The 142477-nt window shown below is 48.2% G+C and overlaps 3 protein-coding genes across 4 annotated transcripts; 2 read left to right on the top strand and 1 right to left on the bottom strand.

Moving 5' to 3' along the window:
- Positions 1-35556: 35556 nt before the first annotated feature.
- Positions 35557-98495, top strand: RRBP1 (ribosome binding protein 1). Of its 2 annotated transcripts, XM_032419435.1 has the most exons (24): positions 35557-35757; positions 58368-60240; positions 72310-72458; positions 73704-73826; positions 77331-77483; positions 77898-78016; positions 80452-80605; positions 82387-82525; positions 84394-84572; positions 84717-84742; positions 87391-87481; positions 88306-88398; positions 90641-90733; positions 90815-90898; positions 91057-91146; positions 91824-91916; positions 92330-92401; positions 92985-93080; positions 93627-93710; positions 95610-95705; positions 96450-96533; positions 96743-96841; positions 97259-97402; positions 97914-98495. In XM_032419435.1, the coding sequence occupies exons 2-24, from the start codon at positions 58389-58391 to the stop codon at positions 97950-97952; spliced, it is 4152 nt and encodes a 1383-aa protein (XP_032275326.1). In that variant the 5' UTR covers positions 35557-35757; positions 58368-58388; the 3' UTR covers positions 97953-98495. The 2 variants fall into 2 exon arrangements, with proteins under 2 accessions (XP_032275326.1, XP_032275327.1); XM_032419436.1 differs by lacking the exon at positions 95610-95705.
- Positions 98496-102657: 4162 nt separating this feature from the next.
- DSTN (destrin, actin depolymerizing factor) lies at positions 102658-140004 on the bottom strand. The gene is made up of 4 exons (XM_032419449.1): positions 139828-140004; positions 109238-109545; positions 106106-106182; positions 102658-103903 (listed from the first exon to the last, which is right to left on the bottom strand). The coding sequence occupies exons 1-4, from the start codon at positions 139828-139830 to the stop codon at positions 103794-103796; spliced, it is 498 nt and encodes a 165-aa protein (XP_032275340.1). The 5' UTR covers positions 139831-140004; the 3' UTR covers positions 102658-103793.
- On the top strand, positions 126041-128865 carry LOC116641643 (putative 60S ribosomal protein L39-like 5). The gene has a single exon (XM_032419450.1). The coding sequence runs from the start codon at positions 127627-127629 to the stop codon at positions 127759-127761; it is 135 nt and encodes a 44-aa protein (XP_032275341.1). The 5' UTR covers positions 126041-127626; the 3' UTR covers positions 127762-128865.
- Positions 140005-142477: the final 2473 nt, after the last annotated feature.

The following is a 142477-nucleotide window of genomic DNA, read 5'->3' as shown; positions in this document are numbered from 1 at the left end:
ATCAAAGACAGGTAATGATTAGCAACACCTTGTGTGTATTTGCTTTTCTCACACACCTGATCTCACTTTGATCCTTGGAACACTCCGGAGCATAGGCAGCAGGAATTTTTATCCTTCTGAGGATCCACTGAATAGAAGCCTTCACATTCATTAGGATGCCTTTGTCTGAGGCAGTGGTTCTCAACTGGGGGCAAATTGTACCCCCCGTTCCACCGAACCCCAAATTGGCAAACTGTCTGGAGACACTTTGGGTTGTCAAAACTGAGGGAGGAGAGCTATTGGCATCTAAGGGTAGAGGTCAGGGTTGCTGCCTAATGTCCTGTAATGCACACAACAGCCCTCTCACAACAAAGAATTACCCGGCCCCACATGTTGATAGGTTCAAGGCTGAGAAACCCTTGGCTAAAAGTAACAGAAAACCTGACTCAAATGGTCTTAAAAAATACTTTTCTAATCTCACATAATCAGAAATCCATCGGTGAGGTGGACCCCAGGATCTTGTCAGTCAGCGTCTGTGTGTGGGTGTGTGTGTGTGCGCGTATGTCCATCCATGTGTGTCAAGAACCAGGCCAGCTGCGTCCAAGGTCCCAAGATGCATACAAAATTTGCTTGGGTCCCGTCCAGACATGAAAACTTCCAAAGGAAGGACAGGCCATTTCTTCTCGGGTGTTCCCAGAACCTCTTCAGTAGAACTTGCCTTGGTTGCATTGGCCGGAACCAGGCAGCATGCCCACCCGGAAACCAGTCACTGGCCAGGGGAGTGGTCTGCATGGGGATGCGGATGAGGTCAGCCCGCTGGACATATGGCCTCTCAGAGAATGCCAGGTTCTGGAGGAAGTAGGGAAAGGAGGTGGATGCTGGGTAGTGAATGACTGAGTCCACCATGTCTTCCAACCTGGTCAAATGTTCAGTCCATCACAACTAGCACTTCTCAAAGTTTAATGTGCACATGGACCACCTGAGGGGGGGGTCTTGTTTAAAAATGTGGGTTCTGATGCAGGAAGGTGCTGCATTCCTAACCAGCTCCTAAGAAGATGCCCATGCTGGGAGCTCACAGATCACACTTGGAGTAGCAAGGCATTACATAATGCCACCTTTTCTTTTTATATTTAATGGTGGCAAAATTTACATAGCATAAAATTTACCATCTTAACCATTCTTAAGTGTCCAATTAGGTAGTGTTAAGTATATTCACATTGTTGTGCAACCAACCTCCAGAACTCTTTTCATCTCACAAAACTGAAACTCCAAACTCATTAAATAGCAACTCTCCACCGTCACCTCCCCCCAGCCCCTGCCAACCACCACTCTGTTTTCTGTCTCTATGAATTTGACTACTCCAGATTCCTCATTTAAGGAGAATCGTAAGTATTTGTCTTTTTTGGGACTGGCTTATTTCACTCAGCCTAATGTCTTCAAGGTTCAACCATGTTGTATCATGGGTCAGAATCTCCTTCCTTTTTAAGAATGAATAATATTCCACTGTATGTATATATCATATCTTCTTTATTCACTCACCAACAGTGGACACTTGGCTTGCTTCTACCTTTTGGCTATTGTGAGTAATGTTGCTATAAACACGGGTGTGCAAATATCTCTTCAAGATTCTGCTTTTAATTCTTTTGGATTGAGTGGAATCACTGGACTATATGGTAATCCCATGTTTAATTTTTGGAGGAACCACCATACAGTTTTCCATAGTGACTGTACCAATGCTGTATATTCTTAAACTTTACCACACATTAGACTCACGCTGGGAGACACAAATAACCAAAGCTTGGGTCCCTCCTCTAGCATTTGACTTAATTAGCATGGGGTGTGGCACAGACATCGGAATTTTCAAAAACTCCCAGGTGATTCCAATATGCTGCCAAGTTTGAGAACCACTGTTTCCTTGTCATTTGCTTCTCATAAAATTATGAGCAGGTTTTCTAGGTCCCAGCTAAGTGGGATGTTATAGTGGGTTGTCTATGTCTGTGTATCCAGACGGCTTATGCTCACCAACTAGCAGGCAGTGTCTGTCCCCCCTTCCCCAGGCACATCATATCCTCATTAGCCATCAGCAGGAAGATTTAACTATGACCCCTGATGGCTTTGAAGTCAGAGAATTCAGAGCAGACAGGCCTCTATAATGGCCTACTCCTTTTTTTTTTTAATTAAAAAAAGGGATCTTTACTTCAAAGGAAATTTTACCTGGAATCCCTTTATATAAAATAGATCAAAGCAGAATAACTCTGTTGACTTGCCAATGAGGGGAGGGCACCAGAGCCACCCTGGGATATATATGGAGCTGTCCCTATGGTTCCCTTTATGACCCCCTCAAACCCCTGTCTGATCCAGCCTACACCCCTCATTTCACCTGTAAGAAAACCAAGGCCTCAGAATTTAAGTGACCTGCTCAAGATCCTATGCTTAGCAAAACAGGGTTGACTCTGTTTCCCAGGGGAGCACTCTTTCTAAGTGATGGGGGCATTTCCAGGGTGGGTTTCAGGGTGGGCTATGTTACGGTCAGATCAAGCACTCAGCCATCACATGACAAAACTACCACAAATGCCTTGACATACTCCTGTCCCATAAAAGAGTCTTGGGTTACAGGGCGTTCTATTAATTACATCGTTTCGAACCACAAAGTACTGTTTGGGGAGGATACATTGGCAGGAAAGGACTTCAACCAAGTCTGGTTTTAGAGGCTAAGAGAAGTCACTCACCTGTTTAAATAAGGAGTAAAGGGTCAATGGAATTTAATCACGACTCCCAAAGGAATGACCTTCTAGTTGCAAATGTTTGACATCCTTTAAAGATCATTTAAAAATCTATACAATAAGTCTTTGTGAAGACGCAATCCCAAACGCGCCCCATCAAATAAATGGAGTGGGGTGGGGACGCTGCTCTAATGCCATACAAATGGGTATTTGGGGCTTGGGATAAGATTTCCAGTGGGGACATTGTACACAAGTTTAAAAAGTAACATCTCTCAACAACCATTAGCTGAAAGTGAAGTCATTAGTCTCTGGAGCCCAAGTAAGATGACTCTAGAGCTGACCCAATGATGGCCCAATGATGAGACACTGGTATGGACCATACAAGAACATAGCTAGAATACTATAGTTTCCCTGAAATCTAAATGGAAAAGTGTAATATTTCTAAATGTATTACTTTGCCTAATACATGATTTTAAATGTGTATAATTAAATTATGAAATGAAAAGGTACAAGCAAACTATTTTATCTATATCCCTAAGAGTTTATACATTCAAATGGCCCAAAAAAGCATTTTCGGAGGGGTCTTCTAATTGAGCAAATGAGAGGTTCTTTTATTTTCCTGTTTGCTTTATATTTGGGCATATGTAGTACTGCCTACTCCAGGAACTGTGATGTTGATATTACTTAAGCTTCATGTTTTGCTCTCCCCTTTTATTGAAGGGGTACAGGACAGAAATCTGCATAGGTGGTCACATTGTTGAGGGGGCTGCTGCCCACATTTTGTTCTAGAAAATGCCCCCCATGGTGAATCTTTTTTATGTGAAGAAAAAAGTATACCTTTCAAAATTGGTGTATTTCTGTGTTTATGAGGAAAGGAATTTGTAAACATATTTCTCTTTTTACTCAGCCTACTGGGAAGCTTTGAACTAAACCTACTGGCCACATTTAGAAATTAGCATGGATAAAATCTCTCTCCCTTCCTAGTTATCATATTTACTTCTTCCGCTCAATGCCCTCATTTTCTTTCTACTTTTACTTTAAAACTTAAATTTATGTGCTCAGAGTACTCACACACTTTTTAAATTATGCTGCTTTATTATGTGCTCAAAGCCTCAAAGATATGGAGAATAAAAATAGTTCCTAAACTAAGCAGATTTATGGAAAAATTCAGGGTCCCTCCCTATGGTCTCAAAAACTCTGCAGCCTTGTAGCACCAAGGGAAAGCAAGAGAATGAGGATGAGAATAATCTCAGGATTGTCCCTACAGAGGCCCTTGCCTCCAGTGTGCGGATGGCGGGACAATGGAGTTGGACCAGGAGGGAATGAGGACAGTACGCATTTCTCACCCCTTAGGATCCAAAGGAATGCTGTCTGTCAGATACCATTCCTGGCCCTATACACCTCTGCCCCGCTCCTCAAAACTATCTCTTCTCCCTTCAAATGACCCGGTCTGCCTCTCCCTCCCAGTCATTCCTAGATAAAGAATAAAAAGAAAGGTGGTAATGTTCCTATGACACTGAGGTCTGACTCTGAGGAGCTCTCTCCCCCTTAAGCTGTTAAAGGTCTGAGGAGACACTGTAAGGTTGCCTCCCTTTTTGGATGGAAGCTCATGGCCCCAAGGCATAGGGCTCCACTTTGTACAGTCAACTCAGGAATTACTTTCCAGGGCCTACCATGCTCACCACAGTGTCCCGTGGCCACATTTCACCTTCTCAGGCCACATCCTGGCGCACCTGTGAATGGCTTTCTCTGTGAGGATTGCTCAGCTGGTGGGCTCTATGCCTGCTGGCGGCCATCTTTGCCAGGATGTATGGAGAGCCTGCCTGAGAAGGAAGCAACATGGAGAGAAGCAGATCTGAGGGCAGTGCAGATGGGCAGAAGAAATGCCCAAGCTAGGGAGTCAGAGATAAATGGATGCAAATATCTGTCCTTCACTTACTAGCTGGGAGACCTTGAGAGGATTTCTGAACCAAAGACTCCGTTTCCTCATCTGTACAGTGGGCGTAATGAATGTCACCCACCCACAGGGTGGTTGTGCAGATCAGATGAGTTAACTGAATGTCAAACGTGCAGTACACTGTCTGGAAGAGAGTAAGCATCACTGCAGGTGAGCCAATTCATTGGGATTGTATCGCACCATGATTTCGCAAATCTCTATGGTTATACTGTCAAGTTGATTTCTGTTGCTTCTAAGCACTATCTTCTTCTTCTTCTTCTTCTTCTTTTTTTTTTTTTTTTTTGGTTTCAAGTTTTTATTTAAATTCCAGTTAGTTAATATACAGTGTAATATTAGTTTCAGGTGTAGTACTTAGTGATTTATCATTTACATACAACACCCAGTGCTCATCACAACAAATGCCCTCCTTAATGCCAATCACCTTTCTAGCCTATCCCCTGCCCACCTCCCCTCCAGCAATCTTCAAGTCTATTTTACAGTTTGCCTCTCTCTTTCTCCCCTTTTTTCATCTGTTTTGTTTCTTAAATTCCACATATGAGTGAAACCATATGGTGTTTGTCTTTCTCTGACCAATTTATTTCACTTAGCATTATACTCTCTAGATCTATGTTGTTGCAAATGGCAGGATTTCATTCTTTTTTATGACTGAGTAATATTCCATTACATATGTATATATACACACACACACACCACCACCACCACCACCACCACCACCACCACCACCACACTTTCTTTATCCATTCATCAGTCAATGGACATTTGGGCTCTTTCCATAGTTTGGCCTCCAGTGTGTGGAGGCCAGTAAGACATAGGGGTGCGTGTATCCCAATGAATCTCTATTTTTGTATCCTTTGGGTAAATACCTAGTAGTGAAATTGCTGGGTCGTAGGATAATTCTATTTTTAACTTTTTGAGGAACCTCCAAACTGTTCTCCAGAGTGGTTGCACCAGTTTGCATTCCCACCAACAGCATAAGAGGATTCCCCTTTCTCTGCATCCTCGCCAATATCTGTTGTTTTCTGTCTTATTAATTTTAGCCATTCTGACAGGTGTGAGGTGGTACCTCATGTAGTTTTGATTTGTATTTCCCTGATGATGAGTGAGTACTGTCTTCTAAAACATGAGCCTGTCTGTCCTTTGCATACCATGGAAAGACCCTTTGGCATCCATCCCTGTGAGGGTTGCCTGTTGTCTACCAGTGCTCAGCACTGGCTCTCTCTACTTCTGGGGCCAGCACCTCTACTTCCCTTTGGGGACTCACTCTTCCCCAAACTTCAATCTCTATCTTCCCAACCCCCTGGCTCCAGGGGGCAACCATGTTAAGGCCTGGCCAATGGAACTAGTATATCATTTTGGCCACAGCAATGGTTCAGAAATGGGTTGTGGTGTGTTCCCTAGCCCAGGCCAAGCTCAGCTGGCAGGATGTGAGTGCAGAACTACTGGTGACCATCTCTGTCATCACCTGTCCCTGAGAACATACCTGAGAAGGAAGCAACATGTAGGAAAGCAGATCTGTGAGAAGGAAAGAGACATTCCCAGGACTCACTTGCAGTCCTGGATCTAGCCATGCCTGAAGGCACCTACCCTTGAATTTTTCAATTGTATCAGGCAATATTTCCCACTTTTGTTTAATTCAGTTTAAATTGGGATTGTACAATCTGTAACAAAGAGCCCTAACTAATCCACCACCCCATATTCATTCACTCATTCACTCATTCATTCATCAAGTGTTTGTCGTATGCCTTCTATGCACCAAGCACAATGCAAGGCACAAAAGCATCTTCATTCCACCTAGAGGCCTGTGGCAGGATTAGTCCCATGGGCAGGCAACAGGGATGGAAAAAATCATTTTTCAATGACCATTAATGCTCATCATTCACAAATAAAAGGAATATTTCCCTTCCTTGCCCTGAATTCCAATTCTACAATGGCAAACAAGATTCCTCTATTCCTTGGTGGCTGTCTTACACATGAACTTTTAATTGTAAAGCTTTCTCCTGATGCCTGTGATGAGTAGCCAAATAAATACAACGATTTCTCAGAACTTTACTGAGCATTGTCTCTTACAAGACCTTGAGTGAAGTCTATGAACCTATAGGACAAAGGCTTCTGCAGGTTCCCGTCAGAGAAAACCTCAGTGATGACCAGGATGTTCCCACAGGCAGCAAGTCACATCTTTAGGGAACCATAAAGGAGAGGGAGGAATGTCTTCATGAATTCCAGACTCCAAAGGTCAGTGTGGGTCTACTAGAGCACTCTGGGGTGTGCCGGATTGGGGGTAGGAGACCTGAGTCTGCTCTGCCTATGACCAGCAGTATGACGTTGGGCAAATCACTTCCATTTCGTGTGTATAAAATCAGAATGTTGAATTAGCTGGACCTCATTGTTTTGGTCCCTCCCAACATTGTGTGTCTTTGTTAACTTACAGTCTTTAGATGATACAAAATTCACACAGGGTCATAGTCCCTATTCTACCATTGTCAGGTCCAAAAAGCTCTGAAAACCAAAAGATTTTTTAAAAACTTATTTGGCAGCAAAACCTGGCCTAGACCAACACAAAACTATTTATAGTCTTCATTATCCCACTTAGTGTGAATATTTATACATTTCACCACAGGAATATTAATGGGCTTTTTTACAGTGTACTGAGCCAGACTCCACCAGGAATGTTCTATAAGACACAGAATAGGCACCATATTGCCTTTCTAAAATTCAAAAAAAATCTGAGTTTTCCAAAACTTCTAGCTCCAGCACTTTTGAATCAGGTTTTATAGACTGACATTAAGATCACTGTGCCTGCAACAGTCTCCTGTAGAAGATGCTTGTCTCCCCAGCTTACCCACACTCTACCTTTCTTGTCCATGTCACTAAGGCTCCATCCCTGTCACTAATCCTCTCTCCCCAAATAAAATTGTCCCCTTTCTCCTATCTGTGCTGGATATCCTCTGTCTGCATAGTGGTTCTAACTGGGACTATTGGGGCTTGCATCTTTTCTTCATGAAAACATTTCCTCTCCTCTGGGGCTCCATTCTCTGTAAAAGACCAGGCGCTGAGCTAATGAAATAAGTCATCTAAGGAATGTATGAGGGTTTTAGTTCCCCTCCCTGGACAAGGCATCTGCATTTCTAACAAAATTTTTTTTCACTTATTTTTATTTTTCAGTGTGGTAAAATACCCATCACACAAAGTTTACCTTCTCACTAATTTTTAAGTGTATATTTCATAGCATTAAGTATACTCATATAGTTGTGCCAGCAATATTCAGAACTTTTTCATACCCATTAAACACTAACCTCCCATTCCTCACTCCCCCAGCCCCTGGCAACCATCATTCTACTTTCTGTCTCTATGAATTTGACTACTCTAGGTACCTCATATAAGTGGAATCAGACAGCATTTGTCTATTTGTGACTGGCTTATCTCACTTAGCATAATGTCCTCAAGGTTCATCCACTTTGTATCATGTGTCAGAATTTTCCTTTTAAGGCTGAAAAATATTCCATTGTGGGTATATACCAAATTTTATCATCATTCATTCATTGATGGACAATTGGGTTGCTTCTGCCTCTTGGCTGTTGTGGGTAATTCTGCTATGAATATGGGTGTTCTATATTGTATATTTTTAAACCCCTTGATTTACATTCCCTCACGGGTAGAGCTGTTTGATTCTGCCTCTCTCTGCTGTTATAGCCCTAGCGAGAGCAAGAAAGCAATATCGTCTTGGGAAAGAGGAGGATTTCCCCCAGAGAAATGAAAAACAAAGGGAGAGTCTATCTCATCTGTCCCACGGATAATGGAAAAAGCTTGCTTCATTATCCAGAGAAGACAATGTCTGTGAAGTGGGTCATAGGGGCAGGGGACTTGACCTTCCCTCTCTGGGACAAAAATCCCCAAATGAGCAGACTTGCTAGATTCCAGAGGGCAATGTCCGGAATGCCGGCTAGACTGGGAGAATGGTGCGTGAGACGCAGTGGCCTGCTTCCTTGGGCTTACCACGAGATTACAGGAAGAGGCACTTCCTAAACCTTTGTGGCAGTGCTGCGGCACTGTGAACAGTGGCTAGATAGAGGAGTCTGAGCACGGGCCAGAAGATGGGCTGATGGGTGAGCTGAAGCCACGAGTCAGAACGAAGAGGCCCCGTGAGTGGGAATCTTCCAACCAAGGCAAAGGCCCAAGCCACAGACTCCTGAAGAGGCTGCCAAGATAGCCCTAAAAGTCCAGATGGGGCTAATCATCTGTGTGGACCAGAGCAGCCTCATGCCACAGGATCCGGCTATTGTCCTGCAGATTCCGTGAGTATTCAAAGTCCTGTGCACTCACTGCCATCAGGACCCACCTGCACCTCTCCCCTCCCCACCTCCACAGCCACAAAGCTCCTTAGGGAAGTCAGGAAGGGGCAGAGTGGTCCCTAAGGAGACACACTTTGCAACAGAGACTCTTTAAAATTTACAACTGAGGGACACCTGGGTGGCTCATTCGGTTAAGCATCTGCCTTTGGCTCGGGTCATGATCTCAGGGTCCTGGGATTGAGCCCCGCATCGGGCTCCTTGCAGGGAGCCTGACTCTCCCTCTGCCTGCCACTCCCCCTGCTTGTGCTCTCTCTCTCTCTTTCTGACAAATAAATAAATAAAATCTTAAAAAAAGGAATAAAAAAATAAACTAAAATTAAAAAAAATTTGCAACTGAAAAAACAGATGAGGAGGTCCCGACCAGCTGATGCACCCATCCCCCAACGGCTTGTGCAGCTGCTAAATGCTCCTGGGGATGGCTCCCCCCCAGAGCAGTATCTCAGCAATGGAAGCTACCACACGGGGAGACACCTGGGAGGTTAGAAGGCCCAGGCCTTGCCTGAGGGAGGCCAGAGACCTCTAACCACAGTGTTGAAACCCTCTGCTCCATCCTTTTGTCTCAAGGTAGGACCAACTCTCTGGCACCAATCCTGTTCCAGAATGCTCATGGGGTCAGGCAGAAGCTGGTTCCAGCCGGCACCGCAGCCTTACTCAGCCCCTGCTCTCCTGTTTCCCTGCTCCCCCAGACTCGGGTGGCCAGATTTAGAGATAAAAATACAAACTACAAAATGCCCAGTTACGTTTGAATTTCAGATAAACAATCAATAAATTTTAGCATGAGTATGATCGAAATATTTCATAAGACAGACATCCCAAAAAAGTTATTTGCTGATTATCTGAAATTCAAATTTAACTGGGCATCCTGCATTTTTTCCAGCAGCTATCTCCTCCACCCCTGACTCCGCAGAAGCCCCTAAATTTCAGCCCACACTCCCAACCCTGGGCTCCCAGGTGAGCCATGCGAGTCAGAAATTAATCCTGTTGGGATTTCCCTCCCTCTCTGGATCTGATGAAAGCCGCAAACTCACCAAGCTCGTAGCTGAAGGGGACACAGCACAATAATGCCTGGCTAGGGAGAGAATTGCTGTAGGACCACATGTCACTCAGAAGTCGCCTCTGAGGCAAACACTAGTTCGGATGTCAGGGTGCCGCTGCTCATCTGGAAAGAACATCTGGTACCAGCAGGGTTCACGCCTGGGTTGCGGGCAAGTGGGAGAAATGGAACCAAAGGGGGCTCATGTTTGTTGAGCACCTATGATGTTGCCGGCCTCTGTCTGGTCATGGTCCCACATAGTCCTCAAAATTCATGTGGCAGCACTATTTTGAGAGATGGAGAAACTGAGGCCCAGAGGGGCAACAAGGATCACATATCTAGTAAAAGGCAATGTTGGGGTGTAAGCTTAGGTCCGGGTGGCTCCAAAGCCCATGCTCTTCCCTCTCCAGGATGGAAATCAGAAGAGCAACCACAGCAAGGTTAGCAGGTGCTGTCCCCGCCTGCCCACATCCTCGAGGGGCTCACGGTTCCCTCAGCCAGCACCCATGGCTCTCCCGGCAGCTGATGGGTTACAGTAGGTGGATAAATGCCCAGTGCTGGTGTGGCTCAGGTGGGACAGTTCCCAGATATCCCCAGAGGGATCGAATCCCAAAGGCCCTTGGTGGCAACCTGCATGTGAACGGTTAGTGGCCACCCTCCCTTCCTGTTTTGCCTCCTCGCCCTCCTACTTGTATGATCTGGATCCCTCACAAATTAACCTGCTTGCACGGAAATTCAATTCTCAGGGTTGGTGACTGCGAAAGCCAGCCTAAGAGAGCAATCACTGCCTCCTCAGGCTCCCCAAGGCACCGTGTGAAGCTCTTTCCCAAGTATGACTTCATTTAACCTGCCCCGAATGCGAGGAGGTGGGTTCTGTGATGATCCCCATTTTACAGATAAGATATGTTAACTGACTCAAGGCATTGCCGGACCTCAAGCCCAAGTGAGCCTCAGAGTGATATCTGCGTTCCCAAGCACTGAGTCATCAGGAGAGGCTTCTGCTGCATTTCTGGGCAATCATTTTCTCTCCTTCCAGCTCTGGACTGAATTCCTTTACTTGGGTGCAAATGCAAACTGGGGCAGCTGGCCATCGGCCAGCAAGGGGACATCTCATGGTCTAGGTGGAATTGTGCAAATGTGCAGTGTTGTAAGCACTGTGTTGATTCCATCCTAAGATAAGTCAGGTCACCACGCTATGTGTCTTCTGCTTGTTCTTTGGCAGATGGAGTGCTGAGTCCCAGATTCAACTTTCCCTTATTCCTTTTGCTACATTTTATGTACCTGCCCTTGCCTGCTGGTCCTTGGCAGAGCAGTTCCAGTACCTTCTAAGGACCCCTCCCATTCTGCCTATCTCTGCTTGTGAGGGTATGTGTCTATGCTGTGTGTGTTTTAGTTCTGAAATTGGTCCTCATGACTTACCCAATTTTCCCAAGTGCAAAGACCTACTTAAGACTCCTTCCAAAAAAAATCACTAGGGCCTTCTTGGCTCTGGCTTCAGAGAGGGCGCCTCAGCCAGAGTTGTGTTCTTCTCTTTCTGATTTGTTTCCACTCAAAGCCAGGTTCTCAAGGCCATAAAGAAAGTATTTCCCAAAGATTGCCATTGATTTCATTTATTGCATTATTTATGTGAGCAGATAATGAACTATTTGTATTGCAAACAGGACTTTTGCAGAGATTACACAAAGGAGTTTCAGTCATTTCTAGAGAGCTTTTGGTGTTTTGTAGCCATCAAAAGATAAGCCTGCCCGTTTGTAAACACACTCATGGACATGGAGCATAACCACATTCCTTAGGGGGAAGAGACTGAGTTCCCTGGTCTGGGCAGGGCAATTCTTCTCTCTACTAAGGATCAGTCTCAACCCTGGATCGTCAGGGAAGAGTTTAGGCTGCAGTGGACCTTAGTTTCAATGACCCTTTTGAAATCAGACACCCTTTTGAGCATTTATTAGAAGTTCAGACAAGGGGTAGCAAACATAAATCCAAAGGGTCCAGGCAAGTGAAAAAAATAAATTAGTGAGGAAAAACAGTGCGAGGGCAAAGATAAACAAGGCCTCACATTTGGCATTCATCAGGGAGGTCACAAAAGGTGTGGGCTGTGGCTGAGTGCTGTACCACACCCCACGAAAGGAGGTAGTCCCCTCATAGGAATGTGGGTCCCAGGTGACCAGATATGGTGAGTTATTTCAAAAGAATCTAGATTTTTATGTGCAAGCTCCCATTTTTAAAATGTTAGACAATAATTCAAATATCTGTAACACGATGTGGACCCAACCAAACAAAGCCATTCCACCAGTTTGCCTCTCCTGCTATAGACTTTCCTTCCAGAAAAATGTCCAGCTCACACACATAAATGTAATTTGACATCAAATTTCAGAAGTCTGTGGACCAGGGACCCCAGGTTAGGAAACTTTGTCTTCAAGTTTCAACTCATATAAAACCTTCATCTTGGGTGAGTGTTTCTCATCTTTAAACTTGGACGTGGTTTCCTGGGGACATGTTCTAATTTTCCCCATGAAGGTCATCTACAAACAGACAACCAGCATTCCTGTCTCCGCTTCCCATCTTCCCACTTGGTGGCCAGACACTGACTACTCCCAGCATCTTCCCAAAGGTCCCCACTGGGATTTTCATCTCAAAGGCATCTGCTGATGTTCAGTCATCAGGAAAATGCAAATCAAAACCACAATAAGATATCACCTCACACCTGTTAGAATGGCCAGTATCAAAAAGACTGGAAATAACAGGTATTGACAAGGATGTGGAAAAAAGGGAACCCTTGTGCACTGTTGATAGGAATGCAAACTGATGCAGCCACTGTGGAAAACAGTATGGAGGTTCCTCAAAAAATTAAAAATAGATCTACCACATGACCTAGCAATTTCACTTCTGGCTGTTTATCTAAAGAAAACGAAAACACTAATTCGAAAAGATATCTGTACCTCCATTATTTACAAGAGCCAAAACATAGAAACAACCTAAGTGTCTACTGATGGAAGAATGGATAGGGAAAATGTGGTATATACATAAAATGGAGTATTATTCAGCCATAAGAAAGAAGGAGATCTTGCCATTTGCAATAACACAAATGAAACGAGGGCATTATGCTAAGTTAAATAAGTCAGAGAAAGACAAATACCATATGATTTCACTTATATGTGGAATCTAAAACACAAAAAAACAAATAAAAACAAACTGAACTCATAGATACAGAGAACAGATTGGTCGTTGCCAGAGGTGGGGGGTGGGGGTGGGTAAAATGGGAGAAGAGAGTCAAAAGGCACAAACTTACCATTATAAAATAAATAAGTCACAGGGATATAACGTATAGCATAGCGACCATAGTCAATAAAAGTGTATATTTGAAAGTTGCTTAGAGTAGATCTTAGAAGTTCTTAAAAATTTGTAACTATATATGGTATTGGTTGGTAACTAGACTATATATTTTGCAATATATACAAATATTAAGTCATTATGTTATATACCTGAAACTAATATAATAGTATGTGTCAATTATATCTCAATTAATGGGGAAGAAAAGCATCCACTGGTGGAGACATGGTTTCCAGTCTCCTGGCTGAAAATACTAGGGTGTGGTCCCCAATCTCTTCCCTTCTGGGCCTTGACGGCTGATGGCAGGTGCCTACCCAAGTCATGCTTGGTGCTGGCTCTGTTCTTGACATCGACTTCTCCACCTGGTCTTTGGATAGAGTCACCTGGAAGTGACCAAAGAGACACAGATGCCATCTCCCTCTCATACAGAGGAAGACCTGAAAAAGCCCTTTGCACTCCCTGGGCTCTGAGCTATTGCTGTCTGCTCAGTGCTGCTTCTCTGAGTTGCAGGGGCAGAAAAGAGCCAAGCCAGGGCATTGGCTGGACCTGTGTTTGATCTTGGCTTTGCCCCTGACTAGCCGGGAACCTGGACCTGAGCCCACCTCTCCATTACCACCATCACTTAAGAAGTCCTTACTATGGAAGCACATTGAAGCCTCGAAACATACAAATATACATATATATATATATATATATATATATATATGTAAAATCCTCATAACAAAGCTGTGAGGCAGGAGCTCATTTTAGCCCCATTTAACAGGTAAGAAAACTGAAGCTTAACAAGGTTAATAACACATCCACAACTGTGTCCTTGGCAAGGAGAGGAGTTGAGTCCTTCATGTCGAGCTAATACTTGTGAGTTATGCCAACTGACCAATGGCCACTTTCTATTGTTTGTAAATGTGGGCCATTGAGTGGCTTAGAAGCACCACATATGAAGTGCTCGCACCAGAGAAGTCCTCAAAGAGGCTGTTGTGATAACCACCACCTCACGCCGCGGCCCTGACGCACAATCTCTGTCTGGATTTAAGGTGCATGCCTGGCCCCAGGAACCTGATCTCCCCCAGGCCCCTCCTGTCTGGCACTCCCAGTGCCCTGGCTGTTGCTACTCTTCCACGTCTGGCCAACCTTGGAACCTCTTCAACCTCAGAATGCTGCCATCTTGCTGGGCGGGTGGCTCTGTTTTTCTAAGTCCAGACCCACAGGGCTTCCTGCCTGGTCAGTGGTTCCCGTTAGGCTGGCAGTGGCGAGGGGCAGGTCCCAGGCAGGGGTCAACACTCGGGGAGCCTGGAGCCCCTCACAGGGGCCATGCCACGGAAGCCTAAGGGTCATTGCAGGGGATGTCTGAGGGAGAGGAAAACACTCTTCAGGGGGGAAGGAAAACAACCAGCTCTTGGGGCACAGGCCGCCCTGAGCTACAAGGCAACTCTTCTAATGTAGCATCAGATTTGTCAACATCATAGCAGCAGGGGAGAAGCTCCATACTAACGAGTTACACTGACTTGCCCCAATCACGTTCCCTTTCTCAGCCTCAGTTGATTCATCTATAAAATGGGTGAGGTGGAGTTAGGTTGATAATTTTCCAAAGTGTGCTCAAAAGAACAATAGCCTTCATCTTCCCCTTACTCTTGAGGATTCAGTTTACTCCAGCTTACTCAAGGTCCCTGACAAGCCCTGTGCAACAAGGCAACTGCCTTCTTGGCCTAATCCACTCCTAAGCTTCCTGGACCACACAGCTTTTTAAGTAACATCAATTAACATCCCTTGGGCCAGTGTTCTGTGGAACATGCCTTGGCTAATTTTCAAGTCTTTTCTGGTACTAAAGATCTCAGCCCCTCTGAGTCAGTGCTAGGGGCCAAGAGGCCTGGTTGGCTGTGGGCTCCCTGACATCGATAAGGCCCCTGCCCTCTGCTTCCCCAGCCATCACAGAACATCTGTTCTCATGGTGAACTGTGGGGAGTTCTTGGCTTCTCAAGAGCTCTCTCTCCTTTCTGATTTTTGCACCTTTCCTGACCCCATTCCGTGTGGCCTGGGTGGAGCTGGCCTCACTCCCTGGCTCCAAGAGCATACCTATGACCAAGGCCTGGCTGTTGAGGTAACACATCCTCCTGGCCGCCATGATTGGTTCATTGAGGACATGGGACTCCAGTGGGACCAAGCAGAGAGAACTCTGGTACTTTTGCTGGAAAGATTAGGAAATAAATGGTGTCTTCTTCCTGGTGTGGTTGCAAAGCAGGGGTCATCTCTTCCTTCATTTTGGGAGAGCCTGCCAGAGAGATCTCTAGGGGGAGGCAGAGCTGATGATGGTGACAATTTTCTGACATCACTGAGGGGCTGGATCCAGCCATTCCTGAAGCCATGGCATGCCCATCAATCCTTTTCCATTAAACTATTTTAAGTTTGATTCTAGCCTGTAACTGAAAAAGCCCCACCCCACCAATTTTACAAGAGGTGTGGTGGGAATCCAATATTAGAGAAAAGGAGGAAGGAGCTGTGCAGCTTGGTGAAGCAAAGTGTGGGAAGCATCTGGGAGATGGAGTGGGATGGTTCTTGTGGGCACAAACCTGGAGACCAGGGGAGAAGGGACTGATCACATGGACTCTGGTGGTAATGGGCAATGCTTAACCCAGGGGAATGATGCACCAGTGGTTGTGTCCGGGGCCAAACCTAAACATAAGCAAGCCCTGACAGGATGCACTCTAATACAGCCTTGCTGGTGGTTCTGATGGTCATGGACCCAAGGCTTGGCATCTCCTGGGAGCTTGTTCAGAATGCAGAATCTCAGGCCACACTGCAGACTTACTATATCAGGATCTCCATTTTAACAAGGGGTCAAATGGTGCATGTGCACAATCCAGTTTGAGAAGCACCACTATTGGGTTATCGGTAGTGACTGTGGTAGCAAGCAAAGATGGCCACCACCAGTTCCTTCCTTCCTGTATGCCCCGCCCACTGGGAGGTGGGCATCCCCCCCCACCCCCTTTATCTGGGCTTGCCCAGGACTTGCCTGGACCAACAGAATGTGGTGAAGTGGTGGGGCCAGGACTGTGCTTGGCCCTCAAGAAGCCTGGCAGCTCTGCATCCTCCCTCAGAAGCCAGCTGTCATCAAGTCTGACTAACCGCATGGAGATGCCATCTGGAGGCCATGTGAGTTCCAGAAGGGTGCGGGAGTGACCCTCGCTGATGCCATGTAGAGCTGAGCCCTACCCAAATTTCTGACCCAGGGCATTGGGAGAAATAATTGATCATTGCTGTATTAAACCACTAAGTTTTGGGTTCTGCAGCAAAAGCCTTCTGAGGCAGTGACTGTCTTGCCTCCTGCAGGGTGCTCACTCGCTCTAGACACTGTGCTGAGCACTTTCCACCTGCCAGGTGCTATTCCAGGCACTGTTCCAGGTCCGGGGGGTAGTGATCACGAGAGCTAGCACCCCTGCTCTTGCAGGACTGAAGTTCCTGTCCAGGAAGATGGCAGTAGCCAGGAAAATAGCCAAACACAATGCCATGGTGGAATGTGTGTGCCCCCCACCCCCAGCATTCGTCTGTTGAAATCCTAACCCCTCGAGTGATGTAATAGGAGGCGGGCCTTTGGAGGTGATTAGTCATTAGGTGATTAGGGTGGAACACTCATGAATGGGATTAGTGGCCTTATAAAAGGAACCCCAGAAAACCGTCTGTCCACCACGTGAGGCGACAACAAGAAAAGGTCTGTCCATGACTGGGAAGTAGATGCTCACCAGAACCTGTCCATGCTGGCCCCTAATCTCAGACTTCTCGCCTCCAGAACTGTGAGATACGCTTGTTGTTTATAAGCCACCAGTCGATGGCGCTCTGTTATAGCAGTCTGAACTAAGACACACAATAATTTCGGAGAAATCAGGAGCAGTTGGGAGTGGTGCTGGGGATGATATCAGACAAGGTCAGGAAGGGTGCTCTGAGGAAACACTCTTGATCTGAGGTGGTGATGGTGGACAGGGGCAAACCGTAAAATGACCAGAGGGCAGGGTGATGCTGCCAAAGCCCCAAGGGAACAACTTGGCTTGTTGGAGGCATAGGCTGAAGGTCTGTCTGGTGAACGCAGCAGGAGGGGGCTGCCTTGTGGGGGGGTGGTGGAGAGAGGGGAACGAGGTCAAGAGATGAAGTCACAAAAGTTGGCAGGGCTGCAGCCACCCGGACCACTAGCCACACAAGGCTATTTAAGCCAAACTTATGTTAAAATTAAAATTGATCATTCAGTTCCTCAGTCCCACTAGCCACGTTTCCAGAACTCAATAGCCACACATGACTCCTGGCCACCATATGGGACCGCACAGATGCAAATTTCTCCCTCAGTGGGGAAAACACAATCGGCCGGTGCTGGCTATAGAACAAACCACAAGTAAACTAGGGTTCAAGGTCAGACCATGTGCTCTTGAGCTTGGCACTTCATTACGTCCCTTGAGGTTCTGCTTTTCCCTGGGATTAAATGAGGTTCTTGCAGCTCAACAGTGGGTCTGAATTATCCACAGCAAGGTGCCAAGTCCCCGAATGGTTGAACTGGGGTCTTACCAAGAGAGCATGTTCACGGCTTCATCCATGGTAACTGGCAGCAAAAAGGCCTGTTTAACTGACTTCTTTGCAACCTCATTTAAGCTGCCAATTTGGGGCTCCCTGATGTGAAAAAAGAACAGAGCGTGGCTACTATTTCAGGGCAATGCGCAGAAGGGAAATTGCTACAATTAGCCAAAGCTGATTTTGATTAGCATATTTTCTTCCTTGGCGCATAACATCTGTTGGTGTGGAAACAGTCACTCCAACTTGTCCTGTTACGGCGAGAGGCACAGGCGGTGAAGGAGGCAGGCCCACGGGGAGCCCAATGGCAGCCAGGACGAGGCCGAAGAGGAGGTAAAATAGCCCCTGAGCAGCTGAGCAAGTCACAAGCAGTTTGTCCTTGGGAAGGATAAATAAGAAAGTGCTTCCCTGCACAGGCTGGGAGGCGACAGGTGGAGGTCCTGCTCTGCTTGGAGTTGGCGAGACCTGCATTGTCATTATCGTTCGTGGCGACTCCCCAAGTCCCCTATCCCTTGGGACAGTTACCCAGCCATCGTTATCTGAGAAATGCCGATGATGACACCACCTGATGGGTGAGGGCAGGTTACGTGAAATCATCTTGGTGAACACACTTGGCATACAGTCAGTGCTCAGTAAGTGTTGGCTGAATCATAATCTTCACAGGAAAGAGTTTCGGGAGAGGGAGAGAGATGGGCTAAGGGATATTTGATCAGCATTCAGACTGGTTCCAGTCCTGGCACCGTCATCCCTTCATTCATTCTTTCAACACGTATTCATGCTGGGAATTGGCTCTGTGGTCTTGGATCACCCCCCCAGAACCAGCCTGGCTGCCTGCTTCCTACCTGCGGGTTAGGGGAGCTGGTCTCTATGGTTCCTTCCAAGTTTTCCATGCTAACAAAGTTTGCAGCCCCCCTGGAAGGTCTGACCCATTTGGGTTCAAACATGGAAGGTGAACAAGGTTTTGAGACCCAGATCCTGCAATCTGGGATTTGGAACAGCTTTTAAAGAGCTTTTGGTTCAGTTCCCGACTGATCACAAGGATCCTGTCCCAGCCCTGCTGACGGATGGCACCCGGTTTGCCCGGATGTTTCCAAAGGCACTCTCACTGCCTCCTAAAGGAGCCCATTCTATTTTCAGAGCACTCTAATCTATGGATATGCTCGTCTGCATACGGAGTGATAGAAATTCTAGGCTAATGTCCCTCTTAAAATGTGGCACCCAACCCAGAACATAGTTCTCGGTTTCCATATCTATAAAATGAGCATGAAAATACCTACTTCACCTTCCTGGTGGCAGGAATTAAGAGCAATCACAGGGATAGCGGGTCTGAAACGTAGTAGATGCTTAGTGTTTGTTCCTTCCCTTTCTGAATGAGGGCTCAAAATCATGGCCCTCAACAAACCACTCCTGTGTGTGAGCTGTTCTGCACCTGTGCACACCTGCTGGTTCCTACAGATGGCGAATGGTCCATGAGGGGAGCCAATGGGCAGACAGGGCAGTGGGGGAGGCAGGCTCTGCCTCCTGGTGCCCCCGGTGCCCATCCCCACTGTTGGCTGCTGAAGACCTTTGGGCCCGAGACCACCCTCAAGCCACTGCAGGTGACTCAGCTGGGAAAAAGCCAGCCTCCTGCCCTCACCACCCCTTCTTCCCTGTTGCCTGCCCTTCCGGTGTTCTCACCCATCTACCCACTTCCCATAATGGTCTCAAATCTCTCTCTCTGTCCCAAGAGGGAAGGAAGAGACTTGATACACTGGGCACCACTGGGAGTTGGATTTAAAAACAGCCCAAGAGAGAAGGCAAAGTGTGCCGAGAGGAAGGCCATCGTGCACATGGTCCGAGGGGAGGCGGTCTTGGCATCCCTCGAGTGGCCGGTGAGGCTCTCCACCTGCTCACGCTGCTGTGAGGGTAGCACTGGGCCAGTGGCTGCCTCTGTCCCCAGTGTGGACTCAAGTGATTCTCTAGTGGCTACGCCATCTCAGAGCCTGGCCTCCTTGCCCCGGAGCCTCTATCAAGCACCCAGATGACCTTTGTCCTGGGAGCTGAGGCAGGTGGCAGACTGGGCCCAGGAGGTGATTAGAATATCAGTTCCTGCAGATGGCAACCCGAACAACAAGGTCAGGAGAGGGGTGTCTGTGTCGGGTGAGCCCGCTTCCCCGGGAAGGGCTCAGGCTTGTCCCGCACACTGCTGGACGCCAGAGTGGGTCTGCGGCTGTGAGTGTGGGACCCTGAGGCACTCGGCCAGCCAGCCATCAGCTGTGTTTCTGTCCATGGTTCTCAGAGTGTCTGAATACTCACCAGGAGTGCCCAGCAGGTCAGCGCCACAGGTCAGCTTGTCTCGGTTGCCGTGGCCTTGTAAGTGCAGGCCAGCCTAGGAGGGTAAGCTTATATCCTAGGTGCGGGGGCAAGTCAGTCCTGAGATCCTGAATGGGGCCACATTGTGATGTCACACCCCTGGGGTCCCCCACAAGGCCCGCCGTCACTGCTGGTATCGGCGCAGGAAGCCCCTCCTGAAGAAATGATACAGCTGAGCGCTGTTCTGGCTGGTACTGCTGGAAAAGCAGCTGCCTTTTAGAGGCTATCAGCCTGGGCGGGGGGGTACTGAGACCCCAGTGCCGTGCGTCCCCTACTCCGCCTCGTTTGGGTCAACGCAAGTGAACCAAGTGCCTCTTTCAATTTTTCCTACACAAATTGACTTCAAGGGGGGGGAGTCCCCCAACCCTTAACTCTTCCTTTGCATATTTTCTATGATTGATTTAAAAGTTCAAGGCAGACCCATGACTTTTCCCCCACTGCCCACCTGGTATGTTCAGAGGCAAACAGAAGAATTTAAATATTAGCTCAGAAAACAAACAGGAAAATGTAAATCTCCCCCACCCTCTCTCCTTGGTCAGACCCAACACAGATGTCTCTCAAGGTACCTTCTATCGTTTCCTATGCCTGCGCTGCTTCCCTCTGCAGGTGACTGGTAGTTAGGTACAATTCCTATTTAATAAGCCCCCCTCCCAAAGAAAAGGAAAACCCACAAAAGGGGCCAGTTGCTTCCCCAGTGCTTGAAGTCGGGAGCGGAAAGCGTTCTAACCAAAGAGCAAATGGCCTTGCCTTGGAGACTAGCCTACATTTTAGAGTCTCAACAGTGGTTTTCAAGCTTTAGGGTACATTTTGAATCACCTGGAGGACGTGTTAAAATACAGATTCGCTCCCCAGAATTCCTGACTTCAGTAAGTCTGGGGTAGGACTCAAGAATCTGCATTTCTAACAAGTTTCCAGGTACTCCTGCCGCTGCTGGTCCAGGAAGTGCACTTTAAAAAGTATTGCTCAAAAATGTAATGGTGTTCGTCTTCTGGGTTTGATCCTAAAATAACACGGCCCGCTGATGGCAGTAGTCAGGGGTTGCTGGAGAACAAAAAGAAGATATAGCTTTGAGGCCAAAGCTAGCTGAGCCCTCTGGGTTCAGCCAACCCGCTTTATTGAGGATCTGTTCATTGCCAGCGCTGAGCCACGTCGGGGAGGCACAGCTCATGTCTGTGCCCTGCACAGCTTCTTGGCTTTACCACTTCTGTGCACAAAGGTGGCCTGACTTCCAGATGCCAGCACTTGTGTCTCTTTGTTTGGGGGCTTTCTCTGGCTGCTGGAGGCCCCCGTGCCTGCAGGCAGTGCATCTGGGAGCTCAGGGATTAAAGTCTCCCCAGGAACCTCCTCCACAGTGACTGTTAGTGGTTGGTGGATAAATACCCCAGCTCCCTCCCTCTCAGGTGGAGCAGCTTGGAGGCGTGCTCTGTGCCGTCTTCCAGAGGTCTCCACAGGACTGAGCCTCAGTTGCCCACAGTGGTAACTGGCTTGATAACACATCCTATCTTGCTGCCCTCCCTCTCCTGGCCCACTGCCCAACCCCTCTGCCAGAGTTTCCTGGGATTGCCTCTAAATAAACAACTTATCCTTGAATCCTCCTTTCAAGGTCTGTTTCGGGGTGGGACCCAGACTAAGACATCATGAATAAGGAATGGTTTTTGTCCTTGGTAAGTTTACATTTAGAGGGGGAAAGACACATACTGTGGCTTTAATACAATCAGGAATTTCTGGGAATTGCTGGTAAGTGTCTGCTGGTTGCCCTTTGGAGGGTCATCAAGGGTGCCTTGAGGAAATGTAGGAGCTCAGATGACACTTTCAGGGGGAGGCCAGGGGGAAGAAGGGGCCTGGCAACCTGGCCCAAAGGCCTTTTCTTCCACATAGGCAGGCCTGAATGGGGTACCCACAGGGGACTGATTTGCTATGCAAATTCCTCTTGCTTCTATCTCCCTGGACAATTCCTCCTGAAATAGGAATATGGAGGTAGACCTGGAACCATATAAAATACGGCTCTTGCTAGGTTTAGGGGACTGTCTGATCCTTGGAAAGAGTTGATGAGGGTCTCTGCTGGCCTAATAGGATTAATATGCTTCCCTAGGTGCCCAAGCCCATGCCATGCCTGTGCCTAGCCTCACACCTGTACTATAGCAAGGTTGATCCAACTCCTCCCTTGCCTTTGAAGTGGTGTGGTCCCCCAAATCCTTCCACATACCCCGCCCCATCATCAGCGTCAGTCCTCCCAGAGACCCCCTACATACAAACATACAATCCAAATGAAAACAGTCCGCATGGCATCTAAACACTCTTCAAATCATGTTCCTGGCCCCTTCAGTCGGACACTTTGTGTACGGAAATCGGGGAAATGCCAGTGAATGGCCCCAGTCACTACTTGGCTGGGCATCTTCACAGATCATTCTCAGGGGACCAGGTACCCCACCTCTTCTTTCCCACATTTCAACTTGGCTAGAGGGGGAATGGAGCCTCTTGTACTGGAGCATTGTGTCAATGATAGCATCAACTTTTCCACATTGCCCAGGACTCAAAAAATCATGGCTACCAAACAGCCATTAGCCCTGCCTCCAGACAAAAGGATCACACACAGGAAGGGCCCCAATGCCAAGACCTCAGCACAGAGCTGAGAGATGAGAACGAGGGGCTCAGCTTGTGCCTTCAAAGACAGCAGCCTCAATGTCCGCCTCACATTTTACACTCTCAAAGCCACAAAAATGCCTTTGGCCCGATCATCTTATTTTTGTGATTAAAGGAAATCTTTGAAAATATGGGGGAAACATAGACATTCATGTGTTCATTTCAGTGTTACTTTGAAATGTGGGAAATTGGAAATCATTTAAATGTCTAATAGAGGAATGATTGAATAAATTGTAGAGAATCCCCGTGTCAGAGGATTAGGAGCCATTAATATAATGGTCATGAAGACTACGGGGAAACAGAGAAGAATGGTGATATTAAGTGTAAATTTAAAAAGCATAGGCTACAAAGAATTACAACTATGGAAATGCTTGCCTGTGAAAAAAATGCTCCCCATCATTAGTGATGAGGGAAATGAAAAAGAACAGCTCTAGGAAGTGTTGGTGAGAATGTGGAGTAAGCTGAACTCCCATATGTTGTAAAATGGTACAACCACTTTGGAAAAGTGCTTGGTAGTTTTCTGTAAACATACAAATCTACTAAATGACCCAGAAAATCCACTCCCAGGTATTTACGCAAGAGAAATGAAAACACCTCCACAGATGTACAAGATTGTTCAAAGCTGCTTTATTCATGATGTCCCCAAATGAGAAACAACCCAAATGTTCATTAATGGGCAAATGAATAAACAAATTCTTGTATATGCTTATAATGGAATATTAGTCAGCAAAGAAAAGGAACAAACTCCTAACGTGATGAACCTCAGAGACACGCTGAACAACAGAGGCCAGAGACAAGAGTATACGCTTGATTCCATGAAGTTCTGGAGTAGGCAAAACTAGTCTAAGGCTGCAGAAATAAGTTTAGTGATTGCCTGGAGGAGAGCCTGGGGTAGGGTGGGGGAGTGACTAATGGGGTAAGGGAAGTTGCGGTGTAAAGGAATGTTCTAGATCTTTAGCATAGTGGCGATTACTCAGGTGCTTGTATTTGCCAAAACTCGTCAACCTGCACAGTTAAAATATGTGAATTCTAAAACATGTAAATTATACCTCAACAAAGGTAAGAATATGTATGTGTGTGTATTTGTGGTAGGTGTATATATGACACGTATGACATATCCATACATTCACATACATGTCATAAACACACACACACACCCATACATTGCTTGCCTAAGAGGAAAAACCAGAAGGCAATACACTAAAATGTGAAAAGCAGTTGTGTTTCATTAATGAGATTATAGATGATTTCTTTTTCTCTTAGATTTGCCAAAATTTTACCTGTATGGTTCTGTCTTTTATATGATAGGATAATAAACGTTCATTTTTTTTTTTTAGTCACAAATTGCTGGAGGCAAGCGCTTATGGTGGTCTACAACACACTAGGTTTTATTGCGTGTGTGTGTGTGTGTGTGTGTGTGTGTGGTGACTCCTATGGATTTCTCTTTCTGTATGTCCACCAATCTAAATCTTCAAGCCAATTTCACATCTTGCATCCCCTACTAAATTATTCATAATATTCTTGCCAGAAACAAAAACTGTCTTATATCATCCACCATCTCTTCATATATTGTTTCTCTTTAACCACATCATGTGCTCACCAAGGGCTAGAATAATATCTTTATTCTTTGTATTCCCAACAGTCCCTAGCACAGAAAAAGCACAGAAATTTGGAGAAAATAGACCTGAGCTAGCATAGGGTCACTATGTACAGTGGCACAGGCTGTGCACTGCACAAACTCCAAGCAATGATACGAATGGCTCCCCCTGCTGCATGGATAGTGCCCTCTGGAGTTGTGCAGACAGAGTTCTTGGTCAGAGTCCCTGTCTGCCACTTCCTAGTTTTGTGACCCTGAGGAAGTTAATAGGAATGTTGGGATGATTGAATTGAGATAATGTGTGTTCAAAGCCTTGTGCAAACTATAACACACTCTACAATGTTACATGTGATGATTCTCATAATAAATCTGGTCCCTGCCTTTATACCATGCTCATTACCATGACTTCCTCATCAGCTTTTCCTCAATTCCCTGAAATTGTCAAACACGTTCCCGTCTCAGGGCCTTTGCACATGCTATTCTCGCTCCCTAGAAGACTTTTGCATCCACATCTTCTGGCAGCTGGTTCCTTTGGGTGATTCAGATTTCGGCTTCAATGTCACTTGAGGCTTTACCTAAGCATTCTAAAATAGCCTCCTCCCCACTGTCATTTTCTATCTCGCCACCCTGTGTTCTTAATATCTGAAATTATTTTATCTGTTTGTTTAATTCTGATGGTCCACCTCCCATCCCAAACCTTCATGTGTAGAGGGTCTATGTCTGTTTTGTTCATGCTATATTTCCAGCCCCTGGAGTACAGTAGGTGCTCAAAAATCATTTATTGAATGACCGAACAAATACTTATTGGTAAGTAGGCAACATGCTGTATTTATTCAGTTCAATCTGCCAACTGTTTTCCGAAAACAAGGGACTGTGAGGCAAACACGGCTTGTTCCCACCTCCGCTGAGAGTGGGAACCCACCCCAGTTGAGGAATCTGCCCAAGATGGGCCCAGCGGCCACAGGTCTGAATGTTTGCCACTGACGCTGTGCCGGGTAAGGCTCCAAGTCAGCCACCGTGTCGTGAGGACACGGGCAATAAGGAGGGCATTGTGCTGCCCACGGAGATGGATGGTTCCGAGAACGGCTCGGGAAAGTACCTCCCTCCGACCGGACACACCTCTCCCAGCCAGGTACTTTGTTCCTTTCTCCTTTCCCTTTTTCTTTCCCCGACTGTGAGCAAGGAAATCAGGCCAATCAGCCTTACCTTTGTTCCTCGTAGCTCTCAATGTGGGGCTTCTTTAAAGTTCTAGTGCTGGCATAAGCTCTGCCAACGCCACAGTGGAATTTTCTGATCCATGCCAAAGATGGAGCTCATTAGTTTTCCTGCCTGAAAGAAAGAAAACACTTCTTTAGGAATTGACGTGTTTAGCGTTCTGCTGAAGGAGGGTGAGGCCTGCCTGCAAGGAAGTTTAATGTAGGTTTGTAGGTGGGTCATTTAGGGGGAAACCAGCCCACTGCCCAGCACCCACAGGCCTGCAAAGACCCCTGGGTGTTGCCCACACAGATGGCCCCCCGCTGCCCCACGGGCTGAGGGCAGGCCAGGGCCCTGGGAGACTTAAACAGAGGCAGAAATGCACTCCCCCTTCCCCGTAAAGTGCCCACCCTGTACATTTCCAGAAAGTTCTTCTGCCCTCTCTCTTCCTTCCTCTTCTGAAATGTGCATGATTTCTGGAGGGGTCACTCCTGAGGTCCTGCTTTTCAAACTGGAAAGCAGGTGGGTTATCCCCAGTGCCATGGATCCCCATGCCACCAGATAAATAGCCAGAATCTTTTTACACAGTGCTTTTAAAAGCTTATATGAAAACAAACAACATATATTTATAAATAGAAAATAGTGTAGAAGGAAAAAAGTAAAAAAATGTTACCTATGAGGCTGGGGCTTCAGGTCATTTTTTAGATTTTTCATGGTACTTTTTCCTATATTATCTGCATCATGTATGGCATTCATATATATATCACTCTGATAAAAATAATAATACAATGATTTCCATTTTTAGAAAGTCTGTCCTTGTGGATATATTTTGGAGAAGAACGCAAAAATTACATGGATATTGGGTGCCTGGGTGGCTCAGTCGTTAAGCGTCTGCCTTCAGCTCAGGTCATGATCCCAGGGTCCTGGGATTGAGCCCCGCATCGGGCTCCCTGCTCGGCGAGAAGCCTGCTTCTCCCCCTCACACTCCCCCTGCTTGTGTTCCCTCTCTCGCTGTGTCTCTCTCTGTCAAATAAATAAATGAAATCTTTAAAAAAAAATTACATGGATATTAATGCAAACCTGAATGCCTTCCTGATATAGATGGTTTAGAGCCCAGAGCCCCCCATCTGCAATAACCACCTCCACTCTCCCCTGTCTTTAGAGGCAGTTTGGTGCAAATGTCTAACAGACATTGCATGGTAAGTCAGTAAAACTTTAGTGTGAATTAGTCTGAGTTCAGTGCACTCTCTCTCTCTCTCACACACACACACCAGACCACAGACGGCCCCTAACCACTACAAGAATCCATGGACTCACAGTAAAATGACACTAGAAGAAGAAACAAAAGTTGTCTGATTTAAGCTGGCTCACGAGTTTCTGACCAGGCCTGGATTTTTCTGACCACAGTGACCATTAGCAGTCTGAAGAAGTGTGTCAACGGAGCTACAGGCAATGTTCTCATCCCACCAAATCTAATTTTTCTGCAGTGCACATTCAGATTGGAGGCTGGGCGGTTGTGCCGGGCGAGCCAGTCGGCTTGATCTATGAGCGGGTTGGGGGGCCTGCCAAGCCAAAGCAGAGAACTGAACCCAACCGCCCTAGCGGGCTCTTTCTGATTTTATTATACATTTTTTTTGCTTCTGGTTAAAGACCTTCTTCAAAACTCTTACTAATGATTTAAAAAAAAAAAAAAGCTGATTAACAGAGTTTGAGAAGAGCCACACGATGATTAAGTGGTTGGAAAAACCGTGGAAGAAAGGTTGAAGCAGCTGCACTTTTTAAGTCTGGAGGGAAGAACCCGGAGGAGGGTCTAGAATAACGATTTTTAAGTGCCAGGCACTTACTAATCAACCGTGCACTCTGTGAACACTTAGCAGACACTGGGCATTGAGCGGGTGCCTTAACTCTGCCCTAGAGCCAGGAAGAGTAAGGCTTTAAGAAATGAGTACACGGTGAGGTAGGAGTGATTTAAGATAGAAGAAAGGCCTTCCAAAATCACAGGGAATTCAGAAGGGAAACATATGACTCAGACCTCTCGTAAGTTTTTATCATTGTTGAAGAGTCATCATTCCTGTACACAGATTTTGCCAGTGAACTCTGGTGCCCAGTCGTGTCAGAGCGGTCTCTACATGGAGCTGGTAAAATGGGGGAAAAAATGCATTCAGAGGTTTTGCGGAGGAAGCAGCTTTGTGGGCTCTACAAGGGGAGGGAGAGAGAGCAAGTCTGATCCAGCTTTGCACCTCCACCACCAAGAGGGTACCTGGCAAACTTAGCGCCTGATTCTGGAATGAATGACCCAAGGCAGCTCTTGGAAGGTGGAGTGGGAGGGAATGATTAAAACTGGGGAGAGCCTGGGGCGCCTGGGTGGCTCAGTCGTTAAGCGTCTGCCTTGGGCTCAGGTCATGATCCCAGGGTCCTGGGATTGAGTCCTGCATCAGGCTCCCTGCTCAGCGGGAAGCCTGCTTCTTCCTCTCCCACTCCCCCTGCTTGTGTTGCTGCTCTCTCTCTCTCTGTCAAATAAATAAATAAAATCTTTAAAAAAATAAAATAAATAAAATAAAGCTGGGGAGAGACTGCTCCGGGCAGAGGCACAGGGTGGGCACAGACAGGGAGAGGCAGAGCTCGGTGAAGCGAGGGGGGCACCGGGCTGTGGAATTCCACAAAAGTCAGGCAGAGAAATGAAGATTTGATGCAGTGGGAATGATCTCATTTGGGCTCCCAAGGGGGAGGCAAGACAGGCTGGGAGTAGTCATTTGTGAAGGTTAAGTTTGCTAAAAGTGAGCAGGATGGATTGGAAAGGAAAAGAGCAAAAAAGAAGACAGGTCGTTCACAGTTCCTATATACCGTTTCACTCTATTTACTCTGGAGCACTTACCACAAGCTGAAACTTAGTCTAATGAATTATTGATTGCCTGCCCCCATCTCTGCCAGACTGTAAGCTCACTGAGCATAGGGTCCTATGGGCTCGTTCTCTGCTGAATTCTCAGCACCTAGAATAGACTCTAGCGTGTGGCAATGCTCCATAAATACTTATCAAATGAAAGAAGTCAATCAGGAATGGGAGACAAAGTTCTGGAGTCCTGAGTTCTTCATAGAGATCATAGAGAAGAGTCAAGATGTCTAACTAGCTAGGCTAGTGAAGGATGCTTTCTGCTCAGGGCTGGAAAAACGAAGCCCCATTGTGCTTCTAACTCAGTGGCTCTCAGACTTTGTCCCAGGAGGTCCAGTGAGAGGCAGCTAGCCCTGCTAAGCTGACCTCAGGACCACAATACGTTATTAATGACTGGTACTTCCCGTCTGAGATGGAGGAGTGTGATTTCAGAACCCAGAGGGGTGTATTATGGAAAGATGCCATTTTTGGAGTCTCCGAGGCTTATTTAACTTTGTCATAAGTGTGAAGTCACCTGCCTCATCTGCTACTGAGGGTACAATAATAATACTTCCCTCTCCTGGTTCTGGTAAGGATCATCTGCAAAGCACTTTAGAAATAGTAAAAGTGCCAGATAGACATCATCCATCTATTTTTTTTTCCCCTTGCTTTCTTTGGGGATTCACAGTCAGCCACTGGGTCAGTCCTCATTTTTGCAAGACTCCTAACTCTGAGCTCACTTCCAGTGTCACCCACACAAAACCAAATGTTCTTACCCAAGTTACCCATTACTACCACCAGCAACCATAAAAAATTGGTAATTTAGGTTCATGCTTACCGTCCAATTTCTTTGCAGAAATTTAATTTTCCTTTTGACACTTGTTATAATCTGTCTATAGAGATTTTTCTTCAAGGGTATAATAAAATTACTCTGATTTTAAGTGGCACTACTGCAAAATTTAAACCGTCTGGGATATCACAGGGCTTCTGCTCTAGATTTTGCAAAAGTATAAATGTGCTGCCTGTGGAGTAGAAGGAGCTGCATTCTCTTTTAAAACTTCTAGATCTTAAATTTGTGTTTGAAGGAGCTCAAAGGGCCCTACATTCATTCATTCATTTGTTCATTCATTCAAGAAGTGTTCATGAGTTTCGGAGCAACACTGTTGGTGGCCTGTTGATATACGGTCCGCCATTCCTGTGCGTCTCAATAGCAATCTTCTTCCTTGGGGCTCTGTCTGTGGTGTGGGCTGGAAATACCAGAAGCAGCCTCCAACCAGTGATGGAGGGGTGTTAGTGAATAAGTACCCAAGCTTCCTGGCTTTTCAGTTGGGTGATGCTGAGACATACTCCACACCATCACCCAGAGTTCCTTCATGGAATGAGGCTTCATTTGCCTACAGAGGTAACTTGCTGAAGACACACCGCTCATCGGCTGTCTTCTCTTCTGGTCTCACTTCTCCTCTCCCTTCCTGGTGATTCCGGGGATCACCTTCTGAAGAAAAACTGCCTTCACTTAAATCTTTTTGTCCTCAATGTCTTCTTCTGGGGAGACCCAATCTAAGGTGAGTCTGTACCCGAATCAAGGCAGTGGGCTAGGTGTTCAGGGAACATGATGATGCATCAGATGGAGCTACGAACCCCAATGAGTCTGAAGTTGAGACAAGGAACAAGATGTGTGCAGAAATGTCAACACAAACATGTACAATTTCACAGCCTGTTGGGTCTCTCTCTCTTTCTCCCTCTCTTTCTCTCTCTCTCTCACACACACACATACACACACACACACACACACACACACACACACACACACAACCTCCACTCTGGTCCAGGCGACTATTATATTCAGTGGTGTGGAAAGCCAGCTGGCTCATGACAGCTGATTGTTACGTTTTTAAGAATTTTTCAAGCAGTTCATTAAACACAATGATTATTAAAAATTTAATGATATAAACTTACAATGAAATAGATTGTATGAGGGGTGCCTGGGTGGCTCAGTTGGTTGGGCGTCGGCCTTTGGCTCAGGTCATGATCCCAGGGTCCTTGGATCCAGCCTCTCGTCAGGCTCCCTGGTCAGTGGGAAGTCTGCTTCTCCCTCTCTTTCTGCCCCTACCCCCACTCATGCTCTCTCTCTCTCAAATAAATAAATAAAATCCTTAAAGAAATAAAAAAAATTTAAAAAAGAAACATTGTATGAAAAACAAAAGTAATAAATACTCAACATCATCTCTTTCCAGTTATTTCACTACATTTTACTATTACATATGTCCTTGAGATTATTTACGAGATTATCTCCATGGTATATAATGGCATATTACTGCAAATTTCTTCCCACCTTTGTGTTCAGTGACTTAGCAGCCTGAAATCAGCTATGATGGGAGTATTGACACCATGGAAATTGATAATTGCTGCAAATTAGGAATACCTCCTCCACCCCTACCTCCAGAGCCAAATGTTAAATATTTACCAGTGTAACAGTCTTATCTTGTCTGGAATCTTGCAAAAGCCTCCCAGCTGGTCTGGGGATCCACGATTCCACTATCTTAACTAATGTTAAAGTGTTTTTTGTTTTTTTTTTTTTAAATGAAGATCAGATTGCAAGACTTTCCTGCCTAAAGCTCCCCAACCCCATTGGCTGCCCAATACCTTCTCGGGAATGTGGGACCTAGGTACCTTCCTGCCTTGCTCATCCCTTGCCTTTCTTCCTATTCCCTGAGCCACCTGCTAAGCTCCTCCCCACCGCAGGAATTTTTTTTTGCTGATTCTTCTTATCCTTCTTTCCAAGACAAGATCAGCTTTTTCTCATGTTCAAGTGTCAACTCAACCATCACCTCCCCAGAGAGGTTTCCTCTGATCATGTTCTTGACACCCACTGCCCTCCCCATTCCTAGATCCCTGCCCTTCTCCATAGCTAGAGGTTGTTCTCTTCCTTGTAGCCCTCTGCACCATTTTAATTCATCTTGTTTATTTATCGGTTGACTTTTGTCTACTTTCTGTCTCTCGCTAGAATGTGAGCTCCACCAAAGGAAACCCTTTGCCTTGTTCCTGGCTGTCTCGCCATCACCTAGAACAGTGACTGACACATAGTAGGTACTGAGTTGAGGTGAACTCCAGCCCACCCAAAGACCCATGTGGGGGCCAGCCAAGATCAGCCAAGCCTCAAGCCTTGTTTTAAGCCACTGAGTTTTGCAGTGGTTTGTTATGCAGCAATAGCTGATCGATACAGATTCTTTTGTGGGTTTTCCTTTCTCTGTCCAGGGCTCCAGTACTGGCTTTCTCTTGTCCCCATCCACATGCAGCTCGCAGCTCTATATGCTGTGTGTGGTCATCTCTGTCCTGAAGGTTCAAACCCCCACGCATGTGCTTAGCTTTCCAGTATGTGTTACCCACACTGGCCTCAGTGTCTGAGCTTCACAGAAATGGTCTCTCCACCTGGACTTCCCTCAGGCTTCTCAAATTCCACATGTCAATAAACATGCAACGTCCTCCCCAATTCCTGTCCCCTACATATTCATTCTCCTATGGGTCCTGCCCCAGTGGTGTCACTCAGGCCGGGAACAGGGGCTCACAGTTGGTAGATCCCTGTACCTCACACCCCATGGTCACGAACCCTCACCTACTTCACCCCCTAATTGCCCCTCATAAAATATCATTGCACCTCCCTCTCCTGCCACCGCCCCATTCCTAAGCCCTCATCACTGGAGCTATTACAATGGTTTCCCAACCTAGTGGGTCCCCAATCAAGCTAAGCATCACTACCACCAGAAAGAGAGTGCCAAGGGAGTGATGTCAGCTGTCATGGATCACAAACCTCTCCCTGAAGTCACCACCACCCCCCACACAGCATGCCTTTCAGTATCTGGCACCAAGTGCAGCAGTTCCTGCGTGGACCCACGGACCCTGAAGCCCAACTCTCCTCCTCTGACTAGCCCTGAGACATTGACCAGGTTGCTTAACCTCCTTGTGCCTCAGTTTCTTCATCCCTATAATGGAGATAATAACTGTACCCCCTATACTGAGTTGTTCTGAGGGTTAAATAATTTTACCTGCATGTAGGGCATTTCAAACAGCACCTGGTACATGACAAGATGTAAAAACGTTAGATATTGTTACAATGGCTTTGTTTCCATGTGACATTCTATTCTGTGTGTCATTTATCACCCTTTCATAGCTGTTGATAAAGCAAAAGTTCTTTTTACACTGTAAGATATTCTCATCTCTTCTGTCTATTCTTTTACTATCTGTGATTTAGTAATAGAAAGCAAAGCACCATCATGAGTGAATGGACCATACTAGGTAATTCTTCTTGTATATTTAGGGTTTCCTATTAAGAACATTCTATTTGTTTTTAACATACAACTAAAACCCACTATGCCCCTCCATCTCCCCACAGGCACCCCTGTCCACCTAATCTTGGGGTAGTTCCTGTTTTTCCCAGACACACCTTGGGAGAGTGCAAGGCCTAAACTTGTTGATGAGGCTGAGCAGGACCAAGGATGGGGGTCTGTGGGCACAGCAGTGGCTGTGAGCGTTAGGTCAGGCCAGGCGGTGGGTTGGGGGGGTGCTGCCTTGGGCCTAACACAGCCTAGTGGAGGGAGGACAAGGAGCAGGGAGGGAGGAAAGGCAAAGGCTCAGGCCAGGCCACATCTCCATACTGAAACATACATTGTGTTGAGGCCAAACCAAACGTCAGATTGTGGGAGGGAACAGAGAGCCCCTTTTTTGTAAGTACCCCTCATGCCTAGGAACTTTGCCATTCTGTAATTCATTTAACGTATTTACAGAACATGCATTTACTGAGCCTCTACTCTGTGTAGGTGTTGTGTCAGGCTCTGGGTCACAGTTGCCTAGAAGATACGACCGTGACCCCTCCAGACCCTTCAGGCACGTATCCTTCTGCCAAGGGTTTTTGTGGTGAGCAGATGCTTTTCTCTGCCAGAAGGCTTTCTCTTGCTGACAGGGCATGGGACTAGTTAAAGTCCTCTCAGAGGAAGCCCTCAGTCAATGAGGAGTGGGGGTGGGGGATAAATAACCCACCTCCTCACCCCTCAGGTAGGACATGTCTGGGATGTGTTCCACACGGTTTCCCAGCAGGCCGAGTAATACTGAGCCTGGTTGCCCACACCAGTCATTTGCTTGATATTGTGTTACTTGCCTGATACAGCTCCCTCCCATTCTACTTCTCTACCCATGTGTCCTGTGATCACCCCCACCAAATGAGTCACTTGAATCCAAACCCCTCTGTCAGGATCTGCTTCTGGGAAAACCTAAACAGTGAATAAGATGAGGGTCTCTGCCCACAGCAAGGTCCTTAAGGGCAGTTGAGTCTTTACTGGGTCTGTGTATCACTCTAGGCTGCTTGCCCAGCCTGCTAGTGAATACCAGGCACTCAACAAACACCAATGAATGAATGAATGAATGAAGAACGAATGAATTTCCTCTCTAAAACCCAGATCGTCCTAGAGGGGTACACCCATGTCAGAGAAGTTAACTGGTTTACCCATGGTCAATTAGAACTAGTTGATATGCCAGCCAGAGGCTGAGATTCTGGATTTTTCTTTCAAGTGGAGGCTCACCACTGGGAAAAGACTGAGTGTTGAAAGTTAATCCAGGTTAATTCCCATTGATTAATCATTAATGTGTTAAGGAACTGCTGAGATTAAAAATAGGAATGAACAGTTTAACTTCAACTCAACTCCTCAACTCCCTCACCACAGCTTGTATTTTCCACATCTTTTTAACAACAACTAGTACAGTGATGGGGGGGTGGTAATGTGAAATTGTCCAACAAATAGATATTAGGAACAGGATTCTGCAGCCACAGGGACCCAGGAAGTGGTGTGGAGCAGATTAGGCTGCAGCAGCCCTTTTGGCTTTTTGTAAACCTTAATTTGAAAGAAGCTGGCTTTGGCTCAAGTTCAAAGAGTTGGCCTTAAGAGACCCCGATATAATGGTTAAAAACCAGGCCTAAAATTACCTTAATTGAAAGACTTATTTGGTTATGAAGAGACAGTAGTTAGCTTATACTGAGGGGAGGAGACCATATTATGAAGTACTATTTGCTCAGTTTTCCGGGAAACGGGTGAGTTTGCTTGGGTCAGACCCTCTCACCCTCTTCCTTACACGGAGTAAAACACCATAGGGTGGATTACATTTATTGCTCTGCCCGCCGTGCTTTGTAGGAGTAACTCAAATAGACCGTACTCAGTTGTACCACCCCTAAAAATGGGTGCAATCACATCCACCCTCGACTCCTTATGCACCTTCTGGTCTTTCGATCCCAATTCCTCCATTTGCTCAAGAAAATCCTTTCTGGTACTGAATGCCATCTCTTTGAAGATTACAGCTCGTCCTCTTGGGGCTGACCACCAGCAGAACTTGTCCTCACACCCTGGGCCTGGAGGTGCCGCTGCTTGGGGGAAGTTAGTGGGTTTAAATAAGGCACTCCTCCCGGCTGTTGGCGGGTTGCGCAACCGCGCTCAGGGTGACACCCACCACCACCTCGGCCTGCCGAGATTCAGGGGCGCAGGCTCCGCACCGCCAGGATTCGAACCTTCCGCAGCCTGCCTGGGCAGAGCCGGCCCCTAGGCAGTGACTGCGAGAGGCGCCGCGGGCCTGGAGTGGGCGGGGCTGACCGGCGGGCCCCCCACCCTCCGCCTTTGGCTGGGCGTTTCGGCCCCGCCCCGCCCCCGCGCTGGGCCGAGAGCCGCACCGCGCGACCCCGCCCCTCCCCGGCCCCGCCCCCCGCGGCTCCCCGCAGCTCCTCCCCTCTCCCATTGGTCGAGGCGGAGACCCTCCTCTCTGCCCAATGGCCGCCGCCGCGGCTCGGCCGCCTGCGCTCTGACTGGCCAGCGACCCACGGAGTGGCGGGGCGCGGGCCAATGGGGAGAGGCGGCTCGATGAATGGCTGGCCCGGGTGGGGAAGGCAGGAGGCGGTGATCCCAGCGGAGGGGGCCGTTCGCCAGCTCCGAGGCAGAAAGTGCCACGACTCCACACGCGCGCACGCAGCCAGCGAGCGGCCGGAGCGGACGGCGGACGGGGCGGACGGCGTCGGGGTCGCGGCGCCTGCAGCTGCTCGGGGGCGGCTTCTCGGCGGAGGCTCGGCCGGCTCCTCTCTCCCGGTTCCGCGGCGGCGGCGGCGGCTCCTGCCCTTTCGCTCTCCCTCCCGTGTCTCCGGCTGCAGGTAAGAAACTTGGCCGGGCCCTGCAGCGGCGGCGGCGCGCGGGCCGGGCCGTCGGGGCGCCAGGGCCGGAGCCGGCAGCGCCGCGAGTGACACGTCTCATTGGCGGCCCCTCCCCCGGCGGCGCCGCCCGCCGCCTGCCGTCGCTGCGGCCGCCGACCCTCGGGGTCGGGTCGGACCCCGGGGGGCGTGTGCCGGGAGAACCCCGTGCAGGGGCGGCGGCCGAGCGCGCCCCGCGGTGTGGACCTCACGCCCCTCGCCGTCCTGGTGGGGGGAAACCTGCGGCGGCCCGGCAGTGCGACGTGGCGACCCCTCCCTATCTGCGGGCCGTCGGACCGGCCCGCACGCTCCGAAGTTGGGCTAAGAAAGTTGGCTGCGGGGCGGGGCGGCGCACAGCTGGCGGAGGAAGGGGTTAAGTTTCGGGAAGCGGCCGGATGACGTTGCCGGGCTGGAGTCCGGGCTGGAGGGATGGGGGGGCGGGCGGAAGGCGGCGGGGGCCGGCCGGGGGGGAGGAGGGCGGGATTGAATGGGGGGCCCGCGGGCGGAGCACGCCCGCCTGAGGGCTGCGGCCTGAAGGCGCTTCCGGGGGGGGCGGGCGGCCCCCGACAAGGCGGGCCTGGGACTCGGGTCTGCGGGGAACGCCGTGCAAGGACCGGGACCGTCCGGGGTCCGGACGCCCGGGCGGCCGGGGTGGCAACTTCCCGGAGTGCGGGCGGCGGCTCCCTGCTCCCCCTGGCGGCGGGGCCGGGGGCACCGTTTCCCCGACCCGGCAGCGCGGAGCCCGGCGCGAGGCGTCCAGCGGGGTGATGGGGCCACCCGGGCCCTGCCCGGTCCGCCCCGCCCGCGCCACGATGAATGGGCCAGCGGTGCCAGGCCCAGGCGGAAGCGGGCACCTCCGGCCCGGCCGGCCAAGCGCGCTGGCACCCGGCCTGGCGCCGTCCCTGGCCCGCCGGGCTCCCCAGTCCGCGCCCTGGGTGAGGGAGGACGGGCTGGGGTGTGCGCTTCTAGTAGGGCGTCCGGGAAGCGTCGGGACCCTTCCCCAGATTACAGATAATAAAGGATAGCTCATTGTGGTGTAACGGTTAAGGGAGTGGGCTTCTGAAATCCCGGCAGCGTTCAGGGTGACCTGGGCCAAGCTGTCTCACTCCGGGTGTCCGCTTTCCCGTTTGAAAAACGGGGCTGCCAGTCATTTCTACTTAAGAGAAAAGCGGTGAAGACCCAGCACGCGTAGGGAATAGCCAACAAGTGTTGCTTGGTACTGCTGGGATGAGTTTTTAGGGGCTTGCGGGGCATGAGAGGGAGGTGGAGTCTGGTTCTGCCTCCAGCCCGCCTACCGCAGGCGGAGGGCTCACAGAAGTCCCAAGGTCTGGATTCCACTCCCAGCCCTCACTTACAGACCTTCTGCGCAAGTCCCTTAACCTCTCTGAACCAGGGTTTCCTTATCTGTAACCTGGAGATATACCACCCACTCACAGTAGGGTCAGGGCAACCTCTCCAGCAAGAGCTGGGAAAAACTAGGACCTTGTGCAAACAGAAGGCAGTTTGGCAATAACTCCTGGAGGTCGGAGGTCAGCAGAGACTGGGAAGCACCAAGGAAATGAAACTTTGAAGGGTGCTTGGGAACCTCCCACCTCACTGCTTGCTTACTGTGCTGGAACCTGCAGGGTGGGGGCATCTGGATGGTATTTTTTTGGAGTTTGGGGAAGTGAGACCACCAGGGCCTCAACATCCTAAACTAGAGATCGCTGCTTTAGAATTCTGACTGCTGAGTGTTTCTGGAGACCCGGGTCTTCTTTCCAGCACTCTTGGGAGGGACAGCTGCACGTTTTACACCCGCCCTGCGCAGTTGGGAAGCATTCTCCTATTGACTCTACCTCCCTCCTTACACTTTCCTTCTGTGCTTGCTCTTCTGAACTTCCTCTTAATCTGACACCAGAGAAGTCTTGGTGATCCTGCAGCATGCTGCTTACGATGGTGACGTCTCAATTACTTTATGAACTTTCTAAAGGTCAGCCCCACCATGGGCTGCCAACCTGTTTCCTTTCCAGAAAGAAGTTTCCGGTTCTAAGGTCCTGGAGATGCCATTTCCCTATCTATTTACGCAAAGGAGGAAAAGTGGGGGCATACCTCCCACTAGGCTGTTTTCCCTTTACCTGGAGCAATGCACACATGGCTTGCAGGGCGGCTGGGATAGGGACAAGAAAGGTGTCTTGGGGTTTGGAAACAGAGGATGTTCAGTGGGTAGAGCTGTAGGCACCATGCTATAACAGGACTCCTTTCTTTCATAGTTAGGAATCAGCCTTTGAACATCTGTAAAGAGATAAGTTAGTGTGGTACCTTGGTGCATGAATATTTTTTGGTGATTGGAGAGTTTTAGATAAGTCCTGAATGATTGAGTCACATTGGAGCAATTAAGCTCTTTGCTGAAACGATTCCTAAGTTAACAGGCTGCAATAATTATACAGTACCAAATTCTGTCGAAGTGGTTGAATGGAAATGGTTTAAGTGGAATATTGGCTTATTATGTAATAGGGACGCCTTTTAAAAGTGTCAGGACCCCAGACTCTTCTTATTCTTTTATCTCTGGGAACTTTTACTAATGAATGACACTTAGGCAGGGACTCAAGTTCTTTCGAGACTGTGGATTTTTGTTCGCTAAAATCTTGTTTTGGGAGGGAAAAACTAATGGTCAGTCAGAATTAGGAAGGCAGAGACTGCTATCCAGGGCCTACAGTAGTAGTTAAGGCCTGGCCTGTAACACGATAAATGTTGACCAAGTGAGGTAGACCGCCATGCCTGTTAATATTCTTGCTGGTTAGCCTCCTACTTCATTGGACAACTCAAGCTGAGCTCAGCTTGGTTTTTAAGGTTGACTGTTGAGAATCAGAGTTCACAACTTGGACGCATATCTAGGCCTTGTAGCAGCCCCCTTCTATAGAATAGGTATGGTTGTTCCCATTCTGTGGATGGGAACATGGAGGCCCAACAGGTCAGGTGGTGGTCAGGTCAGTTCCTGTTGCCCAGCTGCTGGGCAGTGTGGGCGTGGCCTTCTGAATGTTCACCCACAGGGCCTGATAATTCCACATTTGCTGGGATAGTAACTACCTAAGGGAGGACGTGGAGCTAGAAGATCAGAATTAAGAGCTTCATAGGAAGAAAGGTACACAGCCGATTGAAAATGTATTCAGTGCAAGAAGGTATTTTTCATTTCTTTATCAAATGTCTCCTGTGTGCTGGGTCTTTAAACACTATAAATATAAATGAGTGAGACCTGTTTCTTGTGTGAAGAACTCTGTTGTCCAGTACAGTAGCTACATAGAGCTGTTTCAGCTTAAAACAAGTACAATCAAGTAAAATTAAAAAATTGTTTCTTAGTCATACTAGCCGTATTTTACATGCTCAGTAGCTGTGTGTTTGCTGTGCAGATTTAGATTGTTTCCATTATCACCAGGAGTTCTCCTGGACAGTGCTGATCTAGAGATAGCTGGAATTCTTTTTTTCTTCTTCTTTTTTTTTAAGAGTTCAAGGTAGTTGGAATTCTTTAAACATTCAAGTCTCCGTTCTTGAGCATTTAGAAGTATCATGTTGAACCATATAAGATGCTCATTTTATACGTCATTAACAGTTGGCTAGTGGCAGTTCATGGGCTTCACCCTAATAAGATACCACCCTTGGAAAGCATTGATTTCTGCCTCTTTGTGTGCATCGTAAATTGCATACCAAGAAAAAAAGTGGGTGAGGGAGCAGCACAGATAGTGGCCCTACCCCGGGGGAAATTCTTAACCTGCTATCAACAGCATCAGAATGGTCAGCCGGACCAAGCCAAATAGGTATTGGGCAGACGGCATATGGCTTGTAGGGAAAGTTAATATTTAATTCTAAGGGAGAGCCTGGGCAAGAGGGCTATCCAGCATTATAGAAAATTAACTAAGGGACTTCCTAGGAGGCTGTTTTCTTAGGCAGACAGATTCTGACGAGTCTCCTGAAACCTGCAATCCGACTCCCACATCTAAAAACCAGACACATCTGGGGCGCCTGGGTGGCTCAGTCGGTTAAGCATCTAACTTCGGCTCAGGTCATGATCTCAGGGTCCTGGGATTGAGCCTCTGCATTGGGCTCCCTGCTCAGGGGGGAGTCTGCATCTCCCTCTCCCTCTCTCCCTCCCCCTGCTTGTGCATGTGCATGCTCTCTCCCTCAAATAAATACAATCTTTGAAAAAAATAAAATAAAAACCAGACACATCTAATGTGTTTCCCTTAAGTGCCGTGAGTGACATGTGTATCCCACTGTCTAGCAATGGGAAGCAACTTTGATTTATGAAGAAAGTTTTGTAATTTCTAAATTCGATTATTTTGGCAAGATTGGAACAGCTGCTGGTCCTTAAGCCTTACACGTAGCAGTGTCTTGGTGTTTTCATACTTGGCTCACATGAGTTGTTTCCTGGGTCATTTGCAGGGCTCTGTTATACTCTATATATTGTATAGAGTATTCAATATTGTATATATTGAAAGGATCACTGGAGAGTATTTGGGAAGACTTTGTGAATTCTTGGCTGTACTAGTGGGCTTATCTTAGTCCTCCTTGTAGAATAAGGTAAAACCAAAGTTAACAAAGAACCCAGAATGATGGGCAGCTGCTTACTCTCTTTTCGGTCGGAGAGGAGGTTCACTAAGATTGTTCTGGAAGTTATCAGCTATTTATAGTGATAATGAATGGCATCTGCTGGCTAAAAAGTTGGAATAAAAGACCATCTTAAGCTGAAACCTTTAATTCCAGGCCCTAACCCTGGTCAAGGTGTGAGTGGACCAGATCTGTTTTAGGCTGTCTTGAGCCTGGTTCCAAGATGGTGCCCTGCATGGACTGAACTTGGCCTGCACATGAGATCTGTTTGGCCACCCTCATGTTATTAAACAACTAAGCCACCTTTTAAAGTTTTTCGTTAGAAGTCTAGCTTTGGGGGGTTCTTCTGGGGAGAATGGAAATGTGTGAGCACAGCAGGTCTGCTTTCTTGCATGGCAGCCATGGACTTGATCATCCTCTCTGGGCAGGGCCTGTGGGTCTCATTCACCAACATCCTATCCTGGTTTTCATTATGTGCTTGGTGTTGGCAGTCCCCGAGGGCGCGCTGTCTACTCTGGCATCTGAGAGCAGAGAGGAGTTGGAGGGCGTCCAGGTGTGACCTGAGCGGTCACCATTGTCTCCTGCTGAGGTGCAGGAGGGAGCAGAGGGAGAAGCGGTAGTTGGGGTTCTAGTCCCAGAAGTAAATGGTGTGAGCTTGGACCTGACTTTTATCCTTCCTGGGCTTTGCTTTCCTCTTCATGTAAAATGAAACTAGGCCAGATGGCCCCGTCTTTCAGGCCACAAACTTCGGTTTATCCTTAATTCCTTGCTTTCTCATTCTTGTATCCTGTACACCAGCAAACCTTCCCCTTCAAAATAGAGCAAGAATGCAACCTTTCTCACCACTTCCGCTGATACCACCCTGGTCCAAACCCCTCTCCTCTCTTTCATGGGTTACTTCACTAGCTCTGAGGAGGTGTCCCTGCTTTTGCCCTCACCCTCTGCCTTCTAGTCTGTTCCCAGAGCAGGTCATACCACTTCTCTGTTCAAGACCCTCCTTGGCCAGTCTTTACAGTGGCCTCCAAGGGCCCTGCTTTCACTTTGGCTTCACTTCTGCCATTGTATCCTCTGCTCCAGTCACACTGGCCTCCTCTGATTCTCAGGCATGCTTTTGCCTTGGGGCCTTTGCACTTGCTGTTGCTGTCCATGGGGCACTGTTTCTTAGATGGCCACATGGCTTATCTTCTTCAGGTTGGTGAAGTGTTATCTCCCTGACTACCCTACTTAAAGTGACAGCCTCTAGCGCATCCCCCACCCTCATCCCTGCTCCCTGTCCCACTTCTCTGTGTCGCTTTCTCTTCATTATCGCCAGCCAGACATGTTGCATACGTGACTGACTTTGTCCATTCTGCTGATGCAGGGATGTGTCTGTTCTCTTTCCCTGAGGTATCCCTAATGCCCGGAATAGTGCCTGGCACACGGTGGGTGCCCATCCTTGCCGAGCTAGTGGGGAGAGGATTTTCTAGTGCTCATGTTCTATGCGTATGTTATTGTTTAGCCTGAAGTAGTCAGGATTCCTAGAGCATCAGATATAAACACAAAAAACATGTTACGAAGCCAAGTGATTTTTGGATTCCCTCCAGGCCAGTTATATTAATCTCCGCGCTCCTCGTCTCTCCACAGCCCGCTGTCCATGTCAAGGTGCTTGGCTGGGGCTGGGCCCTTCCCAGCTGCTTGCAGTGCCAGGAGGAGAACACGCAGCGAACACCCTCGGTCTCCTTCCGTGCCTGATGGGCGTTAGGTGGGGCTGGGGAATAATTGAGTGTATCAGTGACAACATGCTCGCCAGGAAAGAAAATGTTATTTTTGCTTTGAACAATGTGCTGGCTCTCTCTGAGAAGAGGTGGATTTTGTGTTTAGTGAGCAAGAGTGTTCCTTAGTGGTAGGAGGAAAATTCTTTTCTTGTAGATGGCATTTTATTCTCGCTTTTAGTCAGACTTCGAGGAGCACAGGAATTGAGGAGAGGAGCCTCCTGCCTCCCGCACGGAGTTCACTGTCCTCGGAGGACTTGGTGTGTGGAGGCCAGGGGAGGCAGGGGAAGGTGGGTGGGGAAGGTGGGTGAGGCAGGTGGTCTGGTTGGTAAGGGTCCATTCCTGGTCTACCGCCATCCTTGTGTTTCTCCTCCACTCTTCCTGCTTTTGCTTTTGGGCAAAGAAATGAAAAGTTGATCCCGATTCCTCGCCCTTTGTGATGGGAGCATCTGGCTGACTCATTTTCCCTGGAAGGGTGAAGACGCTTGTTTTGCCCGAAGCCCAGGTGATATGTTTCTCTGGAACTTCTCATTCAGCGGTTAAAATGTACCACCCGACTACATCCAAACTGTTTTCTTTTCAATTAAGACAACTCCTGAATAGGAATTAGACGTAGCCTTATTTCTGTTGAATACACTTTCATTTCTTTCTGCCTTCTCGATATTTGTAGTAAGTTGGAAAAGAAATAGTAATTTTCAGAATTTAGTAGCAGTCACAGTGATTGAGGAAAAGGAATCAGTGCTAAAGAATGAATTATTGACCCCCTTAAGGAAGTCTTATGGTGGCGGGTCAAGGGACAATGAAAAGGTCAACTTTAGCTACGACTCTGAAGGCCAGCCACTGTTTTCTGTGTTAACTTGCTTCCCTCCCAAGTTGGGAGTTTATGAAGTTGGAGACTTAATTCTGAACAGTTGGATTTTTAAGAGTGGGTCCGTGGGGCAGCACAGTGGGTGTGGCCACGGATTGTGAGGTCTGGGCAGGAGGTGACTGCCTTCCCGGCCCCTGGCCCCAGCCACCCGCCTCTTCGGTGGGAACAAGGCCACGATGCCTGGGAGAGGGCTGGGAGATGGCAGCAGCGACAGGGCCACAGATGCTCCGGGAACCAGAGGTGCTCCGCCTTCCAAGTTCCGGGTGATACAGTTTCCCACCAGAGTGGGCATATATGTTTTTAAGCTCTTTACTAAAGTAAACTACATACACAGAAAAGTGCTCGGTCATGAGTCTGCAGCCCAGTTGTAAACTGCCACAAACTGATCACCCTGTTTAACCAGCAGATCAAGAAATATTATCCCCCAACAAGTTCCTCTTCTGCCCCCTCCAGCTGCTGCCCATCCCCACGGGTAGCTGGTTCCTGGCACACAGATTCCCTCCATCGTGTTTGAACTCGAGGTAGAAATGGAATCATGCGGCCCATGCTCTCTTGGGCCTTTCACTGGATGTGGGGGTGGGAGTGCTCTGTGCTGTCCACCTTGTGGTGGTTCACCGGCATTGTCGCGTGGTACTCCGGCTTGTGAGTCTTGCACCAGTGACCATTTCGCTCTGCATGGGTACTTGGACTGTTTGTAATTGGGGGCTCCTGTTATAATATGGTAGAAATTACATGATATTATGAAATATAAAGTCCTGCGCCTCACTGTGGTGACCACTTATCCACATGGCTGTCGGGTCCGTTCCTAGGAGTGGGATTGCAAGCCTCAAGGAGGCATATGCTCAGCTTTAGAAGAGAGGCCAGAGTTTTTCCCAAGGTGCGGGGACTCATTTATACTCCCACCAGCAGGACCAGAGGGCTCGGAATATATTATACAATGGCCGACTTTAAAAAGGAACCAGAATGAAGTTTGAGTTACCATCGCTATTAACAAGAAATAACTCACTCATACTGTCCTTCCCCCTTTGTCACTGAGATGGGAGCATTTGGCCATGGAATTCGTTAATCCAAGATGGGCTTTTACAAAAGGCTTGTGAAAGAGGGTCAGGTTTTGTTGCTGATGAGCAAATGCTACCTCCACCACAAATCCGAGTGGAAATACAGCTCCTCTTCACAGCTCCTCTTCGTGAAATGAAGGGAGAGCCTTGATCTGGGGACTGAGTTATCTGATCCCCACCCCCGGGTTAATGTACTGCATGTTGGGGATTTCTTAAAAACAAAGGCGCCAACATTCAGCCCTGACCCCCACATTTCTAATCTGGAGATCCTCCCACCTCCTGGAATCTGTGTGCAGAGCCCAGGTCGGTGGTGCAGGGACACGCTGCAGTCTCCCCTCTTCTTGGGATGGATGTCTATCCAGGTCTGGATTTGGAAGTGTCCCTAGCTGCATAAGCAGCCCTGCTGTCATATAGCAGGGATGTTTACCTTTTTCTTTTAAGAGCTTGGTTGGCTAGGATTTCATTTGGCTAGGAATGCCAAACCTCAGTGTCTCTTGACACAACAGAGCCAAATGTCAGTAGCCCCAAGAAGTGAGGGGGCCACTGTGTTCTGGTGATTGGGTGGTCTGGACCAGCCTTCTGACTGGGAGGGTGGGGGGGTGCAGGGCAGGTGCTACGTAACAGATAAAAAGCACCTTCTGAAAAGCATGGAATGGCTTGGGATATTTTCTTTTTTATTGTAGTGTAATTGATACACAATATTCTATTTCATGTGTACAACAGTGATTTGTGTACACTGAGAACTGATCACACGATAAGTTGAGTTACCATCTGTCACCGTGCACAGTTAGTACAATATTATTGACTGTATTCCCCATGCTGTATATTACATCCCCATGACTTAATTTATTTTATAACTGGAAGTTAGTCCCTCTTGATTCTCTTCACCCATTTCACCCATTTCACCTCCCCCCATTCCCAGCCTCCCTCCCCTCTGGTAACCACCACTATGTGCTCTGTAACTGAATCTGGGTTTGGTTTGGTGTGGATTGTTTGTTTTTGTGTTTTAGATTATGACTTATAAGTGAAATCATGTGATATTTGTCTTTCTCTGTCTGGCTTATCTCATTCACACCCTCAGGGTGTGACCATGTTTTCACAATTGGCAAGATTTCATTCTTTTCTTTGCCTGAGTAATATTCTAGTGTGAGTGAGAGTGTATGTGTGTGTGTGTGTGTGTGTGTGTGTGTGTGTGTGTATATAAAGTATACCACCTCTTCTTTGTCCATTCATCTAATGATGGACACGTAGGTTATTTACTCTTGGAAGATAATGAGGAGGCCAAAACCTCAGTGAAACGAGTGACCTTGGACAGTAAGCCCAACCCTGAGGGCATTTGGCAAATGGGGCAAACTCTGAATTTTGGGGTATCCCTGGGCACAGGGGGCAGTATGATGGAAGAGCCTGCCCTGAGAGCTGCAACCACAGAGGGCTGCACCTCCGGGGTGAAGGCAACCCAGAAATAAGCCCATTCCCCAGCTTGTACTCACAGGTTGTACCTCATGAAGATCCCGTGACCTAAGTGGAAGGAAATGCTCCAGCCGATTTTAAAGTTCTTTATTTTAGAGGAGTAGTTCTACTCTAGTGCTCCCGTGCCATCCTGCAAGGGAGCAGATGGGCAGGTCTCCGAAGGACTGCCCCTTTATGCCAGGCTTAGTGAATCCCCGCGTGCAATTTTCACAGGAAAGTGAGCAGTCCCTGGTAAACCCAAGGAACGCAGAGTGCCGTGAATGAGGACCAGCAGAAACAGATCTGTGAAAACACCAGACCGTGGAGGGGTTGACTCCGATTGTGAACAATGCTTCTTACTATACTTCAAGTAATAGACAAGCTCGAAAATACATACCAGGAAAGGAAACTATAAAACGACCTCGCAAATTTTAAAAAGGAAGCAGGGACAACCTCTAGACATGAGCAGCTTGATAATTATAATTAAAAACCCAGCAGATTGAAGAGAAAAAGTGAACTGAAAGAGCAGAAGAAAATGTCCAGATTTCATCTTCGAGAACCAAATAGATGAAAAATTTCTAAGACCAATTAAGAATCAGGGAGGATAGACTGAGAAGCGTGTCTAATTGGGGTTTGAGGAGAGATCGTGGGCCAGAGCCAGTATTGGACGAGATGATGCCTGAGGGTTTTACGGAATGGATGAGGCTCCCATCCGAAAAAGGAAAAAACACCCATATGTAGACGGTGTAGTGATATAGGAAACAAAAGGGTAAAAACATCAAGAACCAAAAAACCCAGATGACTTTTAAGGCAAAAACCAAGGCAGGTAATTAGTGACAGAGCCTTGCTAAAGGAAATTCTGGAGGATGCTCTAGGGCAAGTAATGGCAAATGGAAGGAGTAAGCTGTACAAGCAAGGAGTAGAGGGTGGTAAATATTTGGGCCACTCTAAACAAATGTGAAAGAATAATAGTAACATTTGGCATGGGGGTGGTGGCTGTAAAAGGGAGAGGATTAAATACATGAGAACAGTAACACTGAAGGCAAAAAGGATAATGGAGTTAGGGGAAGGGGTGGACTCGTTTAACTTTGAACTTGGTGAACCCTGCGTGTTCTTTTTTAAAGGTAATTACTAAAGAATGGAAACTGTATTCTGTAAGAGTAGAGGGGGGCAAAATGGAATGATTTAAAACAAAAGAGATAAGAAAGGACAGATGGGAAAATAGCACAAAATAGATTATAGATTTAAACTCAAATATATCAGTATTCATATTTAGTATAAATTGATTAAAATACTGCAGTTAAAACATAAAGATATTCTGGATTTAAAAAATCCACTCTTGTTCTGTAAACAGGAGACAGGTTGAAAATAAAAGGATAGAAGATGTATTATAGGAAATCTATTAAAAGAAAACTGGTGTGGGGGCGCCAGTCAGTGGAGCGTGCGCCTCTTGATCTCGGGTTCGTGAGTTCAAGGCCTGCGCTTGCCATAGGATTACTTAATACCAAAAAACAGAAAGAAAGAAAGAAAAGAAAAAACTGGTGTTGTATTATTGGTATGTAAAAGAGGCTTTGACACAAAGTATTATCGAGAGAAAGGGCACTTCATAATGATCAAGGTTTAATTCGGCTTAAAGATACAGCAGTTTTAACTTTGAGTGCATCTTACTAACTTAATCACAAAATACGTAAGACAAAAATTGACAGAACTACAAGAAGTGGTCAAATCTATAATCATGGTAAAGACTTTTAGCACACCCTGTCAGTAATTGACAGCTAAGCAGACAAAAATCAGTGATGATTAGAACTTTGAACAAAATTAATGTGGTCTGTCTATGACTATATATAAGTAAAACGCTGCAGCCAACTAATACACATTTGGCTTCAAAATTTTTAAAGATTGGTCATATCTGGGGCCTTAGAGTAAGTGTCAGCGAATATCAAAGGATTGAGATTATATAGAGCAGGTAATCTGACCACAGTTTAGTTAAACTGGAAATATGAATAAAAAGAAATAGAAAATCTCCATATATTTGGAAATTTTGTAAAAGTATGCTTTTAGCATTTATTTGTAGGTCAATAAAAGGGGAAGTAGAGTGGTAATGAAAATACTACACATCAAACCTTGTAGAATGTAGCGAAAGTATTATTTACAGGGAAATGTGTACCTTTAAATACATACATCAGAAAAGATGAAAAGTAGTGAGCTGTAAGTAAGCATCTTTCTCCAGAAGTTATGAAAGACAAAATAAACTGAAACCAGTCAGAAGAAAGTACGGATGAGAAGGAATGAATGAAACTGAAACCAAATAAGTACATAGATGAATCCAGCAAATCCAAGATTTCATTCTCAGAAAAGATGAGTAATGTTGACAGATACCAAGCAAAATTGATCAAGAAAAAGGCACAGGGCGCCTGGGTGGCTCAGTCATTAAGCGTCTGCCTTCGGCTCGGGTCATGATCACAGGGTCCTGGGATCGAGCCCAGCATCGGGAGCCCTGCTCCGCGGGAAGCCTGCTTCTCCCTCTCCCACTCCCCCTGCTTGTATTCCCTCTCTTGTATTCTCTGTCAAATAAATAAATAAAATCTTAAAGAAAAAGGCACAAATCCTCTCAAGAATGTAAAATGGGACTTTACTACAAATGTAGAAGACATTAAAAAGGTAAGTGGTTAGAACGAACAACTTGTGCTAAATTAAAATAAGTAAAACCAGTGTCATAGATGTTTATTAAAAATATCTGAAGGATCCCAAGGAGGGGGCTATACCACACATCATACATAGAAGACCTATTTTTTTACATCTCCACATGGGAAGAGTTTTGCAAGTTCTGACAACATAAATAAATTTCTAGGAAAATATAACTTATCCACACTGAACCAAGAACCTGAAATAAACAAAGGATATCTACAAAAAGCAAACATCACACTAACTGGCAGGACACCTGAATCTTTCCCTTTGAGGTAAGGAAAAATAGGATAGCTGCTGTCATTCCTTGTCTTTAGCACTGTGCTGGAGGGAAAATTCAAAAAGTGAAGTCAAAGATGGGAAGATTGGGGAGAAAGGAACAAAACCATGATCCATAGGCAGGATGCTTATGTACGGAGAAAATACTTTTAAAAATCTAAGGAGGTGTCCCTAGAATTAAGGTTGCTGGGGGGCAAAGTCACCCTACAGAAATCTATTACGTTTCTGGGTACCAGCACCAAACAGAATGAAACAGAGACCACATTTGCAATAGTGGGGAAACTATGAAGAACCAAGAAATAACTTTTTCCAAAAGTGTGTAAGTATCCAGTTCCCACAGTGTGCATTATTTTCCTCTGCCAGGATACCTGTGTTTTTCTGTTTGGATGTGGTCCGTACAGCCATATAAATGGGTGACTTCTACCCCGATGGCATATTTCGTAGAGCCTTCGTTCATCGCGCGCTTGGGAGTGTTGATGTGCTCAGGTTTGCTTGGATACAGTGCGGAAGAGACTGGTCCCTGCTTTCTGGGAGCCTGATGTCAGGCCCATTAAGAATTCTGTCGTGGGCCAGCACATCTTAACAGTCGTCATTTAGAGAATCATTTAGAGAAGTCGGCGTTCTGGATTCCTACCTTTGAGGCATGTTGTCTTCATTGATGAAGTGAAGCCTGTAAGCTCTAGGAAGATTTAGGCCTTTTGAAGTACCTACTTTTCCAAACACTGGCATTTTGGAAAAACACAAGAACATGTCCATTCTTTCTTTTTTTCCTAAGGCATAGAAATTGAATCTGAAATAGCCGATGAATAAGCAAAGGCTTATAATAGAATACATTTCTATTTTTAGTGTTTCATCTTTCTTTAAAATGAGAAGCATTGTTTTTTTAAAGTGGGAAGTCAGTTGTTTCCATTCTCTTAAAACATGAAATAAATTATTTCAGAATACACTGTTTAGCAACCGAATTTTCTCTTAGTTTCTCTGGGTTAAAAAAAAAATCAGAGATTACACATTATTTAGATGAGGTGATGAGAAAACCCTCTTCCAGACATTTAGAAATGTTAAAGTTAATAAACATTCTCTAAAAAAGCATAGCTGAGCTTATAAGCTACTAGTAAGAGAGATTGCCAGAAGCCTCTGGCAATGGAGGGCGAGGGGAATGACTGGGGCCTAGAAGTAAGCTGACCCTGGGTGTGGGTGGAGTCCGGTCAGCAGGAGTCTCCTGGGTCTTTGGCTGTCATGACCCAGGGGGAACAGGAGTTCGTTGAGGGGGGGAATGGGACCTGAGCCTCCCTTCACCCCCTCGTGTGAAACCCGCTCCCTTGAAGGGCCGCTCCCTCAAGGGAAGGGCAGACTAGTGGCCAGGGGCGATGACCCAGGAGCTTATCTGTTTTGTCCTGGGGCAGAGGAGGCCGGCAGTCCCTGAGAATCTCGTTTACTGGAAGCCCATGCCTTGTGTAGAAATTAATCGGCGGCTGCTGCTTTCTGAGGGTCTGGTTGAAGCAAAGATGAAGCTGCTCCGAAACAAGCCCACAACTCAGCCTAGACAGGATTGCCTCTGATGACATCCCACCAAAGATGTGACACAAAATCACTACTAAAGGTATAAAAGTAGATGATGAAAAACAGTAATGGAAAAAATAGTACCAGGAAAAAAAACCAGGCCAACTTGAAGACAAATAGTTTATTCAAAGGGCTGATTATAGAGCTGGTTAGATTCAGCTGAAGAGACTGTTGGTGAAGTGGAACATAGGTCTGAGGAGTTTTCCCAAGTGGCGGCACGGAGAGCTTGAGGTCTAATTAGGAATCCTGCCACGAAGAAGGAGCAAGAATGTTTTCAAAAACAAAGTGGCCCAGGGTTTTCCAGAATTTATGAAAAACGTGAGCCCTCAAGCTCAGAATGTGCAATGAGCCTGAATAAGATACACACCTAAAAATATTTTAGAACCCCAAAGATGAATCTTCAAAAGTTATGAGAGATTTTCTTTTAAAGGTAAGGAACAACAAATCAATAGCATGTTTCCCAATAATAACTCCTCCTCCCCCACCAAAAAGAGCCAGAAGACAGGAACACAGATAAAATAATGTCTTCAAAGTGGTGAGAGAAAAGGACTGTCAGCATGGAATTTTGTACTCAGTTAATCCATTCATGAAGTGTGTGGGTGGAGTAAAGACATTATTGCAGCTCCGTGAGGACTTGAGAAAGTTGATCCAGAATTGATCCTTGCTGAAAGAGCTGGTCAAGGATGTACTTTGGAAAGACCCCAAAAGAAGGGGGTGAGCTGCAAGAAGCAGTGGTCAGCGAAAAAAATTGGTAAACATTTAGGGAATGCAAACATGAGCTGTCTGAGGAAAAACAAGGAGTAGTCCTGGGGTGTGTGTTGGAGAAGGAGTGGAGGTGTGCACCAGGTTGGAAAAGGGGCTCATGTCAGTTGGAAGGGCACCAGACTTCAGGCCTTCTCCAGTTCTGCTGCTGTTGGGGAAGTGGCTGGAGGCATTGGTGAAATCAGGTCAAATATGTATGTTAGGAAAATGGAAGGGTCAGAAACATTTTAATTAGGGGCGCCTGGGTGGCTCAGTCGGTTAAGCGTCTGCCTTCGGCTCAGGTCATGATCTTGGGGTCCTGTGATTGAGCCTTGCATTCAGGCTCCCTGCTCAGCTGGGAGGCTGCTTCTCCCTCTGCCCCTTCCCCCAACTCATGCATGCGTGTGCACGTGCTCTCTCTTAAATAAATAAAATCTTAAAAAAAATTTTAATTATAAGTTTAGGAGTCACTAAAAAAAAATAAAAGCATTATTAACGTCCAAACACCATAGAGGAAAAGGAGATAAAATCTAAATAGTCCAATAGGATGCATAAATAAAGGGGGTGGGGGCAGAATAAGCAAAGAAGGATTATAAATAGGAATGACAAAATAAAGGTTTAAATGAGTCCAGTTATATAGGAAATCACAATAGGCGTTGATGAATTAAACCTACCAGTTAAAAAGACAAATTGCTACACTGGTCTTAAAATAAAATCCAGCTTTATGCTATTTTTAAAAGTTCTACTTAAAACATACGAACACAGAAAGGTTGAAAGTGAAGAATAGAAAATGATTCTAGGCCAATATTAACATCCCAAAAGTTGGTATAACTTTAAATAATCGGACAAACTAGACTTTCATGGGGGAAAAAAGTTCATTATTAGGGATGAAGAAGGTCACTATATAATCGGGGGGAAATAGCAGACACTGTATCAGGAAGATGTAACAACACTGATCTGATGTTCACCTAATGAGATGGCCTTCAAATAAAACCCAAATTGACAGATTCCCAGGAGAAACCGTTAAGTCCATGATCATGATGGGAAATGTTAAAAGCGCTCAATAACTATTAGATTGAGCTGGCAAAACGTGGTTCTGTAAAACATTATTAAGCTCAAACTAAGGATGCACATAGAACCCTTCACTCCATAGAGTACACATGTATTTATAAAAATTGACCACAATCTAGCAAAATATACCAAATACCATAGTCTGAATCAGTATGTTGAGCCTCAAAATCAATTTAATTGATTATGAAAAACCTGTTCAAATATTTTAATGGTGTAGAAAATACTGGTGCATCCATGTACTAGTATTGAGTTATTTCATGAAAGTTCTGTTATTTATATGTTGTGTATGTTTCTGTGTCCTGGGTCATGGAAAAAATTATTATGCCTGGATCCTGGTTAAAAGTCTGAAAGCTTTGTCCTCTATCACACAGATCAGATCCTGTGATGACAGCACAGTTAAATGAGGAACTATCAATGATTACTCAAAGCCTCAAGTGCCACCTCACGAGTCTAAGAGATCATATGGGAACTAGAAAATACAACTGAACAGTTGTGAAAATTGTGTGTGTGTGCCGTAGCTTGTAGGATGAAGCTACAGCAGTACTTAGAGGGAAATTTATTGCCTTAACTATTTGCTACAAGAAAAAAGAAAGGCCTGGAAATTAATAAATGTCCATGTCAGGAAGTTAGAACAGAATAAACCAGTAGAAATGAGAGGAAGGAATAATGAAAATTAATTATTTATGCTGGATCACAAACCCAAAAGCTGGTTCTGGAATCATCATTGAAATTTATAATGGGCCAAGACCTGGAAACAACCTAAGTGTGCATTGACAGATGGGTGGATAAAAACTAATGATGTAATGTAGGGTGATTAACATAACAATAAAAACTTAAAAAATAAATAAATAAAATAACCTTCAAGTCTAAAAAAAAAAAAGTGCCACACGCACACTTGCACACACACTCGAGTGCGCACACACACAATGGAATATTACTCATCCATAAAAGGAAACCTTGCCATTTGCGGCAACGTGGAGGACCTTGAGGGCGTTATGCTAGGGGAAACAAGGCAGAGGAAGACAAATTTCATATGATCTCACTTCTATGTGAAATCTTAAAAAAAAAAAAAAAAACCCACACCAGACTGGTTTCCTAGAAAAAGAGATGGCATGTGGTTACCATGGGCAGGGGGAGGGGGACTAGCAGCCAGGGTGTCAGGAGATACAGATGCCCGGTTACAACATAAGTCAGTGCTAGGGCTGTACCAGACAGCATGATGACTAAGCTAATATTGCTGTGTGTGGCCTGTCTGAAAGTTGAGCGAGTAGGAGCTCTCTTCATGAGGAAAAAAAAAATGTTTTTCCTTTTTTTCCTGTCTTGTTTTTTGTCTCTGTATGAGATGATGGATATTAACTTAGTGTGATAATCATTTATATCATGTATATATGTATGACTTATATATATGTCAAGGCATTGTGCTGTACACCTTAAACTTACACAGTTCTGTATGTCTGTTCTATCTCAATAAAACTGAGTGGAAAAATGAAATTAAATTAGCACTTAAAAATCAGCTCCCTCCCCCCTCCCCCCACCGCCAAGAACAGATCTGGAAACACCACATCTTGACAGTTTTACAGGCAGATTCTACCAAACCAAAGAACAGGGGGAAGGGGACCATCCTTAGCTCATTTTATGACCCATGAGTGACCCTGCTACCAAGATCACATAAGAACAGGGTCATGAGAATGACTCCTGATCTTTCTCACTTATGAACACACATGCAAATCTCAACATAAAAAAAAAAAAGGTGAACAAACCAAATCTAGTGATAATATTAAAAAAAAAAAGGCCCATCGTCAAGAAGCGTTTATACCATACGAACCATTTGTGAGTTAACATTGGAATATATATTATTGTGATTCAACCCATTTCAGATCAGAGAAAATGTCAAGTGATAAAGAAAAAGCATTTGCTAACATTCAGTACCCAATTGTTAAGAAGAAAAGAAAAGGTAACTAGCAATTCAAGATAGCTTAACCGGATGAAATGTTTCTACCAAAAAACCTACGGTCAACACAGCATCTGATAGAAGTGGAGACTCAGAGATGAGCCCAGTCAGCCCCCCTCCAACCCTCGTCAACACTGCTTCAGAGTCCTGTGACACGAGAGCTGGGGTGGTAGGAAATGGATGATCACAGTATTTTTCACAATATTTAAAAACTGTAGGAGATGGGGCATGCCTGGGTGTCTCAGTCAGTTAAGCGTCTGACTCTTGATTTCGGCTCAAGTCCTGATCTCAGGGTCGGGAGATGGAGCCCCACGTCCGACTCCGCACTGGGCATGGAGCCTGCTTGGGATTCTCTTTCTCCCCCTTCCTCTGCCCCTCCCTCCCTTCTCAATCTCTCCTCTCAAAAAAAAAAAAATCAGTAACAACAAAAACATCTTAGGAGATGGTAGTCTGATGTGGCCGTATCTGCTAGGGTCTCTGATTTATTGTCACTCTGTTTTAGTTTTGTACCTTCCTAGCTGGTCACCTGTGCCCAGAAAGTGCATCCAGAGACTTGCTCCCTTGGACACGTGCCCAGCACACCCCTGCCCCATGCGTCTCCGTGCATCTGCACGTGGCCCATGACAGAGCAGCTGCTTGGCAATGAGAGCCGGCCCCGGGGGGCGGGCGTGCTGTCAAGGGTCTCTTCACAAGACCTACCCAAATCCCAAATGCCAAATTGGCCTGAGCTGGCCAATTTGGACTGGGTAGGTTGGGCCACATGAGTTAGCAGATGTATGCCATGTCTAAAGAACTGCTACTCACATTTGCTCCCTGAATCCTTACCTGCTAGGAACAGAAGAAAAGCCGTTTTCTTAGGACCCTCAAGGTGGGTCAGTGAGTTTCAGCCAGCCGAACCTGGGAGTGGTCCCCGAGCCTCTGGGTGGCCTCCTGCTTCCTTCCCTCCCGGGGCCTCGACCTTTCTGCTCTACACTCTTAAGTGTACTAGCAATAGTAAATGAAAGCACCTAGTTCATAGACGTCTCCCGAAGTGACAGAACGTAGGTTCTTTGTGGTCAGCCCATACAAGATGTGGGTGGTCACACATCTGGCCCAGTTCTTTGCCCACCTGGGCCTGGCCCTGTGGGAAACCCCAGGGGGACATTCCTGCTGGGGGTCCTTTCAATGACAGCAGGGATTCCAGAAGCAAAGCCCCCAGAGTGCTGGTCTCCAGAGCACACTTGGGAGGCATCACTGGCTCACCCTGTGAGTCTGGGGTCTCCATGAGGTTTCTGCCCCACACAGGCCAGCTGCAGAGCAGCGAGACTGCTGGCTTTCAGTTAGCTTTCCTTGCTGTTGCTGGTGATACGGCCTTAGCCGTAAGCGTTCCAGTGTATTACTTCTCAAGGCTAGGGCTTTTCATTTTCCTGTGAAAGATTTCTTTTAAAGAAATTCTAACTCAGGAATTAGTGGTGGGAATAGGATTTCTTTTTAGAGCAGCCCGTTCTGCAAAACTTGGAAGGCACATTGTGCTGCCATCAAACATACATTTGTGTGTGTGGCAGAGGAAAAATATTCTCCCCAGCTAGCTTTTCTCGAGTCTGTGCTCCCAACAGAGGATATATTTTTGTATCCCATATTGGCCTAACTTGAGTAAGACTCAAGACAATTTTTTTCAACCCTGGCTTTTCTGCCTCCACCACAAGGCTGCCCCGATCCCACAGTGCTCAGCGGGAGACAGTCCCTGCTTTGTAGGAGCCTGGTGGCGTGTCGGCGTGGTGACCCTGCTACAGCTCCCTGGGACACGGCCCCTTGAGGCTACAGTTGTTGAGAAACCACTTGGGTCTTATGGAGTGACCCAGGCCCCTGGCATTGTGCTGCCTTGGACAAAGGGGAGTGTGTCAGAGGACTTTTGTCATCAGAATAGATTAATACAGTGATGATAATGTAGTGTTTGTACCTGAATGTGTCCATGTTGGTGAAGTTTTGAGAGGTCCTTGTGAGGACCCAGAGTTTTAGTTGGTGGATGCCCACCAAGAAATGGAAGCTGACCGTAGAACGTTCCAAGCCTTCTTGTCCCTGTCCTTCCATCCACTGGATTCCCTCCAGGGCTGAGCAGGGTGCAGTTTCCTTTCTGATACCTTGTTTGTGAGTGTGTTCCTGGAAAGGCTAATTTGGGACAGCCTCTCTTGAGGGCACCTGGCTGTGGCTCACATGGTCAGAACCCACGGCCAGAGGTCAGAATCCACTTGCCGAGGATTCGAAGACTCTGTGAGCCCACCTCACACTTCATTCGTGGAGGTTACAGCTGTGATAAGGAGGTTCCCCCGGTCCTGCAGACCCAGGGTGATAGTCTGGGAGGAGAAAATGTTAGAGCCGCAGCTGGTGGGGTTACCGTGGGGGGAGCGTGTGCTGTGGAGTTTTGGTCATGAGCCCCTTAAACCCTGTTCCTGCAAGGGGCTTATTTAGAAAGCCACAGTGAAATTATGTGTGTGTTCTGTGATGAGAATGATTCTTCTTTGAACCCAACGCTGAGACATTTGAAACAATCTCTTCTCAGTCCCTTCTTTAAAATGCCCTACTGTCAGAATTTGGATTTTGTGGTTTTTGAGAAATCCCCACTCTCTTGCCCTCCCCCACTCCCAATGGAGGCAGAATCTCAACTGACAAGCCTGGACCTGGCCTACCCCAAGGTCTAGAGATTTGGGGGGCAGGGGTCATGCCAGGAAGGGGGCCTGTTGACCTCTCTCCTTCTGCTCCCTCCTCTCTCTTTCCACCTTCGCTTACCTGCCTTCTTACACTTGCATTTTGTTCACTAATTCCATCACTGCTCCCCTTTAGGGGGCCTGGGATCTATTCAGGGGACTGGGAATGTGATAGTAGCATCAAAGTTAGTTGATAAAAGATGAATGCATCCAAATAAGTAAATCTCTTGGGGTTCCTCACTGAAGTCGGACCCAGCCTGGGCTGGCAGCCAGGAAGCCGTGGACTCTGGTCCACAGGCAATGAGAAGAGGTGGCTCATGGTCTTGGTTTGGAGAGTGTCATCAGGCAAAGGGCTCCCTCCCTGGGGTGAGGATTGGGTCTGGTGACACTGTTTTCCCTCCCTCTTTGCAGCCTGCAGACATGAAATTCCAAACCTGGGGTCTTTTATTTGGTGTACTTTCCAAGAAGACTTCCTGTTTCCTAACGTGCAAATTGCAAGTTCTGCCACTTTTTTTTTTTTTTGTGAAGGGGGGTGGGAGAGGGAGAGGGAATCTTTTTTTTTTATTATTTTTTTTTAAAGATTTTTATTTATTTGAGAGAGAGAGAAAGAGAGAGAGCATGGGGGGGGGAGGGTCAGAGGGAGAAGCAGACTCCCTGCTGAGCAGGGAGCCCGATGTGGGACTCGATCCCAGGACTCCAGGATCATGACCTGAGCCGAAGGCAGATGCTTAACCGACTGAGCCACCCAAGCGCCCCGGGAAAGGGAATCTTAAGCAGGCTCCATGCACAGCACTGAGCCGCCTGACTTGGGGCTCGATCTCACAACCCTGAGATCATGACCTAATCTGAAATCAAGAGTCCGACCCTCAACCGACTGAGCCACCCAGGTGCCCTGCAAGTTCTGCAGCTCTTTAAGAACGATCCTGAAGGCCATTTTTTCCTCAGCAAATTTTGATCACTTTTCAGGATTCTGAAGGATTGTCTCTGACCCTGGGTTACTGTGTTTATCACAGCACTGAGGAAGGGAGACAACAGAGTTAGAGATGGTGTGCCAGGGGCCTGCTGGCCAGAATGCATGCAGCTCAAAGCCTGTAGAAGGACTTGGTTTGGTTTACATGGTATTTTAAAAAAATCTGTTGATTTCACTTTGAAAAACATTTCTAGCCTAATTCAAAAAAGTGAAAGATCTCTCAACATGGCAGTCACATTTCTACAACAATCAGCTAGCTGGGGGACACTTGTCCCCTAATTTACTGGGGCATTCTTGCCACAGTCCTCACCACTCCCCATTGTCTCACCCCTGGCCTGGGCTTGTGTTTATGTGCATCTTTGACCCCTGCAATGGAGAATCTCTTGGACTGTGATTGTAGCTTCTGAGTCTCCAGGGTATTATGTGTCCAGACCTGCACTCTGCCATTCCTCTGTTGCCTCCTGTCCTAGCACTAATGGGGTCTGCTCATATCTTTCATAAAAATTCACTTCTGGGGGTGCCTGGGTGGCACAGTCAGTTAAGCATTTGACTTTTGGTTTTGGCTTGGTTTGTGATCTCGGAGTCATGAGATCAAGCCCCTGTGAGGCTTCAGGATCTTGAGATTGAGCCCCGCGTTGGGCTCTGCACTCTGCGTGGAGTCTGCTTAAGTTTCTCTGTCCCTCTCCCCCCATGAGCACGTGCTCTCTCTCTCAAATAAATCAATCTTAAAAAAAAAAAAAAACCTCACTTCTAAAGAGGGGCAGGAAGGGATGTATGACATCAGAGATTGCCGGAATTTGTTTCTTCTTTGACTTTATCAGTCTGAAGAATTAGTGAAAGCTTAACTTTGGGGGTAGGGATGAGGATAGAAACTGTCAAATGCCGCAGTTTCTGCAAAAAGTAATCTACATGTATGTATTTGGCAGGTGAAAGGAAAGCAAGCCAGGATGGATATTTACGACACTCAGACCTTGGGGGTTGTGGTCTTCGGTGGATTCATGGTCGTTTCTGCCATCGGCATCTTCCTCGTGTCAACCTTCTCCATGAAGGAGACGTCCTATGAAGAGGCCCTGGCTAACCAGCGCAAGGAGATGGCAAAAACTCACCACCAGAAAGTGGAGAAGAAAAAGAAGGAGAAAACAGTGGAGAAGAAAGGAAAGACCAAAAAAAAGGAAGAGAAACCCAATGGGAAGATACCTTACCATGAGCCAGCCCCCAACATGACCATCCTTCTCAAAGACCCAGTGCGGGCACCCGCAGTGGCCGTGGCTCCAACCGCAGTCCAGCCCCCCGTGGTCATTGCCCCCGTAGCCACGGTACCAGCCATGCCCCAAGAGAAGCTTGCCTCCTCCCCTAAGGACAAAAAGAAAAAGGAGAAAAAAGTGGCAAAGGTGGAACCAGCAGTCAGTTCTGTAGTGAATTCTATTCAAGTTCTTGCTTCCAAGGCTGCCATCTTAGAAACTGCTCCCAAGGAGGTGCCTATGGTCGTTGTGCCCCCAGTGGGTGCCAAGGCCAGTACCCCAGCCACCGGCCCTGCACAGGGCAAAAAGTCAGAGGGAGCCCAGAACCAGAGCAAAAAGGCAGAAGGAACCCCCAACCAGGGCAAAAAGGCAGAGGGGGCTCCCAACCAGGGCAAAAAGGCAGAGGGGGCTCCCAACCAGGGCAAAAAGGCAGAGGGAGCCCAGAATCAGGGCAAAAAGGTAGAAGTGGCCCCGAACCAGGGCAAAAAGGCAGAGGGGGCCCAGAATCAGGGCAAAAAGGCAGAAGGAACCCCAAACCAGGGCAAAAAGGCAGAGGCGGCCCCCAACCAAGGCAAAAAGACAGACGGGGCCCCCAACCAGGGCAAAAAGGCAGAGGGAGCTCCCAACCAGGGCAAAAAAGTAGAGGGGCCCCAGAATCAGGGCAAAAAGGCAGAAGGGGCACAGAATCAGGGCAAAAAGTCAGAGGGGGCCTCCAACCAGGGCAAAAAAGAGGAGGGGACCCCAAACCAGGGTAGAAAGGCAGAGGGGAGCCCTAATCAGGGCAAAAAGGTGGAAGTGGTTCAGAATCAGAGCAAAAAGGCAGAGGGAACCCCCAACCAGGGCAAAAAGGCAGAAGGGGCCCAGAATCAAGGCAAAAAGGCAGAGGGGGCCCAGAACCAGGGTAAAAAGGCAGAGGGGACCCAGAACCAGGGCAAAAAGGCAGAGGGGGCTCCCAGCCAGGGAAAAAAGGAGGGAACCCCAAACCAGGGCAAAAAGGCAGAGGGGACCCCCAACCAGGGTAAAAAGGCAGAAGGGGCCCCCAACCAGGGCAAAAAGGAAGGAACCCCAAACCAGGGCAAAAAGGCAGAGGGGACCCCCAACCAGGGAAAAAAGGCAGAGGGGACCCCCAACCAGGGCAAAAAGACAGAGGGGGCCCAGAATCAAGGCAAAAAGGCAGAGGGGAGCCAGAATCAGGGCAAAAAGGCAGAGGGGGCCCAGAATCAGGGCAAAAAAGCCGAGGGGGCCCAGAATCAGGGCAAAAAGGCAGATTCGGTCGCTAATCAGGGCACAAAGGCAGAGGGTGTTGCAAGCCAGGGTAAAAAAGCAGAGGGGGCCCCCAATCAAGGCAAAAAGGCAGAGGGAACCCCGAACCAGGGCAAAAAGTCAGAAGGGTCCCCCAACCAGGGCAAAAAGGTGGATGCATCTGCCAATCAGGGTAAAAGGGCAGAGTCAGCTCCTATCCAAGGCAAAAATGCAGAAATGGTCCAGAGCCAAGAGGCACCAAAGCAAGAGGCTCCTGCAAAGAAGAAGTCTGGTTCAAAGAAGAAAGGTGAGCCTGGTAAGTCATTCTGATATCTCTGAACTTGGAGGGGAAAGCTACCTTTCAGTGGCTTTTGGATTCCCTTTGGGAGAGCCGTGTGTATCAGTTAGCTGTAGCCACAACAGAGCTGCGTAACAAACATTCCAGAATTCGGTAGCTTACACCAGCAGTCATTTATTCTTGTTTATGCTTCTGTTCAATTGTCTGAAGGTTGACTGATCTGGGTTGTCTCCACTGAGTGGCTCACGCTGCAGTTTAACTGGGTTTGGCTCCTTGCTGCAGGTCGAGCCTCGGTCTGTTGCACACGTGTTCCTTCTGGGCTCCAGCCTGAGGCTTCAGGGATTCTGGAGGGCAGAAGCCCTTCTCATGGTGATGGCAGAGCTGTAAAAGGACACATTTGAAACCAGCATTCTATTGGCCCGAGCAAGTCATGTGACTGAGCCAGCATCAAGGGGCAGGAAGCCCACTGTCTCCAGTGGGATGGACTGCCATGTGAGGTTGGAAAAGGTGTGAGTAGGTGTGAGGAGAGGTGAGGAATTAGGAATAGTAATTCCATCCACCACTCAGTCTGGAACACTTCTGTGTCGTGGCAGATCTTTCTTAGAGGCCTGACTGCATTCCGCCGGTCTGTTCTGTTGCTTACCTCACCTGGTACTCATGTCTGTCTGTCTGTTAAATGAATAATGGTAGGGTGTTTTTAAGGAGCAATGGCATCCATCCCCACCTCATCCCCAGTTTTTTCTCTTGCCTACCTCAGTTACTTCATGGGCCATTTTAGGTACTTGTCAGATAATACAGAACATTAATTTTCTGTTATCTTTTTCGTGCATATTACTAGAGAAATTGGGCCAGTGAGTTCCAGTTTCATGTTCATCATTCATTTGATACGGTAGTCTTATGTTTTCTATTCTTTCTTTCTTTCTTTTTTTTTTTTTCGGTCTTTGATTAGGGGCGCCTGGCTGGCTCGGTCAGTAGAGCATGTGACTCTTGATCTCAGGGTCATGAGTTTGAGCCCCATGTTGGGCATGGAGCCTACTTTAAAAAAAAAAAAAAAAAGACTGACTAGTCATAAGTTGATTTGGAAAATTAATTGCATTTGTCTTAATGAGGTATCTTGGGGGGTCTGAAATGTGTGGGCCTGTACTGGGTAGCACAAGGCCCTGTGTTTTGAGCTGGGTTTCCCTTTCTTACCCCTTTGTGAAGCTACATTCACTTTTCTCGGGTTTCATCCTCCCCCAACTTTTGGGGGGCATTTGCTCAGGCAGCACCCTGTTCCTTGTGAGGGGACCCTGTGTGAACAGCTTCAGGCTCCTGCCAGGGGTCAAGGATCCGCCCACCTGGCCACACGGTCGGGTCAGCCTCTCAAAGCCCTTTGAAAATCCAAATGTTCAGCCTCGGTCTGCCTCCTCAGGCTGGAGGGAGGGCACACTGCCTTGTCTTTAAAGTGATGTTCCACTTGACCCAGGGACAGGGTGCTTGAGACATGAATACAGGGATGGAACTGAGAACCGATCTGTTTTATGTAAAGCATCAGGTGTGTTCAGAATAGAGCTTCCTGTGTCCTATGGCCATTGTTACTGTGTTCGGCTTTAGACATCTGAAATAAGGCATGGAATAGCAATGTGATGATACTTTAGGAAGGAAGGCAAATGGTACTAATTTCCAGGTAATAGCCTTGTTTGGAGGAAGACCTAACTTTCTGACCTGCGTGAGCCCACACAGCAGCTTGCTGGCATAAGAGAAAATTTGAACAGAGAAAAGAAATACCATGGGCCAGGATAAGAAAGATGAAATATTATGGAATGTGGTCAGTGCACCTGAAGCTGGCATTTGACTGACATTTGACTGATTTGAATGCTACCTTAGATAGCGCCATGTGACCAGCCCTCGACTCTTGCTCTCTGGTGCCCACGGTTCAGACTTCATGGCCCTAGAGCCCTCCCTGACCCGAGTCAAGGTCTCCTCTGTTCAGAGAAGGAACTCCTTTCCTGACCTGTTCACGCCAGTGATCTGCATCCTCTCCCTCAGCATTTCCTCCTAGTCGTTAGGCAGTGTGCCCCCACTGGCCAAGGCGATGCACATCTCCAGGCCCCCGAGTTTCTGGGCCAGCCCAGCCCAAGTTGTGCCTTGAGTTGAGTGCACAGGACCCTGGAGAAACTGGGGGTGGACGGGCCCTGGACAGACAACAGAAGCTCACCTGCAGCTAGCAGACAAGGAGGTCAAAGGCAAGCGGCCAGGGCTGACTGCAGCCTCTCGAGCCAAGGGAGGAACATGGGATGTGCGGTATAACTGCATGAAAAGAAAGTGGCCTGCTTCCCATTCAGCAACACAGTCATGGCTGCAAGATCATAGCCCAAATGCTAAATATGAGTCAGATTAATTCTGGAACATGAAACTCCACGTACGAGATGTCATCGCAACAGAAGGGTGAGCCCCATTCCATAAGTCACTGGGAAAATCCATGCTGTCCATGGACTTGTTCCTCAGACCCTCCGTCTCCACAGCTTCTGGCTAATTGGAAACATGGAAAGAAATCAGATTTGCTGGAGAGGCGGGAATATCACTGCAAGCAACTGAAGGCTCCCAGAGCGGAGAGGGGCCTCGATGGCTCGTCACTGACCTCTGACTTCAGAGTGCATCCTCAGAGCAAGCCCTGAACTGCGTGTCTGTTTGGGATCACCACACCCCCAAACTGAGGACAAAAGCACACACTTCACTCATTCCACCCTCAGGCCCACAGTCCTTTACAGAGAAGAGCTGCAAAGCTGCTGGAAGCCAGGCATTACGGAGACACTTCACCTTGCCCTTCGTGCCACCCTGGCAGTGCCTCAGGGGTCCTTACTACTCCCCTCCCCCACCTTGCAAGCTGTGGTCCTGGGACCAATGGCATTAGCATCTCCTGGGAGCTGGTTAGAAGTGCAGAGTCTCAGGCTCCACCTAGAACTACTGAGTCAGACTACATCTTAACGAGTTCCCCAGGTGATTCATCCGCATGGTAAAGCAGGAGAAGCACTGCACCGGGGGGGAGTTTCTACTATCTCTGAACACACGGACTATTTCAGGATCTTCGTGGTGTTGGCACCGAGAGTGGCCTGCATCTCCCCGGGGCGGTGAGGGGGGACTCGAAGATGGCTTTACACCCCAACCACAGGAACACAAGGCTGAGATCACACAGTGCGCACTCAGGAAAATGAAAAATAAAGTACAAGACAGTTTTTTCCCCATGTCTCTAGACTCTCAGGCCCCCCTGAAGAATAAAGAAGTTCACCTTTCAGGTAGCCTATCAGCTGCACATGATACCCTGTGTGGCTGGCTTTTCATTCTGGGTCTGTCTGACGATCCACACGGTTGCTTTTGTGGCCAAGTGCCCCGTATAGGCCTTTTCATTTTTCTCACTGCAAATTCGGAGTGTCGTCCGGTCTCCCGTCATCCTGGCTGATCCATATTAATTTTGGCTGTCTTTGATATTTTCTAGGGTTTGATTTCTTTTTAAATTAAATCTAATTCATCCAGCCCTTACATTTTTAGAGGGGTCCAGTCTAAGCAGATTCTTCCAAATCTTGAACATGCTGCCCAAGATCAGAACATTTCTGACCCCCCCCATTGACATGACACCCCCTCCCCTCACCGCTCCGTAGTCCCCTGTGGCCAGTGGCGGCCTTCCTTGGACAGTGCAGGGAAGAACATCTCCATCTGCACAGTCAGTTCTGTTGGGCAATGCTGTTTTAAACCAGAGCCACCAGGAGGGGGGCAGCCTGTGAAAATGAGCATGTCTTTGCAGCTCTGTGTTGGCACCACACAGCTCATCCCGTGCTTTGTTCTGTCTGCCTGCGTCCCGCGTGGAGTGTGGGGTAAGCTCCCCCTTGTCCTCCATATCCCAGCGCGATGTGACAAGTGAGGTCGTGGAGGCTGCGGCCAGCCCATGACACACGACAGATCAGTAGCAAACCCTGCCCTGGAGCTGGGGGGCACCACAGACAGGGGTGTGTCCTCAGTTGTCACCAGGTGGGCCCAGCAGGGTCCTCGCTGACAGGCACCCCAGAGAGAGACCCGGGCAGGTGTGGAGGTGGGCCCAGGACATGCTTCTGCAGGCCCAAGTTGGAACTCTTCCAGAACTTCTGATGTGTTTTTCCTACAAGAACAAATCAGGGCCATGTGGCAGGTTTTACCACTTGTCCGGGGCCAGAGTTGACAGTGAACACCTGTCTGCCTAATCCATGCTTTGAAAATGTATTATTGTATGAATACGTCCTTCCAGCAAACAAAATATGAACAATGTAGAAGCATGGAAGGTGAAAAACCGAGTCTTTCCACTCCGTGCCTCTCTCCACCCGTTCCCCGGGGGAGCCTGGGAGATGTTCTGCTCATCACATCGGCACACCCGGCTGGGGCCTGCAGGGCACACAGCTTGGAGCTTGCTTTGCTTACCAGGGTACTGGTGACATCATTTTGTACTGTGCCTATAGGGCTGTTGCTTCCAGCTCCGTCCTACTCCGGAGTAGGAATATCTCATTTATTTACTTAAATGATATTAAATAGTGTGCAGGGTTTTTTTTAAGATTTTTTTTTTTTATGGCTTGAGAGAGAAAGAGAGTGAGTGGGGAGAGGGGCAGAGGGAGAGAATCTCTAGCAGACTGCATGCTGAGTGCGGAGCCCAAGAGGCAGGGCTTGATCTCATGACCCTGAGATCATGACCTGAGCTGAAACCAAGAGTCGGATGCTCAACTGACTGAGCCACCCAGGCGCCCCAAGACTCTGCAGGTTTTTTTGCCGCTAAAATTAATGCCGCAGTAATGTATGTGTATTATAGCGTGAGCATCTCTGTAGATACGTCATCGCTAAGTGAAAAGGCAGGTGCATTTTTAATTTAGGAGGACAGTGCTACAGTGCTACATGGCTCCCCAAAGACATTTCACGATTTCCTATTCTCACAGGGTGATGAGAAGCCCACATGTGTGTTTTCCAGAGCCTTGCACCTGACTTTACTATTCCCATGGTGCTGTAGGAATGGTGATCACTTCAGGGGAGCATTAGAAACCCAGGTGTGCAATAAGGAGAAGGCACTTGCTTATGAAACAGAAGGCACGGATTCCTTTCTTATCGTTTGCAGAAGAGGAAACTCAGGGAACCACAGAGAAGTGGATACTTCCCCGGAACTAAAGCTCCTGAGTGTGAGCAACCCCGCTTGCAGGCCTCCGCTGGTTCATTCTCATGCGTGGTGTTTATTAGGAAAAGCCGCGTCCCTCTTACAGGAAGTGTGTTGTGTACATGGTGGTGGTTTCTTGAAAATCTTGAAGATCTATTTTTGCCCTCAGGCTCTGTCTTTGCTGGCGTTACTTCTACCAGCCCGCCTGCCCTGGGCTGCATGGGTGCTAATGGGAGGGTGAGGTGACCCTTTTAGGCGAGCCCTTTCATCCCAGCACCTGGAAGGGAGTCCAGATTCGTACAGTGTAGGCCTGGCCCCCACATAAACCAAGGACAGACTTGGGGAACATGGGATGCCCATCTGCACATGCTCCAGACCGTCCTGCTTCTGCTGGAGTTTGGCATGCGCACTGTTGCCGCTGAGTGGGGTCCTTCCCTCCTGCACTGGCTTCACCCTGGGCCCCCTTCCCCATCTGCGGCCTGTTTGCTGGGGGTCATAAGGCCATCCAGTCAGGGCCCAGGGGATCCCGGCCAGCCTGCAGAAGGTAGAACATGCTCTCATGTTGAGATCTCACGATGACCTTGTTACTCACACACACACACAAGTTTGTGTGGGAGAAAGGCCCTCTTGGGGGACAGGACTGTGGGTAAATTTTAGTATCTTTCCTTTGCCCTTCTGCATTTTCCAGTTTTTCCGTAACCTGCATTATTTTTTAGATGGAAAAGAAAAAAAAAGCTCCATTATTTGTGAGTCAAATAAACAGGCACTCATTGTACTAAAGTGGAACTCCTCACCTTTCAGGCACTGTGAGGCAGCCCAGCCCTAACCATAAGTCCCCTGAGTGTCTTCCGAGCGGCAGAAAGGAGTGCCTGCTCCTTCAGGGGTCCAGGTCGAGGGAGGAAAGTGGCCAGTTCTTCTCAGGCACATCCTAGCCCCTGGGTGCCCACTGTGTGGTCATGAACCGAGCTGAGATGGAAAGTTAGTGGCTCCCACATCTGTGAACCTGGCAAGGTCTTGGGGGGCTCCATATGGTGCAAGCCCCCCACACCCCCGGGCCACTCCTTCTGCCAGAGCAGGCAAAAATGCACAAATAGGATCATGTTCTTTAATCTAACGAAGCAGGGGTCAACCAGGGGTCAGGGGAGATAGGGAAGAATTTTTAGACCTACTAGGGGAACTTTGCTGAAGGGGTCTGTAGCTTTGCAGGGGCCCTAATCTTAAACCATGTGACTTGATAGGAGTGACACCCCTTCCTTCGTACAATCCCATCCCCCCCCAGCACCTCCCACAGCGACCTTCTTGCACTATGTGTTTGCTGGGTTACCACCAGGAATGTGACACTATTGTTCTCAACCAGATGTTTGGTTAGGCACGTGGTTTATGAAGCTCCTTTACATGCATTTATCCCCCTATAGGTCTGTAACGTGGATTTGTAGGTTTACCTGCTTTTCCAAAAGCAGAAACCAAAGTTCAGCTCTCTTTTGAGACTTCCCAGAAGTCACATGGACAGCAGATGGTGGCCGGGACAGCCTCCAGCCTCGGTCCCTCCGTTTGAGGCCCCTCTCAGGCCAGGCCCAGCCCACCTCAGCAGCCACTCTTCAGCCCCTTAGGGCTGAGGTACAGACAGGTGTGTACTGAGATTAGGTTTGATATTCTTTTCTTTCGAACTTGGTTTTTCAGGGTTTGAAGCTCTGAAATCTCTGTAGGGCTTTTGAGCCTTTGTTCACGTTCTGTGTCAGTTCTTCAAACCCAACTTTTCTTTTTTGAAAGAACAAAAGCATCCCTTAGGGAAAGAGCTGAATCAGTATGGCACTGCCATGTCTTAGAGAAGCTGCTGGATGATATTCTTCCAGAACTCTCCATTCAGTCATCTTAAAACATGGCGGCGCTGGGGCTCCCATGGCTGCCCTGATGTAGCTGTGGTCAGGAAGCCCACAGGTGCACAGATCTTGTCTTTTCTGCAGGCATGAGCTAAAAGCTCGATTGTCATTTAAGTAAGGCGTGTTGTCCTTGGACCAGCTTCGCGACTGAGGAAGCCCACGGAAGGACCTTGCCCAGAGGTCCTACAGGGCTTGTCTTTCTTTAAGAAATACTGTGATGTTTTTCTTTTTTTTTTTTTTTTCCAGTTGTAAACTTGATTTTGTTGAAATTTGGGGGAAAAAGTATAATGAGAAAAAGTCATTTCATCTATGGGATTTTTAAATTCCATGAAACCTTATTAAATGCACAGCCTCCCGGATTTGCTAACAGATTACTTTTTTCTCCAAAGGAAAAGGCCGGATTCAAAGGCCCCAAACCGGGCTGCTCTTAACATTCTTTGTCCTTGGTCCATGCAGGTTAAGCGCCAGATGTTAGTGTCTTTGGTAGTCGGGGGTCCAGTGTGGCTGCTCCTCTGGGGCCTCTATGGGATTGGGAAGGCAGGGCAGCCCCTGGGCAGTGGCGGGCTTTGCAGCCTGAGCTGGGCTTAGAGCTGGCTGCGTGCGTGCATGCGTGCGGGCTGCCCGGGGGCAGCCGCCGCCGCTGCCTCCGATGCATTCAGTGGATCTTCCATCCGGGGCCCTGTGAGGGCTGCTTTCCCGCAAACTCAGGAGGACCCTTGCAGCCTCCGTCCCCCAGTGTGAAGCTAGTGGGGAGGCCGGCAGGCATACTGGCTGGTCCCACATCTCTAGAGACAGGTGTGCCTGCCGGCTTCTCTGACTATGGTGTGGGAGGGGGGTGCCGTCTGTGTTTGGGGCCGGCAGGAGTCGGGCTCGCCTTCGTCTCTAAGTCGGATGGTTGCTTGTGCAGTGGTGGGCTTCAGGGAGGTGCAGGGGAGCCCTTCCTGGGGCCTTGGACCCAAGTTTGACTTAGGTGATTGGGGATGTCAGGGCATGGACGTCTCCCCAACGTTGGGGTCTGGCTTCCTGCTGTGGGAGGCGCGGGGGAACCTGGCCTACGCTGTTGGGGTGGCACTCATGCTGCGTCTGGCGCAGCAGCTGTTTGGCCTGCATCTGTGCGTCTGAGACAGGCCTGCAGCACTGGTCTGGATGTCCCCTGAACAAACGAGTGTTTCTGCCACTGGGGTTCTCCCCCAGCCCCCAGACCTCACCCCCGTGGCAGGTTGCACTGGCAGAGGCCCTGGATTAACACCTGGGCCTCTGCCCCCCCAGCTCAGCTTCCTCAGTGCCCTTGGGCCTGGCCCTCAGCCCTGGGCTCTTCCCTCCTCTGCCCCTGCCTCCAGCCTTGTCCCCCAGGTGTCCTGAAATAACATTTCCCAGTCACAGACCTTTCTCCCTACTGGTGTTGCCTATGAGATAGAATCCAGATCCTTGGGGCCTGTGAAGACGTGGACCCACTGCAGTCTCACTTCTCCTTCCAAGCCAGGCTGCCTGTCCTTGCTGCCCCCACCTTGCACCAGCCCTTGCCTTCTCCGTACACAGCAGTGCTTGGCTAAAGCATCCCGCTTTGAAATCTCTCCCGGCACCGCTGCCGCGGTTGCATCCTTGGCCGCACGCCCACCCCACATTCCCTTTGTGTGGATCTGCTGCGTGGTTGCCACGCGTCCCGTGTCTCGTCTGCCTCTTAGCTGGCACTTCCACCTCGGACTTACCTTTCCAGGCCCAGCAGTTTGCTGACTGCCGGTACACAGTAGGAGCATACTTTGTGGATGGAGACCATTGGGACCCGCCCGCCCTGGGGCAACCTGTGCCAGCCGCTGGCGTTTTGCTGGAGCCTAGTGATGGGCTGTCGCCGGGCCTGGGCCATAATCCCCTCACGGACGAGCAGCTGTTGGTGCCACCCTATTGGCTGACGTGGCTAGACGTGAGCTGTGCGGGAGTGTTCCAGTAACTGGATGCCGGAGGAGCTGCTGCCGACACAGTACCCAGCTTTGGAGCCCCGTAGGGTCCCTAGCACTGACACCTGGCCGCTGGGGATCCTGGTAGTTACGTGAAAACTCTCCCTAGAGGACCACGCAGTTGACAGTGAGGAAGAGACTCCTAAGTGCCTGTTTGCAAGACAAGTTTAATTTTAGGTGACTAAAGCTCCCAGCAGGGTCACAGAAGGGCACCTCATTTTGGAATTTGAGGTGTGACGTACATTATCCCGTGCTGCATGCTCCTTGGCCAGGGGCCCAGAGAGGCAGAGGGCTCCTTGCTTTACATAAGGCCCCTTTAGCCTCACGAGAGGGTGCAGACGGAGCCATGCACCCGTGCTCCCCACCCACCCAAGGCAGGAGCCACAGGGCCTGCGGGCTGTGCCACTGTATCTGCGGGGCTGGCTCCTGGGCACCACCTTTGCATGACTTCTCTGTCCCCTGTGGGAGTCGGAGAAAGGGCAGAGTCGCTTTAGCCCCCCTGAGCCCCTCCCTTTGTGTGTTGTCTGTTTCGGGGGCCGGGTGGGGTCAGGGTCTGGGGCCCTCCTGTGACTGGGGCTTGAAGGTGGCCCGCTGGTTGATTCTGCAGTGCTTCTTATGCCGGGCATCGTTCCAAACATGTTGGGATTTAATCTTTGCAGTGAGGCTGTGAGAGGGGAAAGATTGATTTTTACCCCCATTTCACAGATGAGGAAACTGAGGCTAAGGGAGGTGAAGCAACTTGCCCAAGGATGCACAGGCAGACAGGAGCTGAGCTGGAATTTGAGCCCAGGCCACCTGGCTCAGGGGCCTTGTTCTGACCATGGTGTCCCATTGCCCAAGGGCAGAGGTGACCTGCAGGCCGGACCTGGCCCACGGATGTGTTCCAACCCCACAGTGGTTTGATTTATTTATTTTTCATTGAGGTAGCTGTCAGCACTAAAGGTCAGGAGATGACACATAAAAATCTCGTTTCTGGCTCTCCCTGGCAAGTCCGCACCTCTGAGAGTTCTGGCCCAGACCCCATGGAAGCCATCCCCTAGAGGTGAAGGAACTTGTCCAAGGCCGCCTCGCTCAGGAGGCTGCCCCCTGAGGAGCCCCTGGTCAGTCTGAGGCCTCTGTAGGGACAGGGGCCACCACGGCTTTAGCAGGGCATGCTTGAGGAGAGGGGTCCCAGGGCTGGAAAGGAGTAGCCCGGCCTGTCCACTAGAAAAGACAGTGTGAGCTGCACGTGTAAGCTCTGTATGTAATTCAGACTTTCCTAGTAGCCACATGATAAAAGGTAAACACGAAGCAAAGAGAATTAATTTGGGATATATTTTATTTAACCCAGTTTACTCCAAGTACTGTCATTTCAACATGCAGTCGATACAGAAAATTATTACAGATATTTTACTTTTTTTTTTTTTCATACCAAGTCTTCAAAACCTGGGGTGTACTGGTACTTTGTAGCACACCTAGGTTCACGCCAGCCGCATTTCAAGTGCCCAGGAGCCCCGCGTGGCTGGCGGCCAGCATGTTGGGACAGCGCAGTAGACCTTTCCTGAGTCAGGAAGGGACACTGTGCAGGGGTCAGCCTCAGAGGGGCTGTCCTGCCCCGTCTGACTCCAGCTGTGTCTTTGAAAGAGTGGACTTCCCTCTTCTGGAAAACCTTGGCGGTAAGCCTCTGTCTGCAGGCTGAGGGGGAAAAGCAGGGGCGCCTGTAAACCAGAATGCTCACGGTGGGGTTTTCTTCCAATAGTGAACTCGAGGGGAGCTTTTGCTTTGTTTTTGGCTCGGCTGTAGTCAGAACGTTTTTTCTAGTGTGTATAAGTTTACCACTAAAATTATATTATATACATATCTCAGTGAAAAGGAGAAAGGCTGAAGGGAGCATGCACCTCACCCCCGCTTCATTTTCGTGACACCCTTGAGTGCTTAGGTCTCTCAGCCTGGTTATTTTTACTCTCTCCAGCTTCACCGGGGTAAGAAATTCTACAACGAAGGTGCTCATAGCAACCAGCTCGCCCACGCCCCACATTCCCCCCCGTTAAGGTATCATGCTGACTGCTTTGACTTGCGATGAAAATATTGTGACTAGTCACTGAAAATATTGTGACAGGCCAGAGAATTTAGGGTTGCCATGGAAACCTTCCCCATTCATTGTCCTCAGTGAGGTGGGCTTAGCCGAAGGTGCCTCAGCAGGCTGGCCTGTTTCCCTTATGTCACTCCTCTGTGGCTCCCCAGTCAGTGGGCTGTGGGGCAGATCCAGGCATTTTGGGGGTGGGGGTGGTGCTGCCAGGTGGGGCACCTCAGTTCACCCTGTCCTGTCTTCAAGGCTGCCTGAGAGCCTGCAGTGTGAGTGTGAGTGTGTGTGTGTGTGTGTGTGTGTGTGGTGGGGGACACCAGGAGCACTGCAGAAGTGACAGGTGGCTGTCGGCCTCCAGAAGGTCACTTATGGACTGACAAGCGGGCAGGCCTGTTGTGGAAAGAACCAAGCCCAGCCTCCCCTCTCCTAAAACCGGCCTTAGGCTTCATAAAGCCGGAAATAGTGTTTGAACCCAGGTGACTGGGAAGAGCCTCCTTCTCCCCTGGACCACAGAGATGCAGCCTGAGAGACACGAGCCTTTGCTTTCTGTCCTCCTCTCATGACTCTCTTGTGGCTCTGGGGTCTGTGTGCGTGAGGGGCCGGGGCTATGGGACTCGGTCATGGCAGGGGGCTTAACCTTGCTGGGCCGTGCAGGGCGAGAACCGGACCAAGCAGTTTGCTGGAAAAAGAAGGAAGGAAAAAAGTAGCTGTGGGGAAAGTATGCTTAATTCTGCTCATTTTGACGATAACATAGGAGGGGGCATCTCCCCCAATCCAGGAAAACAGCCTTTCTTTCCTCGGGGACCTCTCCCCCTCTGCTCTCTTTGGGCAGTTGAGAGGACGGTGCAGGGACCCATAGTCTGGTCCATTTCTCAGTACTCCGAAAGAGCTTGGGGTACCCAGGCAGGCTCTGCACTCAGCCGGCACAGCCCAGGCAGCTGGACAGCCCTCGGCTCTGCCTGGCCCTGCTGCTTCGAGGCAGAACCGGCTTGGTTGCTGGGTCTGAGGGTAAGTCCCTGCTCCTTCTCTCTCACTGCGCAGGGCCCCCGGACTCCGACAGCCCTCTCTACCTCCCCTACAAGACGCTGGTCTCCACGGTTGGAAGCATGGTGTTCAACGAGGGGGAGGCCCAGCGGCTCATCGAGATCCTGTCTGAGAAAGCTGGCGTCATTCAGGACACCTGGCATAAGGTGGCCCCCACCCTCCCTGCTCTCCCCTTAGAGCTGGCAAGTTGCAGTACTCGCCTGGTCCTGGGGCCCCAGCCTCCCCTGAATGATCCCATTGGGCTGGCCGCAAGCGGCTTGCCAAGCTGCACAGAGGTCATAAAATAGCCTCCGCTTGCCTCTCGGCAGAACCCTGCCACCCCTATTCAGACACAGGCTGCATGACTCACCCCGAGTTCACTTCGGCTTCTGCCCCAGCCCAGCTGCAGAGACAGGAAGGCCGTGACAGGCCAGGGCCGGGCTCTGTGTTACACGCGCCTGAGGGGGAACACGGGAGCTGCGGCTCAGCTGGCTTGTGGCCGGGGCTCGGGTGCAGGATAGAAGGTGTAGGGACACACTGCGTGGTGGGGGGGGCCCTGTGACGGTCTTGGAAGCACCTTCCTCTGCTGTCCCACTGCCACTGGGGGCCAGCTCAGAGGCTTGCACCTGCCCTGTGGTGGTGGTGGCGAGTGAGCTGCCCCCCGGGAGGTGCTGCGTGGCACGTGTTTGTTCCTTATTCCAGAGTCGGAACTGTAGGTAATTGTGCTAGAGAATTTTGTGACACCCTAGTGGTTACTGATGTTGGGGGGTGTCCTGAGAGCCAGGCCAGTGACCCCTGCCCTGAGGCCAGTGGGGCTTACTCCCTTCCTGGCCCTCACTGAGGTGGACACATCGTGCAGTCACAGGGGAGCTCCTCCCTCAGTGGGCTTGGGGGAGGGAAGGGTGTCTCCTGGCGTGTGAGTGACTGGAGGTCAGGAGGACCACTCCTCCAAGGAGACAGGCCCGGACTCACCTCAGGCCACTATCCCCAGAGTAGACCTCCCCTCCCAAGGTCTCCACGCTTCAGCTAGCAGCCTGCAGGCTTCACACAGCAGCTAAGGGGTGGGCACCGGAAGCGATGACTCATTGCCCCGCGGTGGGGTAGGAAGAGGCCCTGGCCACCATTGGTCCCAGTTAATGGGAAACACCATGCCCCTAAAAACTAGCCCAGAGAACTGAAGCTTTTGGTCTAAAGAGCTCCTAAGTACAGTGGGCCTAGAGGCCTGGCAGCCCGGGTGGCTGAGGTCGGGGTGCCGTTCCCAGAAGTGAGTGGAGTCGGGATAGAACCGGCTCATCTAGAAGCCCCATCCTACTTGATCAGGGCCCTGCTGTCTCTTGTCGTGGGTCCCGGTCTGATTGCTGGGGCGGGGGGACGCAGCCCCTCTGTTAACACTGCTCTGTGGGCACTTGTAGGCCACTCAGAAGGGCGACCCCGTGGCAATTCTGAAGCGCCAGCTGGAAGAGAAGGAGAAGCTGCTGGCCACAGAGCAGGAGGACGCGGCTGTCGCCAAGAGCAAACTGAGGGAGCTCAACAAGGTACAGCAGCGTGCGCGCCCTGTCCCGAGCACCCCCGGGCCGTGGCCAGTGCTGCCCTCGCATCGTGGGTCGGCCTTCCCGCCTTGGCGCCTGGCTCGGGCCTGCCGGCTTGCGACTACCCCCCGCACTGGGGCGTCTGCGGCCGGATCGCCTGTGGTGGCCCTTGGCTAGCTGTGGGGTGGCGGCCCCCCCATGACCACGTGTCTAAGAACGCATGGATGTTAAGTCGGGGCTTAGGGCCCTCAGTTTGTGACGGGCCATCTTTTTAGGGTATGCACCCTGAAAGGAGATTGGGCCCAGTGGATCCAAGGTGGTTTTGTTGAAAATTGGAGCAAAAACTTGTGGGGAGGGGAGTGAAGGAGCTGCTCTCCTCCCCTTTTCTGCTGTCTGTGGAGCAGACCTGTGGGGAAGGGGCTGGCTCCTTAGCATCAGCTGACGGCTTGCCACCCAGGTAACACTTGTACTTCCTGAATGATAGTCATGGGTCCGTGCTGCTGCCGAGGGCTGGGGGCATCATTCACGATGTGTCAGGACACATGACACGAGGGGCCACTCCCCTCACCCCCGGCCACCCCTGTCAGAACTCACTGGGCTTTGTCCCATGCCTCTCTCTTGAGAGCCCTACGGGGCTGGTTACACCCAGTTCGAAAGCTGTCTTTTTCAGTAAAATTCTGTGGCTTGCTCTCACCCTCCCGCCGCTTACCTGCCTCTTCTGTCTGGGCGGCAGGCCCAGGGAGATGGCCTAGGACTGGTGATGTCCCACGCGGTCTGGCCTTCCTCAGGGCCCCTCCATCTGCTTGTTCGAGAATAGTTGGAAACAAGGCAGCCTGAGTTTCTGACCCCAGTTGGAGGGACGTGAAATTTGTGCAGTGGGGATGGCAAGAGCAGAAGATGAACCTCTGGGTGGTTACTCTTGGTTAATGCGCCACCCAGGAGAAGAAAAGAAAAAGGCAGGTCTCTGTGGCCTTCCTTAGAGCTCAGTAGGCTTCTCCCCGGTGGGCCCCATCGTCTCTGTCAAGACTCTCTGCATGCAGCCTTCATGTGAGCCCTTCTTGGCTCGTTGGTTAAATGCAGGGGGAGCCACTCGCCCTGCTGCCAGGAGCTGGCTGTGCAGCCTCCCCCACTTGGCTGGTGGTGCGCCATGGGCCAGAGCAGATGCGCCATGAAAGAGGGCCAGCTGGGCAGCACACCAGTGGTTAAGTCTGTGGTTTTGGGGGGCCTTCCTTCTGTATCCTCTCTCCGGACAAACTGAGAAATCCCTGTGAAATTTGTTGACCTCCCCCCGCAAATAAAGGTCAAGTGAGAACAGGAGCGAGTATTCCCACAGCTGCTCGGCCGTGTGGCTGTCTGGCTAGTTCCTTGTGCCTGCCCCCTTGAATTTAGGCTGAGCTGGAGGTGTGATGCATGAGTGGGTGCAGCCTCTGACAGTCACAGTGGCCTGTTTCTTCTCCATTCCTGGGGTCCCCAGCCACCGAGGGCAGGGCAGCGGGTGCAAGGCGGGAGTGTACCCCACAGGAGGCCCCTAGAGGCTGCCCCTCATGCTGGACACTTACTGCTCTCTCTCTCGGTGGTGGCTGCTTGACAAGATTTCCAAAACCACACTGGCAGCCCACCTGATACAGTAGCTCCCAGTCTACAAGCTGCAGGGCTCTGTGAGACACGTGGGGACACCCCCTTGGTGCTCATTACCCATCCTGCTCCGAGGCGTCCAGCCAGGCCCCCTTCCCCTGGCCACACCCTCCTCCCTGCAGCCCCAGGAGGCCCTTTTGGGCTCCTGATTGCTGACGTGGTCCCGTGAGGCCCTCTTTAAGCTCTGTCAGTCGCTCCTAATCCTCAGACCAGAGCCTGCACCCCTGAGCGCCTGCTCCATCCGCTCCCCCAACACATGGCCTTTCGTTGCCGCCCCTGGGCCTCTCCTCCTGCCCCTCCCTTAGTCTCAGAGGCCTTTCACTGCGTAGCTGGTTGGAAATTTTCTCCTTATCCTTGAAGACTCCTTTGGCCTCCCTCCCTTGGGAAGCCTTCCAGAGCCCTGTTTTCTTCTCCCAGATTCTGGAGGTCATCACCGCAAGCATGTGTCATTGTATCTGTCCCCTGTGATCCTGGCCACCTTGCCTGGCTCGGCCTCGCAGGCTGCTTGTTAGTGAGTGGTCACCGAGGCCCAGGGCCAGCACACAGCTCAGAGGAAGCCTTCCCAGCCCTGGGTGACGTATCTCCCCCAGGGCTCCATGAGGTCAGCTGTAAAATGGGGATCGTGACCCCCATCTTACTGAGAGAAAGGAGTGAGTCACCCGCTTGTGTCAGAGTGGATGCACAGTGGTGGCCACCTCTCCCGTTCCAGTAGATAATCAATGAAGTGTCCCTTGGTGTGGACCTCATGCACCTGTGGGCTCGCCCCCTGGGCAGGGCCAGGAAGATGATTGTGTGAATGGTGAGGCCATGGGGTCCCAGATGGTCTCAGGGAAGGCCGGGCACCCATAGCAGCTCTGGCGCCCAGCGGCCACCCTATCTGCCTAGCTCCTACCCTAGCCTCTGATTTGCTCCCGTCCCAGCCCCGGGGGACACTCTGGCCCTTGGGGATGGGTCTCTCTGGCAGCCCTGGCCTGGAGAGCAAGAGGATTTCCCACTTCTCTGGTCTCCTGCCTGGGATAGGGATGGGACAGGGCTTGGAGTCTGTGAGATGCTTGGTCACCGTGGTTACCCAGGCTAGTTTGGCCCACACCAAGTAGTTGTCAGCCTGGCTGGAGGCCCACTGGACGGGGAGCACCCCCAGCCCCAAGGGCCTTTCTTCAGTTGTCACTCTGCTTCCCATGGCTTCTGGCCATTGCCATTCTTTCAGGAATGACATAGACTCCAACCAGCCCCTCTCCCTTGGACCAGCCCTTCCCACCCTGTGCTCTGCCTCCGCCTGAGGCTTTGGGTCCTCAGGCCCAGCATCCTGTGCTCATCATGGGCATCTGACACTGAGCAGAGCAGGTGCTCCCTAGGCTGGGTGGAAGGACCGAGCAGCTGCACTGGAGACCCAGGCCCTCCAGGAGTGGGGCCAACCCCCTAGTCATGGTGGGATGGGCATTGTCTCTTTCCCCACCCCAGCATCAAGGCTCACTGCCTCTTCGGTCCTGATACAAGCCCTCGAGTAGGCCGTTCCGGGGCCCGGATGTCTGGGACCCAGCCTAGTCAGGGTGCCATCACCCCAGCAGGGCTGAGCCAGTAGTCCAGGAGAGCACAAGACCATGTGGCGTGTTTACACAGCTTTCTGGGTCTGCTGCCTTCATGTGGCCAAAGCCTGACATCGAGCCTCCAACCGGTGAGGCCAGCAGGGTTTTCCGGGGACCCCTCGTCTCCTGCTGGTTCTCTGTGGTGGTCGGCTTGCTGTGTCTGGGAACTCAGGAGGGAGGCCAGCCCCAGGTGATGAGGTGACGTGTGGGCTGTGAGGATGTTGGTCCCGCCGGACAGGCTCCCGCCCTCGCTTGCCTAACCGCCTCTCTGCCCTCTGCGCTCTCCTAGGAGCTGGCCGCGGAGAAGGCTAAGGCAGCGGCCGGGGAGGCCAAGGTGAAGAAGCAGCTCGTGGCCCGGGAGCAGGAGATCACAGCCGTGCAGGCGCGCATGCAGGCCAGCTACCGGGAGCACGTGAAGGAGGTGCAGCAGCTGCAGGGCAAGGTGGGCTGCGGCTGGGGGGCCTGGTCAGTGGGCGCTGGAGGATGCCGGCGAGGGGGGCGGGGGGGAGCGGTCTTCAGAGGGCAGGAAATGAGGCTCCCTCGGGGCCACCGTAGGCTGTGGCTTGGTGTCAGAGCACTTAACAGCTTCATCAGAGGCAGCGAGCACGGAGCGGGCCTGCGGCTCGGGCTGAGTGCTTGCTGCCTGGAGGCTGTAAACAGGGAGGTGGAGGGGAGAGAGGAGACACGTGCTGGGGGTCCCCCCGCCTCGGACGCTGGCACTGGGCAGTTTTAAGGGGTCCTCCTCACCTCTGGTGTGGAGAAGGTAGTGCCCTCGGTGCATTTGTCTGTGGGCTGGGACCTCACTGGCCTGGCTGCAGAAGCCGGCTCTCTCTGATGCCCCTTCACTGACTTCCAGATCCGGACTCTTCAGGAGCAGCTGGAGAATGGCCCCAACACGCAGCTGGCCCGACTGCAGCAGGAGAACTCCATCCTGAGGGATGCCTTGAACCAGGCCACGAGCCAGGTGGAGAGCAAGTAAGCTCAGCACCCCCTTCAGACAGCACGAGGGCCCGTTCCTGGGGCTCCGGAGCTGGGGAGGGTTCCCCAAGCCTCCCTCAAGGCTGTGCAGGTGCACTCTAGGTTCTTACTGGATGTGGGGCTGGTGTGGCAGCCTTGCGTGGGCCCCCCACTTGAGCACATGGGGCTGGCGGTGCCCTTGCACACCCACCCCGTTGAGGTCTCTGGCCTGACTCTGCATCCCCCTGTCTGGTTCTGAGTGGCCGAGCCTTCCGGTGCATGGCCGGCATCCTCACACGTGGTCAAGGCCCCAGGGAGAGTTGGCGAGCCCCAGCCTGCCCGGGCCCAGTGTCCATGTGATCAGGGGCCTCTCGGGTCCTGGCCAGTGGCGGCATCTGGACTTCCCAGGGAGCAGATATTTCTTTCATGTCCGTCTTCACAACATCCTGATAGGAGGCTTTTCAAAACTTCTGATGCTGGCCCAGAGTATCAGGGGCTAGCAGAGTGTCCAGGATCAGAGTTTGGTGGGGATATGGGGACCCTCTGTAGGCCTGAGCCCCTGGATTCTCCACTGGAGATGGGAGCTCCTGTGCAGGAAGGGACATTTGCCTCTGCCACACTGGTAGTAAGGAGTAAATACCTCCACAGCCTGCGGCCCGGCCGGCTTAGCGGGGCTCTTGCTCTCAGCCTTGCCTGTCAGGAGCTCAAGTTCCAGGGGTCCGGTGAGCCGGCTGACCCCCCAGGGCAGCAGTGACCTCACCGAATGAAGGGCAGTGTGGCTCAGACTTCTGATTTGAGCATTGCAGTCTCAACAGGCTGGCCCAGAAGAAGCCCCACTGCGTTTTCTTTTGAGTCACACTTTCTTGCCTTCTCTTGACCTGAAGTCTCCCAAAGGGACTTTCTGGGGTTCTGTGTCATCCCCAGAGCATCCCCAGTTGCCGAGAGGGGCGCTGGCAAAGACAGAGGGCACTGGTGTCCTCTGTCCTTTAGCTGCAAGTCAGGTGGGGACACTGTTGGCCCAGGAGCTGGACCGGGGAGGGGAGTCTGTGTCCGTGTGTCTGGTTTTGCCGGGAGCTGGGCGGGGGGCAGATTCTGATCTAAAGGCCTCCTTCCCCAGGCCGGTCCCTTCTGTCTGGAGGTCCCCTCTGGGTGTGTGTGTGTGTGTGCACATCTTTGTCTCTGGCCTGGCCTGTCAGCAGGCTGGGGGTTGGTTGGTGGGGGGGTGGCTGTGGTTTCCTTAGCAGCTACAAGCAGAAGGTGAATGTGGGGAGGGAGGGACGCTCTGGCATCCCCTGTCACGTAGAATCCACTGCAGCCTCCTGAGAAAGCTAGGAGCCTGTAGACCTGTCACTCTGAGGTGGCAGCCACTGACTCATTCGTGGAAGCTCTGCCCTGTGTGTGGCCGGTGGCCCCGGGCCCTGCCCAGAGCTCCAGAGCAGTCCCAAAGGGCCGCCCACCGAGCCTCCCACCTCCGGCCCCGGGTGCTGGAGTCCAGCCTTTCCTGCAAGCCCTCCTGTCTTGAATCTTGGCCTTCTAGAGCATGAGCCGACGGCCCTGCAGAGGGCTTTGGGACGGCCACCCTGGTGCAGCTGGGAAAAGCCAGATGCAGAGAGGTGGGAGCCACCTACCCCTCGACCAGCAGAGCACAGCTGCTCCTGGCCGGGCTTCTTGCCTCCACCTGGTCTGCTGCCACCTTGCAGGGTGGTGGGCAGTCTTGTCTGTCCCCTTTGTCTGGCCTGGTACTGGCCCTGGGCTGGACAGTCGGTCCTGCCTTGAAGAGGTGTCTTGTGTCCTAGTGAAGGAGGCCTCCTCACACTGGGGAAGGCAGGTCTGGAGCTGCCTTTCTTCTTCTTTTAATCAAGTCTCCTTCCTTCACTTCTGGACTTGTCACAGGTCCTGAGATCCAGCTTTTGCGCAGTGTTGAAGGGTCTGTTTGGTCAAGTGCCTCAGCCCCCCACTTCCGGTGGCCTGCGGGCCTAGCTTTGGTCTAGTCGGCGAGGGAAGTGGGGCGCGTGGGTTCCAGCTGGCTGCCCCCTCCCCGCCCTGCAGGGGTACCGTGGCCAGTCAGCCTGCATCTGGAGCTTGTTTGGTCCTAGATCAGGAGTGAGGAGAAGGGGTGTCTTGCCCCTTTTCTCTGAATTTTCAGCTGTTTCTGGGTGGGGTTGCCTTGGAATATTGTTGTGCACATTTTGCTCTTTGCTCTGTATGGTCCGCACACTGTGCCGGTTGGAGAACGTCTTCACCAACACACTTCAGAACTGAACACGACTCTAGAGTACAAGAGGCTTCGGTAATGGCTTCAGGACTTGGGCAACCACTCGTGAAAGAGCAGGTGCCGTGGAGGGAAGGCGCGCCGGCCGGCCCCCATCACCCAGGGGCAGCTCTTGGGGCCGGCGGGAGCGGACCTGAGGCTGCTTCTGCCCTGCAGTTGGGGGCTGGTGGCTGTCTTGCAGGCAGAACGCCGAGTTGGCCAAGCTCCGGCAGGAGCTCAGCAAGGTCAGCAAGGAGCTGGTGGAGAAGTCGGAGGCTGCACGGCAGGAGGAGCAGCAGCGAAAGGCTCTGGAGACCAAGACGGCCGCCTTCGAGAAGCAGGTCCTGCAGCTGCAGGTGAGTGAGGGAGCCGCCCCCTCGGCGCCCTGCGCACTCCGCCCACTCTGTGCCGGGTGGTGACAGACCAGAGCTTGCTCAGCCACTTTGGGTCATCGCTGGCAGCCAGGATTTTGGCAGCGGGTGGCCCATGCATGGCTCGGGCAGGAACGCTCAGCCTGGGTCTCGCTAGTAACAGGGAGAGCTAGGTTGCAAGGAATGGGTGCTTTCAGCGTGGTAAGCGTTGTCCTCAGTGCTCCGCGAGCGTTAACTCGGCTAATTCGCATCCTAACCCCATGAGGTAGGTGCTATTATCTGTAATCACCCGTAAGGAAATCTGAGGCACAGAGAGGTTAAGTAACTGGTCCCAAGGTCACGCGGAGGCGGGGTTTGAACCCTTGGGTCTAGCCCCAGTGCTGTTGGCCCCTACCTGTGGTACCGCCGTCTCTGGCTTCGGGGCTGGGCACGTACTCTTCCTTCTCAGCCTCTGGCTGTGGCCTGGAAGCTCTTGTCTTCCCAGGAGATTGGCTGTTCTCCCTCAGAGGGAAGAAGGTGGTCCTCGTCCCCAAAGTGCACTGGGCAACATCAGCCCAGGGGCTTTGCTGCTTGTTGGCCTGATGACTTCTGGATCCCCCAGCTGGCCAGTTTGGGGGCAGGATGACTGGGTGTGGGGAGCCTTGATGTCACGCCTGCTGTGCATTTAACTTTTCGGGATGAGGAGGAAATCCTGTGGGCCCTTCTTCAGCTCAGTCACAGAATTTGGGGCCACAGCACGTGGGACAGTGGGGCTGTCTTGTGGAAGGTACTAACACGACAGACGTGAGGACTGATGCTTGGGTGTGTACAAGGTACTAAAAGGGAACACGGTTTGGATGGTTTGGGTGGAACGGAGATGGATAATTTGGTGTGTGCTGATTTTCATGTAAGGGAGGTCTGCCCCTACCAGTGAGATCAGAACCCCCGGGGTGGGCCTGGCCGTGATTATGTTTTAAAGGTTTCTGGATAGTTCTGCTTCTGGGGCTGGAACCTCCACTCTGGCCCCTAGCTTGCCACCATTAATGTGTGCCATTTCTAAAGGACCAAGGCCTCAGCCTGGCTTTCACCAGTAAGCCCCAGATGCTGAGCGTCTCCTGTCCTCTGAGGCCTTGGGCTCGCATCCCCAGCCTGTGGCCACAGAGACTCCCATCTCCTCCCTGACACCAGAGATTCTGGGAGCGGCCGACCACACGTGGTGAGGGAGGACGGGGCGTGTGGCTGCCTTCTCTGTGGTCCTGGGGTTGTCCATGAGGCCCCTGGTATCTGCTGGGGATTTCAGAGCCTCAGTGTCCCCATCTGTAACACGGGCATGACCATGGTACCTGCGTCATGGGCCGGCTAGGGATTAACCATACCGATGCACACACGATGCCTAGAATAGGGCTTTTCCATAAAATGAGCTCAACAGATGTGGACCTTGGAAGGGCCCACGTAGGAAATCTCCAAGTTAGACTGGAGGTTTAGGTTGCAGAAAGCCTTTCTGTGTCACACTGACGTCGAAATGGGGCCTTTTCTTGTTTGCAACCACTCTTCTTCACCTGGGGCCCCTCCCCGAGAATTTACTCTTTGGGTGCCAGGGTGGGGCGCCCTCCTGGCGTTCTCAGTGGGTGAGCCGACGTCGGAAATCCAGGCGCATTTTATAATGGTTGTTGGGGCGGGTTGGCAGGATGTGAAGAGCTCTCTGTCGTCCTTGGCCTCAGAGCCAGCTGAGGGTCCAGCCTCTGTCTGGCCTCCTCACGGCCCTCTTCCATCTGCCCGGTCCCCAGGCATCCCACAAGGAGAATGAGGAGGCCCTGCAGAAGCGCCTGGACGAGGTCAGCCGGGAACTGTGCCGCTCCCAGACAAGCCATGCCAGCCTGCGGGCGGACGCCGAGAAGGCCCAGGAGCAGGAGCAGCGGATGGCCGGTAAGGGCGGCCCCTTTGTTCCAAGGCCCCTAGCGGCCCTGTAGACGTGGGCCAGATGTGGGTCCGCTCACCCCCAAAGTGAGCCAGCCTTGTTGGCGAGTGAGGCAGCGTGGGATCCCTGACTCTGCCCCTCAGGGAGTCGCGAGGTGGTGGTAGCGCCCAGCCAGATGAAGGGTTTGGGGGGGCGGGGAGGGCAGAGCCGCCAGGACCGGGTGCCAGGGTGGAGCTTATGAGCGCTGGGTGCGAGGGGCAGAGCTTGCGGGCTGGGCTGGGGAGTTGAGGTGTGAAAGGTGCCTCCAGCTGGAGCCTCCCTTGCCACGGGGCCCAGCTTGGAGCTGTGGTTCTGGGTGAGCTGCAGCACCCTGAGGCCTTCGCCGACCTTCTCGACTGCCTCCTTTTGGACCTTTCCGGCTTTGCTAGCTCACTCAGCCCAAAAGGCCGGGTTCAGAAGGTGGGCCCGTGGTCTCCCTAGGCCTATAGGTGACCTTTGCCATCAGAAGAGCGTGGCGTAGTGGGGGATGCTGCGGGCCCCTGGAGAAATAGAGCAGAGGGGGCCAGTGATGGCTCATGAGTATGGGCTGAGCACTGCCATGGGCACCCAGGGCTTGGCCAGGAGTGAAGCAGAGGCAGCCGGGCCCCGTTCTAGCAGGACAGACAGACACAGGTAGATGGCCATGCATCGACCAGTCATGTAGCGCTGAGCTCTACAGACTTCGAATAGCCAACGTGACCTAAAGCAGGGTTGGTGTGCTAATTCTTTGAAGAGCCATGCATGGGGTCTGTCACAATTGCTCAGCTCTGCTGCCCTAATGCAAAAGCAGCCCCAGACAAGGTATAAACAGACAGACCTGGCTGTGTTCCAATAAAGCTTTATTTACAAAAGCAGAGAGTGGGCCAGGAGTAGCCCTTGGGGTAGTTTGCTGACCTCTGAATGGGCCAGGTGTGGCTTTAGATTGGATGATCAGGGAAGCCTGTCCGAGGCAGAGGGAATGTTCAAGTCAAATCTGGGTGACGGGAAGGGAGGGGCTGGTCTCATAAAGACCAGGAAGAGGCAGAATGGCCAGCGTAGGGCCCCTGAGAATGGGAATGAACTTGAACTTGGCCTGTGTAAGAAACAGATGCATAAGGTCGGCGTGACTGGAACAAGAAGGCAGTTGGTCAGTGTGGGGCCAGAGGCAGGGCCCAGGTCATCCCCCTCCCCGTGAGGTTTGGGTGCTGGGTGGTGTGGTGGGAGCACTCAGCACCCCGTCTGGGACGGAGATGGCATGAGCCCATTGTACTTCCGGATGCTTTGGCGCTGGGTGGAGAATGGACCAAAGGAGCAGGAGTGGCCCAGGGGACCAGGGCTGGAGCTTTTGCAGTCATTCTGTTCAAAGACAACAGGCTGGGCTCAGGCGGCCCCAGGGGTGCTGGTGAGCCAGGGAGGAATTTGGGAAGCGGTGGATGTGGAAGCCACAGGCCTCAGTGGCCTGTGAGAAGTGGGGGGCACGGGGAAGTGGAGCAGCCGGACTAGGAGACTGGGGGGGCTGGCGGGAGTGCTGGCTTCCAGGTGCCCGAGCAGAACTCGGCTGGTACGAGCCCGTCTCCCAGAGAACAGATGTTTAACAACTCTGGCTGGAATCCATTTTAGATTTCCAGCATTTTACCAGGAGTGGTCCGAGGGCATCATGTGTCCTAGAGAGCAAAGGCAGAGGTACTTTGTCCATCAGCTAGTAAGATGCCCCAATGGTCACAAATCTGTCTTAGCAGCCTAGGCACACAGAGGGGGCAGGGGAGGGAACCCTGGGTGCTGTGTGCAGAGGAGAGGTGGTGGGGGTGTCCATCTTAGTGTTTCCCGCCCCTGTCCCCCTTGCTGTCCTTTCCCTCAGAGCTGCACAGCAAACTGCAGTCCTCCGAGGCGGAGGTGAAGAGCAAGTGCGAGGAGCTGACCGGTCTCCATGGGCAGCTCAAAGAGGCAAGGGCCGAGAACTTGCAGCTCACCGAGAGAATCCAGTCCATTGAGGCCCTGCTGGAGGCGGGCCAGGCCCGGGACACCCAGGCCGCCCAGGTCAGCCTGTGGAAGGGGAGGGAGAAGGCCATAGTCCATCCTGCCGAGTAGAGAGGGCTGACAGTGGATGGGGCCCTGTCCTGACTAGTTGGCATGGGGGGCCGGTCTCACGGTGACCACGGTGCTTTCTGTCTCTCATTCCAGGCCAGCCAGGCGGAGCAGCAGGCCCGGTAAGTGGAAACGGAGGGCCACAGCCTCAGCCTGGGGCAGTCAGGCCTTTCGATGGGGCGCACAGACCCCTGGGGAAGAGCCGCCACAGGGGCCCTTGCCTTTCTCCGCTCCCTCCAGTGGCCCTGAGGACAGGGAACAGACCTGGGCAAGAAAGAGGGTCATCCTTGCAAAGAGCTCCTTGCCTCCTCTGGAGGAGCGAGACTCATCTGTGTGTGAGTGGCAGGTGCCTCAGCCGGGGGAGTCCTAGACCTTCTGCTTCCTTCCGTCTGTCCGTCCATCCGTGTCTTGGATGAAGGACTAGCTGGTCAGAGGGTCTCCAAGGCGAGGGTTATACACCCAGATGGAGAACCCGGGTTGGGGGAGAGGGGTCACTTGGCTTTCTGCCCAGATTTGCAATGTCGGTGCAGTTGGGAGCTAAGTCACAGGATTGTGCACAAGGTAACTTCACTGCTGACAGACCTTGTTTTCTCTCGGCATTGGTGAGTGACCCAACACCGGGCTGTGCTTGGGGGACTGTTTGTTTGCTGTTGCTAAGGCTGGAGCCAACACCTGGGGGGAATGGCTTGAGTTGGGGGGCTCTGAGTCCCTGGCCATCACCTCTGGAACATGCATCCCTGGGCAGATGGCCACAGGCTTGGGAGCTGGGTCCTGGCTGCCATGGCCAGGGCTCCACAGGGTAGCCATCGGCGGAGAGGCATGAAGGGTGGCCCAGACTGTCAGCTGACAAGGTTTCCTGGGCGGCTGCCAGTGAGTCACCTCCCCTGTGCCTCCTCAGGCCCTGGCCCCTGGTTCTTTCTTAGCTTCAGGCTCCATGTTTGGGGGCTGAGGAAGGAAGCCAGAGAGCCCAAAATGCCTTGTGGAAGACCCAGAACCAAGCTCTCCATGTCCCTTTCCCAGTGTGCTGCTTCGCAGAAAGCTCAGGTGGACTTCGTTCCTCGTGGTATTTGTTGGAGCAGAGAGGTTGTGTTTGATTAGGGTTTTTTGGGTTTTTGGGGGTTTTTTTTGCTTTTGTATTTTAAGATCAGATTCTTGGACCACACGGGGAGCACACAGCAAATGTGTAGGGTACTTAAGTCACATTGCAAATATGGTTAATCCTAATTTTTTGCAGCGTGCAGATGTGTTTAGCAGAAATTGGTTTTTTAAGTGTTGTGAATTTGTCAGAAAATTGTGTCTAGGTCAGGCCATCCCGTTCTGGGTGGAGATGAGTGATCCCACCCAGGTGTTCTGGAACTCGGGCGGGCAGTGGCCACCCGGGGGGTGATCGTCGGCGTGTCCTTGCCACCTGCCAGCTGCCTCCTCCTCCTCCTCGGGGTCTTGTTCTTTTGGGTTTGCTCGTGGGGTGGTTTGCTGCAGACACTTACTTGATGCAGGGGGCTTGAGGGAAAAGCTGTGAGGGCTCCCAGCACAGCTTTAAGGGTGGGGTCAGAGGTTCCTTGGGCCTGAAACCAAGACCCAAGGAGTCAACTGACTTGAAGGCCTTCCCGAAAGCTGGTTTAGAGTAACGAGGCGAGGCAGTGCCATGCTGGGAGGCCACTCCCAGGCAGGGTGCTCAGCCTGCACTTAGATTGCTCAGCCCTAAGATGCGTTAGAATGGTGGTTTTCAAAGCGTTTTTGACCGTGGCCCATGAGAACAAATACAGGTCAATATGTCCTCATCGGGCTGGCAGCGGCCCCCTGAGGCTGGCAGCAGCCCCTTCCGGTGGGCACATCCTTGGGTGGGGGCTTCCTTCCCGATTTCAAGTCCAAGTTAATCACTTCTAGACTTTAGATTTCACGTGTTCCTCGGACCTTCCCTGTCCTAAAACTTAATGCAGAACCTGACATACAAAAGTGCCTGTTTGAAGCCTGTTCCTCGGAATGGCTAGGCCAGCTCTAGCAGCATCAACCTCTCTCTCTGGATGATGAGGGTGCTCGAAGCCCACTGGGCTCTTGAGTGTGGAGAGAAGCATGAAAAGATGGGACTGACATCTCACCTGTGCCATGGCGTCTGGGGGTCATCTGGGGCTGATTCCCTGGAGCCTGGGCAGAGACCTGAGGGAGGAGCCTTTGGGTCTCAGCAGAGTTAGGTTTTGGACGAAGGATGGTTCTGCTGTACTTGGTGGAGAACAGTGGCGTCCGGAGTTTTGCTTGGGGGCTGGGGGGGGAGGGGACAGCGCCCCATGAGTCTCCAGCTCAGTAGTCCTGTGAGAAGGCCCCGCCCATGTCCCTGGAGGGCCAGCTGACATGTTCTGTGGGGACAGAGCAGGACCACGTCGAGCAGGAGCTGCGTACCAGGGGACAGGGCTCAGTTCACTAGAAGAGAAAGCTGGCTGGGTATATCCCTTCCCTGGCCACTGCGGCTGCTCTGACCTCTGCCATCCCAGCAGCCTGTGTCACCAGGCAGAACTCTGGTGGCCTTTTGGGGCTGCACACAGCCAGGCCCCCGGGCCGTTGGGATGAGTGGGGAGGATGGGGCGGGGGTGGTTCCTTGGGCTCCGCTGAAAGCTTGTGCCCTGTGAGGTGGTTGGGGGCAGCAGGAGGGGACTGACCCCAGCCAAGTGGCTCTGGGTGGGTGTCCAAGCAGCAGAAGGGGCCCTGCAGAGACAGGGCCTGGGGACACTGTGGGCACTGGGAGCCCAGCGGTGCCGTCCCTCTCTCCCTTCAGCCTCAAGGAGCTGGAGTCCCAGGTGCGGTGCCTGGAGGAGGAGGCCACTGAGCTCAAGGAGGCCGTCGAGCAGCAGAAAGGGAAGAACAACGTGAGTGCTGAGGGGCGTGGGTGTGAGGCTGGGCTTGCGTGAACCGCAGCCCTTATCCCTCAGGAAGGGGGTCGGCCACCTCTTCACGTTCCATCGTGCTACTCGTGGCTGGAAGCCTGCCGACTTCCGGGGGCTTGGCGAGGCCTCCTTTCCCCTTGGGTCCATCACATTCTCAGGGCTGCCGCCCACTGGGTGGGCTTGGGTCCTATGCCCAAGCGTGGAGCCCCCTCCCCCGCCCCACCTCCCAGCCCTTGATGGGGTTGGGATGTCCTGCTTGGTCTGGTCTGGGGCACGTGGTCGCCTTGGAGTGGGGAGGCTGGTGTCGGGAGAAGGGGATAGAAAAGCCCCTTTCCTCTGCAGGGGTGCAGAGGGGTCTTAGCTGCATCCTCCCCGCCGGGCTGCCCCTCACTGCTCCTCACACAGCCCAGGCTCGCTGGCTGCCCCATCTGCTCTTCCCCGGGGAGCCCCCGCCTGCACCTCCCTGGGCCTGGCATGGCCAGAGCCACTCAGCGGTGGCAAGAGCCTCTGTCTGAGGAGCCAGGCTGACCCTCTCTTCTGTCTCCTTCAGACTAGAACCTCCCTGAAAGGACGCGCACCTCCTCACGCCCTCATACCACAGCCACTCCATAGCGGGCTGCCCCGGGGAGGCCCGCAACATGGGCCAAGACAAAGGGCATTTTGTCCCTTCGCAGCTCCCTGTGGGCTCCCAAGTGGGGTCAGGGACGGTCTTCCCGCCCTGCTGAGCCTGGCGGAGGCAGCTTGTGGGGGATGTGTTGGTGGCTGCCCCCACCTGGCCACTGACCTTTCCCACATCTCCCCCTCAGGACCTCCGAGAGAAGAACTGGAAGGCCATGGAGGCCCTGGCCTCGGCCGAGAGAGCCTGCGAGGAGAAGCTACGCTCCTTGACCCGGGCCAAGGTCAGAGTCCTGCGCGCTCAGCCTCACCTGCTGGCTTAGCAAACCACATAAAACACACAAACTGTGTGCAGAGCAGCCTTGGCCGTGGAGCCTCAGAAACCCATGCCAGGGGCCCCGGGGCCGGCAGACAGTGTGCCCTGTGCCCCTGCACCTTCCTGCTTGCCCTCCTCCTCCCCCTTCCTTTGCTTCGTTTCTCCTTGAGGTGAAGGGGGAAACGTACTCTTGGTGCTTTCTCTCAGCTGGGCCCTTTGCCGGCAGGGCACAGAGACAGGCGATGGGGGCTGTGAGCCCACCTGGCTGACTGCCTTTGAGTGAGTCCAAGGTTGGGCTGTCCTGTGGACTTGCTTCGTGTTGTTTTCCCCCCCCGCCACTTCCTCGGGGCCTCTGAAGTCATGGCCCCGAGGGTTCTGTGACCAGGCTTTACAGTAAACCACGGAGGGAAGGCTGTCTTTAGCAGCAAGCACTTGGTCCCTGGAGCCCGATGGGTCCCGAGCTCTGCGCCACCCAGGTGGGGGGATTGTGGGTGTCTCTGTGTCCAGGGCCCCCACGTTGCCTCTCGAGCGGGCCGAGAGCCAGCGCTGAGCTCTGGTGGGGGCAGCGGGGTGGGAGAAGGTGGCCCGCACCAGTGGCCAGTGAGGGCCTTGCCCACCCCCTCTCTCGGCCTGTGTGCGTCCTTGATGAGAGGCCCCAGGCACAGCCCTCCCCTCCCAGCCTCGCTCATGCAGAAGGCACATCTGTCCTGTTATCAGGAGCTTTGCAGGGACTTTCATGAGCTTCCCAGGAAGCCTGAAAGTTGTATCAACCGAGGCCCCAAGTCGAGGCGGGAGATGGAGAGCTGGCCTCGGGTCCCTCTGGGGCAGTTGTCCGGAGACTCCCCAGAGGTGACCAGGGAGCCTGTTGGCCTTTTGTGACAAAGGCGGGAGCTGTGACGGGAGGCGGCGCCTGGCTTGCTCCCAGCCATGCCGCCGGCCTCCAGGGCCTCTGGCTCTGGCCTTGGACTCACATGACCCCGGGGCCTGATGGGGGTCCTGAGGTCAGGGACCCACAGAAGGCCACTGGCATTGTCTGCATCTCTGGGTCCGCTTCTGAGACTCGCGTCCAGATCCCATGGGTGCTCTGGTCAGGCCGGGCGTCTGTTGGTCATGCACATTCCAGAACGCCGCTCGAAGGCCCTAATCCAGTCGGAGTTCTGGTGCCCCCTCAGGTCTCCAGCTGAGCCATGATCTTGGCTCAATCTGCTGGTGACGGGTGGTTAGATAAGACTTTCCTTTAGCCGGAAACCTCCCCAGGGTCTGGGGAAGGGGGGGTGGTGTTACGTGTCCCCAGGGACACGTGTGCTGTGCAGGGCTTCGCTTTATAGCTCCTTCCGCCCTCCTTCCGTCCCTTGCTTGCACCTTGTGCAGGAGCCTTAAGGAGGACGGGTGGGGTCTGGCCTGGCACAGCCACCCAGGGTGAGTCAGACTTCGGAGGAGATGTGACCCCCACGGAGCTCTTAGCCCTTCTGGGTGGGTTCCTGCCTTCGCAGATTGCAGCTGCTGATCCTTGCCCCTCTGGGGCTGCTGGGCGCGGCCCCTCCTGGCCGGCGGTAGCCCCTAAGTGGTGGCCGTTGGGACATGCGCCTCTCCTCTGTCTCCTCCCCGGCCCCCACAGCAGCTTGGTCGTCCACGCACACGCACGCGCGCACACACAAGCTCGTGTGGAGAGCTCTAAAATTGAGAACCGATTGTGGGTGGGTTCCTACTGGGAGGTGGCAGGGGAGCCTGCGCCTGCGCCGTGGGCTAGCTTGCCATGTCCCTCCAGCCGAGCGGAGGTCGCTTAAAACTGACCCAGCACAGGGCACCGGGGTGGCTCAGTTGGCTAAGCGACTGCCTTCGGCTCAGGTCATGATCCTGGAGTCCTGGGATCGAGTCCCGCCCGCATCGGGGTCCCGGCTCAGCGGGGAGCCTGCTTCTCCCTCTGACCCTCTCCCCTCTCATGCAGTTTCTCTTTCTCTCTCTCTCTCAAATAAATAAATAAAATCTTAAAAAAAAACAACTGACCCAGCACAGGCCACGGCGGCCAGAACCTGCTGCCGAGGTTGAGCCCCACCCCACCGCCCCCATCAGCCCCGGGCGCCTCCCGCCTTCTCCTTTGATCCTGTCCCTCCCCCGAAGAGCTGAGGTGGGGCCCAGGCATCTCCACAGACACGCCCTGGGGTTGCCCCAAAGCACAGGGCTGAAGGCCGCCCTCCCCTCTCCTCCAGGAGGAATCAGAGAAGCAGCTCAGCCTGATGGAGGCACAGACCAAGGAGGCCCTGTCGGCTCTGCTGCCGGCGCTCTCCAGCTCAGCGCCCCAGGTAGGAGGGGGGGTGGCCCCCAGGGGACCCCGCTGCCTCGAGGGAGTGTCTCTGGGCCCCATCTTGCGCATGTGGTTGCAGAGTTACACCGAGTGGCTGCAGGAGCTCCGAGAGAAGGGCCCCGAGCTGCTGAAGCAGCCGCCGGCTAGTGCAGAGCCCTCTTCGGTGAGCATGGCTGCCCTCTCCGCGCCCCCCTCCCCCCCCATCGCCGGGGCCACCGCTGTCTCCTTTGCTGTCCCCTGGCCCCAGTGCCCGGAGTTGTCTCCTTGGGCAGTGGGGCGAAACCTTTGTGTTTGGCTAACCAGAACCCTTTCTGCCCCCAGGACCTGGCCTCCAAGCTGAGGGAGGCTGAGGAGACCCAGAGCAATCTGCAGGTCGAGTGTGACCAGTACCGCACCATCCTGGCAGAGACGGTAGGGCTCGCAGCTGGGTGGCCCTCAGGGGGCTGCTGGGAAGCTTGCAGAGCCTGCAGGCAGGAGGCGGGCCAGTGGCCTTGGGGAAGGGAGCCCTGGGTTCAGATGCTGGCTCTGTGTGACCTTGGGCAAGTCACGGTCCCTCCCTGGGCCCCATTTCTCTGGCTGAGCAGTAAGGGGGATGAGGGAGGGGCTCAGGCCTTCACTGCTTCTGAGCTGAGGAGGGGGCTGGGTTGCGGGTTTGGGGCTGGCTCTTCGGGGGGTTGGGGTGCAGAGACAGTCACGACATGGAATAGACTGGGAAAGGAAGAGGTGAGCGTGCGGCTGGTGGCCGGCCTGAAGCCACACTGTCTCTGTGACTTCAGGAGCCATGCTAGGTCCAGCCCTCCTGCCTGACCCCATCCCATGCTCCTTGCCCCGGGGCCACCGAGGTCAGCGCCGGTGGCAAACCCCACCGAGGTGAGAGTCCTAGTGGCCTCCCTTGTGGGGCCCACAGTCTGCATTTGCACACTGGCAGAGACCCCACTCCAGGACTGACCCACCTTCCTCCCGCCGTGACACTGTGACAGAATCAGAGCAGCCATCCCAGAGGAGCCAGGGGACAGGAGGCCGCAGCCGTGTTCATGGGGGGCAGGGTCTCCGGGGAGGGGGCCGGCCTCAGTGTCCCATCCCCCCAGGAGGGCATGCTCAAGGACCTGCAGAAGAGCGTGGAGGAGGAGGAGCAGGTGTGGAAGGCCAAAGTGAGCGCCACGGAGGAGGAGCTCCAGAAGGTACAGGAAGGGCCCTGAGACCTTGTCCCAGGGTCAGTGACACAGGTGTCGCTTGGGGGGTGGGGGGTCCACCTACCCTAGGAATTCAAACATAACTTACCAGAGACTGACAGGTCAGAATTTATCAAAACTAGAGGGAAAGCCGATGGGGGCGGGTGGCGGTCCCGTGGGTCTCTTGGGAGACAGGAGGTGAGTTTGCTGGGTTTTGGTGACACCACATCGAGTGGGACTGTGGAGTGATAGCTGACTCCTCAGTCTCAAGAGCCCCTCCCCGCAAGGAAGAGGCTGCTGGTCACCCTTGAGGTGGGCGGGCACCACTGGGCTTTCCCGGGAGGTGTCCCGTCCTGCTTGGGTCCTGGGACCGTCCCCTTCCAGGGGCTCAGGTTTGACGGGGCCTTCCCCTTGCTTGGCAGTCACGGGTCACAGTGAAACATCTCGAAGGCATTGTAGAGAAGCTAAAAGGAGAACTTGAAAGTTCAGAGCAGGTAGGTGCGGGGCTCTGCTCAGTGGGCCGCTCTCCTTAGTACGGAGGCCCCCGTAGTTATTTTTCCCTCGTGGACTGCATGTCTTGAGGGAGGCAAAGGGGTCTCGTCAGTCCTGCTTTTCTGAGAGCCACTCACAGGCTCCGTGGCCCGAGGCGGCCGTGGGGCCCCGCTGCACGGCGGCTCCTGCAGAGGACGCGTCGTGGGAGGGGTGTGAGGTGGCCCCAGTGCTCTCTGCAGACACCCCGTCAGCCCTGGCCTTCTAGAGGGTGCCCCTGGCATCCCCCTGGCATCCACCTGGCATCCACCTGGCAAGCAAATCTAAAGCTCTCCTCTCCGCCCCTGCTGAGGCTGAGAACACGTCTGGGCCCGGGAGTGCTACAGTTTGGGAAGGTGTTTTGTTGCCAGGGACTCGTCTCTGCCTGTCCTTGGTCGGCCCGTTGCCGACAGGCCATGGGTGGGCTCCCAGCCCTTACCCTGAGCAGCCAGACTTGTCGCCCCGTCACCCTGTTCCCTGTGGTCACTGCCTCCTGCGGGTCCACTGGAGGCGTCTGACGCGCACGTGCGTGTGCGTGTGTCCGTCCAGGTGAGGGAGCACACCTCACATCTGGAGGCAGAGCTGGAGAAGCACATGGTGGCCGCCAGCGCCGAGTGCCAGAACTACGCCAAGGAGGTGGCGGGGGTGAGTCTGCCCATGGGGTCCCCGGCCGCTGGGCGTTTCTCCCCCGCCCTTGGCTCTCACTCACCTGAGCGCGGCGTCTGGGTTCTCAGGCTTTGGCCCTGGCCTCGGGCCAGCTGACCGAGGTGTGGCAGGGGGCAGGGTGCAGAAAGCGGGCCCCACGGACAGGGCAGCCTTACGAGGAGAATTCTCTCCCTAGCCTGGGGACACCATTTCAGGGGCAGACGGGTTTAAATCTGATACTGGTTTCTGGTTGCTCGGAAGCCAAAATCACAAGCCTGTGCCCTCCCCGCCATGCTGGTTTGATCTCAGACTTTGGGCCTATTTTACAAGACAGTCTGTAAAGGAAAGTCCAAGGCAGGCATGTAATGGATTCTGTCTTCCCGATGTCTTCAAGAAAGACAGTGGTTCTAGAAGGCCTAGGAGCCCCCGCCTGCCTGCTCTGCTCTGTGATGTTCTCGGGTGGTGGGTTATAGCGACGGGTCGTGTTCGCTTGTCTGAACTGGTTTTCTCCTTTTCCCCATCACCTGGGTCCATTTCCTCTCCAAGTTGAGGCAACTTTTATTAGAATCTCAATCTCAGCTGGATGCAGCCAAGAGTGAAGCCCAGAAACAAAGCGATGAGCTCGCCCTGGTGAGTGAGCGTGGAGAGGAGTGGGTGTGTGCCAGAGCGCGTGTGTGTGGGTGGGTGTGTGGGTGGGTGTGGGTGGGTGGGTGGGCGGGTGGGTGTGTGTGTGGGTGGGTGGTTAATTGGCCAGTCGTGCTTCTCCACCCCGTCAAGGGTAACGCGGCATGGTGGAGGGGAGGTGTGCGCCGATCCAGCATTAGGGGCAGGCTTTTTTTGTTTTTTAATTTTATTTATTTATTTGACAGAGAGACACAGCGAGAGAGGGAACACAAGCAGGGAGAGTGGGGGAGGGAGAAGCAGGCTTCCTGCCGAGCAGGGAGCCCGACGCAGGGCTCGATCCCAGGACCCCAGGATCATGACCTGAGCTGAAAGCAGACGCTTAATGACTGAGCCACCCAGGCGCGCCTAGGGGCAGGCTTTGATGGGCCCTGCTGGAGGGGCTGCAAGCTGCGGGGTGGCTGCCAGGACCGGCTGCCAGGACCGGTGCTCATGCTCCACTTCCTGTGGCCCCGGGGGAAGGTGCTGGGAGCTCAGGGCTGGGGCTGGGGGCAGTCCAGCTCCCTGTGAGCCCTGTGGCTCAGACCAGTTCGGTCAAACCTGTGGGCGTGCAGGGAGGCCTGCCGTACCCCACGGCGGGGGCCGGGCTGGGGTGCTGCCTTGGCAGAGGTGTGGGGCTTCCTGCCGTGCAGGTGGCCTCAGGTCCTCCTAGCTGTCCGCTTTGGTGGCTGACCCGCTCCCTGGCCCCTGGCGAGGTCAGCCAGGCCTCACGGAGGTGGGCCTCCCCTGCGCCAGGACCAGCCCCGGGGCTTCGGCCACAGCCCGTGCTGCTGGATCTGCAGCCTTTCCTAAAACCTTGAGTTAGTCGTTACCACTTAGAAATTGGCAGTTTTGAAGACAAACACATGTCTGGTTTTTGGAGAGGAGCCGGCAGGTCTGGTCTGGGGTGCGGGCACTCCCCCAGCAGCCACCGCCGAGCCGCAAGCAGCCCCCGCCCTGGGGCACGTGCGCCGGACCCCCCAGCGCGCCCCTGCTTGTTCAGGCCTCACCCGGAACCAGCACACCGGAGAGCGGGCACCATCCGGGCCAAGTCGCCTGAGCCCGAGGGCCACTCGCCAAAGCCATGATGGCCTACGCCGGGTCTGGGTGTCGGGTCCTGGGCGTGCCGCCCGGGTGGGGGTCATGTGCAGAGAAAACCCCTGAATTTCTCATCATCACAGGCCTGTGCATCTTGGTGTCACCTTTGGGGGGCTGCTGTTGGGAGGGAGGGAAGCCGGAGGGCAGGCCTGCCGATGCCCTTTGGCGCAGTGCCTCTTGGAGGGGGCCCGAGACCACCCAAGGCCCCCGGGACGCTCGTACCGAGGGCCCACCCTGATCCTGACTAGAACCTTCACCCGAGCTTCGTGGGTGACGCAGGTGCTGCTTCAGATCGGAGGCCCCGTGGCCTGGGGGCCCCCCGGTGTGTCACCTGCCCCCAGCGGTGGAGCCCTGATGTGAGGGGACCTTATTAGGCGGGTGTCCTCTCATCTTTCCTAGACCCCAAAGAGGGCTCTGAACAGCGGACTGCATCTGAAAGGAATCCGGGACCTAGGCAGTGCCGTTGGTACCGAGCCCGTGCGCCGCCTCTCACTTCCTTTTCGGTTCCTTAGCTCTGCGTGCGCCGTGTCCGTCAGCGGTCACCTTGCTCTGCGGAGGGCTCCGCGGCTGGCCTTGGAGCAGAGCACAGGGATGGCCCCTAGGCCTCAGTTTGGCTCTGGTGAGGGGTCATGGTTGTGAGACCAGGTCCTCCACGGGGCTTCAGCCGTTGGGAGCATCTGCCGTCCTCCTGAGGGGGTCTGTGCGCACGCGCGTGCACGGTGGCCGTGTCCGGCTGTGATTGGCACAAACCCCCACCCCTCCCTGTTTCAGGTCAGGCAGCAGTTGAGTGAGATGAAGAGCCACGTAGAGGATGGTGACGTAGCTGGGTCCCCAGCTGCCCCCCCAGCAGAGCAGGACCCCGTCGAGGTTAGGGCGGTGAGCCGGTCCCCAGATGTCTGTCACTAACAGCCCGCGTGGGCCCCCTCCCGCCCATTTGGAGAGCAGGGGCGGCAGGCCTCTGTTCCGGCTGAACGCTGGCTACTCGCAGCCTCCACCGCCTGCTCTGTCCCCCCGCCAACCCCACCCCCCCGCCCAGTCAGGCGCGGCCCAGGTTCTGAGGAAGCCCCAGAGCAGAGGAAAGGGCAGGGAAGTGGCCAGGTAGAGAGGTATCAGGCGCTGGATCCTAACCATGTGTGCGGGAGGGGTGGGAGGGCGAGTCAGGGAGGCTGGGAGGCTGGGCCTGCGCTTAGGGAGTCTGGTCTCCGCTGTGGCCCTTGCTGCGACGTCCCTAGCAGGGCGCTTGCTCTCCAGACTTCTGACCCGAATAACTGCGGTTGAGAGCCCTCCCCAGGGGCCTGTCCCCAGAGGAGCAGCGGTGGGGATGGAGTTGTGCGGCTGGGGCTCGCACCGTGGCTCTCGCTAAAGGCACCTGGGGTCAGCAGAGGTCCTAGTAGCGCCTCTCTTCGGTCCCCCAGCTCTGTCCCTGCGGGCGAGGCACCATCTCCCCTAAGGGGGAGCTCTGGGCACGGGGGCAGCCGGAGGCAGGGAGAGGCTGAGGGAGCGCCAGTTGCAGCGCCAGTTGCAGCTAGAAGGTGGAGCCTGCCGGAGCCGCGGTCCCCGCGGGGGTCCTTCCCCAGCTTCCCACAGTCTGTGTGTGGTGTTTCCACGCAGCTGAAGACGCAGCTGGAGCGCACGGAAGCCACCCTGGAGGGCGAGCAGGCGCTGCGGCAGAAGCTCACGGCCGAGTTTGAGGAGGTCAGGCCCTGCCCCTGCAGCCCCCAGCGCGCCAGGGCCAGTGGGGACGGGGGTCGGGACTCTGCCGGGCCATCTGGCCTCGGCCCCCCCACCCCCCCACCTTGAACCCGTGTCCCTTCCTGCTGGGTGTCCCGCGGTGGACCTGTGGGGTGTGCCTGTGGGGTGTGCAGGGCCTCCTGCCCATGGCCTGCTGCCCTGTCTCTACCAAGGCTCAGAGCTCGGCGTGTCGGCTCCAGGCAGAGCTGGAGAAGCTCCGCAGCATGGGGTCCCTCGAGTCTTCAGAAGCAGAGGAGGTCTCGCAGCTGAAGGTAGAAGGGGGGGGCGGGTCAGGAAAGGAGGGCCACCAGGGGCTGGCTCTCGCCACCAGCTTCCCAGGGTCGCTGTCTGGGGTGGGAGGGGGAGAGGAGCCCTCTTGAGGCCCCTTGAGCAGGGTCCAGCCTCATTTGGTGGTGATGGGGGGTGGCGGGATCCCTAAACCCCCAAGGTCACGCCGGACAGCCACTAGTCAGTGTGGCTGTGTCCAGGAAGTAAAACTGTCACAGCAGCCCCAGTGCACCGCGGGAGCTTTCCCCAGTGTCACAGGAAGCTGGTGGCGGGACACCGACCGCAGCCACACGCCTCTGGAGGACTCCCGGTTCGCGGGCAGCGGGGCCCCTCGGGCAGAGCCAGGTGCTCCTGCTGCGTGCCGCGTGATGGCTCATCCCCTTGGACCCTCTGACCCCCAGGAGAGACTGGAAAAAGAGAAGAAATTAACCAGTGACCTGGGACGCGCTGCCACCAAATTGCAGGAGCTTCTGAAGACAACCCAGGAGCAGCTGGTGAAGGAGAGCAAGACGGTGAAGGAGCTGCAGGGGCAGCTGGACAAAACCGTGAGTGTCCCGGCCCTGCCCACAGTCTCGGCTCCCCCAGCCCCTGGAGGTGGGCCCGCCCCCCACAGCAGGGGGGCCCCAGGACTCCTGGGCTGCAGGGCAGATAGGAGACCCAGGCCTGGGGGCGGGACGTAGTAGGGACAGCCTCCTGAAAGCAGGTGGCAGGACCCGCAGCCTTCCGGGCCCAGCCCCCACCCTTCTGCTGTCCCCCTTGGTGGGAAGTGCATCCCTGACGTCCACTGCCCGCTAGGTCCTCGCTCTGCACAGCCTGGGGTGCTGGGGTCCTCACCCAAACTCAGGGACCTCCCTCTCCTTCTGCCGGCTCCCCCCCAGCCCCTGGAACCACTCTGGTTCTCTGGACTTGCTGGGCTGGGCGTTCTCTGAGGGGACGGGAGTGGTGTGGGGGTGTTAACCCCAAGGGGCACTGGAGGCCCCTAGGAGTTAGGAGTGAGCACTTGCCTTGGCTCCTTGGCCTCAGCCTCTCCCTTCCTCTGCCCACCTTTGTTCACAGGAGGATGGTAGCAGCTCAAAGGAGGGCACATCTGTCTGAGTCTCCTCTTCAGGACAAGAAGTTACTGTTCAACTTACCAAAATGCCTTACACATTCCTTACAAATAAATCAACCAACCAACCAACACAGCGTTATCGAGGCCCAACCTCCAGTAGCTCTGAGAGAAGCCATTAGAGACAAGAGTCTCTTAGAATCACAGAAATAGATCTTCCAGACCCTCTGTTTGTAAAAGAGCCTTTGTCACATTTGATAAACACTATTCCCCAGGACCAGCCCTGGACCACCACCGAGCAGACGCCAAAGCCCTTATCAGCTCTGTGACAGACCCCAGGGGATGTGCTGGGGAGGCCGGGACCTCTGGGTATCTGTATGTCAATCAGTGCAATTGTTTTCTTTCCCTGGGTTGGGGCGTCAGGAGGCGGGCGGCCCCGGGGGAGAGTCTCAAAGGCTGTGGAGCAGACTGGAGGGTCACAGCCCAGCCCAGCGAGGCAGCAGCCCCTCACCCCCGGGAGAAGCTGCCAGCAAGAACGGATGTGTGACCTCCTGGACGTTCATGCCATTAAAACCAACATTGTCGCCCGGCGCTTTTGGTCTCGTCTGGTCTGCTGGGGCTCCCCGGCCTTGTAACCATGCTGTGTGGCACCCGTGTGTTCCAACAGTATTGGGATCAGGGTGCTGGGAGTCTGGGGAAGGCTCCCCAGAGAAGCGAGCTTACGCTGGAGCTCACCAGAGCAGGAGGTGTCTGTCTGTCAGGAGAGGGGAGGAGGGCTCACGGCGGAGGGGACGGCAGGTGCAGGGATCGGTGGCGAGGGCGAGCAGGCCTCGTGGAGCCAGCTTACGAGGGACGAGGCATCTGGACAGGTAAGGCAGGAGGAGACCATCATACCTGTTCTGGCACTCGGAGGGGACTGAAGAGAGGGGAAGCCCACAGGACTTGGGACGCGGATGCCGTGCTTTCTGGCAGGAGACTGAACAAGAGAAAGTGACCAACGATACCTGATGCTGACCATGTGCCCAGCCTTGTGCTTGGTTCTCACGTGAGACCTTCCAGTCCCCGTGGGAGGTACGCCCCACGCCCCCCCTTTCTGCAAAGAATCCGCACAGAAGTGAAAGTAGCTCACCTAGTAAAAGGCAAGGCAGGTTTCAAACCCACCTCTAACGTTTGTCCGCGTATCACTCAGCCTGGGGGCTCAGCTGGAGGAGAAGAGTCGGCTTTCAGAGTCCATGGACCCCATGAATAGTGGCCGAGTCCCCCCAGACCTGTGGCCCCTCACTGCACCTTCCATGTGCCCTGTGCATTAGGAGCAGGGACTGCAGAATGACCTGCCTGGGGCGGGGGGCTGGTCACAACTCCTCCCACCAACGGTGAGTGGCCTTAACCAAGGCCAGTGGTTTGGGGCCCTGGTCAGTCTCCCGGTGGGAAACTGAGGCCAGACCTGGCCCTGCACCAGACTCCTGCATCAGAAACGTCACCATGGCCTTGTGAGTGTACGTTTCTAGTAAGCTCCCGTCCCCCTGCCACACTGACTGCAGAATTGAGAACCCTTATGCTGGGCAGATGCCCTCTGAAGGCACAGGAGGAGCGGGCCTTGGGGCAAGAAAGGCGTGGGAGAGAGACCTGGGCAGTACCAAACACGGGGCCAGCTCCCTGGGTTCCGGCTCCAGCCCTCAGACCACCTGGCAGAGCCCCTCCGCTGTCTACCTGCCTCGAGGAGGTAAAACAAAGGCGGGCACGATACAGGGTGGGGGCCCCAGGAGGCTGACCTGGGGGCTCTCAGGCTACCGTGGAGACCTCCTGCAACTCAAGCTCTCAGGGCCCATCGTCGGTCCTCCACCTGCCCCCCAGCAGAGGGGACCCGAGTTCCGCTAAGCAGGCTGCCAGAGCTCGCCTCAGCCTGGCCTTGTCACCAGGGCTGGCCTGGGTAAGGTCCCAGCGCCAGGCTGGGGAAGGAAGAGAGCCATTCAGGAAGATACTGGAGGCAGCTGCCCTCGGTAGATGCTAGAATGGGGGGGTCGATCGCCCCCCCCACCCCCGGTCTTCCTCAACATGGCACAGATGCCCGGGGCGCATGGCTCGTTGGCCCGGCCGTCCACAGCTCCGTCCTGCAAATGCAGGGCCCCTGCAGCCCTGGGTAACTGGCTTGCGTAGCCCTGTGCCCTGAAGGCTGGTGCGGAGGCAGGGGCTGCCCAGGCTGGCCTCGAGCACTTGCCAGTGAGCCGACGGGCCGGCCCACAGGGCTGCTGACATGAAGCACCGCTCTCCCCTAGCACCGCCGTGTCTGACACACACCCCTGCCCCCCAGCCCCAACAACAGTGCAGCTGGGAGAGTTCTGAAAGCCCTTCACGGGCTCCCGGCCGCGACCTGAAGCTCCAGGGTCACACAGCTCACAAACAGCATCTCCAGACCCAGTAGCCCCGTCGTGTGAGCAGCGCCTCTTCTGACCAGCGTCCTCTGGTCATCTCCACATGATATCCAATAAAACGTACCAACACCAGGATGCCTGGCCTGCAGGCAGCCAAAACACAGATTTTAGAAACCACTAGACACCCTCCACAAATGCCTTCTGAGCTTCCTTCAGATTTGGGCCTAACAGGATTCAAAGCCCGAAAGAACTGCTACCTTTCCTGCCCCAGTTCCAGCCTCATCCCTGGCACTGAACAAGATCTAACCTTAGAATTCCAGATGTTAGAAATGAAGAACTCTCCCAGGGCGCAATGGGAATAGCTTAGGGCCAGAACAAAAGATGCAAGTTGTAGTCCCAGTTCTGCCGCTTACGAGATGTGTGACTTTAGGCAAGTGACTTGACCTCCTCTCTGGGCTGCCCACTGGGGGCACCAACTCCAGGCTGGCAGGTCTTCTGGGCAGAGTCCAAGGACAGACCTGGCCAGCCAAACAGCTCAGGTCACACAAGCTTTGCTTCCAGCAAATCCCTGGCTCCTGGAACTTCACCCTCTCGCAGCCACAATGCAATCATGGGTGACCCTCGAACAACACAGGGGTTGGGGGCATGGATGCCCCCCCGCCCTCGCACAGTGAAAAGTCTGTATTACTTTTGACTTTCCCATAAACTACAAATAAGTCTACTCATGACCTGAAGCCTTCCCAATCACAAACAGTAGATTAATGCATTTTGTATGTTATGTGTATCATACACTGTATTCTTACAATAAGCTAAAGAAAATGTTTAGGGCACCTGGGTGGCTTAGCTGGTTAAGTGACTGCCTTCAGCTCAGGTCATAATCCTGGAGTGTCTAGATCGAGTCCCTGCTCGGCAGGAAGTCTGCTTCTCCCTCTGACCCTCCCCCCTCTCATGTGCTCTCTCATTCTCTAATAAAATCTTTAAAAAAAAAAAAAAGTTTAGAAAATCATAAGGAACATACATTTATAGTCCTGCACTATAAAAAGCCACTTATAAATGGACCCACACAGTCCAAACCTATGTTGTTCCAGGGGTCAACTAGAATGACCCTTCTTACAGCTGCAGCCCAGCTTGAACTTGGTCCGGAAAGTGTCGGTCTGTATTTAAGAAATGCCCAAATCATGGGAAAGTGATGTGTCCCTAGGCATATCCAGTCGGAGAATCCAAAGAGCAACAAACCAGCCAAGAAACAGAAGCTGCACTTCCTATGTGTGACCAGCCAGCCCTCTGGGCAGTTCTGCAAAAAAGGAAACCACTCCACTGAGCCTAATTCTATTATCCGAGTCGCTGTGCTCACTGTTTCCTCGGGGATTAATATTCCCTGAAATAACAAACTTCATAGTCAAGCTCTGAACTTCTGTTCGCAGTGGCTTTGTCTGCTGCTGGATTCCCAGGGCAAGAGAGTATCAGCAGATGACCCTTCAGTCAGCTTTCCACAAACATACTTCTGCACCGTGTCTGCACTTGTAGGAACGTAAACGTGCTTGTGGAAAGCAAGGTACACCTGCAGTGTAATTCCTCACCAGACTCCGCCGAGGTCTTAGACTCTCGTTTGGCATCAGAATGACCTGCAGTCCTTGTTAGCAGGATGCTTGGGCCCCCACCTCAGGAATGCAGTAAGACTCAAAAGTTCCCCTAGGTGGAGATAGAAGTAACTATTAGCATCTTCCCAATTTCTGGCCGGAGAGTGGAGCGGTGGGAGAGGTTTACTTTTCTCTTCCGTCCTTGTACCCTGTGTGAGACCCTCCCCATAGCATGCATCCCTCTCCCACCTCCCACCCCTCTTCACCCCCACCTCCCCCACATGCAAATGCACACACACCAGCAGGGAGTGCTGGTTCTACAAGAAGTGCCACATGCCACAAGCTGACACCACAGAAAAAGACTTCCTCCTTCTAAAACTCCTTGACCAAACACCTGGCTCTACCTACATGGCTGATTCTTGAGTCAGGCAGCCGTGGCCTGTGACGCTTCTTGGGAGGCCTGTTAACAGAGACTGTTGCTGAAAGCACTGCTTGGCAGTAGAGGAAATGAGAAATTCAGGATGAAAGAATGACAAGCAGAAGTATTTTGATTTAAGCATAACTTTTTTGCCTCCCAAATAAATCGGAAAGGAGATAAAAGCTTGGTATTTGGATACACATTTGGAGTAAGAAAAAGATTCCCAGCTTTTTTACACCAACTTCCTCATTCAATAAGAGGAGGAAGAAACTGTGATCTTAACTCTTAATTGTCTGAAATACCCAAACCTCCACACCTTATCCCATTTATGGAAGGCCAAGTCCTTCATCCCCAATTCCCATGTGAATAATTACACAAGAGGTAAGTTAAAAATGCTTCCTTTATTATATAAAGCCAATACTGCTACTTCTAAGTTCAACTGTGCGCATCTCTATATTGTTCAAAGTGTTATGCCTGTGATGTTAAAGACAATCACTTCCAAGTGTCATCAGGTAGTGGCTTCCTGGGGGTGTCATCCATTATCCCTGCTCCCCATCCCACATACAATCAACAAACTGCTCTAGGAAATTAGGAAGTTCTCCCAGGCCCCAGCGAACACATATACTTAGTGTTCTTCCACACCTTACTGTACCAGAAGCAACAAAATTCTGAAGGAGACACAGTTAAAGATGTTACAGGTGCCCCAGCTTGTCAATACACCATTTTATCATCTTCATTAACAAAGTGTTGTAATTACAATGCCCTAATTTGCATTATAATTAGTTGTTACAAGGTATTGTACATTCTCCTGAGGACACGCCATGATTTTATTTCCAAGATGCAAGGTCACTCTCTGAACAGTCTCCCAACTAGCAAGTGGAGAGCTCACTGCAGGTGCAGGGAGCTGCTTCCTGCATTCCAACTGCATACTCAAAATAGTGCTTTGCAAGATCAGCGCTGGTTAGAAGTGTGCACAATTCTGAGGCAGTCTCCATCACACATTTGCTAAAATTAAAAGACTGCCTGACTTAGTCTTACTGTAGTTAGTATATTAGTGGTTACATGTGGTAAGGAGATTTATTTTCCATTATGCAGTTTAGCTCAGAAGACAATAAAGAATTTGGGCCAAAATTATAACCAGATTATGACCAATTCTCTAAGCAAAAGAAACAAAGTAACTGCTGAGGTTACAAAGATGCAATAATTCTCTTCATATGGCCCTTGTACTGTTTGGTGAATTGCATTATTAAAAATCGTGAGTTTAACAAAAACCTTTACAAGCCAACTCATCAAAACAGGCATTTGGCCAATAAGAATTTAATTTCACACCAATAAAACTTTAGATTTTACATTTATTTAGGGCCATCTGCACGTTTATAGAATATTTAGTTTACTTTAACAGATGACAAGACAGCTCCCCCTCTGTGAGACCCTGGCCTAAACATATTTGCTTTACTTATATAGCAAGAGGATAACATTAAACATGGAAGCTTTCGATATGTGGCACTGAATGATGGTCTACACAGGGCATCCTTCAAAAGCTACAATTAAGGATCCACCTAGCTTTTCAGCAATACAAGCCCGATTGAGGTCTTCCGGCCCATTTGCTTGACATTCGTGTTTTATGCCTAGGGAGGAAAAACAACAATTCTCTTTAAGGATTATAGCAGTAACGTAACCTAGTTCTTTCTCTAAGACAGGAAACTGTTTTCAAAAGACCAGTTCTAATATGGATAGAAAAGCTGTGGAATATACAAACAATGGAATACTACACAGTAAGGAGAATAAATCATCTGTAACTACATGCATCAAAATGAAAGACTAACAAACAGAAAGCTAAAAGAAGCCAAACTTCATAAAAGCATACAGTCTGGATGATTCTATTTGTATAATGGAAAATCAGCCAAAGCTAGTTTATGCTGCTGGAAGCCAGGCTGCTGGCTCCCCTGGGGCAGGACTAAGAGAAAGTGGTGTGACTGGAAGAGGCACGAGGCGGACTTCTGCGGTGCTGGTTGTTAAACCGAAAAACCACCCTTTTGTTCAGTTTGTGAAGAGTGAGTTCCACAAAAATTTATGATGTACACTTTTCTATATATATGTTGTGCTTCAATAAAAGTTAAAAAGCAGATCTAGTAATTTTCTTGGTTTTTAAAACATAAGTAAAAATATAAATTCAATGCTTCGATTGCACAGCTGATTTTGTCAACTATATTGAACAATAAGAGTATTTACAACAGGCATCTCCTTTGCTCTAGAGAAGTTAGCTCTCCAGTGGCATTACACTACCCATTTAAGAACTCTATCACAATGAAAACTATGTAAAATGTGTTACTGATGGATGGCTTTCTGAGAAAAATTACATCACCTCACTGCAGAATGAGCTCACTTAGGGAATTACATACAGTCGCTTCTCTGTAAAGAGCTGCTATCTTTCAAACAGCTGCATTGTTTCTGATTCTCCATAATTTTAAGACCATTTCTTAAGCTGCAGAAAGTACAGCAGGTCAGCTTTTGTACCACTTAGGACTGACTGGAGAAAGCCAGTGATAGTTTCATGAAGGAAAAAAAGCGACAAGGTGACCATCTTTAACATCAGCCAGGTCAAGTCTATATAGCAATTCCCTTTCCTTTACTGAAAGGCAACACAGCATAAGGATGGTGAGGAATCCATCCTCAATCTTTTTCAGTTGCGCTGTGGACTGCTGAGAAGTCACGTTAAAACATCAGTTAACCAACTGGTGAACACACTTCTGGGGTGGGGGGCCAACATCAACCCAAACGCACGTAGAATCTGACAAGGCATGAATGATGCAGCAATAGGTTTCAAGGAAAGAAGCGAGGATTTCGTTTTCCTAAGTAAAACAAGCTAGAGCAAACCTGTTCTACTACAAGAATATAAAAACCAGCCACAATAAAACAAAACAAAAACCACCCTGGGCCAAGCCCTGTGACCCTGGCTCGCCCAGCTGTTTGGAGCTGGCCATGGCAAGGAAGGCGGTGCGGCAACCTGTTATACCACATTGACACGATCCAGACCAAACCTCCCATTCTACAGCAAGACAATCAAGGCCCAAGGAGGTTAAGCGCTTTGGGCCGGGGTCACACAGCAGTTAGGTTACAAGCTTAGCCCTCAGTGCAGTTCTCTGAGCATTTGCCCCATGCTCTTCCCATCATACCAACACTTCCTCCTGGCTAGAGGCAGTAAGTATGGTCAGGCCAACTCAGCAGGATCCCAATCACCCCGTGGCAAGGCAAAGAGAAGTGGCCAGTTCAAAAGGGCACTTTCCTTTGGACACAGATGAGTCAGTTACCTAAAATCATACCATTCCACAGTAAAGCTAGAGATAAAGACTATCCTTTCCCATGTATGAATGTTTCCTTTTTTCAACTTTGTTATGTCAACACATTCACAGGCAATATTCATTATGTAATATGGCCAATGTAAACCAATGACTCTCCATATGCTATGTGAGAAGCTCAGCAGCATCCCAAACTAATTTAAAACCAGTCTAAACAAGCAATATGTACACAATGTCCAGATAATAAAGGGTTTTTGTTTTTTGTCATCCATTCCCCCCCCCCCCCCCCCCCCACCACCAAGAATAAGGTTTTTAAGACAGGTGGTTCAGTTCCAGAGTGCCCGGCATAAGGCAGAAGACATGCTGAAAGCGAGGTTCAACCTTCCAGGTTTTTCCTCAAAACAGGCAGCACTTGCCTTCTTTGTCACCAAGGCTCCCCAAAGGAAATAAGGTGCTTCTTAGAAAAGATGTAGCCCCCATTCCAAGGGTCCATCACACCTCTAAATATATGGAAGTAAAACTAATCCATACCTTGAAATTTCTTTTTGATTGCATCCTTGGAGCTTGCATAGATCATTTTACTTTTCAGAGGAGCTAGTTCTGGTGCCCTGGACAAAGTGATGCCAAAAAGGAAAAAAAACGTTTAGAGAAAGTACAATTACACTGTGTTAAACATTTGCATCAGTGATGGGGGAGGGTCCTCAGAATCTCCTAGGAGAGTTTTGCCAACTACACAATTTGTCTAGCTCCCCCCTCCTCGGAGACTAACTATCAAGGACAGGCACAGACAGAATGGCTCAGGTTGAATAAGGTGGAATAAAATCAGAGAACCATCAATTAAAGATCAGATTAACAGGTCCATAATAAAAAAAACCAACACTGGATAATTGTATTACCCAATTTGTTTTAAAATTTTTTCCCCATTTTTATCAATAAAGGCGAGTTCAGGCTAATAACACCATCTTGTTTTCAACTCTTTCTGGTTAGGAAAAAAAAACTTCAGAAAGTATAGAGAATAATCTGTAAATCAAGTGTTTGCCACCCTGAATTAAGAAATGCTAGCAATTTTAGCATTTTTGCTTCAGATTATTTGTAATATATTTTTTAGAAAACAAAGTCCCCTTCTTAACCCTCACCAGTCCCTTCATTTATGTCTGTTCCAATAGACAAATAGCAAATTCTGACCACATGAGTACTTGCTTTCATCTTAGTCTAACATAATAAAACATGTCACAAGGATGTTTTCTTAAGCAATTCAGGAATTGCCTTGACTGTCAATATTACTATTATCTTGTATTTACAAAACTTTTAGTGTCTCCCTCCTCCTGAATTAATACTGGAAGCACAGCATACGTTTCTTCACTTTCTTCACTAGCAATACTGAAAAATAACATACTAACAATGCACAGAAAAATCTCGTCCTATTCAAACTGCTTGTCCATGAATTATTTCCCACTATGCCACCAAACCCCAGGCCTGCCTCCGCTCCACACTATCTTGCTACACTTCTACACGGAGTGTAGTTAAATACTTTTAACACCTAATGCTTGCATTTAGCTGCCATATTTCCAGACCATTCCACAGTCGTTAGCACTGAATGCTAGTGTGGACTTCACCTAGTCTCCTCCTCCCACAGAGGGCAGTTTTTGTTCTTAGGGAGCAGGAAGAGCAGTCTCTGTGTCTCTCAGATGCTTATTTCTCCCAACTTGAAGTTCCAAGGAGGGAGGCAGAGCCATAACCACCACCTTAGGTCTGGAAATTGCTTGAGCTGCAAAGTTAAGTGGGTACTTTCTTTATGCAAAATAGGTCAGGGACAGGAAAAAGCATTAGCTGTTCTGATTTTACTCTAACCAGATTTTAAAAACACCTTAAGTAAGAGCCATTCCCTGGGCCCTAAAGAGAGCCTGTTATGGGAAACTCCTATTAGGTTGTACATTTTCTTAAAGCAACAGTGCAAAACAAAACACTCTATTAACACTGATTTCCCTTTTCTTCTTTCTACTTTTATTTTCCAAATGTTCTTTAATAATGATGTATTATTTTCACAGTGAGAGAAAAAAGGTAGAAAAAAAACAGGTAAAAATTGTGCAAATGAAGTCAACAGTCACTAATTTAACAGCCTAAACCCTCAGCTGCCGTATGTATGGCTCAGAAGGGTAGCGGCTTCACCCGTGTTACTCAGAGCTGTTTTCCCCAGGCTCTAACACAACACCTGGAGTGTGGCAGAAATAAAAGTTCGTATCAGGAATGTGCTGGTCTGAAGTCTCATTAGCTGCTATCCTTAGGTAGATCTGTCGTGGCTCTCAGACTTGCAGAACAGTAAGCTGCCGCCAGACAAGCACCCTGACCCCACATTTATATTCCACACAGCATACTGGTTTAATCAAGTTCAATAAAGGCTTGCTGAAATGTGACTGAGGTGTGATCTAGAGTTACTTTCCTTTAAACCAGGATTCGTTTGATTTCCTAGCTCCATATCCCAAGCTGTTGGTGACACACAGCTAAGAGCCTTGTCCTGGCTCAGGCAAAAGTATCAAGAGGACCCTCACTCCCCCCCAAATCAAAGGCTGTTAACCACCCCCCCTTCCATTGGAAGCTAGAGAATATTCTACATAAGAATTCCATATCAAGGAAAGTAGTATAATACAACTAAATAAGAGACACATGTGTGACTTTTAACTCAAGCTTAATCTCAAACTTACTTGAAAAGACCAGGATAACTAAATTAAGCAGAAAAAGGCCACATAAATCACCTTATAACACTTTTCCACTATTTAGAACAAGGCTATCCAGAAGGGCTTTCTGCAGTGATGGAAATGTTCTCTGTGCTACCCAATAAGGTGCCACTAGTCACGTGCAGCTACTGAGCATTTGAAAATGTGGCAATTTGACTAAGAAAATGAATTTTAAAATATATTTAATTATTTTACATTTAAATAGCCACAGTGGCTAATGGCTACCCCCTACTGACCTAATTACAGTTGCAATGATAGTACCAACTTCCAAAGTAGTAAACCAGAGGGGTGCCTGGATGGCTCAGTCCGTTAATCCTGCAACTCTTGGTTTTGGCTCAGGTCATGATCTCAGGGTCATGAGATCAAGCCCTACGCCCAGCAGGAGTCTGCTTGAGATTCCTTCCCACTCCCTCTGCCCCTCCCTCAACTCACTCACTCACTCACTCCCCTACCCTTTAAATAAATAAATTCTTCTATAAAAAAAAAAAAAAGGTAGCAAACCAGAGGAACAAGTAAAGGATGGGTGTTTTAAAAAGTGAAAGGCTGGTTCCTGGCAAGACGTGCTGGAGAAGGATTTTGGTGGGGTAAACTTTCTTCTCAGGATTCTAGGAAGAATTTTTAGAGAAACGTTAGCTTGTGAGTTCAGATAATGCATAAAATCTAGCTTCTGTCCCTACCCCCACCAAAAAAATCAACTACTAAAAGTCATATTCTTTCAAGTACACAAAGAGTAGTTAAAACTTAGTTTTGGTACCACAAACATTAATCTAGCTAAGACATTATGAAACCTTGTAAATAAAAATTAAATGACAATGACTGCAGATAGCTTGACTGAAAATCCTTTTGGCCCTAGGAACTGGTTTCTCCAAGTGCTAACAGTAAGATTAACTCTTGAGTTATACAGAGGCTCAATATTCCTGATGCTTACCACAAAAAAAACATCAATTCCTCTTTTCTGGATTCCTTGGTTTCAAAGCTTGCATCATACAAAGCATAGCGACAATCTTTTTCAGGAAGCATTCCCACAAAATGCTTGAAAGGATCGGTTATGGTTACACCAACATCTCCAACCAAGATCTCTTTCCCTTCTTCTACAATGATGCACTTTTTGTCTGCACTGAGACAAAAAATGACGGCCTTCTTTCTTTTCTTGATTTCTTCTGGGGTAGAGCACTTCCGAACTTTCATGTCATAAAAAATGCGACATACTTCATCTGCAACTTGCACTCCGGAAGCCTATAACAAGGAAAAAAAGTCAGGAGGAGGCTTACAACTTTTATTGTGCCAAATATAAAAACACTATGTAACTTTTCCTTATAAATTGGCATACACTTCAAATTTTTAAGGTATACTCATCATCCAACAGAAAAAATCTAAGCTGCAATTGCTAGTTTCAGTCATTAAACTTTAAAAAGATTACATACATAAAGTATTCATCACTATTGCATAGGATTAGGGAAGACTGAGCTACAGCAGCCCCTCCTATCCTAAAACCTGGAAAAAGGTGCTTCCTAAGGTGCTAGATTCTTTTCTTTTAAAGGGGTTGCTCAGAGCCCTGACTGGGAGTAGTCATCTCCCCAGTTTGGGTATTAATAATACCCAAAATTCTTTTCATAATGCATAGCAGATGGACAGAGTGGCTGCGTTGGGAAAATTCCATCCCACCAGCATATCTTTCTCTAATAAAAGAATTTTTTTTTTTTAAGATTTTATTTATTTGACAGATAGATAGAGAGCACAAGTAGGCAGAGTGGCAGGCAGAGGGAGAACCAGGCTCTCTGCTGAGCAGGGAGCTGGACGTGGGGTTCGATTCCAGGACCCCAGGATCATGACCTGAGCCGAAGGCAGCTGCTTAACCAACTGAGCCACCCAGACGCCCCTCTAATAAAAGAATTAAAAGGTTTCTGTTCTATGCACATTTCAAAATTATGTGATTAATATTTAGTAATGTATTAATCATATGCCTTTAAAATTTCACTTACAAAATCTCCAAGTTTTAAATTAAGATCACTAGATCTTAACTGTTTCAACCACAAAAAGACATGAGAATTATGTGACATGATGGAGGTATTAGTGTAATCATCATACTACAGTATATAAATGTATCACATCAACACCTTGTACATCTTCAGCTTATACAATGTTATTTGTCTATTATATCTCAATTTTAAAAAAGGATAAGAAAATGCTTACTGCTGTAGAAAGAAGATAATTTAGGATCATACTGACCAGAAAAATAAACCTTTTACCATGTAACGCTTGCTATTCTGAAATGTGACCCTGACAGCAAAAGGTCTCAACCTGAGTTTTTAATCTTTTCATCTTCTTTAAGGAGTGTTCTATTTGCATTAACTTTACTAAAGCCATAATTTTTGATGCCTCATTAACTACTTTGGTTTGCATGTTAGCTTTTCTAAAGCAAGAACTATAAACTTCATAAATTTAAATACTAAACAATGCAAAAAATATTAATGACACCCAAAATTAATGTCAAGTAATTTGATTAATAAAACTACATATAAGATGAAAGGACACAGGTACCTGGGTGGCTTAGTTAAGTGTCCAACTCTTGGTTTCAGCTCAGGTCATGATCTCAGGGTTGTGAGATCGAGCCCCGTGTCATGCTCTGCGCTCAGCAGGGAGTCTGCTTGAGATTCTCTCTCTCCCCCACCCCCTGCCCTTCCTCTCTAAAATAATACTCTTTTTAAAAAAATGATAAAAGGAATTTTAAAAAATTCCTAAAAAAATGAGGAGAAAATATTTGCAAATCATATTTCCAATAAGAACTTGTATCCAAAATAAAGATCCCTTATAACTCAAAAATAAAAAAGACCCAAATTAAAAATGGGTAAGGGATCTGAAGACATTTCCCCCAAAAAGATATAAAATATGGTCAGTAAGCACTTTGGAAAAAGTGCTCAACATCATCAGCCATTAGGGAAATACATGTCAAAACCACAAGGATCTACTACTTTACACCCTTTAGAATGACTATAATAGAAAAAGCAGTACCAAATGTTGGTGAGGCTGTTGAGACACTGGAACCCTCTTATGTTGCTGACAGAATTGTGAAACAGTGCGGCTGTTTCAGGAAAGAGTTTGGCAGTTTCTCAAAAAGCTAAACATGGAGTTAATACCTATCAATGCCATTCCTAGGTATATACACAAGAGAAATGAAAACATATGTCCATATAAAAACTTGTACACAAATGTTCAGAGCAGCATGATTCATAATAGCTGAAAAGCAGAAGAAAGAATGTTACTGGTGCCTGGGTGGCTCAGTCATTAAGCGTCTGCCTTCGGCTCAGGTCATGATCCCAGGGTCCTGAGATCAAGCCCTGCTTCGGGCTCCCTGCTCAGCAGGAAGCCTGCTTCTCCCTCCCCCACTCCCCCTGCTTGTGTTCCCTCTCTCGCTGTGTCTCTCTCTGTCAAATAAATAAGTAAATTAAAAAAAAAAGTTTATCAACTGAATGGATAAACAAAATGTGGTATCATCCATACAATGGAATATTATTTAGCCATAAAAAAATAAGGTAGTGTTAAACGCTATAACATGGATAAACTTGAAAAACATCATGCTAAGTGAAAGAAGCCAGATATAAAAGGCCACATATTGCATGATTCTATTTCTATGAAATGTTCAAAATAGGCAAATCCATGGACAGGAAGTAGATCAGTGGTTTCTAGGAGCTTAAAGGGTAAAAGGAATGGGGAGTGACCACTAATGGACATGGGGTTTCTTTGTGGTGTGAATGCTCTGGGATTTGACAGTGGTGATGGATGCACAACTCTGAATACACTGAAAACCACTGAATCATACTTTATGATATGTGAATTATAGCTTAGTAAAGCTGTTACTTAAAAATGCACATAAGAATTCTGGGGGTTAAAATACACTAAGATCCTAGCATTTACTTAATATTGGGGTAAGTGGGCCATTTAATAATCTCATTTATTAAAAGAGCTCTAACATACCTCAATTCTATCTAATCTAGTCCACATCTAATCAATCATAATCTATTTCAATCCTATCTAATCTAATCCACACTTTGTTTATAAACAAACATTCAGGAGGTAGTAGATACAGAAAATTAAGAAAACTACTACAAGACTACTACTATCTTATCACTTTCCTACTTTAAAAAGCACTTTCCTTAAACTTTCTTTTACTGCTTTAGAAGTAGTATTCTAATCTTCACAGTTCATCTGTTAAGCAAGAATCTTCATTTTGCTTTTTTGTACAGAGAATAAAATGTTGCAAGTAACAAAGATTAATGAATACTAGAAACAGACCCCAATTCCTCCAACTCCCTAGTCAGCCATGTGGATCTGTAAATCACAACTGACCAACCCATATTTAAAAGCCTGAAGGAAACACTGGAGACCTTATATCCAACCAATCATTTGAAGGTATCTGTCAATATCTAAGTGAATTACCTCAAACACTTTAAATTCTGACTTGGAAATAAAGCATATTAATCACCTACCAGCATGGAAACAAAGTAAATATGTATTCTGCAATTATAACGCAACTAATCTCAGCCAAATCTAGCTATAACTTACAGGAACCTTAAAAGCCTCAGTAAGGAGAAGTCTGAGCTTTTCTCTACCAGAAAGGATGTTCGTAAAGGTTTCTGATGAGAGGAATACTACAGACACTTCTGCTTGAGGAAATTAACATTGAAGACTGTGAAAGAAAAATTGGCAAACACACTGAAAACAGGAAGACCACTTCTGAGGCAATTACAAATATCCATATGATATCAATTTTAAAGACATCTAGGTGGACATGACCAGTTAGCAACTGGAAATGTGAGCATGGTGTGAGCACGGATCTAATCGATACTTTGGACTATAATCAATATCATAGAGGTACCAACATTAAGTAGCAAAAGAGTAACAAGTCAAGGGGACTAAGAAGAAATGCTCAGAAAACTAGAAAGAAAAAGTAAGAAAGGAGAAAACCACATCCTAGAAGCCAAGGGAGAGTGTTGGGGGGAGAGGGTGGGTGGTCATCAACACCAAAAACTGCCAAGCCTGAGAATGACTGCAAGAGACCACCAGGTTTGGCAACTGAGTTTCTATGCATTTCAGGATATTGGCGGCATCAGGCAGAAGTCCAGGGTAATGGGCTGAGGATTTACAGGGGTAAACTGAGGAGGTAAAGACAGAAAGCACAAGACAGTTAGTGGCAAAGGGAAAAGGGAAGACTGTGTGCTAACTTTACAGAAATTATCTTACGACTGGGGAAATCTGACCATACTAAAAGTTTAAGAGTTTGAAGGAACAAGAGGAAAACCAAAACACTAAAGGAAAAAAAAAAAAAGGCAAAAACTAATATTGAGTACTTAATGCTGTCAGACACTTCTAAATCACAAAAATTCTGAGATAGCTACTGCTATTATTTGCATCTTACAAATGGGGAAACTGGGGCATAGATTAAGTAACTTCAGAGTCACATGGAAACCTATAGCAGAAATGAGATCTGAACTCAGGCAATTTGGTTCTGGGGGATACTCTTAACCACTTACAATTAAGAGACAGAACTCTAAAGAGATTGATGAGATCCAGGGTGCAGATGAGGGAATCAGTCTTAGAAAAGAATATACAAATATCCCTCAATTTTCAAAAGTTCGAGTTACACCAGTTTGCTTTTTTTAAAAAGACCTGCATTAGTACCTGTTTTCACAGACCAAAAGAAATCTAAAGATTTTCACATTTACAAAAAAAGGCAAAAAGCAAAAATAGCACTGAGCATTTGTATGGAGGCAGTGCATACCCCAAGCAGTGAGAGTGACCCCACCAAGCTCCTACTCCAGGATCTATACTCAGCATCTCCACATCAAGCTGCCATAGCTTTAAACTGTGTCTGTTAGCATCTGTGCTACATCTTGATTTATTTTGTTCATCTGTAACCAAGATGTGTCCTAAAGATACCAAAAGAGCCTAAGAAAGGTTATGTTTGGGTCTGGAAATGCTCAAAATTTTTTCCATATAAATTAATGGTAATTGCTACACCATTCTGGCTTATGAAAGGTTTCACAGGCTCACTCTAATTTTGGATAGTGGGGGAAACCTATACCCTTTTCTCCTCTAAAATAGTAAAAGGGAGAGTAACAGTTTTGGGAAGGAAAACACACATTGCTAAAAACTGTACTTGGAAACCTCTATTTTCTCTATGAAGTGTAAACCAGGAAAAGTAGAGCAGGAGTTTGAGGGCAAATTAGGTAAAGATTCAGAATAGCTGTTATGGGGAGTTCCCAAGGGCATCACTTAAGGACAAGCAAAGGGGCTCTGAGGACATCTAAAGGTTCCGCTGAGGTCAGGAAGGGTGGCGGGAGAGCAATCTGGCAGTACACAGATGTTGATGGCAGTTAGCTGGAAAGGAAGCACCCTGCATTCTCCCTAGGAGACTTTATCCATGCTTAAGGTTCAAGCATCTAACCCAAATGACTTGTACATTGTTCAGATTTCTGCTTTTCTGAGCCCGAAGCCTTTACACCCAATTTCCTATCTAACATGTCCAGCTAGATGTGTCAAAGAGCCCTGATGCTCAGCATGTCCCAAGTCCCCCTCTAGCCAAGTCCCTTCTTTCTTCCACCATCCCAGTTATACAGACTCCAAACCTAAAAGATATCCTCAATAGTTCCTTCTCCCTCACGTCACTTGGCTCTTTGACTTTTCGTATCTTTTTCCAAGACATTCAGCTCTCTCCATCTGTCACCACTCTCCCAGCCCAAGCCACCTCTTTCTGTCGTCTGAGCTGTTACAGTAACCCCCCAAGTGGCTGCAGGGAAGAGAGATCAAGATATGTGTACACCACATTGCTTCCTCTTTGTGGCCACAGAGGAAGACTACATTCCCCAGCCTCCCTTGCAAGTTCAAAGTTCAGCTGGGGCCATGGAGTTCTGCTCAGCAAGAGGTGGGCACAGTGATACAAACGACTTCTAGCCCTGACTCTTGTTTTTTTTCCCCGTATTTTATATATATATATATATTTTTATTATTATGTTAATCACCATACATCATTAGTTTTTGATGTAGTGTTCCATGATTCATTGTGTGCGTATAACACCCAGTGCTCCATGCAGAACGTGCCTCTTTAATACCCATCACCATAGCCCTGACTCTTTAAAAGTGATCTTCAAGCTCTGTCTTCCCCCTGACAAGAGGACCTTGGTGGAAGAGGGCTGCCGACTCCCCTGAACTCTGCGTGATAGAGAGGAAGTCTTTTCTGTGTTAAGCCACTGAGATTTGGGGCTTAATACGTTACCACAGTTGTTCAAATACGACAGACTGCCCATGCCCACTGCTGATCCCCTCCACCCTCCGATTTATCTTCTACACTGCAGCCAGAGATCTGAAACACAAATCCAATCTCCATTCTTAAAATACTTCAATGGCTTCCCATTGATCTGAGGGTAAAAGCAGTAATAATTCTTTAACATAGTCTAGTCCTACCCACCTCTCCAGCTTTATCTTATACCACACAAGCTCTGTAATCTCACTACCCTGGCCTTCTCTTAGTGGTTTACATTGGCCATGCTCCCTCCCACCTTCGCTCATACTGTGCACCCTGCCTGGACAGCACCTCCCCACCCTTCTTTGCCTAATTCACTCTTCAGATCCCAGCTTAATTCTCACTTCGCAAAAAAGCTATCTGGGTCAAACCCACTATAACATGCTTCCATGACACCATGAATCTCTACCCCATAGCATTTACCACAGTTTCAATGTTCTGTTTATTTTTTTATTAAGTTTATTTTTATTCCAGTATAGTTAAGATACAGTGTTATATTAGTTTCAGGTACACAATTAGTGATTCAACAATTCTACACATTATCAGCACTCATCATGATAAATGTACTCTTTTAATCCTCATCACCTATTGCACCCATCCCCCACCCACCTCCCCTCTGGGACAGACTTATATCACTTAGCATTATAGTCTCTAGCTCCCTCTGTGTTGTTGCAATTGGCAACATTTCTTCCCTTTTTATGGCTGAATAATATTCCATTGTATATATATACCACATCTTTATCCATTCATCTATCAATGGACACTTAGGCTGCTTCCATAATTTGGCCACTGTAAATAATGCTGCAATAAACATGGGGGTGTATGTATTCCTCTGAATTAGTGCTTTTGTATTTTTTGGGTAAATACCCTCAGTGTTCTCTCTTTAAGATTATTTATTTAATGACTATCTCCCCAAATAGGCTGTAAATTCCTTAGGACAGACTGTGTCTGCTTTGTTCTCTACTGCATTCCTCTGAGGAAATCAAAGATCTCCCAAGACCCCCAAGGAAGTTTATCTAACGGAGAAGATAAAGATAGCATATATAAAGCTTCAATATTGGTAAAACTTTCATTATTCCTTGATAAACTCTAATGGAAGGGAGTTTAAAGAAGGCAGAGATTAAATGGGGGGCCGGGGGTGGGGGATGGAGGCACTCAGGGGGGATTTCACATGTAACTGACTTAAAGCACTCCAAAATAAGGGGACTGAAAGAAGGACGAAGACAGTTCCTGATGATGCAAATCTGGCACGTACACTATGAGAGGAGGGTAAGGGAGGAGGAAATGGAGATGTGGACTGGCTTCCGGTGGAAGAGGCCACGAATGGTAGGCTGAGTTTGGAGACCCTGGGTATTTTTAAAAAGAAAAGATGACCAGCTAAAAGGCTAATTCGGTAAGCAAGGCAAGATGTGATCAAGGCCTTCATCAGGGTAGTCAGAGCAATATGAGGAGGAGGGCCGGAAGCCGACTCTGCAAAGGTACAAACAACTGTACTGAACAACAATTGGCTGGGAGAGGGAAGGTGGAAAGGAAGGAGTCAGAATAAAGTATGTAGTCCGGTGCTTAGGATCTCGTCAAATGCTTACTTTCTCACATCTTTCCTTAGGGCGGCTTTAGAGACTTTGATGTTAAATAAGTATGGTCCTCTACCACTTGTTATATTACTAAATTCTGCCCATGAAAATAATGAAAAATCCATCAGGTGAAGTGTATACTTTTAATACTATTGTACACTATTCAACTAATAAACAAATATGCTTAAATTTGTTATACTTTCATTTACCTAGTATATCCTTGAAATAGCACTCATATGGAAGATTAAACAACTAGCCCCTAGATTCTTGATAACGATTTTTATAAAGTAAAACTAAAATCATGAGGGCAGACAGAGAAAGCAGGGAACACCAGTCTTACGGGCCTGTCCCAACACTGTCCCAGGGCCCCTCCCTTCCCAACCTCTAGTCTAGCTCAGCACAGCTCTTCTCAACAAGCTGGGAGCTCTTTTACCCTTGGTTCAGGGGATTGGGGAGGTGCATTAGAAAGCTGGGGTAAAGATTAGTAGGAGGGAAAAATATGAAATAATCCTTAAGTAACTACAGTTTATTAACATCTTGGAGGCCCAAAGGAGACAACCTGAAATTGAAGCACCAGAATTATGAGAGCACCAGTTCCATCCAAGCTTTCCCACTGACTAGCTGTGTTACCCTGGGCATGTCATTTAACATCCTCTGAAGTATACTAGTTCCTTCAACTAATTTATTTAGGGGGGTCACTAGATCAGTTATCGAACTTTACAGTACACAGGAATCTCCTGGCAATCTTGTTAAAATGCAGATTTTATATATTCTGATTCAGAATATCTGGGGTGGAGTCTGAAGTTCTGCATTTCCAATAGTAAGCTCCAGGTAAAGATCACTAAAATGTAGTTCTGGGGATGCCTGCGTGGCTCAGCTCGTTAAGCATCTGCCTTTGGCTCAGGTCATGATACCAGGGTCTTGGGATCAAGTCCCGTATCGGGCTCCTTGCTCTCCTTCTGCCTCTGCTGCTCCCCCGTTTGTGCTCTCTCTCTCTGAGAAATAAATAAAATCTTTAAAGTGTAGTTCTAAAAAAAAAAAATAAAAAGAAGATAGCAGGAGGGGAAGAATGAAGGGGGGGAAATAGGAGGGGTAGACAAACCATGAGAGACGATGGACTCTGAAAAACAAACTGAGGGTTCTAGAAGGGAGGGGGGTGGGGGGATGGGTTAGCCTGGTGATGGGTATTGAGGAGGGCACGTTCTGCATGGAGCACTGGGTGTTATGCACAAACAATGAATCATGGAACACTACATCTAAAACTAATGATGTAATGTATGGGGATTAACATAACAATTAAAAAATTTAAAAAAATAAAATGTAGTTCTAAAATTTCAAGAAATATAGTAAAATCTTAGCTCATTGTTATTTTACCTTTCTACTTACAGGCTTAATTTTTATAATGAAGCAGAGTGATAAGAGCACTTTATGAAAACAGGCCCAAAGTCAAAGCATTTCTTGTGCCACAGACCCCTGGTGAAGCCTATGGGTCCTTTCTCAAATGGAGTTTCAAGTAAAATGTATATTATGAAAGTAGCCAATTATATTGAATACAGTTCATCTAGGATAATGGTTAAGCACTCCTGTGAAAGTATTAATTTCAGTGGATTTGTTACCACCAAGAGACTTTATAGCAAATCTTAAAACAAAAATGACTGTAACACTGATCTAAAGAATTACCTGTTCTTTACACTGTACTTTTACCTAATAGAAAAGGTCTTCTCCCATCAATCTTATTTTTCAGTATTTCTCTAAAATGTTAGATTACTAAGATAGTAACTGCTTAGCTGGCAAGAAATCAAAAGTTTATTTTAAAAAGGAAAATCAAATTCAGTTTTTATTTTAAACTTATTTTTTTAAATTATTATGTTCAAATGCGAAGTTTTAACAATAAAGACCATTAAAGGATACTCTGAACATAGCACCAAAATTTGCTGCACAGCTGGGCAGGAAAATCTGGAGAAAATAGCCTGCCACAAGAGCACTGTGATTACCTTACAAAGATACGCAACCCACAACTTCAGTTTCTGTGTGTTCTGTACCAGTGGCCATTGGAGAATAACGGTCGCTCTTACAACCCCACCTCCGTGTCAAAACAGTTGCTGTTAAATAATTACTTCACTCTATTTTATCTCACTGACTACCAGTTTTTAACTTGTTCATGAGGTATAACAGATCTCAAACCAGAGTCTCCTCTGGCAGAGCTTTGGTAAACACTGATTCAGATCTGAGGCACCGCCTTAATACTCAAGATTGACTCAGTGTGCACTTCTTTAAATAAAGATACTACTCACAAACAAAATGCTACAGAGAACGTGTAACACTGGGTATTCTAATAATTGCAAATGACAGAACACACTTAAAACATCAATTCTCTCAACAATTCTAGCATAAGGGCTATAATTTTTGAAAGGAGCATCAAGTTTTTCAGATTCAATTTTTGTAAACAACTAAACCGGCCCCCAAAACTAATGACTTACAGCAGTCCCTCCTAAACCAGAATACCATAAATGGTCTATTTCTATACTACGAACTGAAGTAGGATAGCTGACTTTGCCAACTATACTTTACACAATCCTCACTGGAGAAAACAGGAATGAAAGTTTATTTGCTACTTCAGGAAAGTATTAATTTTTTAAAAAATATTTTTCTAAGTTAAGAGAGTTTGAAATATTCGAAAGTAGGATATTGCATAGCAGACAAATATAATTTAAAATTTATAAACACCTGGCAGAAATCAGGCGTTAGGTCCTTTCTCAACCTACCCAACTCTTAAACACCCAAGATAAGCATAATCAAAGGATGGGGACTTTAAATATGGGTTCATGATTCTCCTTTATTTACACCAACCCTTGAACAACAGTCAAAAGAAACAAAAATGAAAGACTACAAAACCTTTGGGCTTCTGGCTACTATAACTGATGCTTCTGAGCAAGAACGTTGAGACAACAAAGAGTGACAAGTGCTTCAAGGCACATTTCTACATAGAAATGACAAGGGCCTCAGAGGTCCTATGTTATGATGGGGGCTGAATACATATATCCATCTCCCTACCAAAATTCCACTGAAGCACAAAAAGGGGATTAAGAAAGAAAGAAAAAAAAAAAACCACAAGGACAAAAAAACAGAAGAAATATGGAAATTCAAAGTAGGAAGAATGAGTGCAATTAGTCTGAGACACATGTAGGTCCTTAGATCCCTTCTTAAATTCCACCCTGCCACCGATCTGTGGAATTCTGGAGTTTATTCTCTGAAGAGGGTAAACAACAGAACTTTCTAGCTTAGTCATCATACTGGAAACAGGAAAATAGGGGACCGTATGTAAATGAATGCTAAGACACTCTCTCCACCACCACTGCCTTGAAGCCTGAATATTTAAGAAATCCTTAGTCCCACTGTTTCAGAGAGCCATGCTGTCTAACAGAACTTTCTGTGATGATGCAAATGTTCTGTATCTGCACTTTCCAATATGGTAGCCACTACCACACATGGCTGTTGAGCACATGAAATGAGGCTAATGGAATTGAGGAACTAAATTTTTATCCTATTTTAAATAATTTAACATAAAAATAACACATAAAATTAACTCTTAATAGTATATTTTAGGTAAACAAATTTATAAGACACATTACATAGTTTTCTGCCTTGGAAAAACAATATATTATTTAGCTTTATGGATGACTCATGCCATCAGGAACCTTAGTTATTATTCTATACAGTGACAGGGCAGGATTTCAATTCTAGTTTACTAATAATTACAGTCAACTATTTCTGGGGGCAAGGAAGCAATCTTGAAGGGAAATATAGATAAGACATTGTGTTTGTTTGTTGGAATAGCCTGAGTATTAATTTGGAAAAATCAAAACAACCAAAATGAAGAACAGTCACAGAAATTCAGACAAGAAGGCGTGACTTAAGCAAATATTTTAATTCATACAGATGGCATCACAAGAAAGTTTTTTTTTTTTTTAAAGATTTTATTTATTTTTGGAATGCCTGGGTGGTTCAGTCGGTTAAGCGTCTGCCTTCGTCTCAGGTCATGATCCCAGGGTCCTTGGATGGAGTCCCCCATCAGGCTCCTTGCTCAGTGGGGAGCCTCTAGCCCTGCCTGTGCACTCTCTCTCTCTGACAAATAAGTAAATATAATCTTTTTTAAAAAGATTTTATTTATTTTTGAGAGAGAGAGAGAGAGAGCAGGGGGAGTGGGTGGGGGAGAGGGAGAAAAGCAGACTCCACATTGAGTGTGGGGAGCCCGATGCGGGGCTTGATCTCACGACCCTGAGATCATGACCTGAGCTGAAATCAAGAGTCAGACACTCAACTGACTGAGCCATCCAGGTGCCCCCAAAAAAGTTTTTACTTCTTGAGGAAAAAAATGCTAGATACTGGGGAAGAACTGAAATAATGAATTTACAGTACAAAGTTTATGTAACAGCAATAAGGATAACTTCATTTTATATAATATTACATATGACCATTCCAGATGTATTTTATAATTAATTGGGAATACATGTTTTAAATAAACTGATAACATCAGATATGTAATTTTTTTTTTTTTTTTTCAGTTTGCTGTGTTTCTCGTTATCATAAAACAGAATTTGGAACATTTAATCTTAGAAGACTTTTTAACCAGAGGAGAAAGTATAGTGAATCTATCTTATTCAAATCTTGTAACATGAACAAGTTAGTTAACATCTCTAAACCTCAGTCTCATCATCTGTAAAATGTGAATTATGATCATCTTAACTCAAGAAGAGTGATAACACAAATAAATCACCTAAATACAGTGCCTGTCAATGGTATCACTCAGTGATTGGGAAGACTCATATTATTATGAACCAGAAAACCTGGTTACAGCTTTTTCCACTCCTTCTAGTTACTAATGTGGCTGATTGTTAATGAAGCCTTTGAGTAATGGAAGGCTATGAATAAAAGAAATCCAGACAGCTTAAAACTTAATTTGAAACAGCAATTTCTATCTGTTCCCTGATAACCAGAAATAAATTAAAAAACCATACTGACATTTGATGTGTATCTCTTCCCACAATTATTGAATGGTTGCACAGCAAAGACATGCAAGAGCAAACAGCTAACAGTCTTCTCTAACACAGTCAAGATTCAGTTACACTAGACCACTTCCCATTCTTCTAGGCACAACTATCACTTACAACCGTAAGTCAAAATCTACAGTGATGACAACTGGGGCCTGTGGGGTGAGCTAATAGGCTTTGTTCTAAAGTTTGTCCCTACCCTTTATACATCAGTCAAGCAAGCACACAGCAAATTCTCAATCCCTTGATAAGTTCAAAATGTCTGGAGCTGCCAAATGTAATTTTATAGATTGTGCCTTGCTTAAGAGTGCAAGATAGAGCTAAATTCAAGTTCATGTTCCATTAGCCAAGGGATGTGCCTCCAGGACTTCAACTGTCCGAAGGAGTGCCATCTGCTTGTCTCCTGAGGCCACAACACCAGAGGAAGCATCATTCTGTAAATTGCACAAAGTCACTACATAAGCGATCAGTGATCCAGAAAATGTTCCACGTTAACTCTCTGCCTTAATACACTCATTCCTGAAAACAATTTCCAATTACAGAAGTCCTTCATTCACCTCATAGCAAAGCACAATGTCCTTGAGATAGCCTAGGCAGACCAAATAGCATTCTACTAGCTATATGTTAATTTTAGAGTTCCACTAAAACAATGTTATGGTTACACCTTAGTGGGGAAAAAAAAAATCATTCAATAACCTAAAGTCTGTGAAACACCACGCACACCCACACAAGAAGAAAAAAAAAAAAAAACCTTACAGAAAGTCATCTCAACAGTGAAAGTGGATTAGATACAATAATGCCCAGCTGCTAAAAATAATCCATCTCAGATTGTATGCAATCTTATAGGCAATCCTAATCAGATTTAACAGATTCTCCCCCCACACCCGCCAACTGGGAAGCAGGAAGTCAGAAAGGGAGGGTAGGACTAGTGAGAACAAGTCTTATAAGCCTGATAGAGAAAATAATACTCCCCCAATTCTCCACCCCACAAAAAAGCTATTCAGAAAAATGGAAGGGGGGGCAAGCCAAGGGCAGTAAGCACATTGGCAAACAGTCTTAGACTTTTACTGTTTTCTTTCAAGTCTCAAATTTTCTTCAGGATAAAACCCATGCCATGTCAAGCCCTTTATGGACTATTTCCGCAGCCTTTTTTCCCACTTCTCCTAACACGTTCCCCTTAATCCCAGCCATGTACAACTTTGTGATTCTCTGGATACACCATGTTCTTTTGAGATGCTTTACTGTCCTCCTCACCTGGTTAAGTCCTTCAGGGCCTCAGTTCAGGCATCACCTCCTCTGGGAAGGCAGCTCTTAGTTGGTCCCTCAATCACTACCTCTTAATCTGTTATGTGATTCTTCTATGTACTAACACAGAATATAATTATTTCTATCACAGTATTATCTACTACTGTGATTAACTACTGTTTGTGTGATTCTCTCTCACTAGACTGTGCTCCTTACAGTACTTTTCTTCAACCCTATTTCAACCTCAGAACTATCATCTACTTTATCAGGTTTTGAAAACTGATTATCCCATAAAATTTTTATGAAATGTACTATTGCCTTCGAGATATTTTTTTCTCATCCTTTATCATACAATTCTTCAATTTACACCAAGGAAAATCATCCATTTCAAAACTTCAGTATTTTCAGAAAAAATAAAGCAAAAAAATCTTCTAAGTAATTTTTATCAATCTCTGTTGGAATATTTTGGTCCTGTTGAGATTTGCTATTATTACGGTCTTTTTCCTAAAGATATAGAACTTTTGTCCTCTGAAATACTATTTGCATAAATGTATAATGTTTCTATTTTTTTTTTAGACTCCTCATAACTGATTGACAAGAAAAAACTTGTAGAGATGGAAAAACTTTTATACTATTTGATTTCATAAGTGACAACTCACTGCCTATCATATCAGGGAAACATGAATGTTCTAGTGATAACACTGAAAGAGCTATTTTGAGCTATAAATTAGTATATAACATATTGACTTCAAGTGTACAGCATAACGATTTGATACTTATGTATATTGTGAAATGATCACCAAAGTCTAGGTAACATCCATCATCAGTTACAGTTTTTTTTCTTGTAAGAACTTTTAAGATTTACTCTCTTAGCAACTTTCAAATATATAATACAGCATTATTAACTATATCCACCAGGATATACATTACATCCCCATGACTTAATAATTTTATAACTGAAATTTGTATCTTTAGACCACATTCAACCATTCTGACCATCTCTGGCAACAACCAGTCTGTTCTCTGTACTATTCCATGAGGATCTTCATGAGGTAGTCTGTCAGGTCCCAGCCGGCAAGGTCCAGATGCAGGATGGTGTGGGGCAGGGCATACCCTTCATAGATGGGTACAGTGCGGGTGACCCCATCCCCAGAATCCATGATAATACCAGTGGTGAGGCCAGAAGCATACAGGGAGAGCACAGCCTGTTCTCTGTATCTATGAGTTAACGGCAGGGGGTGTTTTGTTTTAGATTCTACATATAAGTGAGATCATCCAGTATTTGTCTTACTCTGTCTTATTTCACATAGCATAATGCCTCAAGGCCCATCCATACAGTTGCAGATGACAAAATCTTTTTACGGCACACAGCACATGCCACATTTCTTATCCATCATCCATCCATGGACATTTGGGTTGTTTCCACGCCTGGCTACTGTAAATAATGCTGCAATTAACATGAGGCACATTTATCTTTTTGAGTGTTTTTGTTTCCTTTGGATAAATACCCAGAAGTGGAGTTACTGATCATATGGTAGTTCCATTTTTAATTTTTTGAGGAACCTCCATATTGTTTTCAATAATAGCTGCACCAATTTACATTCCCACCAACAGTGCACAAGGGTTCCCTTTCCTCCACATCCTCACCAACCCTTGTTAGTTTCTTGTCTTTTTGATAACAGCCATTCAACGCATATTTAGTCAACTCATTTACAACAAAAAAGCCAAGAATTTATAATGGGGAAAGGACAGTCTTTTCAATAAATGGTGTTTTAACTGGACAGCCACATAAAAAAGAATGAAATTGGACCACTGTCTTACACCATACACAGAGATTAACTCAAAATGGATTAAAGACTTAAATGTAAGATCTGAAACCATAACTGGAAATAAAAACAGGTAAACTCCTTGACACAGGTCTTGGTGATTTTTTTTTTTTTTTTTTTAGTTTAACACCAAAAGGCAACAAAAGTAAAAATAAACAAGGGGGACTACATCAAACTAAAAATGCTTCTATAGCAAAGGAAACCATCAACAAAATGAAAAGGCAAACTACCAAATAGGAGAAAATATTGGCAAATCATATATCTGATATGGGGTGAATATTCAAAACATATGAAGAATTTATACAACTCAATAGCAAAAAAGCAAACAATCCAATTTAAAAATGGGCAGAGGATCTAAATAGACATTTTTCTAAAGGCATACAGATGGCCAACAGATATATGCTATACAAGATCTCTACTTAGTATTGTTTTAAAAGTCACAAATATATTATTTGAAAAACAGTGCCTGATATATAAGTATCATTTAATTTCAGAATAAATGCTGAAGAGACCCCTTAATGTATACAATAAGTACGCAAAGAGTATTATGTTTAAGAAACCAATATCCCATAAAACATATTGACGCATTTCAAAAGTTGTGCAATCTACACCCTTGTTAAATAGCTGTTTGGTTCCACAATTGAAAATACAAGGGCACTATTTTTTTTTCTTTAAGTAGGCTCCACTCCCAGCAGAGAGCCCAACACAGGGCCCCAAATCCCAAACCCCGAGAGATCATGACCCAAGCTGAGATCCAGAGTCAGATGCTCAACCAACTGAGGCACCCAGGTGCCCCAGGGCACTATGTAATAATATGTATCCATCTATACCAAGGTGGAGAGAATGACTGTTTCAAGCATTTATCGATACAGGAAAGGAAAAAAGATCTCTACAGTATTCTGTCTCATCCTTCACAGGAAACCATTAAAAAGGACTCTATTCCTCAAATGAGGAATGGAATACTAATCAAAATAAAAAGGAACAAAATGCTGATGCATAAATGCTTTATGCTAAGTGAAAAGAAACCAGACTGAAAGTGTCTGATTAGATAATTCCATTTATATGATATTCTTGTAAAGGTGAAATTATAGGGACAAAAAACAGATCAGTGGTTGGTAGGGATGGGAAGAAGGATTAACATGAGGAAATTTTTTGGAGTGAAGGAACTATTCTAATATTTTGATTGTCATGGTAGTTACACAACTGTATACCTCTGCAAAAATTGCAGAACTTACACTAAACATGGTAAATTTTACTTCATGTAAATTATCATGAATAGAAAAAATTAAACATTACTTCTAGTCTTTACTTCAACAACAATATAAAAAATATTCTACTCCCCTTTGAGAAAGATCATTTAAGCTAAAGGCAAAAGATTTCTCTTTGGTTTAACAATTTGGCTTCTCTCTGGATAATTAGCTGCTATGTCAATGAACCTAAGAGAGGAAAGAGAGTTGATGTGGTTGGTTAACCTACTTCTGTTCCATGGTCACACGCAATTTCTAAGTCCTATCAACTCCTCCTTAAATGTGTATTTCAAATCTACTCCTTCTCATCTACTCTTCACATCTCCTATCACTCCCAAGATTAAAAATATTCATCAATTCCAAAGCACCTCAAGATAAAGTCCATATTCATTAACAGAGCATAGAAGGCCCTTTATTATCTGAACCAACCTACTTTTCCAGATCTGTCTTCTACCATTGGCAACTGTTTTACTCACTCATACCTTTCAGAAAGCAATGTGGTCATTTACATTAAGAGCCTTAAAATAATCCAAACCCTTTGACACTTTAACCCAGTAAGCCCACTTGAAGGAATTTATTCTGGGGGGATAATCTGCATAATATCAAAAACCAGACAGTCCAAATAAACAAAAACAGGAAAATTGCAAAGAAAAGTATAGTACATCCACAAGATAGTTTCTGATGCAGCTATCAAAATCATGCTTATGGGAAGTTTCTAAAGACATGGAGGAAACATTACTTGAAGTGAAAAAAGTAAATATAAAACTTTATGTACAGTGTTTCTCAACTATGTAAAACAGTATAGAGAAAAGGAAAGGAATTTTATCTCTAACAGTGAGAATATAAGTGATTTTTATCTTCTCTCTAGTCTTCTGTATTTTCCAAGTTTTCCATGAGAATATTTTTTAAATTAGAAATACATATACACATACACAAACTTTTAGACTCAGTAACTGCATAACTAGAACTGTATTTTGAAGAATGATGCAGGCAAAGATTTATGCGCAAAGATGACAGAGCATTCTCTCTCCTTTTCTCCACCATTGTGGTATGTGTGGTTGACTATTCCATGCAATGTCTTCTCACAAGACTTTCAAGATCAAGCAATTCCTGGCCAAGAAACAAAAGCAGAATCGTCCCACTCCCCAGTGGATTCAGATGAAAACTGGTAATAAAGTCAGGTACAACTCCAAAAGGAAGCACTGGTGAAGAACCAAGCTGGGTCTATAACAGACTGCACATGAGATGGCACACATATTTATGCTGCCTGAAAGTCACGTGCTCATATCCTATCACTCTGTAAACATCACTACTATCTGAACAGTAGGCATTTTTTTAAAGATTTTATTTATTTGAGACAGAATGTGAGTGAGAGAAGAGAGCACGAGCCAAGACTCGATCTCAGAATGATGGGATCGTGACCTGAGCCAAAGGTAGACACTTAACCCACTGAGCCACCCAGGTGCCCAACAATGGGCATGTTTTATCAGGGAAATGATTTTTCTGTTACTATGCTTCTGTCTCAGTAGGTTGGTTCAGTAATAAATATGTGAGACCTTTTGTTTGGGGAAAAAAAAAAGAAAAAGGGCGTTACAATCATGGCTTTAAAATTTAACAGGGGGATGATTTAATACCATCACTATACATGCATGATACCATTAAAAAATTTAAAGTTTTTATAGATATATTTAATATGACAGAGAATTTTACCCATTTAAAAGTATAAGTACAGTGGATTTTAGTATATTCACAAAATTGTACATCCATCACAATCTAATCTTAGAACATTTTCAACACCCCAAAAAGAAACTCTGTATGGAGTGATAACTCTTCTTTCCCATTTTCACTCACCTCAGACCTATCCAACCACTAATTTACTTTCTGTCTCTTGAGATCTATCTATCCTGGTTATTGTATATAAATGGAATTCTATAATATGTAGTCTTTTTTTGACTGGTTTCTTTTACTCAGCATCCCTGCTGTAGCATGAATTGGTACTTCATTTCTTTTTATTGCCAAATAATGTTCTATTATATGGATATATGACATTTTTTCTATCTAATCATCAGCTGATGGAAATCTGGGTGTTTCCACTTTGGGGCTACTATGGGGATAATGCTATTATGTACATTTGTCCACAGATTTTTATGTAGATATGTCTTTTTATTTCACTTGGTATGTAACTAGGAGTGAAAGTGCTGGGTCAATGGCAGTTCCCAAGTTTAACTTCTTAAGGAACTGCCAAAACATTTTCCAAAAGTGGCTACACCATCTTACACTCCCACCAGCAACATATATGGGTTCCTACTTTTCCACAGCCTTGCCAACATTTATTACTGTTGTCTTTTTTATTATAGCCATCCTAGTGGGTATATAGTAGTACCTCATTACGCTTTTTTTTACGGTTTTGATTTGCATTTCCCTAATGGCTAATGATTGAGCATGTTTTCATGTGCTTATTGACTATTTGTATATCTTCCTTATGGAAAGATCTATTCAAAGCCTTTGTCCATGACTAGATTGCCCTTTTACTGCTGAGCTGAGATAGTCCTTGATATATTCTGGATATAAATTCCTTGTCAGACATGATTTGCAAATATCTTCTGCCATTCCATGGGTTGTCTTCTTTCTTGATGGTGTTCTTTGATGCAAAAATGTCTTTAATTCCAACAGAGTCCAATTGATCTATTTTTCTTTTGTCACTTGTGCTTTTGCCTACAAATGCCAAGAAAACTGTCCAAACCCCTCCTCCAAAAAAACCTGCCTAACCCAAACTCACAAAGATTTATGCCTATGTTTTCTTTTAGGAATTATACAGCTTTAGGTCTTACATTTAGGTCTAGGAGCCATTTTGGGTTAAATTCTGTATATAGTGTGAAGCAGGGATCCAAATCCATTCTTTCACATGTGGATATCCAGTTGTACTAGTGCGACTTGTTGAAGACACTATTTTTCCCCCACTGAATTATAGCTTGGCAGCCCTGTCACATTGGGATATGGGAAGTAAAGGATATAAAACTGTTACAGATGAACTCAACTGTGTGAGAAAAATCTATACTGATAGTCTCGGGATATTCATTTTCTCCCTTACTTCCATTATAGTACTTATTACAACCTGCAATTATCTTATTCATTTGTTTACTTCTTACCTGTCTCCCCCATTAGAATGTATACTTCATAGGGACAGGGACTTTGTCTTGTATACTGTTGAATCTCCAAAGCCTACCACAGTACCTGGTTCCTAGGAGGCACCAAACAATTATTTACTGAAAGAACGAGCATATATTTAACATGATCTGGAAGAGAATGCACTGAATGTTAATACTTTGGTTGGAATTGTCATTACAACTAAATTTTTCTTAATGTTTTACAATGTACATACATTATTACTATAATCAGATATGAAATTAGTGTATTTTAAAAATGTATAATACATCTAGATCAATTTGCTATTCCTCAAAGTTCTAAGAACCTCAATTTTTGCCAAACTATTTTATTTTCAGCTTTTATAGTCCCCAGCACAATGACACCACCAACTACCTAATAGCTCAGGTCTAAATCTTTTTTTTTTTTTTTTTTTAAAGATTTTTTATTTATTCATGAGAGACAGAGAGAGAGAGAGAGAGGCAGAGGGAGAAGCAGGCTCCCAAGGAGCAGGGAGCCCGATGCGGGACTCGATCCCAGGACCCTGGGATCATGACCTGAGCTGAAGGCAGACGCTTAACCATCTGAGCCACCCAGGCGCCCCCTCAGGTCTAAATCTTAAGAGTAAGTGATCCTTGATGTCTGTCTTTCTCTTATGCCATACACCCAAATTATCAGCAAGTCCTGTCAGCTCTACCTCCAAAATACATATTCAATCTAATCACTTCTCATTATTCCACTATTCACAATCTTAATCCAAGCTACCATCATCAATTGGATGAATAACAGCAATGGTCTCTTAATCAGTTTTTGTCCCCACTTGCACATCTCAACAGTAATAAATCGTATCTCATTCCACTACTTAACACCTTCACATCCTCCCACCACCACAGCCCCAAGAGCTTCTTAGTGCAATCAGAATAAAATTCAAATTCCTCACCTTGGCCTACAGGCTCTTCCGGTTCCAGTTCTTGCCTCCAATCCATTTCCTACTTTTCTATCCCCCTTTTACTGAATTCCAGCTACACAAACCTTTTTTGTCTCTGGCATGTCAAGCTCATTCTCTTCTCAAGGCTTTTCTACTTAGAGTTCCTTCTGCCTGAAATGCTCTACACATGGCTTTCTTGTCATGCAAGTCTTAGCTCAAATGTCACCTCCTAAGAGGCCTTCCCTAACAATCTGGTTAAAAAGAACCAACTCTTCCAGTACTCCCTATTGCTTACATTATTTCCTTCATACCTCTTAACAATTCTGACATGATCTTGCCATTTTGTTTTTCTCTCTCTTTCCCCCCCGTTAGGATTAACTTCCACAAGGAAAGGACTTTTTTAGTACTATATCTCTAAAACCTGGATCAGTTCTTGGCATATAATAATTTCTCAACTATTTACAGAATAAATGGTTGCTATTCTAAATCTTACGGGCAATAAAGAACTGTTTGATTCTACATTAATTTCTTCAGGAACAATACTAAGAGTAGAAGATACTTTTACATTAAGAATTATGGGGCGCCTGGGTGGCTCAGTCGTTAAGTGTCTGCCTTCAGCTCAGGTCATGATCTCAGGATCCTGGCATTGAGCATCAGGCTCCCTGCTCAGCAGGAAGCCTGCTTCTCCCTCTCCCTCTCCCACTCCCCCTGCTTGTGTTCCTGCTCTTGCTAACTCTCTGTCAAAAAAAAAAAAAAAAGAAAAAAAGGAATTAAATCACCTGAGACATCACCTCACACCAGTCAGAATAGCTAGTATCAAAAAGACAAGGAATAACAAGTGTTGGCAAGGATGTGGAGAAAAAGGAACCCTCATGCACTGTTGGTGGGAATGCAAATTAGTGTAGCCACTCTGGAAAACAGTATGGAGGTTCCTCAAAAAAGTAAATATACAAGCCAGTAATTCCACTTCTGGGTATTTACCAGAACAAAAATACTAATTCAAAAAGAAACATGCACCTCTATGTTTATTGCAACATTATTTACAATGTCAAGATATGGAAACAACCTAAGTACCCACCGATTGATAAATGGATAAAAAAGATGTGTTGTATATACACACACACAAACAACGAAATATTACTCCACCATGCAAAAGAATGAAATCTTGCCATTCCTGACAAGGTTGGTCCTAGTGGGTATTATACTAAGCGAAATAAGTTAGACATGAAAAAAATACCATATGATTTCACTTATATGTGGTACCTAAAAAACAAAACAAACAGAAATTGACTCATAAATACAGAAAACAAACTGGTGGCTGCCAGAGGGGAGGGAGTGCAGATGAGTGCAAAAGGTAAAGGTGATTAAGAGGCAGAAACTTCCAGTTATAAAATAAGTAACAGAGATGTAAAGTACAGCATAGGGAATACAGTCAACAACTTTGTATGACAGATGGTAGCCACGTATAATGAACATTTCATAACATACATAATTATCAAGTCATTACGTTATACACCTGAAACTAGTAATATTGCATGTCAACTGTACTTCAATTTTTAAAAAGTCACCTGAAAAATAAAATTTAAAAGCTGATCATAAAAAGTTGATCATATATAATCCAAATAAAATAACATTAGTTTAAAGAAATAATAAAACAACTGGAAATATGTTCTAATGCACTCCTTCCACCCTTTTCATTTTATCTACAATTGCTGAAGCATGTGATGGTGTTATCAGAATATAAAGAAAAAAAGACTGTTGATCTAATTAGGATCTAAAGTTGTTTAATGTCATTTCATCCAACAGTAATAAGCACTTTACCATATACCAGGCATTGCTTTTAAACTACTTACATGCATCACCCAAATTGTCATGATGGTAGGTACTCCCATTTGGAGGAATGATGAAATCGAGGCACAGAATAATCAGTAATTTACCTAAGGCCATACAGTTAGTAGATGGCGGAGCCAAGATTCAAAACCCTAGGCAGCCCCACTCTGAGCCTATGCTCTTAATCACTTCTCAGTATAGTTTAACAGAAATGATAGTAATACCTACCTCATCTGGTTGCTATAAAGGACTGACTGAGAGAAGGTGTCACACAATGCCAGACACATAATAAAAACTTACTAAGTTCTCTAAAGCATGACTTCTTGTTCTTTTGTTAGGCTTTCAAGTGCTTTTCTAAGGTTCAGGATGCCTCAATGAGCATCAAATACCATTCAGTTTCATTTTGGGGGGGGGCGCGAGAGGGGAGGGAGAGAGAAAATCTTAAGCAGGGTCCATGCCCAGCACGAGGCCCAACTCAGGGCTCGATCTGATGACCCCTGACATCATGACCTGAGCCAAAATCAAGAGTCAGACACTTGATCGACTGAGCCACCCAGGTGCCCCCATTCAGTTTCATTTTTAAGGGAAGAAAGGGAACTGGCATTTATTGGGGGGTTTTCTGTATGCCAGAATTATTTTTAAAGGTACTATTCTAATAATACTTGCCTTATCTCAAAGGATTTTCACTGTAAGACTCAAATCAAATAGTAATGCAGTATACAAAGGGGAGGTACTATTCAATTAGTTTAGTACTTAAAAGTCAATTTCCATTGTATTAAAAAAAAAGTATGTGGGAATTGAAAGCATAAAAATTAAAGAAATCCATATCCATGGGATCCTATCCCTGTCATAATTACAAATGCCCTCTCGATCACTCATTCATGCTCTTTTGGGAACATTTGTTGTGGGCCTACCATGAGAGAGGCATCTTGCTATTGAAATACACAAACTCTATCTTAAGGAGATAACAGTCTAGTTCTACAAAATATCTCAATAAGTGCCATAAAAGGAATTCATATGCTATGTTAGTACTCCTTCTTAGACATGTGCAGAAATGCAGAGGATTAACACAGTGTTGGTACCCATATTAACTTCCCTTTACAAATTAAATTAATCTACAAAGTCTGAGGCTGGTCACTAACCACATGTGGTTTAGTGAGTCCATTAAATGTGGCTAGTGTGACTGAGGAACTGCATGTTTAAATTATATTTTAATTAACTTAAATTTTAAATTATCAATTCCATTACTGGAAAACTTGTAAGCATGCTTTGAGCAACTAAGGTATGTGAATCTACTTTTCCAACTGTAAAATGGGTATCTAAATACATATCAAATATTTCCAATGAAAACTGAGCATTTGAATTGAGATGTGCTGTAACTATAAAATACATACTGGATTTCAAATAATTTAAATGAAAAAATAATGTGAAAGGTCTCATTTTTATATTGATTAAATGTGGATAGGATATATTGGGTTACATAAATTTCACCTTGTTTTTGTACTTTTTTAGTGGGGCTACTAGAAGATTTAAAAGTACACATGTAACTTACATTTTATTTCTACTGGACAACACTGACCTGAAGATTACTTCCAACATTCCTAAAACAAGGTTTCAGTGATTTGAGAATTCCTCAGCGCTTCAGAGCTTCAAAAATTGACATAATAGATGGTTTCCTAGCAAACTGAAGGAGTCTTACCTGTATTTGCCTGAGCTTTAGTTTTAGCTCTATCACTACATGAAAATTCCACCATCATCAAAAACGTAGTTACTACATGAAACCATTTTAAAATAAACGCTAATTACATTTACAGGTTGATGATTTTTTTTCTGAAACATGCTAATATAGGAATCCGGGTAGGAAATTCATCTTTCTTTTCTGTGATAAGGCAAACAGGAGTAACAACCTATAAAGTAATGCAAAAATGTGGAAAAGAGTCAACAGTCTTCCTTTGATGTAATCCAAAAGAACACAATGACAAATTAGGTTCAAATGTAGGGTTCCTGCTATAGTATGCACGGAAGTTAGCTTACTTTGGTCTTTGAAGTGCTCATCCGATGCCCTGCTACAACAGAACCAGTTTTTTGACGCTCCTCTCATGTTTAAAAAAAAAAAGCCCAAATCTCAGCTTTTTCTCCGCTTTTTCATACCTTCAACTACACATTAAAACCTGAATTTTAATCACATTTTTACTTAAATCAATTGTTTAAAGATCTATACAAAAAACTGATTCTTCAATTTTAACATACCAAAGCAAATTACAAATAGGGTAAACAACACGTAAGCATTATGATGTCAGCTACTAGAAGACTTTTAAAAGAGTTAAGAATCACTCTAGACTAAAAACTACTCAACTCCACAGCGGGTCTTTATACAGAAGACTCCAAGATGAATTAAGTAACTAGTGTGTCAAAATATTTCTGAGATGAACCAATCTGATGTTTATTTTGCTATACTTCTCCCAGTGTAAAATTTCAAGAAAAATGAACAGCAGTACAACAATTCCAAGTGAAAAATCACTTCCAACATCAAGGCAAGGAGGCAGGGAAAGATGAAAACCTGTGATTAAAATATTTCTGAAGTGTTAGGTGTAAATCTTTGAGTATGTCTTTCATGGACAATGTAAAGAGGAATATGCTACAAGAGAAGGAAGCTCAAAATACTTAAATAACAATCTTCTATTTCTTTATTAGGATCTGTGGTTTTGGTATGCAAGTTGCAAACAATACAAGAAAGAGACTAGGCCTACTTACTCAGAGACCAGAACTTTGCTTTGTAAATAAAAGCAACGCATATGTGTTAAATCCAGTTTTTCCACTTTCCAGACTTTTTTCTAATTTCAAATATGGTGTTCATTTCAAAGATCTTAGTTATTACTGAAATGAAATAAAGTTACACTAACATAAAAATGAAAATGTCTGGAGTCTTCCTGGATAGTAAGTTAAACAGCAGCTCGATTTATACCAATTCTATTGGTGAAAAATAGTCATAATTGTTTTGTTTCTTTTTTAATAAACTTTTTTTTTTAGGCACATTTTAAGTTCACACCAAAATTGAGCAGAAAGCACAGAGATTTCCCTTATATCCCCAATGCCTGTTTGTTTTTAACATTTGGCTGGATGAATTACCCAAGAAAAAGAAAGTATAAAGCAGAGGATGTTAATCTCCATGGCCCCTGGCAAAGATGGAACTCTCTCCTGGATCACTGCATTCTACCACTACCAGGATCTAACCATGGCCAGTGGCTAGAATTAAGGGTATTTAACTCCTGTTGCTTAGCAGCTTGAGAGGCACGCAAAGAAATGTAGGTTCCAGAGGAGAAAGATATCAGCACTCAGTATGCAGTTCTGACATTGACAATCATGTTCTTACAGATTTTCTTTTAATGCTGGATTTACTTTATGATTCCACAAATAAGCCTAGATGAAGACGTGAGGAGTATTTACATAATGTCAGGTTCACCAGATGCACATGCATGTAAAACCATAGGCTGCAATAAACATAAAAAAAATACTTTACTACTAATCAGAGAAAAGAAAATTAAAAGAGTAAAAGAACCCATTTCACACCCATCAGATTGGCAAAGGTTTCAAGGTATTGGTCATAATACCAAGTGGTGAAAAGAAATGGAGAAACAGGCTGATAAATGTAGCTGATGGGATACAAATTAGAACCACGTGTAATACAGTAAAAAATACACATGCATACCCTCCAATCCAGGCTTCCACTTCTAGGTCTATACCAAGAACACATTCACTGGCGATAAAGAAGTAACATAAAACATGGAAACCATCTATTACAAGTAGACAAAAAAAGATAAAAGTTTGGCTGAAAAACTGGGGAAATGTTCATCAATAGGGGAATGGATAAACTTACATAGTCATAAAAACTATTTAGCAGTTAATATAAAGAACCACAGCTACGGCTAAAACCAAATATCATCCCCCTCCCAAAAAAACTCACCAAGTTTAATTTTTTAAGTTGCAAAAGGATACATAAAGCATAGCATTTATATGAAATTTAAAAACACATGAAAACTATATATATTACTACAGATGCATACATACATAGCTAAAAGTATGGAAATATCAATTTGAATGAAATATATTAACTTCAGTTGGCTATGTAGACTATGTAGACTTCACCTGAGCTTTATGTTCCTGTAAAGTAGTGATGGTTAAGAAATCCACCCCCATCGTTTTGAGTTTTGGGAAACTGGTAACAAAAAGATCCTGCCCTTGTTTATTGTGATAAGACCTGTCCATGCAGTTCCTCAAGACCCCTGGTTTTACTTGCCCCAGGTCCTTGTCCTTTTTTTTTTTGAGACGTTCCTTATTAATTAATGTTCTCCCAATTACAATAGCCTGAAAAATCATCTCCTTAATTGGCCAGCACATTATGTCTTTGACACAGAAGTGGTTATCTCTGGGGACAGAAGAGAATGGGATGAAGAAGATGATGCAGATTTAGTTGCAATGGTAACATAGAAACCTGAAATATGACAAAAAGTTATTTTCTTTTTTCATACAAAGGGACCTGTTATTCTGTGTACCTTTCTGCTTAAAATGTTTCAAAATTAATTTGTAAATTATGTTAAAACTTGATGTGCAGTCAAAAAAGGTCACAAGTCAATCAATCCTTTACAGTCTGTTTTTTCATGTTAAATAGGCACATGAACACATGCCCAACCTATTCCATTAGATTGCTGTAAGTAAAAGTGTTTTTCCTAATCATGGAGTGATAGAATACATTTGTAATTCATTCTGGGCCAGTTAGCTCAGTTTGTTACAGCAGAGTTCTGACTAGGGCAGGGCTGAATTATCATGTAGACTTTTATTATTTCAGGGGCAAGACTACACTCCTACTCCCAGAGAGCCATATAGTATGATATAAATGTCATATACCGTTGGTTACAAGAGGCACTAGGCAAGTCTATGTATAATATCTCGATCCATACCCAACAAAAAGAACTACTGAGCAGATAACCCTAGGAACTTAATGGTAGACTAGTAAATAATCTATGAGGAAACTAGCACACGCAGTACACACACACCGTTTTGTTTGGAGTGGGTAGATGTGGTTCCTGTGGAGGACAGGCTTTTTTGGGGGGTGAGGGGTGGGGGAGGCACTGTAAAGTGAGATTCTGAAAACATGAAATCTCATCTTAAAGTGCCCAAAGGTGATCTTTTGAGTTGGTTTCAAATTGCTTTTATTCCCAAATGCTTCCAGAAGGCTTGGTGAGTACCAGGAAACGATTTTGTTAATGCAGAACAAACCCATCAGCAGCTAAAAATCTTTTTTTTCTGAGAAAGAACACCAAGGGGTGGGGGGAGGAAGAGTGGCAGAGGGAGAGAGAGAATCTTAAGCAAGGTCATGCCCAGCGCAGAGCCCAACTTGGGGCTGGATCTCACAACCCTGAGATCATGCCTTCAGCTGAAATCAGGATTCATACTTAAGCAAATGAGCCACCCCTAAAATTTAACCTTAACAACAACAACAACAACAAAAAAAAAAACTTTAGAAACTTGGAACCTCAGTTTCAAATATAGAGGTGAAGTGCTAAAATCTGGGATAATAGAACTTTGAATCTTAATACTCTCTAATAGCCGACACTGAAAGGAAATGATCTGTGCTTATAAGGCTAAATACAAGAGTAACCTTTACAAATGGTCTATATTCTGAACTCTATTTGCAAGCATCCAAACAACAGGAGCTTGTAAGGTCTTCTTGACCTCCCTAAGGCCAACAAGTTTGAAATATATCTGGAATTCACTCATCTTGATTAATTTTAGTTCTCCTCCTCCCCCCAAGAACCAGTAAATAAAACAGATCCCTCCTTCATTTTATTTGAATGAAAAATATGGAAGCTAAGCTTGAACTAAAATTTAAGGATTTAACGGAAGTTAAAATGCTTCGTCCTGTTTTTCAAATAGAAGATAGTCTGCATTACAGAAACTCAAAAAAGAAGAATGTCAAATTAAAAGAACCTAAAGCAGGCTCCAGCCCATTTCAAAGCACTTTCATCAGAGTAGATGGTCTTATGTTTATAAGAACTCAAAACCCTTACATTAAGTCTTTTAATATAACGTAGTATATACATTTATAATCTTACAGAGGTTTAAAAAAGTCTTAAGATGCTGCTCCTCTTTGTAGCTTACAGAATTAAACCAAAGAAGAGCAGACAACTGAACACTATCAAATTCCTACTACATCTCCTGAGTCATCAAGAAACTACTGGTTAATCTCTTTTTCTTCCTTGCACTACCTTAAGAAAACCAAAATTGTCATTCAGCGAAAACATTTTGTATGCCAGTAAGCTGGTACCAACTGCTTCCAGGCAGACAGATGCAATAACAGTGTAATATTTCTAGCAAAGTCTGGTAAGCCTTTGCCTGCAAATCATTGACCAAAAATGGTAACAGCGAGTGCAGACTAAAGAAAATGACAAAATGTTCTACTTGATCGACCAGTTAAGAATACTATTGTACAGCAAATTAGAGACAGTTTAGAGGGGGAAATATGTAAATTAAGCCAAGTGTCCATCACTTAGAATATGAGCATATTTACTTTTAATGACTAGGATAATTCAATGGGCTTTTAAAAAGCTTTTACATTCGCTTTTATTAGCGTCCCAGCATCATGCCCACTCCTCACACGCTAAGTTCTGGCAGAGCCAAACTGTTCACAGGTAAATTTCTAACCATACATGGAGAGATCGGGTAGGGAAGGGTTAAAAGAGCCACTGCCAAGCCCGACAAGCACAGCAGTGCTGCTGAAAGCTGATTGCCAGATACGACAAACAAAGCGGCTGCGAGGCCACCCTGTTCTTAATCATACCAGGGTCATGCTCGTGGTGATCATTCCGCCCTCTAGGGTTGTTCAATAAAGGCCTTATTTTCCTTAATGAGATGGACCGACCTCAGGGGCCGAAACCCGCACGAGCCACTGACCGCCTCGGCGCCCGGCTTTGGGGAAACCGGCGCCAACAAGGCCCGCGCCGGATTTCGAAGCCCCCCACCCCGGGATGGCGGACTCCCGGTCGATTTCACCGAGGGCGTGGCGGCGCTCGGCCCCGGCAGGTCGTCCCCAGGCCTGGGAGGGAGGAACCGCGGGGACTATGCTGCCGCCGGCGGCCTCGCAGCAGCTGCGAGCGACGAGCGGCCAGCAGCCGCCCGAGGAGCCTGGGTCCCAGCGGGTCCGCGAGCGGTGGAAGCCCAGAGACCTTCCCCTGCCTGGGGGCTGCAGCAGGGCCCGCGTCCCCCAGCCCCGGGCGGGGGCGCGCCTGTCGCCCCTCAGCCCCGACCCCCACGGGGCCCCAGCGCCCAGCCGCCCGGGCCGCGTCAGCCCACGCCTCGGGCTCCCTCCCACTCACCATCTTCGTCGCGGCGGTCGCAGTGACGCGGGAGGGGGAGCTGGCCGGCGCCGAGTCTGCAGAGCGTCCTTCTCACGGCAGAGGGACCGAGAGACCCAGCGAGCAGGCGACTCGAGGCGCGAGCCTACCAGGAGGCGGGTGCACGGGCGCGCGCCTCGGGCCCAAACGCGACTGCGCACGTCACGCGCTGCCTGCCGTTGCTACGCAACCGGCTGGCCAGGCAGCGCCCTGCCCAGAGAGCAGGCGGAGGGTTCTGCCTCACGTTCGGAAGACTAGGGGACCGGGTCCTCCTCTCATCAGCTCGGGTCTGCGAGGTTGGGGCCTCCCTCCTTTAGTAGGGACGAGGAGGCAGACTTCCGGCTGGCACCTGCCGGCGAGGAACCCGCAAAGGATCAAGCGGGGCAGGGGACCCTTATCCCCCCCAACCTCGGGGGGCGGGGGCATGTGGCGCCCCGCCCACTGCGCTGCTGCTGCCCTAACATGGAAGTAGCCACCTGGCCAGGTGTGCGCCGCGCTGGGGGCGGGGCCTGGGAGGGCGCGGGAGGGAGGGCGAGGGGGAAGGGAGGAAGGGGAAGAACGAGGGTAGGCGGCTTTCCCGGAGCAGGAGACCAGAGGGAGGACCGGGGGGAGTCCAGGCGCGGGCCGCGGCCCCGAGAACACATCCCGCATTTTTTACCTACTTTGGTGCGATTCCCGCTATCCTCCCCTGATTGGCCCAACCCGGCACGTCGGGCCCTCGCGTGAGGGAAAAATCTGCACATTTTTCCTTCTTCCCGAGGCGACTGTGGCCATTCAGAGTGCTCTGTGAGTCACCGCTAATTTCAGGTCTGGAAAAAACAAGGAGTGATTTATTTATCTTTGGGAACAGCCGGGGAAGGAGGCCCGGCGGTCCTCAGGGGTGTGGCTGGGAAACGGTAGAGTTTTCCCGGGACGATGGCGCCAGCCCCGCCGCTCCGTTTTGGGGGCTTTTAATTTGGGGTTGGGTTTTTTTAATGGGCGGTTACATCAGAAACACAGTTTTGAGAGGGCCAAAAGGAATCTCAGTGTTTTTCCCGAGGGCGTTTTTGTGGGCAGTAAAGGGAACAGAAAGAATTTACAGCTGGGGTGATACTTTAAGTTTTGCTTAATTTAGGCTACCGAGAACATCACGGCCTCTACCAAAATTATTTTAATTATCCAAATGTGAGGCTTTGGGATAAGACTTTTTTTTTGTCTGGGCACTATATGACTGTTGTGTGACTTTTGTTCTGCCCACTCAACATAGAAACTTATTTCTCATTACCCTTGTCTTTTTTTTTTGCTATTATTTTCTAGAAAGGAAGTAAGTTGTGGCAATTCTAAGCCTTTACCACCTGCTACAAGACTTTTACAGGCTAGAACAGTGCTCAAGCTCTCAAGCTTGAAGGAGAACTTGGTAAAGTCAGATTTGTGTGTCCTGGCCCCTAGAATTTCTGACAGTATATCTGAGTTAAGACGCGAGAATTTGGGACGCCTGGGTGGCTCAGTCGTTGAGCGTCTGCCTTTGGCTCAGGTCATGATCCCAGGGTCCTGGGATCGAGCCCCACATCGGGCTCCCTGCTCAGTGGGAAGCCTGCTTCTCTCTCTCCCTCTCCCCCTGCTTGTGTTCCCTCTCTCGCTGTGTCTCTCTCTGTCAAATAAATAAATAAAATCTTTAAAAAAAAAAAAAAAGACGCGAGAATTTGCGGGCGCCTGGGTGGCTCAGTCGTTAAGCATCTGCCTTTGGCTGGGGTCATGATCTCGGAGTCCTGGGATCGAGTCCCATATCGGCCTCCCTGCTCGGCGGGAGGCCTGCTTCTCCTTCTCCCACCTCTCCTGCTTATATTCCCTCTCTCACTGTGTCTCTCTCTGTCAAAAAAAAAAAAAAACCTTAAAAAAAAAAAGACCAAGAATTTGCATTTCTAACAATTTCCAGGTGATGCTAATGCAGCTGGTTGGGCATAGCACTTTGAGAAGAAAGAACCCATCTATATCCAACTGCAGCTGGAACCCTTCATTTCTCTTCCTGGGACTCAGTGGCCCCTCCACTTCTAAGGTCCTCAGAGACTTCCTTTCTAGTTCAAAGTCGAATGGAATTGTGCTCATTAGCGGATACAAACCTGCCTGCCCTAGCCTCTCTTCTGCATTTCCTCCTCCACCCTGCCGCCAGTGTTCTATCCAAACATAAGAATCTAATCTTGTCACTTTCCTGCCTAAAATTTTCTAAGGCTTCCTAAACGCGTCATTCTGGTCCTTCTGCCTCTGGCCTCAGCCTGCCTTTTCTACTCGGTCTCCCATATCTTCCAAAGCGCCCAATTTCCTTCCAGACTAAACTTCTCATTCCAGAACCCTTCTTACTCTTTCTAGCTGCCATAATTATGGACCTGTTAGTGTCTCAGGCTGGAATGTTCGTATTACCCCTCCATTCTGAAGACCTCTGACCACTTCCCAAGGGATCATTAGTGGTTTCTTCTTTAATCCCACAGTTGATCACTTCTCAAATCCTGATAAGCATGCAGATCACCTGAGAATCTTGTTAAAATGCAGATTCAGGGACTTAGAGGCTAGGTCTGGTCCTTAACCCATACTTTGAGTAGTGGGTGAGGTCTTTTCCCTAATGTTAATGTAGCTTTGTAATTGTTTATATAAATTT

This window comes from Phoca vitulina, unplaced genomic scaffold (genome assembly GCF_004348235.1).
Source record: "Phoca vitulina isolate PV1807 unplaced genomic scaffold, GSC_HSeal_1.0 scaffold22, whole genome shotgun sequence".
Classification (NCBI taxonomy): Eukaryota; Metazoa; Chordata; class Mammalia; order Carnivora; family Phocidae; genus Phoca; species Phoca vitulina.
Note: the sequence above shows the minus strand (reverse complement) of the source record. Positions and strands in the feature narration are given on the sequence as shown.

Excerpts from the sequence above, each read along its gene's own strand:
- DSTN (XM_032419449.1), bottom strand. Across the intron at positions 106,183-109,237 it reads GAATTGATGTTTTTTTTGTG|GGCACCAGAACTAGCTCCTC; the intron begins GTAAGCATCAGG and ends CACTTTGTCCAG. Across the intron at positions 103,904-106,105 it reads AATCAAAAAGAAATTTCAAG|GCATAAAACACGAATGTCAA; the intron begins GTATGGATTAGT and ends TTTCCTCCCTAG.
- LOC116641643 (XM_032419450.1), top strand. The coding sequence starts at position 127,627 with ATGTCTTCTCACAAGACTTTCAAGATCAAGCAATTCCTGGCCAAGAAA.
- RRBP1 (XM_032419435.1), top strand. The coding sequence starts at position 58,389 with ATGGATATTTACGACACTCAGACCTTGGGGGTTGTGGTCTTCGGTGGA. Across the intron at positions 80,606-82,386 it reads AGCAGGTCCTGCAGCTGCAG|GCATCCCACAAGGAGAATGA; the intron begins GTGAGTGAGGGA and ends CCCGGTCCCCAG. Across the intron at positions 84,573-84,716 it reads GGGACACCCAGGCCGCCCAG|GCCAGCCAGGCGGAGCAGCA; the intron begins GTCAGCCTGTGG and ends CTCTCATTCCAG.